Consider the following 140935-nt stretch of genomic DNA (forward strand, 5'->3'; position numbering starts at 1 on the left):
ATGCTGCAAATTGAAGATTTATAATTCAGCGTAGTATACAAGAACGGCGTCAACAAAGAGGGAGTCTTTGTATTTTGATTAAGTCCTATTATTGTATTCGTAAAACTAAAAATTAGTAAATTTTATTTGCAGGTCCCCGTGGATGTAGGGTACAATTGTATCCGAACCACATTAAAATTTGTGTCTCGTTTATTTCTGTTTTTACAAACTGTTTCACGAACTGTTGCAACACTTCACGCAACAGTAACGAAAAACTGAATCTGACACAAATAATTTAATATCTGCACGAAATAAATTCTAATAATAATAATAATAATAATAATAATAATAATAATAATAATAAATATTATTATTATCGAACTAAATAGGTACAAATATGTATCACATATCAACTAAACTTTAGCTTATTCACACCGGGGGCCTCTCTCACACCAGTGTTTGGTTAGAGGTCGAGGGTTAGATTTTTTTTAATCCATGTGTTGGATGTGTGCATGGTATATATATATATACATATATATATATATATATATATATATATATATATATATATATATATATATATATATATATATATATATATCATGAGTTTATTACTGACAGAACAACATAAGTAGGAAAGTTGTGGTCCTTTTGTCCCTATCTTATTTCTAATAGACATTAGCTAGGTGTCTATTATGAATTGGGATTTTTATGCAAAAGTCCCCAACCAAGCATGTTTATTATTCTAGGTATAGGGGACATATCTCTTTCACCAATAAGCCCATCCCTTTAATATTTATTATAACTAAAGGAAACATTCATGTATATCCCAATATTACCCTCAATCATTTATACCCAATTCTTAATTGTAATCCAAATTAATCAATTTTGTCCATAAAAGTTCAATTTTGACCACAAAAATTCAATTTTGACTTTTTTTTGGAGTATAATTTAATATGCTCCAATTTCATCCTTAACTTAATTTAATTTCAATTTGACCCCAAATTTCACAAATTATTAAATTTTGACCCAAAATTTTTTTTTTTTTCAAAAAAATTTTTTTTTTCAAAAACTTTTTTTTGCCGCCGGATTCCGGCGTTGACCGGCGGTCAACGCCGGTCTCCGGCGTTGACTTTTTAAACTTTTTTTTTTTTTTTTTTTTTTCTTCCGGATTTTTTTTCCGGATTCCGGCGTTGACTTTTTTTTTTTTTTTTTTTTCTTTTTTCTTTTTTTTTTTCTTTTCTTTTCTTCCGGATTTTTTCGCCGGTTTCCGGCGGTCTCTTTCTTTAGTGTTTTTTTAAGTTTTTTTTTTTTTTGTTTGGTTTGTTTTGTTTTTCCACGCCCGCCGCTACACGTTGACCGTAATTGTGCTGTCACTGACAGTAATTTAGCGTAATTATACTGTCAATGATAGTTAATTAACGTAATTGTACTGCCGTTGACATTACATTTATGTAATTGTGCTGCCGTTGACAGTAAATTAATGCAATATTATATTTTTTTATTTATTATTATTTTTTTTTATTTTTTTTGATTTGTTGACAAGTCAACGTAATTATATTACTGTCGTTGACAGTAAAATAACTGTAAACACAATAATATTACTGTCAACAACATCAATATTATTATTTTTTTGGGGTGTTTGTTTTGTTCGAGTTATTCACGAAGTAACGTAATAATATTACTGTCTACTATTGTAATATTACTGTTGCTATAGTAATATTACTGTCACTCACAGTAATATTAATTCTTTTGGTTTTTTTTATTTTGTTTACATTTGTTGAACGGACAACATAGTAATATTACTTTATTATACAATAATAATGAATTTTGTTGTGTTAATATTAATGTGCTAGAGATTAATATAGCAATATCAATGTGTTAAACTATAGTTTAGTTAATTTTACTGTGTTTAACAGTAATATAGTTAATATTACTGTCATTCACAGCAATATTGCTGTTTAAACGGAAAAAAAAGTTACAGAAAAAAAAAAAAAAAAAAAAAAAAAAAATTGAAAAGTTGACCGCCGGAATCCGGAAAAAAAATCCGGAAGAAAAAAAAAAAAAAAAATTAAAAAGTCAACGCCGGAGACCGGCGTTGACCGCCGGTCAACGCCGGAATCCGGAAAAAAAATCCGGAAGGAAAAAAAAAAAAAAAAAAAAAATTAAAAAGTCAACGCCGGAGACCGGCGTTGACCGCCGGTCAACGCCGGAATCCGGCGGGAAAAAAAAGTTTTTGAAAAAAAAAAATTTGTGAAAAAAAAAAAGTTTTGGGTCAAAATTGAATAATTTGTGAAAGTTGGGGTCAAATTGAAGTTAAAGTAAGTTAAGGATGAAATTGGAGCATATTAAAGTAAGAGGGGTTATTTTAGTCCTTTACATAAATCTGGACCATGTGTGGACTTATTGGTAAAGGAGAATATTGTCTGGATCTCTTTATGAATAAGTTCCCACTGATGGGCTTATTTGTAATATGCCCTTATGAATTTATTGTTCATTAATTTCAGTTATTTGGATTTCTATGTAAAAAATCAATTTTCAATTAAACTAATTTATATAAAAGTTACCGTTTCACATTCTATTTAATGTTACCTATTGAGTGAAATGAAATATAATTCTATGTAACGTTTCATTTTTTTTTTAAATGAAGGAATCCGCATGTAACTATATAAGTTTACTGGGTAAATCTACGCTCTTGTATAATACCTTGCAAACAATACGAGAGATGTAAACCACACTAGGCTAACCATCTGTGATAAACTCGACCTAACGACCGTTGCCTAGGGGAAATGAACTTGTGGTAAATTGACACAGAACCATTTGCCTCAACCGCTAGGCCATCCCTTGCGGGACTTGTGCAAATATTGAGAAAATTAATAAATGTGCATTGATTATAGTACAAATTAAAGGAAATTACTAAAATATCCATGTGATTAGTTTTTTTTTTCAAATTACTAAAATATCCATGTGATTAGTTTTTTTTTTCCGTTAATTAATTAAGAGTGATTAGTTTTTTTTTTCAGTTAATTAATTACATGTGATAAATGGTAAAATTGAAAATAAGGCCACTAATATTTCATTGGAATTGTAAAGTGTGACAAATAATTTGGGACAAAAAAACTCTTCAAAAAGATGATAAATAATAAATAATATAGAAGAGGTGGAGTATAATTATAAGACATGATTAATATATGACCTAATATTTAAATTTCTAGTATATCTAATCAAATTATTTATAGACAAAACATAATAGAGTTTCCATGGAAGGTACCTCTTGAACCTCCGAAATATAATGAACTTGTATTTTAAACAAAAACTTGAAAAACAAACAAAAGTTGGTTGGTAGCCAATTAATGAATATTTTTGTGGATATATACGTTGAACTTGGTCAACGGTGATTTATAGTTGTCTTTTTTACGTGTCATTTGTAAGTATACAATTATCACGTTTTTCTTCTTTTTTTTTTTTTTTTTTTTTTGTTGTTTGTCTTCTTCTTGAATAAAACGACTATGACGTTTTATAAACTATCATCTTCATCGGCCAGTGTAAGTATATGATTATCACGTTTGTTTTTTTTGTCTTTTTTGTTTTTTTTGTTTTTTTTCGTTTTTTTTTTTTGTTTTTTTTGTTTTTCTGTTTTTTTTTTTGAGTAAAACGATTATCACGTTTTATAGAATATAGATATCATCTTCACCGGCCAATTGGTATCCCGTTTGGTTAAGCTTATTTTAAACAGATGATAAACTCTGATTTTTGATAAAATGTTTTAAGAACTGATAAGCTATTACATCTTATTTTTTGGATTAGTTTTTAAAGTGTTTGGATATGATCTTATAAGCTATTTCACTCATTATAAGAGCTTAAATGAAAAGGTGAGGTAGAAGTACTTAAAAAAAAAACTTATTTGCTCTCAGACAGCTTATAATTAAAAAAAAAAATTAAGATTTTTTTTTAAATACCAAGTACTTTGAAAGAGCTTATAAGCTTTTAAACATCTTATAAATTGTTTTTAATATCTTATAAGTTTAGCCGAAAATCCAGAAACATTTGAAAATTGGAATTTTCAAAAATAGAAATACATTACACATCATAATTGATGATTGATGTTGCTAGTAGACTCAGAGACGTAAATGAGGGAACTAAGGGCATCTCCAATAGCAATGAGGGTACTAAGGGCATCTCCAATAGAGTACGTAAAACGAGTCTTTAAATTTTATTTTAGAGACACAGTTACAGACTCGAGGTCTTTAAAAAAAAGTCATCTCGAGTGAGGAGCCCCATAAAATTAATTTCATTTATTTATTTATAAATTATTCCATACTATAACTACATTTATAGTTTAGTTTTGAACGTAAAATTTTCTATAGTTATTTTCCATTTCCATTATCTTAATTTTTTAATATATCATATACATGTCTCATCTAGAATTTTTTCCCCTTATTTTCAACAACAAAAAATAAATATTTTAAGCAACAAAAATAAATATTTCAACTACAAAAATATAAATTGGATATTCTTAATTTTTTTGATTAATTTAGCGTCAGGAAATTTTAGGTTGTAGTCTCTCTAGAATCTCGATTGGTGTTGATATTGTTACAAAAGATTCTAATAATGCTAATTATGCTAATGCTAATGTTAATTCTAATCATAATTCTAATCTTAATTCTAATCATAATCATAATCCTAATGTTAATTATAATTTTAATACTAATACATATCACTAATTGTAGTAATCACTAATTGTAGTACTAATCATAATCATAATCTTAATAATAATTCTAATACTAATATTAATCATAACCTAATCATAATTCTAATATTAATTCTAATACTATATTAATCCGAATCCTAACCTTAGTGTTAATACTAATGTTAATTCAAAGAATGATATTTATAATCCTAATTCTAATGATAATACTAATCACAATCCTAATTCTGATTTTGCATTAATGTTTTTTGCAATGATCTATTATTTTGTATAAAAAATAATTATGTTCCATCTCGCAATGTTTATATCAAATTCCTTATACGTGGTATATAGCTGAAGCATCCAAAAACTCCTATTAAATATATTAGAAATTAATATTTAATTATATTATCAAACTGACACTAAAATTATTTAAAATATTATAAGGGTATAAGCAAACGTTAAGACGTAAAAAGAACAATAATCGTTGTTAATAGGATAAATTACGAAAATCCTCCCGAACTTAGGCTAAATTACGGAAAACACCCCCACTTATCGGTAATTACCAAAATCCCTCTTATTTTTGTTTTTGTCTTACACGACCCCCTCTTGGTGTAATTTTTTTACCAAATCTTTTTTATTCCGTGTAATATCCCAAAAAAATGTGGATTTCTACCCTTGCAGTTGCAGACGTGACATTTCTTTTATCCTAATTTTTAAAATTTAAACTTACCCTTTTATGGGAGGTAATGGTAATACTAAAAAATTGTGAAGATGTTATATAAGCAGAATTAAGATTCCGTGTAAAGTCCCCCTGAGGGTAATTTTTGTTTTTAAAAAGTACCATAAAGAAATGTCGCGTGTGCAGGGTAGAATCAACATTTTTCGGAGAATATTCCACGTAATAAAAAAAAAAAAAAAGTAAATTCCACTTTCCCCCTTGTACTTTGGCTCGGTATCACTTTACCCCCTTGTCCCCTCGATTGCATCGATTTGACCCATGCACTTGAAAATTTGTCTCAATGTGGCCCTCGTTGTTAGTTGTCAGACATTAGACCTTAACACCGTTTGATCAAAGTCCTGAAATTACAAAATTCATAATTTATCCTGGTTAATATACAACTTAAACTAATTTATACGTATGACCAGATGGTAGAAACTAACATAAAGGCTGATGTTAATTGAAATAGATCAAATTTCAAGTAAACAAAACTCACTATAAAATGCTAAGTAAATAATAAATGGAAAAATAAAACTTAATTTGTGTAGATCAGTCGAATATATTGTGATTTCAAAAAAAATATTGATATGTAGAATCGATATTAGATTCTTACAAACATTATAAAATAAATACTTTTATTTTACAAATATTTTATAAATGAAAATTGACAAAATAAATATATCTTATTATATATGATGGGGAAATAGAAAATTTAAGAATATTTCACTAATTTAGATACATAACTTGTAAGTTAGACAAAAGAACTTATTTATTCCAATACCAAAATATAGTGAGATATATACGCTATTAAAATATTTAAGAATCAATTATTTACGCTAACATACCCTAAATTAATATCTTTATTTTCATATGGTTTAAAATTTTAATTATAAATTTAAAAACTAGTCAGAATATTTGTAGCTAAACATAATTTTTCTCCATGATAGGATGTTAAAGAAAAAAAATCAAAAAAACAATCGAAAAAGTCAACGCCGGAGACCGGCGGCGGAAAAATCAGGAAGAAAAAAAAATCAACGGCGGTGACGGAGGAAATTGTCCATAAAAATGTGTTTTGGGTCAAAATTGAATAAATTGTGAAATTTGCGGTCAAATTGAGGTTAGATTAAAGGAGCAATTTGCTATAGGTCCTCCTATAAGAGATTATATGTGTTAAAATCCATCTAATAAACTCTAATTTCCAGCATATTTAATTATTTGTAATTTGTCAAAAGTACCCCTATCAGTATATGGTAAAATAAATCCTCAAAATCAAATCCCCTATTTTTCACCCTATTATACTGCAAATCCGAAAATTAGAATTGCAAATCTCTTGATATCGATTTCTTCCATGTTTCTTCAAAACCAAAACCTCCACAAATTCTGAAGTCTTCCGTAGGTTTGGGTGTCTGAGCGTTTGCAATTTACAAGGTCGTTTGCAGTTTGCCTTCATTCCGTTTTCCTTCGTTCGATTTTTTGTTTCCTAATTTGCCTTCGTGCCGTTTGCTGTTTAGAAATTGTTTGTTGTACAGTAACAACTCAGGTTGTAAAAAACGCACCACCGCTACGAACGTCGCGCCACTGCCGCAGCCGCCGTTCCGCTTATGACTCTGTAAAATGCAAATAGCAAACTAATAATTAAAACTTGTATTATTGAATTTAAAACAATAAACTACCTATGAATTCGCCAAATGCAAACAGCAAACCAAACAAGGAAAAAAATCAGCATCATCTAATTACAAACAATAAAATGAAAATATGATATGCAATATCTAAGTGTAAATAATAAAAATAAAAATACAAAACAAAAATATCATACATATCATAAAAATGCAAAAAACAACAATAAAGTTATAAAAAAATATTCTATCAATGCAAAAATTGCAATTTGCAGTTTGCAACAAAATCTACTGTTATCGGTTGCAATTTGCAGTTTATGTTTAATGCTGCAATTTGATTTTGCTATTTCATTTTTTTGTTTTTTGCTATTTATTGAACCATAATCAATTAGAAATACAAATATACATTATAAACTCACAACAGATAAATACAAAACGAGAAAAAAAATACTCACTTTGTGCAAGAAAGGAGCGATTTATGTTTGTTGTCCGCTTTTAACTCTTTCATCGAAAAATCATCTAATAATGTAAAGCTCCCATTTCTTTTTTCTTCCCTACAACATAATCCAAAAGGTTTTGAATTCCAAAGGGGAAAAAAATCGAACAGATGTAATCGAGAAACGGTATAGAGAAAGAAAGAAGTTGATCGGAAAAAAACAAATCGAAAAGGTGTTGATCGAAAAGAAAAAAAAATCAGAAGAAAAAAGCGAGAGACATGAGATGGAGAGGACGAGAAAGATGAGAGATTATATAGGAAGAAAGATACGTAAGATTGGAGAGAGATGGAGTGATATATGAGATTTGTTTTCTTATTAATTGAGGTGTTTATGTCCATATACTAATTGTTTTATTTTATTTATATTATTTTTTTGTGAAAAAGTACCTATGCCTATATTCATCTAGCAATTAGGATATCTACCTTTATAAGTTAAGGAGTGTCTAGCCAATTTCCCCTAGATTAAATTAGAGGATTTAATTGGAGCATATTACAGTATGAATGGCTATTTTAGTCTTTTTACAAACTTCTAAACCATATTTGAACTTTCTTGTAAAAGAGTTTATTATCTAGATTTCTTTATAAATAAGTACTCATTAATGGACTTATTTGTAAAATACCCTTTAAAAAAAACAACAAAATGCTTACTAATTCTTTTATTGTTTTTTCAAATTAATATCAAGAAAAAAAAAATTGGGGACGCTGCACCCAACCCCTGTAAATTCTTCCTTCATTCTCGCACCCCAAAAAAATTCATCTTGGATCAACCCTTGTAGATATCCACGTACTCACCACCAATAAAACGCACGCCTAAGTCACCAATCGAAAATTCAAGAAGAATAGAAAGAAAGTTTAAAGAAAGCTAAAATTGAACATACCTCTTAAATTGATATAATGAATGATCCAAGTATTTATAATTGAAGATTTTTCCCACATCAAATTAGGCATCATATGCCTAAATCCATTAAGACACATTCGAAAAATTTCATTCCAATTTCGATCCCTACGCTCACAAGAGAAACACGAGAGAGAGAAAAAATGAGAGAGACGGCTACGATCCACCCGTAACACTCCCGCCAAAGATCTCGATTACATCTCCTTGAACAACACGGTGCCATCTAAAAGACCTATCATCATCCATTACATTTTGCTTGTAAATAAAAAAATACCCTTCTTGTGGAAGATCCAATTTCATCTTCTGCAGCTTCATCCTCAGCTCCCCGACGCTATTCGAACCGTTCACCTCCACCGGAATCTTCTCGTTGCCGCCTTTGTTCAGAACACAAATCCTCAACTTCCCCGGCCCACCACCACCAATGCCGCCGCTCGTGTTGCCGGACGAAGACCGCGAAGAAGTTCTTCTCGGAGAGGAACGAATGCCCACGTTAAGTTCCGATTTATCCGACAGCTCGCATTCCCGTACGGTCTTATGATCGTGAAGTTCGATCCCATTAGCATGGACCACCGCCAACCGGGCGATCGGTACCCCTTCCATGCACTCGTGGATTTTCTCCTTGAGCCGCTGGATGGTCTCGTCGAGATCCATCTCGACGGTGATTGCTGATTTGGGGGGCGGCATTTTCAGGAGGAGCTGGATCTTCTTCTTCGACGACGATGATGTGGGCGGGGAATCGACGGCGGCTGCGATTGCGTCGGAGGGTAGGAGTAGATGGATTCGGGATCGGTCGAGAATATCAGAGTCGTGGACGTTGAGATTGTCTTGGAGGATGGCGCCATTGAAGACTAGGGTTTGTGTGGAGATAGGGATTCCCTTTTGCTTGTGGATCTTCTCTTTGATCTCGAGCACCGTGTCGAAATAGCCGACTTCGATGTCGAAAGGGTTTCCGAGGCTTGGCTGGAAGAACACATCCATGTGTGACTGTGACTGTGTTTGTGCTTTGTATGTGTGTGAGTGTGTGTGAGAAAGAGAGTGTAGGAGATTTTGGAGAGGTTGGAACAACATTCCGATATTTGATGAATATAGGCAAGATTTTTTGATATGATGTGTCTCAAAATAGGTTTTAATAAAATGAAAATTGCACGTGCTATTTTGTTAGCGGAATTTGGTGGAGATGGAACTGTTTTATTTGATTAAAAAGAACTAAAATATATTAACTATGTTAATGCGTTATGCAAAACAAATAATAAATTAGTATGCTATATTAAAGTAAATTTAAATGAACTTATATTTTATATAGATTAGTCACCGATTTTAAGAGAGAGGAGATGTAAGATATAAGAGTAAAAGGGTAAATTGCAACCAACCCCTGAGGTATGGTGAAATTACGAAAAAATCCCTCTTGTTTGGATAATTATATTTACTCCTCAACTGTGAATTTTCTTACACCTCCACCTTTATTGTGTCAAATTCAACATAATCATCTAAATTCCGTAGGATGTGCTCTAGTTTGTACTCGTTTTGTGTAAAAATACAGCTTTTGACGCACTAAAATCTGATATATACAAACACATCTTATGATTAATTTGCTTTAAAATGTGGAGTTCGAATGGGATAAAACGGGTACAAAAGTGATAACATTACATATAATCTAGAAGATTCCACTAAATTTGAAACTGCAATGATGGACGTATGAGAAAATTTATAGTTGATGGTTGTTATAATTATCCAAACAGGAGGGAAGTTTCGCAATTGTATCATACATTAGGGGTAGTTGTAATTTACCAAGACTAAAATATTTTGTTGAAATTAAACTTGATTTAATGTGTATAAATAAATATTGGGCTTTCAAGAATAGGTATTGTGAAATCAAATTTTAGTCCATATTTTAGAACTTGTAGCCCATTAGACTGTATTCTAGAAATTTAGTCCAAATTTCTCTTCCGACAATATCTAGATATTTTATTTTAAAATATTTAGATACTTCAACGGATAGTATGTAGAAAATTGTGAATATTAAAGTAAGATAATCCTAGCCATGGTTATAGAGGTTAGCTAGTATAAATAGGATTGTAAATCTCATTTTGTATCACAGACTAATTGTAACAAGAAAGAAGAGGGTTGGAAGTTCACAGGGTTCGCCGAAACGGCCGTCCCGGAACGGGAACGGTGCCCGCCGTTCCGTAATCCCTAACAAAACCGTTCTCTACGACGCGGCGGGGCACTGTTACGGCCGAGACGTAGCCGGGAAACGGCACCGGAACGCTGCCGTAACGGACGGAACGGCTCCGGAACGGAAAAATAATAATAAAAAAAATTAATAATTGGGAACGAGACCCTTGACGGAAGAAAAATTGAAAAAAAAAAAGAAAAAAAGAAAATTGGGAACGGATAATTGGTAAAAGAAGAGTGTAAATTATTTTTTAAATTAAAAAAAAAATTTAAATTAAAAAAAGAGTTTAAATTTTTTTTTTCATGGAGTTAAGAGCTAATTTTTTTGGATAATGAGACCCCACTAATCTCTCTAATTTCCTATTAATAGGAGAAAGTAACAATAACTACCATTTGATTCGTCGATCCTCAAAAAAAGAAATAAGTAAAGTTCCAGCATTGAGTGACAATGAGAAATTTATGGAAAGTTACAATCCCCACCACGGAATAGTGCACCTACACGTCTTCATCGCCGTTGTTTTTCGACCGGAAGACCAAGAGCTAACTATCGAGACTTTGGACTATCCGGACACATACTTCGTGAAATGGTTCACGCATGTTTGTTGCCAGGAGCAACAAGATCAAGTTGGTAAGGATTAACCTTTCATTTCATTTTTACGGTCGATGATCATTAAAGGGCCTCTTTATACACGACTACAATTTATGTATGTAAGGAAAGGAAAATAGCAATCATACATATTTTTTTTTTTTATAATTTTTAATAATTTTAGCATATTATGTATTGTAATGTTGGTATTAAAAATATATTTGAAATAAATAATAATCTTTAGCATTTTAATTAAAAGAAATCTGTTCCGGCCGCGACGGAACCGCGACGTGGCAATGGAACTGGAACGACAGTGTCCGCGACAGCCGACTGTTCTGTGCCGGCGAACCATGGAAGTTCATGAACCTTTATGTGTTTTTGTATACAAGACATTGAAAAATGATAACATTTATTAGTGATCACTTTGTTTTTGCAAACAAAAAGATCTTTTTATTTATTTTTCTTCTTTATAGTCGGAAAAAAAAAGGAATTAATAAAGTATTTTAAGAAAACTTGAATTAGGCATCCTGAAGTGACAAACACAGAAGAACATAAGTTGGAGAAAGTAGAGAAGTTAAGACAGTTGCAAAAATTGAACTGTAGCGAGGAACTTTGGCGTGGGCAAGGAACTTCAGTCGGCGTACTCATATGGAGGACCTCATGCCTGAACTTCGGAGATTGGTTTTCAGTTTTTTATTTTTTTCTTTAAAACCATTAGATATTTCCAAATATGTTTGTGATATTATTTGTTTGTCCGTACTGCTTGAAATTATAAGAATAGTTGTAAACATAGAATTTGTGGGTAAATGATTTTTTTAGTCGTGCGTATTTTATAATAAATATAAAGGGGAAATTGGCTAGACATCCCTTATTCTAGACCTATATAGGTGGAGATCCATTCTATTAGATGAATATAGGTGTAGGTCCTTCATCAATTAAAATTGGGCAAATAGCAAAAAGGCCCATCACATGGGACTTAAATGCATTATGGTCCACAAAAAAAAACAGTTTCTCAATTAAGCCCATCCCCATGTCTTTAGTCTAAAATACCCTCAATAATATAATTCTTATCAATTCCACCCATTATGATCTAACTTCCTTAATATTACACATTGACCCCGGATTTAAACAAATATGTCACATTAACCCCCAAAACTTTTTTTTTTCATAAAACAATTTTTTTTTCTGAAATGTCCAGATTCCGGCGTTGAATTTTTTTTTTTTTTTTTTTCTTATGAATTTTTTTTTTCTTAGAAGAAAAAAATATTGTAATTAATATTACTGTTTTAGCTACTAAATTACTGTCTCAGACAGTAATATTACTGTTTGGGACAGTAATATTATGAATATTATATTTTCCGAACAGTAATATTATGAATTTTATTTTTCCGAACAGTAATATTATTAATATTATTGTCTAAGACAGTTAAATTACTGTTGAAGACAATAATTTAGCATCTAAGGCAGTACTATTAATTAAAATATTTTTTTAAGAAAAAAAATGAAAAAAGCCAATTAATAGTTAAATTACTGTCTCCGACAGTTAAATAACTGCTGGAGACAGTAATTTAGCAAACGAATACAGTAATATTAATTAAAAATATTTTTTTTAAGAATAAAAAAGTCAATTAACAGTTAAATCACTGTCTCCAACAGTTAAATAACTGCTGGAGACAGTAATTTAGCAACAAATACAGTAATATTAATTAAAATATTTTTGAAGAAAAAAAAAAGTCAATTAACAGATAAATTACTGTCTCCGGCAGTTAAATAACTGCCGATTTAACTGCCGGAGACAGTAATTTAGCAGTCAAGACAGTAATATTAATTAAAAAAAATTAAGAAAAAACAAAATTATAAAAAAAAAAAAAAAAAGTCAACGCCGGAGACCGGCGGTCTCCGGCGGTCAGCGCCGGAATCTGGCCGGAAAAAAAATATTTCAGAAAAAAAAATTCTGAAAATTTTTTTTTTTGGAGGGTTAATATGATATATTTGTTTGAATCCGGGGTCAATGTGTAATATTAAGGAAGCTAGAGCATAATGGGTGGAATTGATAAGAATTAGGGTTAAAATTGGGGTCAAAATTGAAATTAGGGTTAAAATTGGTTAATTGATGAAATTGGGCTAAATTGGGGTGTAAATCATGAAATTGGAGTTGAATTGGGTTTCAATGAATTGGGGGTGATTTTGGTATATATAAAAGGATTTTCCTTATTTGCAAATAAGTTTGAATGGGGTGGATTTATTTGAAAGACAAAAAAGTTGGATGTCCCTCTTTTAATTAAGTGTCCTTGTCATGGGCCTATTTGCCATTACCCCATTAAAATTAATTAAATTATTTATGTATGGACATAGATACCCCCAATTAATATTTTTATTATTTTTATGTAATTAGTCAATTTAAAAAATTAAGGAAACAAATCCCACATATCTCTCATTCTCTCTCCTCTCCACACCACATAACACGGTTACAACTCTCTCCCCTCACCCACACGCCTCTCTCTCTCTCTCTCTCTCATCCTCATTTTTCTCTCTCGCACACTTATATTATTTCTCTCTCTCAAGCCTCTAGCTAATTTGAATTAATTATTCAGTTTTTTAAAAAAAATCTTTAATTCTATTTTCATAATTATTTTATAGCAATCTTAATTATTAATTTTCTTGAGACCACATGTGTTGGATTTTAATTGTTACTTCGTATGTTTTCGATAGTATTGCATTTTTTTGTTTGCATTTTCTAATTAGTTTTATTTCAGCAAACAACATAATAAAAAATCGGACAACAAAATAAATTGCAACATAAAATAGAAAACTGCAAACTGCAACTTATAACTGAAAATTGTATTATCAAACACCAAAAATAATTTGAAACAACAAATGAATGTGAATCATTAAACAATAATTTTTTTTTTTTTTTTGCGCTCTAGAGGACCTTTTACATGTTAGCAACATGAACAAAAAATGGATCATCTTTTATCTTTTTTGGACGAATACAAGTTGAAACGTACTCGCGAGCATAAATATTTGTCACACACAAAGAGTGTCCAGTGCCGAAGTTCGACAATGGGACATTCACCTAATGCAGCGGGAAAAAAGTATAACGAAAATCGCTCATATTCTTTCACACCATGAACTTTTTCACCATTGACATTGATTTCGTGGACGTCCGTATGCATTTAATATTCCTTTTCCTCTCTTCGATGTTGTTGAACAATGGCTTGGTCCCTTTTTTTTTTTTTTTTGCGGTGGCCGTTGAACGTAAAATAAAAAGAGAAAGTGATTGAACGTTACGAAACAACAAATGTAATAATTGCGAATATGAACAACCACTAATTGCAAATTGCAAATACAAACGGTAAAGACAAACTGTAAACAAAAAATGATAAAGAGAGAAATATAAACTGTAAACAATGAAGTATAAACTGTAAAATGTAGAAATCCAAAACGAACATATTGAAATTCAGTTTGCAAACTCATAACGAAGAAATGCAAATAGCAATGTCAGAACAAATAATTAGGTTCATCAAATGTATTGTTTTAGAATAAACATAACCAAAGTCGTAACATAAACAAACCCCTCAATTTACCTGATTTCGGGGATTGAAAATCATCATCCTCCTTTGCTGTTAAGGAAAAAAAAAACGGGTTCTCAAATTATTATTGAAATATTTGAAATAAATAGCAAACAAACAAAATACAAAAGCAAAAAAAGGAAAAAAATACAAAATTAATAATAAAAGAAAAAAAATCAATATCGAAAACCCAACATGCAAATAAAATTTTACACAAAGGATCATTGATTACCAAGACTTAATCGTGTTTTGGCCATCGTATGAACTCCAAACAACAAACCCTAAACACCAGCCGTTGATTCCGAACAACAAACAATTTGTAAACAGCAAATAGAACGAAGTCAAATTGGGCAACAACAAATCGAACGAAGGCAAACGGAATAAAGGCAAAATTCTCAGACCTGGTAATTTGTAAACAGCAAACGAAACAAATGCAAATAGTGAACAGCAAATTTGTAAACAACAAACGAAACAAATGCAAATAGTGAACAACAAATCGAACGAAGACAAAATGCAAACGACCTGGTAAAACTGCAAACGATCAAACACCCAAACCTATGGAAGGATTCAAAATTCGTGGTGAGATTTTCGCTTTGAAGAAACAGGGAAGAAATCGATTTCCTGATGTTTGCAATTATAATTTTCGGAACAACAAACCCTAAACACCAGCCGTTGTTTCCGAACAACAAGCAATTTGTAAACAACAAACGAGACAAATGCAAATAGTGAACATCAAATCGAACGAAGACAAAATGCAAACGACCTGGTAGAACTGCAAACGATAAAACACCCAAACCTATGGAAGGATTCAAAATTCGTGGTGAGATTTTCGCTTTGAAGAAACAAGGAAGAAATCGAATTCCAGATTTTTGCAATTATAATTTTCGGATTTGGAGTATAATAGGGAGAAAAATAGGGGATTTGATTTTGAAGATATATTTTATCGTATATTAATAGGGATATTGATAGGGGTACTTTTGACAAAATATAAATACAAAAATTTGCTGGAAATTAGAGTTTATTAGATGGATTTTAACACATATAATCTCTTATAGGAGGACCTATAGCAAATTGCCCCATAAAAAAAATAAATAAATAAAGAAAAGGTATTTGAGATAATTATTTATAATTTTAAGGAACCAATAACAAATATTATATATATATATATATATATATATATATATATATATATATATATATATATATATATATATATATATATATATATATATATATATATATATATATATATATATATATATATATATAGACAATTACTCGAAAAAAATGTGTATATGTGTTGAATATAAAAAAAAATTACTTCTAATTATGCCAAACATCATGTTCTAGTCGCAGTTATATGATATACAATTATAACTTGTAGGTATTATATTGTTTGTATTGCATATTATTAATTTATTATACATAATACCTTACCGTATAAGTAAAGTAAAACGATCCATATATAGATTTGAAATTCAAACTTTAGCTAAACCAGTTGGTCTGTAAATGCTTCTTAAAAACAAACATGTTATCAATCAACTGAAACAAAGTGTCTATAATAAAATATAGGCGAATCATTTTCAACATATTGTACATACATAAACACAAAACCCAACAAGTCATTTTCTTTTTTCTCGAAAGTTTGAAATATAAAGAAATCACCAAACCAAACGACCCCTTAAATCGAAGCCTCCTACCTCCACGTAGATCCGCCAAGCCTAATCACCTCCTCAGTGCCACCTGGCCTGCTATGAACCTTTTCATCGCCCCTATCCTTCTTCTCACCATTGCTCGAATCCCCATATAAATCCTTAAGCTTCGCAAGATTACTTGACGTTGATGCATTATTATTAGAAGAACCACCACCACGATTTTCGTCATGCCCACTTCGTTCGTAAATGCTTCCACTTCTGCTCCTGCTCCTGCTCCTACTCCTGCGGGACCCACCTTCTCTACGCTCGCTCCTATCGTAATCCCTTCTATAGCTATCTCGAGACCTTCTCTCTCTATATCTATCTCTATCTCTCTCTATATCTCTATCTCTGTCTCTTTCTCTATCTCTTTCTCTATCTCTATCTCTTTCTCTATCTCTATCTCTGGCCGATTCTCGATCAGGCAAATCACGACGAACTGGAGATGAGCCCCTAGTCGATGCACGATGTGGAGCGCGTTGACCAAAAGAGACGGAAAGTGAGGCCTTCACAGAAGGGGGCCTCCTCACAGTGTCGTCGGCCCCACGCGTGGTCTCACCAGTAACTCCGCAGTGTTTCGTCGGTAACTTTAGATTTTCGAGATTGGCTACGATGCTTCGTATAACTAGTACGGGGATGCGGGGGAATAGTGTGTCGAAGTAATACTGCACCAAGAAATTATAAAGTTGTTGGAACTTGTCTTATACTACCTCCGTTTCATATTATCTGTCACTTTAGAGTTCCAATAATAGTTGCAATAATGCAATAAATTCCTTAATGTGTGTGTGAAAATCTTAAAGGACAGATATTATGGAACGGAGGGATAAAAAATATGGTGAAAAAAATATGAAATTTGACCTGTCCAAGAAGCAAATCGCGCAAGTACGCACCCATTGAAGTCGTTCGGCCATTTGAACCAGGAGAAAATTCCTGAAATAGAATCAAGAATATCCCATAGAATTAAACTTTATCCGATGGAACCAATTCGGACAAAAAAATGATGTTGAGGAAAGAAAATTGTACAGCATAACTACCGGAGCCAATTTGGTAATAAAATTCAAATATAATTTAGGGAAAAAGAACTGGAACATCAAGTACGAAAGCACACGGTGCTTTATCAAGATTTAAAAAACATTTTCTTTTGTTTTCTTGAAATCATGTTTATTACACAAAAGCAGTTCACCTGCACAGTAATGAATCATGTTGATGAACCACTGTGTAATTGTAAATTCCTTCGATCCTTGTCAATGGGCTACCAGAAACTGAGAACAGAATATTTCAAAATTATATAAAAGAGTTCTATACACATAATCCGCTAAGAAAGATCACGGACTCATAGCAGGCAGTGGACAATAGCATGATAACCAAGGTAGTTAAATCAGGATTTAAATCGTAAAATCATCGATCCTACGATAGTACACCCTTACAGATAGTCAAATCATAGTGAAATTGCAAGTCCCTTAAATCGGTTGAAATCGGGCGCAAAATCGTTAAGATCAGTCAAATTGCAAAAAAATAAATTAAGTATGTTTAAATAATGTTACTATGTTTAATTTATGTTAAAACATGTTTTATCAATGTGCGGATATTTTATTTTTGTTAGGACATATTAGATATATATATAATGGTTTTGCTATTAATTTTTCAACATATATAAAATCTTACGATTTTACGTTTCCGATACCCCTCACTGATTCAACTTAAAATCTCGATTTTTGACTACCATGACGATAACTGAAACGGTGCATGGAATTACAAGTCCAGTAAAAAGTAAACAACGAAAGCAGGCAAAGAAAAAAAAACTTTATGACGGATGGTATTGATCGAGAGACAGCATTGTTTTTACATTGACTTTCGATCAACACAAACATGTATAGACACCACCTTAATCTCATACATGCTATGGACTAAAAACACAACTAATGGAGAAAACAGATCGAATAAAGAGCTTCATGATAGCCAATTTGATAATCCTAGATTCGGGTATTTCCAGATAATGCTAAAGCATGTTGAATCGATTAATTAACCAAATCAAGCCATGATAGCAATTTGTTGATCTCACTTGACATCAAATTATTAATGCGTTTTTTCGATCTGCTTCATGAAATGCAACATGGCTTAGGGTTTATTCAAATTGCATGAAAACTAAATATCGGAACTTCATACAACATTAATAATTCTGCAAAAAAACTGGAAGAATCTTTTTCTTACCTCGTCATCTTTTATGTATGGCTCATACCAACTCCACAATGTCTTTGGATCTGCAACATACCTTAAGTAAAGAAAACCAATCTGGAAAAGAAAAAACAAAATGTGAGCATTAGCTATTCCGCACCCAAAAAGGAAAAATAGACTGTGAAGTCAAACAGACGTAAAGCTTTACGTGCAGAAGTCCATGAATTCATTACACTTCAAAAAGTCGGTCAAAAATTAAATTGGTGGTCCAGGACCTAGAGTGGATTGGTACAATAAGTTTTCCTTCCGTATCAAAGCATATTAACAGTTATTTTTACTCCCCAAAAGAAACAATTATTAAACATAACAGTTATGTTTACTCGATCATACAAGGAAACTTTTTAAGTTCAATAAATTTTCTGCAAACAGCAGAATAATACAAAGTAGCATTCACTAACTGAAAATTTGTTAACAGTTGTTGATTTATTCAATTATTACGAGGTCAAGTTTGTAACTTTAGGGAAAGCGAACTTTTCGGTCTCGAAAATTAACCTTGCACTAATCAAATGCATCTTTAGCAGTGGAATTTCAATCTGTGCGATCTATCTTTCAGCAGGATTTTGTACACAGCAAAATATTTCAAGATTCGTATTTAATCTTTTCACTGTAAACTATTTATTTTAATTAAATGACTATAGTAATGGGTAATTTTCTCTTGCTTCTTTCCTATATCGAGTTTTCCACTTCATCCACATTTTATACTTTCACACTCGTTTAAGCAGCTATTCACAATATGATAACAATTAAAAAATCAACTTTTTTTTTCTTTCTAGCCTCAGCTGTATTTAGTGTAACCCTTTAAATGAGGACTTGCAAAATCTGTATTCTATAAGTTTGTTCATCGAATCTTATTCCTCCATCAAAATTATTTTACGTGCAATCCTTACACTCTACAAGAGAAGTTATAACTAGACTTACTATCAAGAGCATCTCCCATAGTGGTGTTTGGTGAGAGATCAGGGGTTCGAATCCCTTTATGCACGTGCGTAGTACGGCCATATTATAAGACCATTTTTTTAATTAAAAAAAAAAAAAGAAATCTAGACTTACTAATTTCTTCCCAAAACACTAAGGCCTCGTTTGGTTGGGGAGATTAGCCATGATTAGCTAAATAATGAGACTTTGTTTGATGTTTGGTATCCCCAATAACTTGCCGGGTCGACCCACAAATATTATGTTATCATGCCTTATAGGCATGTTTTTTATTGGATCTTCCAAGGTCCAATAATACAATTGTGTTCCAATAATCTAATGAAACCCAATTGTATTACTGGACCTTAGAAGATTCTATAAAAAACATGCCTAGAAGACAAGATAAGCAATGATAACATAATATTTGTGGGTCGGCAAGTTATTGGGATACCAAACATCAAACAAAGTCCAATATTTAGTTAATCAGGGCTAATCTCCCCAACCAAACGAGGCGTAAAAAGAACTACAATCAGGGCACGAGTCTACTTACAGCTCTTATGTAGGGAGAATCGGGGTGCTGCAAGAGGCCGTGCATCTGTTTGACAGTGAGTTTCATAGTGAAGAATTTGTAGAGAAGGCAGTACGCAGTCGACGGGCCCCGGCAGTTGCCTGTCATCCACGGCTCGACGTGCGTGACAGTTACGTAAATCTCGTCGATCACTTCATTGTACGTGTTCAATCTCAAGAGGTCCCGATAGTAATCAGACGAAACTATATTTATCGAAAGGACCTTCTCGAACAACTGATCGATTGGCCTCCCGGATGACTTTATCTCCCCCATTGCTGATCATCCACCACCTGTAAAAACAAAAATTGGTGCCGTTTAACTAAACCTAAAATTCAATCATAAAATCACCAAAAATTCTACCCATCACATCAAATTTCCAAAAAAAAAATGGTGCCATTTAACTAAACCTAAAATTCAATCATAAAATCACCAAAAATTCTGCCAATTAAGGGGAAAGTTAGAAACTCAAAAAAAAAAAAAATTAATGGCGAAAACTGTTTCTAATGGCGAGTGAATTTAACTGCAGACACGGGAATTAGCACAAACGAAAGTACGAGGAAATTGAAACGGAATGGATAACGGAAGTAATCGAGCAACTGTCGGAGCGCGTACCGTTAGATCATCTGCCGATTGGAACCAATGATTCACGAATTGGGAATATATATTGGCTTTCTAATGGATGAATTGGTGAGGAAGAGAAAAGGGGGAAAATGTTGGGAGCTGATTTGGAGCCCTAGATGCAAATATCACAACTCGTTTTAATTTGGGTCCTTAAAGAAAGAGTTTTGGCATCGCCGCGTTGTGGGACCCGTTTTCAATTAATTCTTGAATTTGTTAAATCTTTTATTAAATTACCAAAACCCCCTAAATTTATGTTAGATTACAAAAATACGCACATGTCTATCCATAATTACTGAAGCCCACGATGTTTGTTTCAGTTTTATAGCAACCTCTTTATGACGTAATTTTTCACGGAATTTTTTTTATTTCAATTAATATTTCCCAAAACAGTGTTTTCGTAAATAAGTTGTCGATTTTGTAATTTAGATCGTGTTTTCGAGAAAAAAAAAAAAAAAAAGATGTTGGGCCTCTTATGCGGCTACTGCAATGTCGTATGAAGCATGATGGGTGACCAGAATCGGTGGACGATTTCGTAGTCAAAGACGGCATTTACCTCATAAAAAGATGTTAGAGCCCTAATTCGGCTATTGTGACGTCGTAGGAAGAATGATGGTGGCCGGAGAAGACGACTATTGCAGAGGCGACAACGACGACGACGGCAGAGATAAGCGAACTGAGGCAGTTTCGCGGTGGGAGAAGGTGGTTTCCAAAAATGGGATTTCACAGTCGATTTTGGAGGGATATGGAGTGAAATGGCTGGGATTTGATTTGTGAATGTTGGTAAATTAGATAAACAAAATTGAGAAAGTGGGTTGGTGGGAAAGGGTATGAGATTAAAAAAAAAAACCTCAACTTTCGTCAAAAAGTGAAATGAAGGTTAGGCCTCTCCCTATCAATGTAAGAGCCTCAAAAGTTTAAGTTATTGGCTATGTAATATGGGCATGGAAACGGTGATACGGGGATATAGAGAAACGGGCACAAGAAAACGGCATGTCCTAAAAATGAAGTTATAGAAATTTGGGGGAAATGCATAAATATTAAAAATATATGGATATATTTATAAATATGCTATATAAACATATACAAGTTTCCATCAAATATATTCAAAATAAATATTAATATCAACTACTAATTTGCGATTAATCATGTAAATAATTAGGGAAACATTAACAATATTTGAAAATTTGTTATTCAATCATGTTTCTAACTTTACAGAAATTGCGTTATGGCCCATGAGGTATCCTGCAGGTGTCCTTGAGTGTCGAACACGAAACGTGTCTGAAACACGGATACGTTAAGAAGTTGAAGTTTCCGTGCTTCATCGATTATTAGTAAGCTGAAGTATTTGTTGTATATTTATTTTCAGTACGGACCTCTCCTCTAAACGAGAGAAGCCCTAGATAGGTATACCAGCTTAATCCTGGTGGTTTAGAGTCCTTGTTGGTTCTTCATTACAAAGTTTCATATTCTAAATCTTTGATCTATCCAATTTATTATTTGGGTTATCTGTTTTGCCCGTGTTCTTTACATTTTGTTAGGTGTTCTTTGCATTTTGTTAGGTTTCTATTTCGGGCCTATATGTCATATTTAGCTATTTTTTTTTTGTTTGTCGGTTGCTATTTCTGGTTTTTGATGGGATGTAGCAATTTGCACGAAACTCATTATATACTCATTAACTGTTCTTTTCTTTTATAAACAAGTAGAGGGTCAAGCCTAACCCCACCCTAATCAGGTGTCGTTCTCTCTCTCTCTTTTTTTTTTTGTATTAAAGGTAGATATTTTTCAAGGATGAAAATATGAAGACAAATATAAAGCCACATGAGAAACATCTTAAGAATAGAACTCAATTGAAGTACATGTCCATTTATTCCACTCAAAACTAAACCAATGAACTTACTACTCAATTACAAAAAAATCATGTAAGCAAAAGAGACGAAAATTAAGAACAACACCACCAAAAATTCAACAATGTATCGTATATTATCGGGGCCGCCTTCCAACTCTGCAAATGTTTATTACCTGCACGAAATTCGGCTGCTACGTTTGCAATTTGTTGTCATAAGGAAACTTGGCTCCCGAGGAATTGTCAAAGGCCTAGTCGATCTATAACCAACGTAATAATAATAATAAAAAAAAAAAAAAAAAAAAAAAAAAGTAAATAATAAAGTTAGCCACATTCTTGAATTAATTTACCTTTGTGGTAAGAATGGCTTGTCGAAAAGAGGCATCAATTGAGCTCTCGGAATCATCTCCTTTCTAATCATTTTTACCTCTTCCTCCTCTATTACCTGCATGCCCTCGTCCCCCGAGTCGAAAAATTTCGTTAATATAAATTCGACTAATTATTTGTATAGTACTATTTTTATTTGTAATTAATTTTATATATGTATACATATAATATACCTTGAGCACTTTCTCTACTTGTTTCTTGTGTTGCTCTATGATGCAAAGCTTGATTGAAACCTGCATGTATTTTCTTACATTAGTTAAGAAAAAAGAAGCCTATGTAATTTATTGTCTTTTTTAATTTTTTTTTATTTTTAGAAATTGTCTTAGGATTTTCGATCGATTTGTACTTACGGAGGAGTCGAAAATCGCACGCTGTGCTGCTCTTTGTTGAGTATGGAGTCTAAACTCCGACGGCTTAGTGTTTTCTTTTATCCAACACTTTTGAAGATCCTAACATATAAAGAAATTATCTAACTATATTTGTGAAATTAATTTAAATGAATTTTGTTCGAAAGATTGAATAATTATACCCCATAAAAAGAATTGCTACTTCTCATCGACGATCCTCGGTTAGGTGATGAAACTGCAGACTGCGAAACGCTCTTCATCGACTAATTAACAAACAATGCAAGTTATAAAAAAAAAATAAGCTTAGTTATATTAAGCTATTAATAGTAGAAATAATTATGCATTAAATTAAACACTCACCTTTTGAGCAGATTTCTTATCTGGGCTCTCCATGATTACTAGCTTAATTAGTAAATTTAATTATGTGATGATATGTGTCTAATTGAACTGAGGTATATATAAAGCTAATTAATTAATCAATAAATTTGAATGGGGTTTGGAGATTTGTATGTTTCCATGGGGAATTAATCACTTGCTGTTGCTCAATCACAAACATGTTTGAAGAACTTTTTTGGGCTCTATTTTACCAAACATTCTGATTAAATTTCCCTCTCATCATGTAATATACATAATTCTTTTTTTTTTTTCTTTTTTTTTAAAGAACAACACCCGGTGAAGGTCTATAGATCAAAAATCAACGAGTGCATAAATAATTTTATACGAAATAGTATAACCTGAAAAATAGCTAAAAATATCAACTACCAAAAAATAAAATCTATCCAAAATAGATTTTGATAGATTTTGTTGTATGTGAAATATTACACATTGGATTGTTTAATTGGTTGATTTTTCTTCAATTTTCTTGAGATGAAGAACTGTACTATAGACTATAATTGAGTTCTCCTATCGAGACCTTCCGCGGAATCGACAAAAATGGCGGGTTTTTTTTTTTTTGTCCTTGTGGTGTCTTTCATTAGGTAACACGTTTTGATCCTTTGGAACAACTCAATGAATTCAAGGAATAATACTTGGTAGAGAGATCCAATCTTGAGTGGAGACAAACCCCTCCGACGGAAAGTATTCCCTCCCAAAGTTAAATAAAGCAAGCATAAAGGGGTTATTTCGTATTCCAGGCATTGAAGGATGAAATCAAAAGACATCAAGGCCTAAGTCAGACGTCGATTCGGCGTCTCTAATTCAGAACATAAGTGTTGTATGATAAATTTGATTGTAAAATTGCACTTTTTTTATTCCATAGTATGTTAGAGACCTGTAATTTATTGTTAGACCACATTGTAAATAATCAAACATTCAAAATTTTGGGCGAAACTTAGGTTAGTCCCCCAAGGGATGGCCTAGCGGTTGGAGCAACTAATCATGTGTCAATTGACTTAGGTTCGAATCGTCTTACCAGCGATTGTGAGGTCGAACTTGTCACACATGGTTAGTGTAATGCGGTTTACTTCTTTTGTATAGCTTACGAACTATTATACGAGAGTACTGTAAGTTTACTCAATGCATCTAAATAATTGATTGTGTGTTCCTTCGTTAAAATAAATAAAGATAAATTCAAAATTCATATTATATTGTGCATTACATGCTCTATAAACACTAGTAATTTTTAAGAAAGTTAGATCCACTAATTAAATATTATAAAAATATCATGTGTTTACATTGTTCTAAGTACAAACACAAAAGTGGACAATCATGCGAGAACAAACTTTGATAAAGTAGTTTGAGTGGTTCTTCATTAAATTATTCTCCATCAACATCATTAATAGTGGAATTAATCCATTAGTAATGATTGGTCAGCACTAATCAGGTATTTTGTTGTTAAATATTTTATTTAGTTTATTTATTTATTTTCTTTGGTTGAAAATAAATAGAAGGTTATGGGTAGTTATTGTTTTCTTATCATATGAGATTTATGTATAATTAGAGGCGGTCATGTTGTTAGGTCATAGTTCCATGATCAATCTATTCATGAAAATTGTGGAATTATGCTTGTGTTAGAAGTTAGTTTATATTGGAAAAGCATTTTTTTCTTGTGCTGAAAGCTTTTAATTTGTAGCTAGTAATACTTTCTATTCGCAGAGGTTGTTGATGCATACAGTCTTATAACTTATGTCAATTCACACAAGTTCACTTGCTCCAACTGTTAGGTCATTCTTTGCGGGATATTTATTTGTTTTTTTCCCTTTTTTTTTAATACTTAATTCACTAGTAGAAAAATCACTTTTTATTACGACCATAACCATAGCAAACTGTACTAAATTCATATTAAAAAATGCTCTTACTACGTATTAGCTGCGAATTTGCCCCTATCATATACGAGCATGACAAAAACTTTGCTATGGTAAATGACCTTTTTGCAATAGTAAATTATAGCATTTACTTCGACTCTAAAATTATCGCATAGTAAAATTTTATTTTACTACGGATTTTTACCGTAAAAAAAAATTCATAGTAAAACACCATTTTTATATTATTAGTGAGTAGTGATCATTAATTTCATCAGCCTGTGGATGTATGTGTAGTCTTTTTTTCATAATTGTTCTAAAAAAATTGTATTATTAATACTTACTAATAAGTTGACCCTTACTATGCAACGGGATCAGAATAAAATTAATGTAAAATGAAATTTTATTTTAATCATAAAATTAAGGTTTCAAAATAGAATAGTTTAAAGAAATTATTAGGAAACCCCCTCATTTATAAATTGCCTTTGGATAGATTAAATTTTTTTCTCCTATTTGATATAAGTCCTAATTTAATATTAAATTTTAGTAAGTCAATTATGCCCTCCATCCAAACTCTATTGAACAGATAAATTTAAAAGAACACTAAATAGAGGTAATTTAGTTAATCTGCATCATATTGGTTTTATGTCCTATATGGATTTTAAATTTTGGAACTATCACAATAGGGAATTTCATTGAACGGTTTTGGCAAAACTAAGAAATAATGGAAAAAAAAAAAAAACACCTTAGTTTTGGAGCATCTCCGACTGGTTTCACCATTTTTTCACCAAATCCCATTTATGGCGGTGAAAAAATGGGTTCATCTCCCACCGGTAACACACCATTTTACTACTCCACCATTTTTGGTGGAAAAATGGTGTTTTTGGTCTCCAATGGGTTTCACCAAAATTTAGACCAAATATTAAAATAATAATATTTCACCATTTCACCACTTATAGGAAATGGGATTTGGTTTGGTCTCCCATGGCATTTCACCATATACGCCCCAAAACTATAAATATAATGTTAATCATAATTTTATAATATTTTATTTCCTAAATATTAATTATAGATCCAATGTTAAGTAATAAATTTTCTTAACTATATAATTTAAAAATTATGTTATCAATTTAAAAAAACTGTCTAAACATGAAATAACATGAACTCAAATTATTTTAAATATAATAAAATCATATATAAACAATGATTTCATAAATTATTGCATAAATCATATATTAAGTACGACATGAGAATTTAAATAAGCAGTTCATGATGATTTAAATTTATATAATTTGTGTTATTGTTTATCATGTTTTGTTATCATGTTATGTTGTTTGTTATTTTATGAGCTATGTATTTCAATTTAAATATCTGTATTTCATCAATTAAAGTGTGTTTCGTTAATCTTTCTATTGTTGCTTATTATATTTTATTAATAGCAATTAGCGTATTAGTTAAGTAAAGAAATGAACTAATAAACATTGATACCAAAGCACATTTATATTATTAAAATTAATGTTTTGTTAATAATAACAAATGTATTTATATTTTAAAAACTAATTTAATAATTAGTACCAATTTATTTACGATAAATATGCTAATAAGTTGGTAATCGGATGCAATTAGTTAAAATCGTCATTTTATATGGTACTTAATAAAATGGTGTTAATTACGCCAAATCCTATTTTCACCTCTATATTTGGTAGGAAAAATAGGATTTGGTGGAAAAAAAATAGGAAAATGGTGGACCGGTGGGAGATGAAAATTCCTTCACCAAAAAATTTGGTAGAAAAATAGGATTTGAGTATTTGGTGATATGGGGGTTGACCACGGTGGGAGGCTAAAATCAAATCTCTATAATTTTAGGTGTAATGGTAATATAGGAATTTCGGGTGGGAGGCTAAAAACACCTAAATTAGATGAAAAATGGCGTTATGGTGTCCGGTCGGAGATGCCCTAACGCTTATGATGCATGGAAACTTTAATCCACACGCATTTCCACGTATCGGAAATGTATTGGAAACCGAAACTCCATGACACCTGTCGGAAATATTTCAGGGCCGTTTCCATATATATTTAAAAGTTTCGAGAACGTGTCCGATACTAATGAAAAATTGGAAACGCGTTTCCATACAAAATAAATGCAAATTTCATTTTAAATAAAAACTCCAAAATGCATACGCTTAAAAAAATCTTAAATATTATGTCTCATTTTCACTTCTAGTGGTGTTTTAATATTTTTGTAGATGTTAATTCCATAATAAAATAAATTTATATGCGTCGAGTGTAATTTGTGGAATGATATTAAACATTATAATATCTTTCAAAAATTATGAATGCACTCCTATATTTTTATTATTTACGCATTTTCCCACGTTCTCATATCCAACTTTTTTAAAAGCGGAGTTTTTTCGTGTTCGTTTTCCCTGTTCTCCTGTGTCGGCGTTTCCGTGTCCGTGCTACATAACTTAACGCTCATCAACCACATGAACAATACTGAATGTGGGCTTTTGCCAAAGGATTACTACATTCTTGGAGTGGAGATGTTGGGAAGGGTCTTCTTCGATTCCATAAGTCACCAACATACACCTCCGTGTGACGGAGACGGAAACGGTGATACGGAGAAATAGAAAACGGATACGTAGAAACAACATATTCCAAAAATAGGGACACAGGAGCTTGGGGTACATGTAAATATTAAAATTATAGAGGTATATTTATAAATATGGTGTATAAACATACATATGTTTTTATTTATATATAAATTCTGTTTATATATTCATACAAACATATTCTAAATAACTATCAACCATCAATCTGCAATTGATCATTAAATCTCGTAACTAATTAGGGAATCAACAAAACTATTTGAAAGCTATTTAAACATGTTTCTAACTTTTTAAAAATTGCCCATAAGATGTTTGGCAGACGTCCTCGAGTGTCCGACGTAAAACGTGTACGAGACACGAAAATATTAAAAAGTTGAAGTTTTCGGGCTACCTAGACATACAATAAAGTTGAGTTTAGATTAATAACTAAGACATAATAAATTATTGAATGAGATGATAATAACATGACCTTAATCTTAGGGGTGCATCTGGATCGATGAAGGGATTTGGGGAAATGATTTCAAATCTATAATAATAAATCTAGAGCCGGGCATGGGTCGGTTTTATCGCCAACCGACCCACTTTCGACTCGCTTCTTTCGGTTGATAATTTTGTTGTCGGTTCGGTAATTTTAACCGACCCATATATAAATGGGTTGGTCAGTGGCTTTCAGTTTCTTAAAAGTCGGTTGGCCGATATTATCTGTTAGAATCCGAGAGGATTCTAATTTCGGGTTTTCAACATGTGTGTGAAAACCATGTATAAAAACTAGGGAAGTTTCCTTAGTTCTTTAAACTCTTATTTTGTCATTAATTTATTTAATTGCCTAAGTGTTTTGTTAACAAGGAATTTTCTTGACTAAGACCTTTCTTGTTACACAACTCTTTCTTTCCTTACGTGAGATCAAATCTAACCTAATGGGCTCTTAATTTTGTGTAGGGCTCTACTATTCTCTAAGGAAATATAAAAAGAAGAGCATCAACGTGTGTGAAGGCTGTCCCTTTTATTTTGAGAGAAAAAGTTTTTCTGCTCTTACGTTGCTGCTCCAGACCTTTGATCTTAATCCGAGAAGAAAATACAGCGAAAGGGTTTGCTTCTTTCACCGAAAAGAAGATCGGTTCTTCGGGAGGAGAACTCAGAAGATCTCGGGAGGAGGTCGATCCGCCGACTGAGGGACTCAGCGTTGAAGGAATTTCAACCGTGCGGAACAAGGGACGTGCTGCAAAGTGAAGATTGACAATTCAGTGTAGTATACAAGAACGGCGTCGACAAAGAGGGAGTCTTTGTATTTTCGATTAAGTCCAATTACTGTATTCGTAAAACTAAAGATTAGTGAATTTCATTTGCAGGTCCCCGTGGATGTAGGGTACAATTGTATCCGAACCACTTTAAAATTTGTGTCTTTTTATTACTGTTTCATTAACTGTTGCAACTCTTCGTAAAACAGTAGAACAGTAGCTAAAACTGATTCTGGAATTTATCGGACACAAATTTATAATTAATTTGCACGAAATAATTCTAACAATTGGCATCAAGAGCCTGTCACTAAATATATCTAGTGAGATTTTGGGAACTTATTACTCTTATTTTGTGCAGATATGAATACTCAACGAGAAGGATCTTCAACTACTCGACCACCTCTCCTAATCGGCTCCAACTACTCATACTGGAAATAAAAAATGAAGATGTTTATCAAATCCATAGATGAAAGAGCATGGCGCGCCATCATAACTGGTTGGACACCTCCCATGGTCAAAGGAGAAGACAAAGAGGAAGTATTCAAACCAGAAGCAGATTGGAGTGATGGAGAGATACTACTCGCAAACTACAACTCAAGGGCCCTAAACGCAATATTTAGTGGTGTTGACGATAATCAATTTAAACTAATAGCGTCATGTGAATCTGCAAAGAGAGCTTGGGAAATTCTTCAAGTCACATACGAAGGAACGTCAACTGTAAGGACATCCAAGTTACAGATGCTGGCCACCAAATTCGAAAATTTGAAGATGGAGGAGAATGAGACGATCACTGACTTCCATGCTAAATTATGTGATATCTCCAATGAATCGTACGCACTCGGTGAACCTTACTCAGAAAGCAAATTAGTGAGAAAAGCGATGCGCTCATTACCTGAAAGATTTGCTTACCGAATTGCTGCCATTGAAGAAGTCAGAGATGTTGACACGCTCAAACTAGACGAACTCATGGGGAAACTTCTAGCACAAGAGCTTAATCATGGTGAAAATCATCGTGAAAAGCCTAGAGAAAAGAAGATAGCCTTTCAAGCTGAAACATCATATGCAACACCCCAAAATTCGTCAACTCAAGAAGATGAGCAAACAGTTGAAGAGACCTTGGCACTACTATCGAAAAACTTTGGGAAATTTCTCAAAAAAATCGGAAAAAGGGGAAACCTTCCCAACACAGGGAAACCCGTGAACTTTCAAAATTCTAGGAGAAATTCAAATCAAGATAACTCAGAGGAGTCAAAACCGAGAAGAATACAGTGTCGAGAATGCGAAGGCTTTGGTCACATTCAATCAGAATGCGCAAACACCCTGAAGAAAAAGAAAAGAATGTCACTTACTACCGTTTGGAGTGATGAAGAAGAATCTGATGATGACCAAGGAAACAACGATCAAGTCACTAACTTTGTAGCATTCAGCAGCAAAGTTCCTCTGGACAGCTCAGAATCAACTGTTGCAACAGACTGTGAAACAGAATCCAGGTATGAAAGTGTGTGTTCTGACTATAACAAAAATCTAAACGAAAATTCTTTTTTTGCAGAGGATCCTAACAGCAGCAGTGACGATGAAGAACCAACCTTGGACGAAGTAAAGGAGGTATATGAAAAAATGTACCAAAAATGGCTCGACGTTGTTAAGGTAAATAACTTCCTGGAAAAGGAGAAGCTTGTGCTTATAGAGGAAAACAAGACACTAAAGGTAAGAATCTCTACTCTAGAGGAGAGGGTCATATCTAGTGATCAAGAGAAAAATATTTTGCAGGCTAAACTCACTCAAACCCAAGAAGCAATTGCAAAATTGAACATGGGTAAAGGTTATCTAGATGAAATCTTAAACAACAATAAGCCAAACTATAATCGTCTAGGCATAGGAGGAAGTCAGCTACCCAAAGTTGATCTAAAGCAAAAGGAAGATCAAAACAGAAAAATCAACTTTGTTAAACAAGCTTCTGTCTCACAAACAGTTGCAACTGTTGAAGCAACGAAGCACCATTCAAAGAAAAGATTTATTCCCACTTGTTTTTTCTGTCAAAATCCAGGTCACATACGTCCTAGATGTTTCAAATATTTAAAACTTGTGAAAAAACTTGTGGCTCGTTCTCTGTACTCTGCTAGGGTTGGTTACTTTCCTTCACCTTCTCAAAAACCCAAAAATAAAATTGATATTTCAAATAGGCCTCAGCAAAAAATTTGGGTTGAAAAGTCCACGTTTAAATGTTTATCTGCCATTACTTCTTGAAAAGCAAGTACTGCTAATGATTGGTATTTTGACAGTGGTTGTTCACGACATATGACCGGTGTTAAAGAGTTTCTGAAAAACTATCAACAAATCACCGGTGGAGCTGTTACCTTCGGAAACGGGAAAAAGGGTGAAGTGCTAGGGAAAGGATCGCTAAATCATGAGAATCTGCCAAAGCTGAAGAATGTACTACTTGTAGAAGGACTCACGTCGAATCTGATAAGCATCAGCCAATTATGTGATCAAGATCTTGAAGTCAGATTCAACAAATTCGCATGTCGAGTCTTAGACAAAGACGAGAATTGTGTCATTCAAGGAACCCGATCACCTGACAACTGCTACATTCTTGTATCTGCTGGTATGAACTGTTTCAACAGTTTGTCAGACTCTACAGTGCTATGGCACAAAAGGTTAGGACATCTGAACTTTGATAATCTCATAAAAATTTCCAGCGGTGAGTATGTTAGAGGTCTGCCCAAACTCACTAAAGAAGTAGGAAGAATATGTGGTGATTGCAAAATGGGTAAACAAATCAAAAGTTCACACATGGCTTTAGCTAATGTAAGAACCAGTAGAAACCTAGAACTTCTACACATGGACCTTATGGGACCAGTGCAAGTAGAAAGTATAGGTGGAAAACGGTACATATTCGTGTGTGTAGATGATTTTTCCAGATTTACTTGGGTAGAATTTATTAGGGAAAAATCTGATTCTTTTGATGTGTTTAAAAAACTGTGCAAAAAGGTGAGTGTTGAGAAACATCATGACATTGAGAGAATTAGGAGCGATCATGGGAGAGAATTTGAAAATTCTTTATTTACTAACTTTTGTGAAAAATATGGAATATCTCATGAATTCTCCGCACCTAAAACACCTCAACAAAATGGAGTGGTTGAACGCAAAAATCGCACTCTACAAGAAATGGCCAGGGTCATGATGAACGCAAAGGAGATTGCTCCTCGATTTTGGGCAGAGGCAGTTAACACTGCATGTCATATCATAAATCGAGTTTATCTTCGACCAGGTACCACTAAAACTCCCTACGAAATTTGGACAGGTAAAAAACCTCAACTCAACTATCTTTGTACTTTTGGTTGTACTTGTTATATTCTGAATGACAGAGAACAGCTTGGAAAATTCGATGCTAGAAGTGATCAATGAATATTCTTAGGCTACTCTCGAAATAGCCATGCGTATAGAATATTGAATCTTAGAACAAAATCCGTGATGGAATCTGCATATGTTCAATTTGATGATTTTAACAATAATGCAGGACCACTGGAGGAGGAACCAACAAAGGAATCAGACAACAACTCCAGTGTCACACCAACAGTTCCATCAGTTGATGCAACCTCTACCATTTCAGAAGAAAGTGACGTTGATTCTGAAACAGGAGATGAAGCTGAAGTCAGACCTCTTGAATTGGATGACAAAACTCACAAGGAACCCTAAAAAAGAGTCAAGAAGAACCATCCAGTGGATCAAGTCATTGGTCCGGTCGAAGAAGGAATTCAAACCAGAGGTAAACCCAAGGTGGACTACAAGGAAATGGCAAGGTATGTCTGTTTTACCTCAATTTTAGAGCCCAAAAACGTCAAAGAAGCCTTATTAGATGAATATTGGGTTCAAGCCATGCATGAGGAACTGGAACAATTCGTTCGAAATGACGTTTGGGTTTTGGTTCCTAGGCCTGATAATGTCAATATAATAGGTACAAAATGGGTCTTTAAAAATAAGTCTGATGAACATGGAAATATCGTTCGTAATAAAGCTAGATTAGTTGCACAAGGCTATAGTCAAATCGAAGGCATTGACTTCGATAAAACTTTCGCTCCTGTTGCTAGACTAGAATCTGTTCGATTACTCATAGCCATTGCTTGTTTTCTAAAAATCAAACTTTTTCAAATGGATGTCAAAAGCGCTTTCTTAAATGGTATTTTAAAAGAAGAGGTTTATGTTGAACAACCCAAAGGATTTCAAGATCCACATCATCCCAAGCATGTTTTCAAATAAAACAAAGCCCTGTATGGTCTCAAACAAGCGCCTCGAGCTTGGTATGAGCGTCTTACAGAATTTCTATCGCACAAGGGATACACTAGGGGTAGTGTTGATCGAACTCTTTTCTTTAAAAAATCAAAGGGAGACATCCTGATTGCTCAAATTTATGTAGACGATATCATTTTTGGATCCACCTCTCAAACAAAAATTGAAGAATTTGTTAAACAAATGTCTAGTGAATTTGAAATGAGCATGGTTGGGGAACTTACGTATTTTTTAGGTCTTCAAGTTAAACAAATGAGTAATGGAATTTTCATAACTCAATCCAAGTATGCAAAAAACCTTGTGAAACGTTTTGGTTTGGAATCTGCAAAAACTGTTAGAACTCCTATGGGAACGAACGACAAACTGTCGCGACAGTTGGATGCAACAGCTGTAGATCCCACACTATATCGAAGCATGATAGGTAGTCTTTTGTATCTTACTTCTAGCCGACCAGATATATGCTATAGTGTTGGAGTTTGTGCCAGGTATCAATCCAATCCCAAGGAATGCCACCTTAGTGCTGTCAAACGAATCATTCGCTATGTAAGTGGAACAATTGATTTCGGTATTTGGTATTCTATGGATACTAACACAACACTTGCAGGCTTTAGCGATGCTGATTGGGCAGGTGATGCAGATGATCGAAAAAGCACAACTGGGGGATGCTTCTATCTTGGGAACAATCTCGTGTCCTGGTACAGCAAAAAACAGAATAGTATCTCACTTTCCACTGCCGAATCCGAATATATCGCTGCAGGTAGTTGCTGTGCTCAACTCTTATGGATGAAACAAATGGTATGTGATTATGGTATTAGTCAAGATTTATTGCATATTTATTGTGACAATATGAGTGCAATTAATATATCTAAGAATCCAGTACAGCACTCTCGAACTAAGCATATTGAAATTCGCTACCATTTCATTAGAAATATAGTAGAGGAAGGAACTGTCTCATTAGAGTATGTCACAACGGAGAAACAACTTGCTGACATCTTTACTAAACCTCTAGATGCACAAAGGTTTGATTCCTTGCGAAATTCGCTTGGAATTTGTATTGTCTGACTTTGCAGTTGCATAAACTGTTGCAACAGTCTGTGTCCAGACTTGCAACTTTTAAAGTTTTTTTGGACACATCACGCATACTGCATTTTGCTCATCTAGATTATGTATTAGACATACTGCATGTGATGAGACCCCTTGTGTATTGGATACTATCTGTACTTTCGAATTTTGTGAGGTAGAACTTCATCAATCCCCAAATGATAGCTACAAAGGCTTTAGCTTATTTACTACCCTTCACAGTCTTGTCATGGTTGAACACTCTCATAAGGAAAAGCTGCCGCTCCAAATGAGTGAAAGCTACTCTTGAATTTTCGTAAATTCTATATATATATAATGTCAATCAATTGGTCTGTGAATAGTTCGAAGCCTTTTTGAGTTGAGTCAGTAAATCACGTGGCCGAAAGCTCGCTACAGGGCTCAATTAGAAAGCCCAAGGGACTACACATTGCACGACCATTATAAATTTTATATGCGGTCAGTGAATAGTTCAAAGCCTTTTTGAGTCGAGCCGGTAAACCACATGACCGAACTCTCACTACACGACTCAATTAGAAAGCCCATGGGACTACACATTGCACGACCATAACTATCTCGATATTTTAATTGCTCTGCTCTTCATGAAAAAGCTACCATTGGTAGTGTGTATATGCTACCTAATAAGAGTGTTCTTGTGCTTGATTTGAGGATACTAAATTTTTTGTTAGTCTCCTTAGTTTATCTCTTGGAGCTTGCTTTTTGTTAAAATTGAAGATAAACCCCATGGTTTGATAGTCCTAATAGTATCCTATTCACTTGTCTTTATTCACTCATATTTTTTCCTTATCACGTTTATTTTTCGTCTTAGTTATTTGATTCTGCATGTTAGGCATTTATTTATTTATTAAAAAAAAAAAAAAAAAATCCGGGGTGGGTTCGTAATTTTTTGCGGCAATCTATTTCTTCGGAGTAACTCACTGTTCTGAGCATTTTTTTTCTCGAAGTTTATTTGAACTGTGTTGGGCTTCATATGCAAAAGTTGAGAGTTGTTGTATCTGAATTTGATTTTCATTGATTGAATTTATTGTGAGCATAATTTTTATATTTGCAATTCTCTCACTTGACTATTCCTAATTGCTAAACTACCCATGAGCAGGCCAACAGTCATCCTTGGAGAATCCCGTATTCATTTTTTCCTCTCCAATTTATCTTCTTCCCTACTGCTCTGTTTGCTTCCTCTTCTTCTTTTGCAGCAAAACCCCAGAAATTCAACGCAATCGAAGGGAATCAACAACATCGTCATGGGCAAACGAAAAAACATCGGTGGTTCATCCTCGTCGTCCAAACGACGGTCCTCACGGCCAGCGACCACGTCTTCGGCGGATCCTCCGCCGCATCGCCGCTCCGGTCACCGATCTGCCGTCAGGGAGCCATGTGATGCCGTGCCCCTCACGGCCGCCTCCGCCGACAATTTTGGCAACCTGCCAATTGTTATTGTCCCTAGGGTTTCTCCACCGCCGCCGTCTCCGCCAGTGACGCCGCCGTCACCCTTCACCTATTCACCACCATCTTCTCCGCTGCCACACTCTGCCTCGTCTTCCGCTACTCGCACCACCGCTGATAACTCTGCACCGGATCCCGTGGTGCCTATCTCTGCTGTCGATGCTTTTAATTCTCGGTTCTTTCTCCGAGCGCATCAAACCCGGTGGCGACTGGTAAGTCAACGAGCTTTTGTCTCTGAGCGTCCCTTGGGTCCCTCGTTTGATGAATTTGGAATTTTTGCTTTGCTTCGTCGTGTTGGTATTTTTGCCACTGTGACTAGAATCTCTCACTTTGAAAGTCAAGTGGTTCATGATTTTTACTCACAAACTTACATAGTGGGGTTTCTGATTGTCGAAGTCATTTTTATGAACGAGTTTATGTTTTTAATCGTGTCTACAAGTTCAATCCTACTCGACTACTTTACTGCCCTTGCTCAGAAATGGGGAGATTCTTCAGGGGGAGTTGACAACGTAGCATCAACCGAGGAACAGCGTACAGGGGGAGCTGATGCAGCTGCTGGAACTACTGATCCAACTGTTGCTCCAACTGTTTCAACAGTCGATACGAATGATGAAGGGGAGCTGTTCGTTGATGCTGAAGACACTGTAGACCAATTTTTTTTTATTTTACTTGTTTTCTGAACAATGGCTTGTAATAGTCTGATAGGGCTTAACTCTGTTCTCCTTTTGACTGATGCTCTGTTTTGAACTGTTCTAACAGTTACTCTATTATGCAGCTTAATTTTTTTTCAGGTACTTGATTAAGGGGGAGGACTTGATTATAATAAATAGATGACAAAGGGGGAGATTGTTAGAATCCGAGAGGATTCTAATTTCGGGTTTTCAACATGTGTGTGAAAACCATGTATAAAAACTAGGGAAGTTTCCTTAGTTCTTTAAACTCTTATTTTGTCATTAATTTATTTAATTGCCTAAGTGTTTTGTTAACAAGGAATTTTCTTGACTAAGACCTTTCTTGTTACACAACTCTTTCTTTCCTTACGTGAGATCAAATCTAACCTAATGGGCTCTTAATTTTGTGTAGGGCTCTACTATTCTCTAAGGAAATATAAAAAGAAGAGCATCAACGTGTGTGAAGGTTGTCCCTTTTATTTTGAGAGAAAAAGTTTTTCTGCTCTTACGTTGCTGCTCCAGACCTTTGATCTTAATCCGAGAAGAAAATACAGGGAAAGGGTTTGCTTCTTTCACCGAAAAGAAGATCGGTTCTTCGGGAGGAGAACTCAGAAGATCTCGGGAGGAGGTCGATCCGCCGACTGAGGGACTCAGCATTGAAGGAATTTCAACCGTGCGGAACAAGGGACGTGCTGCAAAGTGAAGATTGACAATTCAGTGTAGTATACAAGAACGGCGTCGACAAAGAGGGAGTCTTTGTATTTTCGATTAAGTCCAATTACTGTATTCGTAAAACTAAAGATTAGTGAATTTCATTTGCAGGTCCCCGTGGATGTAGGGTACAATTGTATCCGAACCACTTTAAAATTTGTGTCTTTTTATTACTGTTTCATTAACTGTTGCAACTCTTCGTAAAACAGTAGAACAGTAGCTAAAACTGATTCTGGAATTTATCGGACACAAATTTATAATTAATTTGCACGAAATAATTCTAACATTATCGATCTACCGACTTTTTTAATAATTTTTTTATTATAAATATTTTTTTAATGTTAAAATAATTTATAAAAGACGTTAAATATCAAAATACAAATTTATAAACCTCTTCGTACTATTTCTATTTTCTAATTCTTATTTCATATTCTTCATTATATATTTACTTATTGTAGAAGTTTAGTAAAACGAAAAACTCTTAATTTTAAAGTCAAGATTTTTACAACATAAGCTTTCCCAAAATATTGAATATCTTTCGAAAAAAACTTTTAAAAATATCTTATAATTGTAAAAAAAATTAACAAAAACATAAATAATAGATGGCCGATAATATCAACCAACTACCCATTGTTTACTCGACAAAGTCGGTTCCCATCCACTATCTGACCCATAATAGTCGGTTAAATAATGGTTTTCAATTTTCAGCAAAATCGGGTGGTCGAGTTGGATAAGTAATTGGTCGATAATTACCCAACCCAACCTATGCCCTGACCTAAATAAATCCATTGTGTTTAAGAAATCAATAGTTCAAACAAAGGATTTTCTCTCTCTTTGAGAGGCTATTTTCTCTCTCTTTGAGAGGCGGCTACTATCTATGTTCCGACGAATGATACCTTGATCTCTTCACTTTATTTTATCTTCTGTTGTTTATCTTTGGAATCCGGACAATCCGATCGTCTGCTCTTAACTTTGTCTATTTTTTGCTATATTTTTGTTACGTGCTTTTATTGGTTTGTGATCTAGGGTTTCCTTATTCTTTTCTTCTTTCTTCCTTTTTCCCTTATCTCTTTTTTCCCCCGCCTGTCACATCTTGCAGATCCTCTTCCGCTGGTAAGGCTAATCCATCTCTCTCTCCCTCCGGCATCCCTCATCTCCCATCTACTTCCTAGATCGGCTGATGGATACCATTACGGAGAATCTTGCTCGTAAATTTACGCTGACGTCAGACGAAGAAGAAGGGGTAGTGGTACCGGTTACGCAGGCTGCCGCTAGGGTTTCGGAGGTTGAATTGTCTGTGGTTGGAAAGGTACTTTCGGCGAGAGAATATTCGTCCCACACCATCAAGGCGAATATTCTCCGACTACTACAACCGGTGAAGGGCTGTACGTTTGATTCCATTGGGCCAAATCGGTTTGTCATTAAATTCGAACATCACTTAGACTTTAAGCATGCGATGTCAGGCTGCCCGTGGATTATGGATAAACATGCTGTGGCTTTGCAAGAACTCCATCCGGACGACGACCCAACCACGGTAGATCTGAATCACATCTCCATGGTCGTGAGACTCTACCAAATTCCAATTCGTCAGAGAAATATGGAGATGGCTCAACAAATAGGCAACAAAATTGGAGTCTTTATGGAACTTCTGGCCCCGAAGCAACAAGTATACACACAACATATGAGAGTCAAAGTGAGACTTGATGTTACGAAAACCCTGAAGCGTGGGATTTACCTGCATACGTTGGATGGATCGAAGGAATGGGTGTCTTTCACGTATGAAAAGTTACCAAATTTTTGCTTTTTGTGTGGAATAATCGGACATGGGGAAAATAAATGCCATCTGCGGTATGAGGCTAATTTCGTAGATCCGGGAGAACAACTTCCATATGGTCCTTGGATGAGAGCGTCCGTGACAAACTCTGGAGAACCAGCCCGTCTTCCTCTCCAGCCAATGAACAACACCAACCAAAATTCTACGAAATCTCCATCAATTGGAAAAACTAGGGGGGTGAATATCTTTGAGTTCACATCCCAAGGAGTGGCTATTAGGGGTTTTGAACCAAGTTCTGTGGAAAAGGAAAACTTGAATACGGAATTTATGGATGAGTCCAATCTCATAAATAATGCTGTCCATGTCCAGACCCTTGAGAACACAGCTTCTCCTGCTCGTAAGATCATCTCAATCCCAAAGAAAAACCGAAAGAAGAAGGCCGAGGAGATTCCAGCTTTAGATGAACCCAGACTGGGGAAAAAACCACTCTTATGCCTTAGAGACGAGGCATTTATCTCAACGGCGGAGACTGCGGAGCAGTCCCGCCGGTCGCAATGATTTGCCTTTTTTGGAATTGTCAAGGGTTGGGGGTTCCCTTGACAATTCACGTACTCGGAGATATTCTCCGACGTAAAAACCCTAGTTTGGTGTTTCTCTCGGAAACGAGGGCTACTCCAAATTTGATTGAGAGACTAAAGAAGAAGTGGAATATGTTCGGTATCGCTGTAGACAAAGTGGGCAGGTCTGGTGGTTTGCTGCTTTTGTGGAAGAAGGATATTATGGTGGATTTAATTAGCTTCTCTAAGAATCATATTGACACTGAGGTGATGAGTTCAGAATGGAATCAAAAGTGTAGGTTCACTGGTTTTTATGGTTTCCCGGAAAAGCATCGTCGTCATCTTTCTTGGAATCTCCTGCGCCGTCTTCGGGACCAGAGAAATCTTCCATGGATCGTCGGCGGTGATTTTAACGAGATCTTATGTAACTCAGAAAAGCAAGGAGGAATTCCGAAACTCCCTAGCCTCATTGAAGCATTTCGTGAAACCTTAGATTTTTGTAACCTTACGGATTGTGGACATATGGGATCACCTTTCACCTGGAGTAATAATCGGCAGGCACCACACACCATCAGAAGCAAATTGGACAGGGTTTGTGCTACGAGTGATTGGTTAGAGCTTTTTCCGAACGCACGAGTGACCCATCTTGAATACCCTGGCTCAGATCATATTCCTATTTTACTGGAAAGCAACAATTCAACTCATTTCAATCAGGCCCGTACCCGCCGCCCTTTTCGCTTTGAAGCCATGTGGATCAGGAGAGATGATTGTGAAGAGCTTGTTCGACAACAGTGGGAAAGAGAGGGTTGCAGCGATCCAGTGGCAAATCTGCTACGAAAGAACAATGATTGCCGTGTTGCCCTTATGTCTTGGAGTAAGGCGACGGTTAATCAACCCAGGCGTAGGATCGAGATTCTTCGGAAAAAAATCCATACTCTCCAATGTGGAACCCAATCGGTAAATACGGCGGCTGCATTAAAGTCTCTTAAGGCTGAATTAGAGCAGACATACGACGAGGATAATTATTATTGGCGGCAACGCAGTCGAATCGACTGGATTAGAGAAGGAGATAGGAATACAAAATTCTTCCATGCAAAAGCCACGGTACGAAACAAGACAAATAGAGTTGACCGGATAAAGGACAGTTCAGGTAGATGGAAGGATACTAGGGATGGGATTGAGCAGGTGATTTCGGAATATTTTCATCATATTTTCCGAACAACAGAGCCGCAAGATGAGGAAATAGATGAGGTGATGGAGCATGTGGGAGGGAGGATTTCGGATGAAGCTTTCCAGAACTTGTCAAAACCTTTCACTGCCGAGGAGGTAACCCGAGCCATCTCTCAGATGGCTCCCCTTAAATCTCCCGGCCCTGATGGCCTCCCCGTATTATTTTATACTAAATTTTGGAATATTCTTGGTCCCGATGTGCTGTCGTGTGTTCTTGACTTCCTTAATAATAAGAAACTGCCCCCCTCGGTGAATTACACATTTATTGTTCTCATCCCCAAGGTCCTAAATCCCGAACACATCACTCAATATAGGCCAATTAGCTTGTGTAATGTTATTTATAAATTCGGTTCGAAAACCCTAGCTAATCGTATTAAAACAGTGCTTGATGATTTAATTTCCCCCACACAATCTGCCTTTGTTCCACGTCGTCTTATTACTGACAATGTGCTTGTTGCCTATGAGATTAACCATTTCATTAAACTGCAATCTAGCCGTAAAACAAACTATATGGCAATTAAACTTGATATTAGTAAGGCTTACGATCGGATCGAATGGAAATTCCTTAGGAAAATTCTTATTCGCTTTGGCCTGCCGAATAATTTGGTTGAGCTCATCATGCTTTGTGTATCTACGGTTTCTTATTCCTTTCTCTTTAATGGCTCGCAGTTTGGCTCGTTGCACCCGTCTAGAGGTCTCCGACAAGGGGACCCCCTTTCCCCGTATCTGTTCATTTGTTGCGCCGAAGCTCTCATTGCCATGATTCAGCAAGCAACCAATAATGGGGAGTTAAACGGCGTTAGGGTGGCTGCATCGGCCCCAACAATTTCTAACCTATGCTTTGCGGACGATACACTCATCTTTTGCCGAGCTACGGAGGCTGATGCGAACAAGCTCAAGGAGATTTTGTGTAAGTATGCTAGGACCTCGGGCCAGGAAATAAATTTTGACAAGTCCACGATGACTTTCAGCCCTTCGACGGAGGTTGCAACCAGAGAATCTATACATAGTATTCTTAATTTTGAGGTAGTGGAAAAACAAGAGAAGTACCTGGGTATGCCGGCAGCTATGGGTAAAACGAGAAAACAAATTTTCAGTTTTCTCCGGGATCGAGTATGGGCAAAAATTCGAGGATGGGGGGAAAAATATTTGTCTCAAGCGGGCAAAGAGGTACTTATTAAGGCCGTTCTACAAGCGATTCCCTCCTACATTATGAGTTGTTTTATGTTACCCCAAGGTCTTCTCCAAGATATCGAAAAGGCAGTGAGACGCTTTTGGTGGGGTAATGGAACGAATAAGAAGATGGCGTGGATTTCGTGGAATGCATTATGTAAGACCAAAGAATTGGGTGGACTCGGCTTCAGGGATCTCCGGTGTTTCAACATTGCACTACTCTCGAAACAAGCGTGGCGCTTATTAACGAAACCAAATCTTCTTCTTTCTCAAATCATGAAAGCGAAGTACTTCCCGAATGGTGATTTCTTTTCGGCGGAAGTTGGTCAACGACCTTCGGCGACATGGAGGAGTATTTGGGCAGTCCGAGACTTTCTTCGTTCGGGACTTCGAAAACGGATTGGTAATGGAAAAACAACTTCGGTTTGGGCCGAGCCATGGCTCACGGACAGCGGGGGCAGGCATATTTTTACACGTCGACCAAGTCATACATCGTTCCCGAATAAAGTCTCAGACCTCATCGACCATTCTGTGCATTCTTGGGATAACAACATTGTCGAGAATTATTTTTGGCCCGTTGACTGGGAACGGATAAGGGCGGTGCCGATTGGTAACACCAACGTGGAGGATAAATGGATTTGGCATTTCACAAATCACGGCAAATTCACGGTCCGTTCTTGCTATCACCATGTTATTTCACGGCAATCTGAAAACACGAGGGATGGTACATCGAGTAGTGGGGAAGTTAAATCAAACTGGAAGTGGATTTGGAAGTTATCTCTCCCACCAAAGGTTAAATTGTTTGTTTGGCGATGGATTTCGAACATTTTACCTACGTCGTCTCTACTTTTCCGACGGAGAATTGCGGCAGACCCATGGTGCCGGAGATGTGGAAGGACAGAAGAAACACCAATGCATGTGATTATGGAATGTGGAGGGGTTGATAATATATGGCGGGATTTCAAGATAATAATAAATCACCAGGTTCTAGGATTGTCTGCTTGGCAATGGGTCGAGAAACTTCAAAAACACCTTGACAAGGAATCCTTGAACCTGGCCATGGTTATTACATGGAAGATTTGGGAGAAGAGGAACAAGGAAATTCATGGAGAAGAAGGCATCCCCACGACCGATATCCGAGATTGGTGCAGAATTTATCTTGATAATTTTACGGCGAGCCAAACTCCGCCGGTTCTTTCCCACAATCGCCATCATCCGACGATGTGGAAACCGCCGGATCAAGGTTCGGTGAAAATTAATGTGGATGTGGCTTTTCCATTCGATAAGGACTACCATGTAACGGCCCTTGTTGCCCGCAATGCTGACGGAGCTTGTATTTGGTGGAGCACTAGGAAGATTATTGGCCGCCCAACGGTGGTAGATGGTGAAGCCCATGCAATGCTTAGTGCCATTATCACAGCAAAGGAGAAAGGCTGGGAGGACATTGTGATTGAAGGGGATAACTTACAAGTGATTACGGCTTTTCAAACTCGGAACTCGGACACTCTTCCGTACGGGGTTTTTATAGAGGAAGGCTTGGTTTTGTCTCTTTTTTTCAATAATTGTCGTTTTGAATTTGTTAAACGCTCAGCCAATATGTTGGCCCACGCTATTGCCACTAGATACGATCACTCATGTAAGGAAGGAACAATTCTTCCGGTTTCTTTGGCCAATGTTGCTTAATAATATCCTATATTTTCCATCAAAAAAAAAAACCTAAATAAATCCATTGATGTCATTTGGAACGAGTCTTTTGAAAAGAATTTCAAATCCATAGATTTCAATTTTATTTAATTTTTGAGGTATTTCGGTGGTTTTCAAAGTCCTTCCCAATTGAATTCATTTCAAATTCACTCATCTCAAATTATTTAACCCAAACACAGTCTTAGACTATTAAAAATCAGTTCACTACAGAACTAAGATGAGATTTAAGAAAGAAATTAGTATTGCTCGAACAAAAAAAAGTGTAGGAGATATAAATATTAAATTATTCAAGTCCTCTAAGGGGTATGTCAAATTTCGGAAAAAAAAAATGAGGGGAATACACAAGGATATAATCTTCTTGGTATTTTATTTTGAATATTTTCCATGTGAGGGGTCTATTAAATAATCACTATATAGTATCACGTTTTAAAGGGTCTATTAGTAAGACCTTCTCATAAAAGAAAGAAACGTTGAGCAACCCTAAAAAATCTAATGGTATTTCTGTAATTATTTATTTTTAATATTTTTCTCTACTAATTTCTAACTATCATTTTAACAATTATTAATTTCCTATTTTTCATCAATATATCTCAAATCTTAATTCATAAAGCTAGAGATTCGATTTGTTAAATCTTAGTAAATTTATTTGGATTATAAATCTTAATATGTAAGATTTAAAAAAAAACTAATGTTATATAAGATATGAATAATACTACATTTTTTAATTTTACTATATTAGTGTACTATATTTTCTTATTATGTATTAGATTGATTATTTTTTTCACTATTTAAATAATATCTTGTGCATCGCACATGGGAAAAATGTTAGTTTATTTTAATAGAACTAGACCCACTTTGTTATTTGTATTTGAGAGACCCCATAACTTCTCATAATCGCTCACATTATTCCAATTATCCACTCCTCTTACAGTCTTACCCACTATCTTTATTTCGTTCTATTTTCTACATTTTTTCTTTTGTGCTTTTTATTAAATTTATTTTTTAATAAATTCATTTAAAAAAAAATCGTCCGTTTTTTTTTTTTGTGGTAGATACCACATCGTAAACAACTACAAATTACAATAATCAACTGCATTTGTTTTTTTACTAAAATCATAATCAACTACAAATTAGAGTAATCAAATAAAAATTACAGTAATTAACTAGAAAATTTTATTACATAATCAACTATAATTTTAACGTACATACAATTGAAAACAACTATATAAAAATCATAATCGAACAACTATTTATTATAACAAAAACGACTGTACAAAAATCATAATTAACTATAAAATCACCAAAATCAACTACAAAAATATCTGAAATCAATTACAAAATCACCAGAACCAACTACAAATTATTGAAAACCAACTACAAATTCACCATCTTGTACCGTGCGCGACTAAACCCTAGGAGAAGGATCTCCGTTGATTACTCTTGAGAGAGCCGCCGCCACTCCCCAATTCGACAACCTCCTCCTCCTCCTCAAATCACTAATACCATTCCTCGAACTCCACCCCTGAAATCTCCTCCCCGTGCCGCCGCTCTCCACCGTTGTGTCCCTCGACGACCTCTTCCTCTCCATGTTGTCTACCCTAGCACAAATAACCGTCGCATCGCCGATGTCGCTATTCTCACTGCCGCATCACCGAGTGTTTCTCGCCGTAGAAGAAAGGGGGAAGAGAGAAGTATAGAGAGAGCGAGAGAGAACATAGAGAGAGAACATAGAAGATAGATATAGAAGGCTTCAAATGATGAGATGTGTTTTGGGATAGAGTTTTTTGTGGAAAATATATGCATACTCTTTATAAGAGTATGATAGGCATAGTAATAGCATTAGGATTTAAGATAATTATAAAAATCAAATAAAGAGAGTTTTGCTAAATGGAAAAAAAAAAGATGTGATCCGTACTTTAGATAAATGTATTTTGAGGGGTTCTCCCTAATTAACTCCGTTTAAAAGGGAACATGATTAAAAGTGAAGAAGTGATAACAACTTTGCTACCCTAATTATCGGGTAATATGAGGGAATAGATAGATCATAGATGAATTAAAAATATCAAATATCAGTCAACATGTTTAACATGTTAATTAACATGCCAAATAATATATCAATTGTTAGACATTTATCCATAAAATGAGCTGGAAAAGTTGTCAGAGGGTTTCTCTGCCACTTCAGTCACTTACATAATCCCACAATCAACTTTTCTTTTGTTAATATACACATATTTTATTCGAAAAAACTAACTTGATTGGAGTATTACGTTGAGATGTGATTATGGAAGATTAAAAAAGGACTTTGGTGGAGGGCTTCAACCGAAAACAGGAGGATTAATCAAAGTCGGTGGAATAGTGAGATGAGATATAGGGATTAACATTCAAGAATCTCGACCCAAAGAAACTCATGTAGGAAAAAAAAACTTACTCGCAGGCCAAAGGAATTTGATGTTGAGATCCAACGTGGCGTGACACATATGCTTTCTTAGGAGCACTTGTAGAAGCTCCTTGTTCTGCAGTAAAGAAGATTCGATGCAAAGATGCACAAGAGAAGATAGCATAATGTTATGGACCGCCAACTTTGTGCTAGAGTTCGCCATTTTTAAATGGATCCAAGAGATTAAGTATGATTGAACAAACTCAAATTCAATGGAAAAAGTCCAAATAAGGATGGTGAGGTTATTAGAGGATTCTAGAAAATTTTCTAGAAAACGATCTATTTGTAGACATTTTGTACGATTTTTTTTGGATTGTTCTAGAAAACAACTCTTAGCCCTTGCATCAAGTTGACCACCGCCTCACTTGAAGAGGTTTAATAGTATAAATAAGACTCGAGACTTCATCCGTAAACCATTCAATATAGGTATATCTAGAGTCCCAGAGGGGGTGTACTTCTTGGACCATAAATAATTGAGTTTGGTGCCTAGAAAATATTAAGTAAATAAATATAGCCATAATTTTAAATACGATCTAGTACGAACTAGTACGACCCTAAGAATTACAAATTAAAGTAAGAACTTAGCATCAATAAAAAGTTCCCATGGAATGCTTCGGCTGACTCAAATAAAAGTAGTTCAAGTTTAAGAGTTTCTGGTCTTATAAATGTTTCCTCAAATTCTTGTGATCTCAGTAGCATAATATCGCCTTTTGCTCCGTATATTATTGAAAAAAATATTGCTACTCCGATTCCTCTCTTCCCCGCGAGGACTCATTGCATTGGACTTTTACTAAAAATGAAAAACTCACTCTCAAAAGTGGTTACTTTTGGATTCAGCAGCGCCAAAATCCCTGGCAAAAACTCTCTCCCCCTTAGCACAATATCTAGAATCTTAACGTCGGACCTAGTATTAGATTTAATTTTTTGTCGACAAAATGGCCCAAAATGTTCTTCCAACTTTGGATTTTCTTTTTAAACAAAAAAGTCATTACAAACAACATGTCCTTTGATGACGACAAACAATTGATGCTTTATAAAATAAAAATCAAATTGAAGTGAAATGCATAAAAGTAGTCATACCAAACCTTTGGTATAAGACCCCCTCAATATATGAAGTTTATCAAATATTTAGTGCAAGCTCCCCTTAATGTAAGTCGATTTGTAACATGAGCTTTTTCTCACTTTTGCAATGAGATGATGAAATTGACTAAATTATCATTAATTATTTCTCCCCCTTTGTCATCAATCACGGGAATATTTTATATAATCGTCTTTGTAATGCTTAAATTGATCATCAACCTTTTTGTCATTTATTTTCAATTCTATACTCTCAAGTTCAAGATGAACTCCCAGTATATGTTCAAGATGCTTTCTTGGAGTTGGTTGTTTTTTTATCGGAAGCATAATTAACATCAATGATATTAGCTTAAGCCTTATATTCAAAATTCTAGATAAATTTTCAGCAACTTTGTCACCCTGCTTTCCAATTCGAGTTGAACTTACAGGTGAACTTTCAGTGACTTGAATTTCAAATTTTGAATTTTAAGAGCGTTCAAATTATTCTATATGCCTGAAAAAGTGTGTTGCTCAAGAAATTCTTGGTAAATTGTTGGAGTAATAAGTATAAATTAATTATTATCACAAAGTATTATCATATTATTTTTAATCATAATCATGAGAGATAAGCAAAGAAAATTGTTTTTATATTACAATAATTCACAAAATTCACGCATGCAATGTATTGAAAAAAATACACGTATATTTAAATAATTATTAATAGTTAAAGAACTTGCCTTTTTGTGGTCATATAATTCAAATTGTTTTTTGCCTTTTGTACCCAAGTGAACTCATTAGTGGTTCCCTTTTTATATGGACAAGAGAAAATTTTATGCCCAGTTTTACCACAGTAATTGTAAGTATTATTTGATAAAGACGAAGCATTCTATAACTTGCTCAATTCCTTATAATGCGAGTGAAAACCAATTCCAACTTTATCTAAGGACACATTTTGCATACCAAGTATTTTATCGAGATTTTCTTTGCCAATAGTGAACTTTTCAAGGCATTTATCTAAATCAATATATTTTTCTTCTAGAATTCTATTTGCATCGAGCAACGATAATTTCTCATTTTTCATATATGGCCCTTTTTTGCACAAATGAGTTCACACTATATTCGGGCTCTTCTTTTTATTTATTTATAATATTTATCGTTTTATTTAAATTTTTATTTTCAACAGCAAGTTTATCCAAATAATTTCTACATTCTTTAATAATTTCATGCCAATCGTTTTCATAATCTAAATCATCATATTCAACATCATCGTATTCAATATCATGGCATTTATCAAAATTAGAAAGAGAATGGTATACCACTTCATTTGTCATGAGACACATACCGATGGATTCGTTGCCGGTCATTTCTCCTTCAGATTCTTGATCATCCCAATTTTATAACTTTCGTTGCAACCTTTCACCTTTCTTGAGTATAGGAATATTGGAATTTATATGTCCGTGATTGTGGCACGCATAACACCTTATCTCATTCTCAAATTTTGAGAATCTTTGAAGATTCCATTAGGGATTTTGGGAGAAATGTAGTGTACGATTCAGTAGTTGGTTTATCCTTTTTGTAGTTCTTGCGATTTTCTCATTCTTCCGTCCTCATCTAAATTATCCAAATCATTATCCTCTTCATGCATAGGGTTCAATTTAAAAGCAATTATTTTTTCCTCATCTTTTGCAAGGATCTTGAGCTCATGGGATGTGAGTAAGGCGATATTTTTGGTCACCTTTGGAGTCCATTCTCGAGGCAAGGATCTCAAGATATTTTTGACTTGTTCATTTTAAGAGTAGATCTCCCAAGTGCTGTCAATGGTTTTATAATTTCCATGAGCATACATTTGACTTATATGGATTCTTTTTGCTCCATGTTGAACATATCATTTTTATTTGCTACAATATTGATTCTTTGTTCCTTTACTTGAAATTTTCTTTCATGGGTGACTTGCAGCATCTTCAACATATCTTTAGTTCTAGGACACGAAAAAACACAATTATATTCATTAATAGTTGTAGTACAAGAAATAATGTTCTTCGCCTTTGATTTCATGGACACTAAATATTTGTCCCCATGTGTGAGTTCCTTCCATTCTTTGGGTAATTTTTCGCCGTTGACGTCCTTCATTAGAATGAATAGTCCGTGAGGTAGAAATGCCGAGCGAGTTGTCTCCTCGGGAAAGTTGTCTCATCGCGGTATGGTAATGTCGAGCGAGTTGTCTTCTCGTGGGAGTTGTCTCGTAGCGGGGTAGTAGTATCGATCGAGTTTTCTCCTGGGAGTTGTCTCGCAGCGGCGTTGTAGTACCAAGCGAGTTGTCTCCTCGTGGAAGTTGTCTCGTTGCGGGGTGGTAGCACCGAACGAGTCTCCTCGTGGGAGTTGTCTCACAGCGGGGTCGTAGTACCAAGCGAGTTGTCTCCTCGTAGGAGTTGTCTCGCAACGGGGTGGTAGCCGAGCGAGTCTCCTCGTGGGAGTTTTCTCGCAGCGGTGTCGTAGTAACGAGCGAGTTATCTCATCGTGGGAGTTGTCTCGCATCGGGGTGGTAGCGCCGAGCGAGTCTCCTCGTGGGAGTTGTCTCGCAACGGGGTCGTAGTATCGAGCGAGTTGTCTCCTCGTGGGAGTTGTCTCGCTACGGGGTAGTAGCGCTAAGCGAATCTCCACGTGGGAGTTGTCTCGCAGCGGGATCGTAGTACTGAGCGAGTTGTCTCCTCGTGGGAGTTGTCTCGCATCGAGGTGGTAGCAACGAGCAAGCCTCCTCGTGGGAGTTGTCTCGCAACGTTGTCGTAGCACCGAGTGAATTGGCTCCTCGTGAGAGTTTTCTCGTCGGGGCGGTAGCACCGAGCAAGTCGTTTCCTCGTCATAGTTGTCTCGCAGTGGGGTGGAAACACCGTGTGAGTCTCCTCGTGGGAGTTGTGTCGTAGCAGAGTCGTAGTACCGAGTGAGTTATCTCCTCGTGGGAGTTGTCTCGCAGCGGAGTCGTAGTAACGAATGAGTTGACTCCTCGTGAGAGTTATCTCGCCGCGGTGTGGTAGCGCCGAGTGAGTTGTCTGCACGTATGAGTTATCTCGTCGTGAGGCAGCCACGAGTATGGAGGCTGGTGGCCTAATTGTCCTAGAGAGAAGCGAGGCGATGTCCAACGCTTGGGTGGGATGTCCGGTCCTTGAGATGGGATGTCCAACCCTAGGGTGGAGGGATGAGGGAATGTCCAACATTGGGATGGGATGTCTAGTCTTTGAGATGGGATGTCAAGCCCTTGAGATGGGATGTCCAACCCTAAGGTGGAGAGATGAGGGCATGTCCAGCCTTGGGATGTGATGTCCAGCCTTTGAGATGGGATGTCCAGCCCTAGGGTGGAGAGATGAGGGGATGTCCGGCCTTTAATATGGGATTTCCAGCCTTTAAGATGGGATGTCCAACCCTAGGGTGGAGAGATGAAAGGTGTCCAGCCTTTAGATGGGATGCCCAACCTTTGAGCGGGATGTCCAACCCTTGAGATGGGATGTCCAACCCTTGGAGGGGGTGATCCGTAAAGTCTTGGTGAGGGTGACCCATATTATTGCGGTATTAGAGACCTCATATTGGTGGGCAGATTCAGGTAGGTGGACTGTGATAGATGGATAGTAAGTACATCCAACCTATGTGGGCTCGTCACCGGAGGGTAGGGGTTCTCCTGATCACATTGTCTACTTCGCGATCTAAGTTGCATTCCCACAGACGGCACCAAAATGATGTTGTATCACTCACCTTGGGTGGATTAAACAGGAACACGAGGATTGGTCACTGCACACGAGTACGTGATTGAGGTCGGAGTCCCTGTCACGTAAAGAGGAACACCTGAATCTCAAACCTGCAAGACTAAGACACGTGAACTAAGCCGGACGCTGATCGGGCGGAAATCCATGCCACGCTCAAGTCAGATAGATGCCTAGGCATGTAGAAAGTAGGTAAAACAATAGAGTTTTGGGTATCAGAACTAGATAATAGAATGTACCTTGTAAAGTGATGTACATGGTTTATTTATAGTGTAATTAGTAGAGTCCGTATTAGAGTAGAACTCTAAGTAGGATTAGTAAATCCTAATGAATTTGGAAGATTTTATTAATAGAATTGGGCAATTAGTTAATGACCTTGTATATGGATCGGGCCTTTTAAATGGACCGAATACTCATTGACTTATTGGGTCGGTCCAATAAGATATATACTCTGCAAAGAAAATAATCACTAAAAGAAGTCATATGATCGTTTGCTCTTGGGTTGATAAGCCAAACAATAAGAAATTAAAAGCATCTGGCTCTGATACCAATCAAAAGAGTAAATATACTTAAGAGGCGGGTGAATTAGGTTTTTCGAAACTTTTATTATTTTTGCAGATTTAAATATAAGGAAATTATTACTAAAAAAATATAATTATATTTGAGAAAAATAATATTTCTAAGTGATAGGTTTTTGCAAACTTCTAAATTCATTCTCGAATAAGTTCTAGCAATTAATAATAAATGAATGGAGAAATTGAAATAAAAATAATAAAGTGTGTAAAGCAAATAACACTAAATTTATATTGGTTCGCAGAAATTATCCTATTCCACTCTTGCAAGCCTTCGAACTTTTTTTCTACGAGCATCCAAGATCCTTAGATCCTCCACACGAAAAAGAATGTGCTTACAAGACTCTAACGATTTTCGTACCAACATCTTGCTAACAAGAGAAACATTATTTCGCACCTATCAAGACGTGATTATAAGAGTCTCACTCTTTCGCACTTCGCACTCAACAAAACCTGGCAACAAAGACAAATGCTCTCTAAGAGCTTCACAAAATCCTTCTCAGGATACATGAGATATATAGTGAGACAAGTTGATAGGCAAGAGGATAATTTCGAAATTCCTAACAAATAAATGAATCTCTGTAAGCTCTCTTTAAAATTGGAATGTTTGGAGCTTGAATCAATAAGTCTCTATTTATAGGTGTAACCTCCTCATTTCTTAAAAGATAAGGATCAATCTTCAATCTCTTTGAATGATTTGATAGATGATTGATTGAGTCTGATTAAGTTCAAACAAATCATTAAAAAATGATTCTCAATCAGTTGAGATCAATAAAAAATTGTTTTTAAAATAATTCAAATACGTTTGAATATTAAAATATTTTTCAAGAATAGAAGATCATAAATTTCAAAAGATATTTTACCTCCAAAATCTATTTTTGGCTAAATCTCATGAATATTTTCGTTCAAATCTTAGGCCATCTGTTTTGAAATAATTTTAAAATAAATGAGATTTTTTTTTTTAAAATCAATTATTTTATAAAGAACTTATTTTTGAAAATAAAGAACAAATAAACTGAGCTTATTATTTGATTAAAAAAAGAAGTATTTGAACCAATACTAGAAAGTCAAGTAGTGTAGATGATCGTTCAGATCTCGTTCTCGAACTAGTTCAAGGACATTGGGCCTCCTAAGGGATATGTCACTCCCGATCTTTGATTAATTTTGTCTTGACTAATTTTATCTAATAACAACACAGATCAAAGCAATACTATTGGGAAAATTATAGTTTTCATTCCTCAAGTTTGCACCGATTTTACATTTGGTCCTTCATGTTCATAAAATAAAAAAATAAAAAAAAATTGGTCCCTCATGTTTCAGTAATTAACGTTTTTTGTCATTTCTGTTAATTTACCGTTACTCTATCAGTTAAGTCATTGATGGGCACACACTTGATTCCCTTAATTTTAACGGAAAATTGACGGAAAAGTCTAAAAAATTTGAATTTTTGAGACATGAGAAATCAAATGTGTTTTTAGTGAACATGAGGGACCAAATGTAAAATTGATAACAACGTGAGGAACGAAATATGTATTTGTCCCCAAAACTATTAGATGATTGGGGTCGGAGTCCCTGCCACGTAAAGAGGAACACCTGAATCTCAAACCTGTAAGACTAAACCACGTGAACTAAGCCGGTGGTTGGCAGAAACCCATCTGACGCTCAAGTCAGATAGATGCCTAGGCAAACAGGGGGTAAGTAAAACAATAGAGTTATGGGTATAGAACTAGAGAATAGAACGAACTTTGTAAAGCGAGGTAGATGGTTTATTTATAGTGTAATTAGTAGAATCCGTATTAAAGTCGAACTCTAAGTAGGATTAGTAAACCCTAATGGGCTTGTAAGATCTTATTAATAAAATTGAGCCATTAGTTAGTGACCTTCTAGATGGATCAGACCTTTTACAAGGACCAAATACTTATTGGCTTGCAGGTATATTAAGATTGTCCATCTGCAAAGAAAATAAGCACTAAAAGAAGTCATAAGATGGTTTGCTCTTGGGTTGTTAAGCCCAACAATAAAAAATTAAAAGCATCTGGCTATGATACCAATTGAAAGAGTAAATATGCCTAAGAGACGGGTGTATTAGACTTTTCAAAACTTTTAACATTTTTGCAGATTTACATATAAGGAAATTATTACTAAAAAATATAATTTATTTGAGCAAAATAATATTTCCAAGTAATAGGTTTTTTGCAAACTTCTAAATTAATTCTCGAATGAAGTTCTAGCAATAAATAATAAATGAATGGGGAAAATAAAATACAATAAAATAAAGTGTGTAAAGCAAATAACACCACATTTATATTGGTTCGCAGAAATTACCTATTCCACTGTTGCAGGCCCTCAAACTTTTTTTCCACATGTCTCCAAGATCCTTGGATCCTCCACATAGAAAAGAATGTACTTACAAGTAGACATGACCACTGGTTTGGTTAGAACTGGAACCGAACCGGGGTCAACGATTATAGAACCGAACCGGATCCGGAACCGAAAAAACCGCTTCGGTTCCGGTTCCTTACTTTCGGAACCGAGAACCGACGGTTAGAACCACGGTTCTAACTGTTTGAACCGTTTTTTTTTTAAATAGAAAATATTAATTTCCCCCTCTCCCCCTCTCTCTCTCTCTCTCTCTCTCTCTCTCTCTCTCTCTCTCTCTCTCTCTCTCTCTCTCTCTCTCTCTCTCTCTCTCTCTCTCTCTCTCTCTATATATATATATATATATATATATATATATATATATATATATATATATTATGAACCGGACGGTTCTACCGGTTCTAACCGGGAACCGAACCGGGACTGGTTAGGAACCGAGGAACCGGTTAGGAACCGAACCGCAAGGAACCAGATATTTTCGGTTCGGTTCCGCTTCCTCCAAAATCGGAACCGGAACCGGAACCGAACTGAACCGTGGCCAAGTCTACTTACAAGACTCTAACGACTTACGTACAAACATTGTGCTTACAAGAGAAACACTATTTCCTACTTATCAAGACGTGCTTATAAGAGTCTCACTCTTTCGCACTTCGCACTCAACAAAACCTAGCAACAAAGACAAATGTTCTCTAAAATCTTCACAAAATTCCTCTCAAGATATATAAGATATATAGTGAAACAAGTTGATGGGCAAGAGAATAATTTCAAAATTCCTAACAAATAAATGAAACTCTGTAAGCTCTCTTCAAAATTAGAATGTTTTGAACTTGAATCAATAGGTCTCTATTTATAGGTGTAGCTCCTCTTCTCTTAAAAGGTAAGAATCAATCTTCCATCTCTTTGAATGATTAGATGATTATTGATTAAGTGTGTGGTTAATCTCCAACTGATTAAGTTCAAACGAATCATTAAAAAGAAAAGATTATCAATCAGTTGAGCAATCAAAAAATGTTTTTAAAATAATTCAATTAAGTTTGAATATTAAAATATTTTTTAAAGATAGAAGATCATGAATTTCAAAAGTTATTTTACCTCCAAAATCTATGTCAAACTAAATCTCATAGATATTTTCGTTCAACTCTCAGCTGATCTCTTCATCCCCAAATCATAGCGGCGAAAATCACAGCTAAGCCCATTGAAGCTTGTTTTTGTGCCATTTTTTTTTTTTTTTAATATTAAATGTAGTTTTGTTGGTTTTTATTTTATTTTTTGCTTGTGGGATATAAAGGAAATGATTTGAGGTTTATATAGGAACTTTGGAGTCAAATGGGGGTGGGGGGGTGGGGGTGGTTAACCAACTTATTTTCTACTATTGTAAAAAGTTTTTGGTATTTTGTGTAGATATGTTTTAAGGGTTTTAATTAATTAAAAAGAAAAATTGATTGAGGAGAGATGGAGATGGTTAGTTATGTGGGTGAGCAACCTTGTTCTTGACTATAGATTTGAAGTTTGAATTGAAGTAACTTATTGTTTTGTCTAATACTAAAAGATGCTAGAAGAAAATTCAAGATTTTGTTATACTTTTTAAGGTGGAGTAGAACACTAATGTATTGCTGAATTCCGATACTCATTCGGTTTCACATTAACTGTCGTTTTAGAATTTCAAATAAAAGTGATTTATTTTCGAAAATCAATCATTTTTTTTTAGTAAGAAAATCAATCATTTTATAAAGACCTAATTTTTGAAAATAAAGAGCAAATAAACTCAGCTTATTATTTAATTAAAAAAAGGTATTTGAACCAATACTAGAAATTCATATATATACTCTCAAAAAAAAAAAAAAAAATTCATATATATAGTGTAGATGTAAGATAATCGGGACAATTTTTTTTTTGGTGTTGTTTTAGATTGTAGTTTTTAAAATAGGGTTGTTTTGGGGGTTTAATCGAATTGGGGTTGAACGCCACCCACCACGGCGGCACCGGCACGAGGCGCCACCGCCGACGGCGGCACCGACAGGAGACGCCAGCTCCAACGGCGGCAAGGCAGGAGACGCCACAACCGGTGGCGTCTTGTCTCTATTTTTTAATATTAATATTGTAATATTTTAATATTTTAATATTTTAATATTATATATCTTAATAGTTTAATATTTTAAATATTTATATTTTAATATTTTAATATTTTTTAATTTTTAATTTTTTTTTACAAAATAAAACATTAATGTTAGTATTAAATTTATTACATTTTATATATTTTATCCATTAGTGTTTTATATCATGGTCCGATTCTCTAGCTACCCCATATCCTCATGCTATTGATACTCGGTTCTCTTCATGGGGTCCACATTTGGAGCTCAATTTGGGATACTCAAGTCTACGAGAGCGGATTCGACCACAGTATAATGTTTCCCCTGTTCCATATCCACCGGATGACACCCAGTTTGTTAATGATGTACCAGCAGATCCTGACATTCGTCGAGATGGTAGGCTGCGTAGGACTAGACGGGCACCTGCATGTGGCACTGGTTTACATAGGCACTGACTTCATAGTGCCAATTTTATTTTCTTGTACTCATTTTGTCTTTGTACTCATTTTGGACCTATTTATTTTATATAACTCTTTTATTGGACCTATTTATTTTATATAACTCTTTTATTTTCTAGAACTCCTTTTGTTTTGTCTACATGTTTTTAAGATTGTACACTATTTTATTGTGTTGATTAGATAAATATATGCAATGATTAATTTAACACTAATGAATAAAATATATAAAATGTTAATAAATTTAATACTAAGATTAATGTTTTATTTTGTAAAAAAAATTAAAAATCAGAAAATATTAGAATATTAAATATAAATATTTAAAATATTAAATTATTAAAATATTTAAAATACTATAATATTAAAATATTAAAATATTAAATTTATTAACATTTTATATATTTTATTCATTAGTGTTAAATTAATCATTGCCGCCGTTGAAGCTGGCGTCTCCTGTCGGTGCTGCTGTCGGCAGTGGCGCCTCCTGTCGGTGCCACCGTGTTGGGTGGTGCTCAACCCAATTCGATTACACACCCAAAACATCCCCATTTTAAAATCTAGAATTTAAAACAACACCAAAAACGACTATACCCTCCCTTATGGATTCTGCCACTCCGATGTTTGATTAATTTTATTTGGATTAATTTTGTATAGGCTCAAAGCAAAAACTATAATATCAAATCAATTGTTTCTCCATTAACAACAACAACTAGACGTTTCTAGATTCTTCCACACAAAGAACGTTCTTTCTCTTCCCCTCCAAAAAAAACCCCAAAACCTTTTTCAGTTTCATCCACCGCACCAGTAAACCCTAACCAAAAATCGAAGAACAGAAGAACAGAAAAAAATCAAATGTTCGGAGTTGTATTTCCGAACCGGAGTTTCCCGTTAGACATCTCCACCTTCACACAAATCGACGGCACCCACTGGCTGCTCGACATGAACCACTTCGTCGGAGAATCGTACGATTCCGTCACAGAAATCTGCATCTTCCTCCTCAACACCTACTCCCTCCCTCCCGACAAAGCCCTAGCTCTCTACATCCAATCCCCCGGCAGCTCCTTCCTCTTCTGCGGCGCCGTCACCCTCTCCCGCCCCTCCGCCGTCCTCTCCCTCCCCTGGCCGGAGCCCGGCGGCGGAACCGTCCCCCAGCTGACCGCCCCCGACGCCCCCCCTCTCTCCGCCAAAATCGGCGTCTCCGTCGAGGATCTGGCCGCGCTGCCGTCGCTCGATGTGGCGGCGGAGAGGCGGATCGAGCGGCTGGCGATGAAGGTTGGGGAGAATTTGTTCAATTTTATGCAGTCGTTCTGCGGCGTCGACGGATCGAAGCTGATTGTGCCCATGGATATTCTGGACCGGTGGTTTAAGAAGTTTCAGGAAAGGGCGAAACGCGACCCGGAGTATCTCAAGGGTTTCGCCTTGTAGACGAAGAAGCTTGAGGTACTCTTCGAATTTTATCGGCTTCGTTTATTTATTTATGTATGCTCGAAAATATGTTACTTGATTGTAGAGCGATTGAAAAGAAATCAATTTTGTTGTTATGATTAGTGATTTATGATGCTTTACTCCGTTTTGTTGTTTCGTTTTTTGCTCGATAATCAGTATCGATTGATCCAAGAAAGAATGCTCAATGCTCAGTGGTTTGTAGAAAATAGTATGCAGTCTTGTGTTTATATTGGAGCTTTGGTACTGAACAAATATTGGTTTTTTTTGAGCTTAAATGAAAGAGCTAAACATAATTCCGTTCCCGTAATTTAAAGCTTGTCTCTGTTGCGAGTTTTATTCCCGTAGTTTAAAGCAGCGAATTTTGTTCCTCTGACATTGTTGTTTGTGTGCGACACGAAATAAAAAAAAATTAATTGCTAACAACATTACAATCTATAGACTGTTGTTTGTAAGCATATTTGCAATCGGATAAACATCGACTATGGCAATGCAATTTTTTTTCTCTCTCTCTCTGCTATGCATGAAATGATTCGTCGTATTAACAATCTGGATTTTATCTAATTTGTTTTATTAAATCTTGAAACATTGTATGCAAGATTTATGTAGTATTGTACTATTGTTTTGTACGTTATCGTGTCGTAATTCCAGTTATATTAACTAATCAAAGGAAGTTATCCCTGGTCATTTCCTCCACCACTAGGAAATAAATACAATCCGAGCGAACCCTAGAAAAAAGATTTACGTAAAAAAAAGGAAAAATCAAAACTTCAAGCATTTAATTAAAAGTTATCCATTCTACAGGGGAATTGCGAATTTGTGACGACATTGCAATGGAACCATGTTCATAGGGTTTTCGGGTTTCAGGGTTTCGTTCGGTTTTGTATGGATAAACGACTGTAAATGGACCGCGATAAAATGTAGACCGGTTGGATGGGTCGAGCTTTTCTTCATTTCTTTTAGACTATATCTTCTTTTTTCCATATTGTAAGTAATTTATTCAATTTCCATATGAGTTGCCGATAGATATAAATATGCATGCTCTAATCTGTACCCACAACATGAAAAATCAGTAGGAGATCGAATTTCTGCAAATCATGTTTATCAACAAGAAATGTCGAGTTACGCATAACCAGTTAGGTCATGTTCGATTTTGATGATTAAATAATTCATCAATCAATTCGTTGAATATTCATTTTGGGAGATCATGTCTTTTTTTGTGTGTGAATTTGGCTTCTTTTGCTGCAGGTTGTCAATTATGAAAGATTGCATTTTTATAGTATTAGCTTACCGCATCGCATCGGTTAACGATTCGGCTGTTGTATTCTAATTTCTAATTAGAATCTGTTGTATTCTAATTTCTAATTAAAAGAAAAGAAAAGTCTCCTGAATTAATTTTGTTTTGAGAAGTTTCGATTTCTAAACAAGTTCTCTAACTCTAATTTCCGCTTTTCGGGTTTTCTGGGTTTTCTTTTTTTATTTGGAACGGAACTGAAATTAGTTTTTCACTTTGGAAAAGAAAAATTGCAACTTTCTTTTCCGCCCTGATTTATTGAATGCTAATTGGTTTCTTAAGCATGTTCTAATCGCCATCTTTTAGTAATTGTGAATAATTTTCTTTTATTATACTCCCTCCGTTCCAAATTAGCCGTCGCTTTGGGAATTTTTCTTGTTTCAAATATAATTATCTGTCACTTTAGAATTTCAATAATGCATTAATTAATATCTTCTCAATTTGTCCTTATTACTATTCATTAATAGAGAGAGAATTAATAAAAATAACATTAATACCAGAGATATTTTGGTCATTCTATATTTTCTTCTGTAATCCATGCACATTTATTAGTTTTTTTAATACATGCGTAACAATCCAAATTAGCGTTCTTTTAGCCTAGTTATGACTTGTGGATTATTTGGCTTATTCAAATTAATTGGCATCAGTATATCACTCAAATTCGTATCATATTTAATGATTGCCAATGTAAATGCAATATTATCACAGGTGTTGATTAAGTTTGGTTATAAGAAACGTCTGAATTACTGTGACTGATTATTCTGCTGCGTCTGATTCTTCTGTTCTGATTAAATTATATATATATATATATATATATATATATATATATATATATATATATATATATATATATATATATATATATATATATATATATGTGTGTGTGAAAAAACCATTTTGGTTATTTTATAGAGTGAATCCCACTGGGACATTGCATGGCCATTTGAGAAATTTGAGAACTGTGTACAGTACGACCTCGATAGATTAATAATTTCGTTTACATAATATTGTTTTTTTCGATCCTGATTCGGGAACAAGGTGCTAAATTGATAATTTGCAAAATTTATAAGATAATTTATATTTAAAAATTCTAAAAATGCTCATTTAATATATAAATTAATAATGGATATAAGTAACTCTTCAAAAAATAGATTAAAAACAAAAAGCTCAGATAACTTACATAATAACCTTCAGTATAAAACTCGAAGAGATTCACAGGCAAAAGGATCTGAAGATCGGTGGCCTGATGGTGAGAAATTAGGGAAAACTAAGTATGTATACATAACATCAAAAGGACGTCGTTGTAACGTTTTTATCCGCTTGGTTCAAGAATTCGGTTTGGTTTTACTCGGTTTGTATTGTACACGAACTGATATATTCGGTCATTTAGAAAGAAAAAAAATACCGTATTTATGATTTTTAGTCTAGGATGATTATTATCAGCTCGATTTTCTTTTTCTTTCTTTTCTTTTTCTTCTTCATTTATTTATTTTAATTTTGAAATTAAAATTTTGTTTGTTCACACCTACTCTAGATGGTGGATGGATGGAGTAGTTAGAGTGTTTTAACCTTTGTGAGAGTTGTCCTTTGTCAATTAAGCTGGATTTTTCAATGTGTGATGCTCGACTCATTTTTATTTTAACTGAAATGATTTGTGCAGGCACAAATTAAACATTCAGGCACATTTTTTACCATTTCTCAAAAAACAAAAGGTAAAATCTCAAAAAACTCTCTCTACCCTTTCGATTTTCTTTCGCAAAGCCCGTGCAAATCGTCAACAGATCGGAGGTAATTTTTACGTTTTTACGATCCTCTTGTTATGTAGATTACGAATCCGAAAAAAAAACGAAAAAAATCGAAACTTGGGAACGCTCGCCTGATTTTACGCGAGCGCATCCACTTCGCTCGCGTAAAATCAGGAGCGCGTTCGAATTTTTTTTTTTTTTTTTTTTTTTATAAATTTATTGCATAAAAAAACCGGTTTTTGGGTTGCTCGCGTGGATTTACACGAGCGCATCCACTACGCTCGTGTAAATCCACGCGAGCAATTTAAAATGTTATTTATTATTATTTTTTTTAATAAATTAAATAACTGCATTTATTCTGCTCGCGCAAAAATGCACGAGCATTTCAACAGTGCTCGCCTGATTTCACACGAGCACTGTTGAAATGCTCGTGTGTTTTTGCGCGAGCAGAACCAATTTTTTTTTTTTTTCGTTTCATTATTTAAATGCTTTTTTTTATTAAATGAAATATTAATAAAGTGCTTATTAAAAATGTAGATGGCAGGAGGCCGGGGGAAAAGTCTTATGAGTCAAGTTGCCGGTAAAGGCAAGAGCTTAATGAAAGCCTTGAGCGGAAAGGGTGACAATCCGGAAGATCCGGATTGCATTGGAGACCGAGATGTCCTTGCTTCCGCCAGTAGAAGAAAGCAGTTAGCTCGAGAAGCAGCGTTACAGCCGGAAGAAGAGAGATTGAGACGAGAAGCTGTTGCAGCTGGAGCCGGACCCTGTCGACCTACACGCGATCTCCAGCTAGCTCGTAGTACATTGCCACATGCCGACGACGATGATGACCACAACAACAATCCAGATAATATGGATACTGACGAGGAGGTGGAGGAAGATGATGAGCCAGCAGATGTACATCAGGATCGTAGAGCTGGTCGTGCCTTACCCTTTCCGCAGCTGCCTGGTCCGGCGTACTTGGAGGGTCCGTGCGAGGGAGGGCCGCAAAATTTAGAGTTTATGCGATGGTTCAAGTCGCATATAGCGATGTACATTTGGGAAGGATATGTAAATTTTTCTGTCAACACGTGCTTTACATAATTCTTATATTATTCATTTTTTTTAGCTAACAATACATGCAATATTTTTCAGGAGCGCCGTGAAACTACACGGTGCGAGTCGAGGACCAAAGCACTCGAGGACTACCGCGGCCCGCAGGATAACACGATGATTGCGAGGCTGGAGGCAACAGATTTTTACCACTTACGAGACTGTTTTCTGAAGAAGATGAACAAGAACCTCATGCTAGCTTTCGTGGAGAGGTGGCGGCCGGAGACGAACAGTTTCCACATGCCATGGGGCGAGATGACGATCACGCTCCACGATGTCGCTTTCATCCTGGGGTTGCGGCTGGACGGACCAGCAGTGTCTGAAATTCGCCCGGTAGAAGAGTGCTCACAGAGTCTTGCATCTGTATTGGGTCTCGGTCTGATGGACACCAATGAGATGTTTCGAAACAAGGGAGTTGGTTGGGTTAAGGTGAGAGATCAGTTGACCCTTCCCTCCGCCACAGACGAGAAGAAGATGAAGGGCTACTTGATGTTTCTGCTTGGGTCTGTTTTGTTTGTAGACAAAACAGCGTGTAACATGAAGTCGTGGTGGATCCATTTTACCAACGATCTCGATAATGTCGGCAAGTATTCGTGGGCTTCGGCATGCTTAGCAAACATGTACCGCCAATTGGGTATTGCCACCCGCGCTGGGATGAACAGTCTCTGTGGATGTGTTATTCTCCTTCTGGTACGTGTACCTTTATTAGTAATTATTTATTTATTTAAACTTCTATTTTATTTATTTATTTATTGGTGTTTGTTTGCAGTGCTGGATCTTTGAGCATTTCCCCTGCTTTCGACCACCTCTTTCCTGTTCATATGCCGAGTTTGAGCCTCGATGCAGAAGGTGGGCCCATGGTGGAGGCAATAAAACCACGCTGCAGGAATACCGGAAAATACTCGACGCCATTACCGAAAGAGATGTGAGTAATAATTTTAGTTTTTCTAATTATGTCTATAGTAGAGTTACGGATTTTTCTAATTAGTTTAAAATATGCTTAGGTTTGTTGGACCCCGTATGGTACCGGTGCACATTACTTACATCCTCGGAGCATGTATTATGGCACGATACAGTTCATGGATATAGTGGAGCCGTACATGCCCGACCGAGCGTTGCGGCAGTTTGGAAGAGTCCAGACTATTCCATTCCCGATAATTGAATCGAACTTGCCACATAACCGCGGCTTGTTTGGCGCGGGATACAAAGTCACTTTCCACGCTCCTGGCGGCATGTGGCAGAACGAGTACGCCAACTTCATTGACCTGTCGCAATACCCTGAAGCCTGGCCGCCGGAAACAGTTGCCGAGGAGTACATGAAGTGGTACATCGAGCGGACGCACCGGCTCATTAGCAACCCTGATAGAGTTCCGCCTGCAGAACGGGTTGTTGCTGCGATGCCGCCAGACCAGCCGTTCGCCAACGACATAGCTCGGTTCCTAGTTCCGATCGTGTTCGGTTTGACTGGTGACGACGCAACAGAGGCATTCCTGAGCATTCAGCCGCAGTTGAGGGACTTGTTGACGCCACATGCCCACTATTTGCGTCTCTTACCTAGGAGGGGTCGCGGGGGAGGTCCGAGGACTCGGGGTCGGGGGTCGAGGGGTGGACAGTAGGACATGTTACCTATTTGTGTATTAGCTTCGGATTTTTTGCACCTGACAATTGGTATTCGTGTGTTGTGATTTGTTGTTTGTTTTCGGATTTAGTTTTTTGTACGGATGTTTCATTTTGGATTTGCGGTTTTTTCTTATTTGCCCGTATTTTAATTACGTTGTTATCGGACTTACTTATTTAGTTATTTGTACGGATTATAATTATGTTGTATCGAACGAAATTATATTTTAATTTGTATTATTAACGAATTAAAAAAAAAAAAAAAAAAAAAAAATTATAGCTCTGCTCGTGTGTTTTCACACGAACAGAGGTGTTCTGCTCGTGTGAAAACACACGTGCAAAACGCCTCTGTGCGTGTGAAAACGCACGAGCGTATTAAATTTTTTATTTTATTTTTGGTTTTTTTATAAAAACAAAAAATGAAAAAAATAAAAAATAAAAAAAAAAATGACGTGGAAATACGCTCGTGCGTTTTCACACGCACAGAGGCGTTTTGCACGTGCGTTTTCACACGAGCAGAACACCTCTGTTCGTGTGAAAACGCACGAGCAGAGCTATAATTTTTTTTTTTCTTATTTTAATTCGTTAATAATACAAATTAAAATATAATTTCGTTCGATACAACATAATTATAATCCGTACAAATAACTAAATAAGTAAGTCCGATAACAACGTAAACAAAATTACAATAATACAGTACTACCTATGCCTAGAAGTCAACGTCGTCCAAAAAGCAAGTCGATCCGCGTAAAAATCTCGTAGAGGTAGTAAATTGGGAGCTGCAAAATACCTCCACTGAGGATGGAGACGAGGAAGAGGGCATGAAACCGGTACTCGTATGATCATAAAATGATCGTTATGTAGCGACATAGGAATAATACGTGATAAAGCGGGGTTCCCAACTAGTGGTAGGTAAGTGATACTACCCCGTTCAGTGAATATTAATACCATTGCGTTGTATCTTGTAGCGATCGCCAACCCCATATCTGTTGACATCCATTTCGTCCGTGGCGCCGGTCCCCTCTCATGACTGCATGTCAAGATATAATCAGCGACTGTATTTCGACCCCCCTCATCCCCACCAAAAATAGTAGCATATAGATTGAACGCTCCATAAACTCCTCAACCAAGTCAGTTCTGACTTGTGGCCATCTCTCTTGACTGCCGTAAACAACTTCGGCTATGCACCGGTAGCCACAATTTTCATCGGCCCTCACATTAACATATGAGGCTACGGACTGTGCGAGAAACGGAGGAAGGAAGGAAAAGAAATTGACCCGGTCCCCGGCAGTAACAACTGATTCTTCAGTCGATTTAGTACGTCCGCGAGGACAACCTTTAACCTTTGACTCAGGCGTACCAGCTTCAAATTTTGACTGTGGGGTCCTTTCGGTCAGGGTTTTGCGACCCTTAGAGCCCGAAGAAGATTTAACTTCGGACTTCCGATTCATCATGTGCTCATGTCCGGACAAGTTCCTCTTCATCGAGTTATTCTTAGGTCGTCCCTTAGCCTTCACAAATGACGGCTCTTGTAAATGCGTTGAAGAAGGATTATTAAGGTCCCGTAAATAGTCGGCCGCATTTTTTAGGGACATGTAATCTTTGTTTGATAACTTCTCGAACTCATCGAGAAGAACTTTCTTAATTGCAACTGTGCGATCAAACGGTTCCTCCTCGTCCTCCCATGGATCCGAGTTCGGCTCGACAACCAACGTTCTCCAGAATGGATGTAACTGTTGCGGATAAAAAGTATCTCCCTCAGCAATTTTAAATGCAATCATACACGCACACGGGAGTCCGTGGGTTCGCCTTAGGTAACAGTTGCAACTATCCGGATTCTTTTCCAACTTTTCGTACTCTTTATCCAACAGGTCCAGTGCTTTGTGTGATACGTTACATACCAAAGCACCGAAGCACGACAGTGAAGTACTGTACATCCTGACTGTTCTACTGCTTTCGTTTTCCACCTTCAATTCATTAATTTGAAGGTCAACTTGCGCATCTAGTGCATTTTGAACTGTATCCATAGCTCCAGTCGATGTTTGGATCCAACGCTTCGATGCACGATGTGCACTCTCTACCCTGTTTCGAGAAAACACTCAAATAATCAATAAATGTAACATGTGTATAAAAGATTGTACGTAACGAGTTTATAGTAAAATCAATTTATATACCTGTTAGTCGTCGTGTTACCGAAATGAACGATGTTGTTGGTCCAACACTTAACAAATCTCTCCTTATAAATCAACCACGTTTCATTGGTAAGTTATCAACTTCGGATATTGCCCGTACAAACTAACTATCTCTCTATAGTTGCATTCGTATTCTTCCTCAGTCTCAGATTCGACTAACTTTGCCCACACCGTCCTCCGGAACAGTACACCCAACTTGGTGTTACCCAAGAATTTTGACGCGTTTGCCTCAACGTTTCTGTTTATGTGATATAAACATAACATGTGATGCGAATGTGGAAACACGTTTGGCAATGCTTTCAGTAGGCCCAACTCACGATCTGTCAGTATCACTTATGGTTCTATCCCGATTGGTAATATGTCTCGCAAACATCGCAATGTCCATGCATAAGTGTCCTCATCTTCACGTGACATAAAAGAAACGGCAATAGTAAAGTTCCTTCCCACGGGAGTAACCCCAATGATCTCCAAAAGAGGCATTTCATATCTACATGAAGGTAATTATAATTTAGTCAACTCTTATATATAATATAATATAATATAATAAATGTAATTCACATTTAAATAATTATTACCTGTTAGTCTTGTACGTGCAATCCATCAAGATGACGTATGGAAATAACTGCAAAAGCTTTATTGAATTAGGGTGCGCAAACATAACGTCTTGCACTGCATCACCAGCTGGATTTGTTCGATGCCATTTGCTGTATCCACTCTCACTTAGTTCGTGCCACAGATGTTGTATAACTGTTTTTCCTTTCATTTCCTCTCGTCTAATTTTCTGTGATTCATTGTACACATCTCTCAAGGCCGCAGCCGTATCCGGATTCATCTGTCTCAGATGATGCAAAATTTCTTTCGGCTTCACATGGCTCTTTTTCAGTATCTTTGTCACTTCTCGTTGCTCTTCAGTCAGGCGACTTAGCGAACGTAGTCCTTGTGGATATTTATGAGGATTATGATTGTGATTTCCATTTTTGATGGTAAGGCGCCATAATCCATCACGACCCTCTTTACCCCATAGCGCAAAAGGGCATTTACACTTTATTGTACCGGACTTCCGGCTTGTTTTGACCTCTGCATTTTTTCCTCGACTCTTATAGGCTCTTTTTCAAGTCAAATATTGTCGGCCCTCGTGGTAAGACTGTCGCCTAATCTCATGTCCTTGACTGATGGCCATATTCATCGCTCACTCGACTAGTGCATCTTTACTATCAAATGCAGTCGAAATTGTGAAAAATTCACTGAAATCATGTAGCTCAAATGTTTCAATATCTTCATCCACATCTATGTATACTTCCTGTTTTATATTAATGTAGTTAGCAAATTATAAAACTAAAGAATAAAACTCAAAAAAAAAAAAAAAAAAAAAAAAATTTGCCTTGCTCGTGTGATTTCACACGAACAGAGAAGTTCTGCTCGTGTGATTTCACACGAGCAAACCTTCTCTGCTCGTGTGAAATCACACGAGCGAATTAAAAAAAAAAAAAAAATTCGTTCTTGTGCTCGTGTGAATTTACGCGAGCACTTGCCAAGTGCTCGCGTAAATTCACACGAGCACATGAATAAAAAATAAAATTCATCTACTCGTGTGAATTTACACGAGCACTTGCCAAGTGCTCGCGTAAATTCACACGAGCATATAATATTGTGGGAAAAAAACGAAAAACTTACATTCGGGTCTAGGTTGTTTGGATCCATCGCAAAAATTGTTGAATATCTGAAATTTTTCACTTTGAATGTTGAGTTTTATATTTTATAGGATTTGGTAGGAATAGTACAAAAGGTAAATAGTTATGGTAAGAAGGTAAAAAATCATGGTAAAAAAGTGCCTGAATGTTTAATTTGGCCTGCGTATATCATTACCCTTATTTTAATCAAGCCTAGTTAATTGTGAATAGGGTCTAATTTGAATCATTTTATTAAACTCGAGAGGTTCTACTACCCGTGTTTGAGTTCAATATGGTTAACTCGAAATAAATAAATAATTAAAATATTTATTAAATTTATTATTTGATATATTTGTGAATGTTTATTTTTATACAAATAACACTAGTTGACGAAGAACTTTGCTAGTGCATGAGAAATTGAGAATTCTGAACTGTTACTCGTTCACTGAAGTTATTTTGAAGGGTAAATTAAAACCACAATTGAAGTAAAATCAAATTATGAAAAAAAAATCCCTTATGCTTTGATAATTAGTTAATTACAACTGCCTCTATCAATTATGAATTTTCTTATACGTTCATCCTTATGGTATATATAATTTAACATAATCTTCAAGATTTCGTGGAATGTTCTATAGTTTATACTCATTTTGTGTAAAAAGGCAGTTTTTATGCAGCATATATACGAGTCAAAAAACACGTCTTATGATGAACTCGCTTCAAAATGTGGAGCTCAAATGGAATAAAACGGGTACAAACTTGAGAATATTCTATATATTCTAGAAGATTCCACTAAATTTGACACCATAAGGGTGTTCATTTGCAAAAAGATTTATAGTTGAGGCGTTGTTGTAATTACTTAAACAGGAAGGGGATTTTCGTAATATGAACTTACCTCAGGGGTTTGACTGTAATTTCTATTTTTAAAGAGGATAGAATTATTTAAGTTTAATAATACCTAAAAATTAAAGAAAGTAGAGTTTTAATATAGTAAAAATGTGGAGGGGTGCCAGCTGGCTGCCACCATGCCCGTCCACGTGTCAAAACAGATTTATCCCATTTCCCTTTCACCGTTTGTCCCCAATACTCCCAATTTTTTTCAATCTACCAAATCAAATTCAGCTACCGACGTTACCAATCAGTGCTTAGATTTTTTCTTCACTCAGATCTTCTTCAGCAAAAGCCCACTTCTCTCTCACACACTTTCACACACTCCAGAGTGAGAGATAAAAATACAAAAACAAAAAAATGGCGGACGATGATGCGAAGAAGCCCCACGGAGCCTTGGTCGTCGATGATGTCAGCGACGGTGAAGAAGAGACGCATGATGAGTTGACGCTTTTCACCATTTTCAACCGTTTGATCGCCGCCGTTTTCTCGCCGGACTCCGATTCGCCGGCTCCTCTTGCGCAGAGGATTAAATCGTCGCTCGCCGTCAATATTCCTCTGCTTCGCGAGGCGTCGGTGAACACCGGTCAACGTATTCTCGACTGGACCCGCCGCGGCGGCACTTTTCGCGCCTTGTTCGTTGTTTCCGTGAGTTTTTGATTTTTTATTTTACTCGCCATGGATAATTAATTTTCCTTTCAATTTCGTCTTCGTTTTCTCTGAATATTTAATTTATTTATTATTTTTTTAATTTTTTGGGGGAGGTTTTTCTGATATTTAGATGTTCTATGATTATGATCCTAAGAGTGAAAAATTAGTATAATAAATATATTAATGACAAAACAAAAATAGTGAAAGGATATTTTTGTTGTGTGATGTATTCTCACCAATTTAAGAATGTATTTTGGGAATACTTTTATTTATGGCATTGGTGTTTGAATTGATGTTCTTCTGCAACAATAACTATGTCGACGAAAGCTAGACGGTAAAATATTAATGAGGAGTGTGGAGTACAATACCTCTTTTGACTCGACATTTTTTTAAGAAAATTCGAATGTTGTTGTTGAAAGAAACATTTTCGACTTTTTATGTATGAATGCAAGTTGGTTTATTTATCTCTTAACCTTGTAGTAGAAGACGATTCATGATGAATCTTAAAGAAGAGGTAATTTTGTGTATGTTAGTATTTAAGCGTGAATTAGAAACATGAATATGGAAATTGGCATTAATATTTAACTATATTAAGAGAGCTGCAAAGGCGAGTATAAAACAACTGTCTAATGCTTATGTGGCTGTCTATTTGTGTAATTCACAATTGATAACGAAAAATTTTGAGTGATAACTTTCGCAACTAATTATCTCTTGAGTAACGTGCTCGTTATTGTTACTTGCCAAGAGACAAAGTGTAGATAAGATTAAGGTGGAGTTAATTTTTCGTTCATACTAAGGAATATTATGAGCTGGCGATTAGTCGAACGAAGGTTTGGGACGTTCGATTTGCTTGTACGTGCATGTATTTATTTGTCAGTTCTCTTGTATCAACTTGATTTCTCCGTTTCATATTTCATGTAGCAATAATCTACCATTTAGCCTTTATTCTTGAAATTATACCATAGTTTTTCTTCGATGTACTTTTTTTTTTCTTTTTTTAATAATATTTATTGTCTGAATACTTAATTATTGACGCAGGCGGGGACTATCGCTCTACTCTCGTTGACAGGATTGCTAGTGTTTATGCTTTTCTTTGTAGCGGCAACATTCAATGCCGTAGTCATTTCTCTTCTCGTTTCTTTAGCAGCGGCTGGTGGATTCTTGGCTCTATTCTTTACATGTGTTGCAGCTATTTATATTGGGGCTTTATCTGTAGCTGTATTTGCCATTTCCACTGCTACAATTTCAGCAGTTATTGCTGTTCTTATAGCTACAGGTACTGAATTTTTATTTAAAAAAAAATAATTGCCTTTATTAGTGGCCTATAACCGTTAATTTTTCACAAGTAATTACTCGAAAATTGATGGCATATTCTACTTCCGGAAAATTCCCATTTCCATGTACATGTCTTTGCAGCCTCTTTTACCCGTTTTAGTGTGTTCTTCTCGAGTTTAGGCGTTAATTAATTCATGCAATATAAAGTCGTATATCTTTCTTTCACTCACATCTAAAATACGTTGTTCAGATAATTATTCTGTGTTTGTTTTTCTTTTTCCCACTCATATGAACATTTCTCGTATCATTATACATACAAACAACATAGTCGAGACAAAAAAATTACTGACATGAACATTTTATTTATTTTTTTCGATTTTAGGTTGGATTGGATTCTTTTGGACCTTATGGGTGGCGGCAAACAAAAGCGTAGGGCTCGCAAAGCATTCGTTTTCCATAACAGGATCAGCCGTTTCAGCTTACTCTAATGCTTGGCATTCCCGTCAACAAGATTCATCCGAGAAATCGAATTGAAGAGCTGTTGCTTATATATAGTGTATGGATACATATATACCATGTGTGTATCTATCTATCTACCTTCCCTAAGACCGTTCTGAATCATATACGGATAACGATGCTGCTGTAATTGCTGGATTAATTCATCTTTTAAGACCACCATGTATGCGTTTCGTGGTCTCGTATATTTAGTTTTGCGGTGTGTGCGGGTTTTGTACTTACATAATATTAGCATTTTGGGGATGTTTTTGAAGGCAATGAAATGGAGAAGGAGCTTCTGTACTTCTTTGTTGGTGCTAATTGTTTTTCGTAATTTATTATTTCTTTATTTTATTAGTATTAAAGCTTTTTTTCGTTTTCTCGATTTTTCTTCTTCCTCTTTCGTTTAATGCATTTTTTCGTTTAAAAAGGAAATAATACTACGTAACCGCCCACTCATGTCTAAAATTGATTTTGTAGAGTTATGAACAACTTTAAACGAACAATAAATTGTATGGTATATTGTGTAAAGGGAGAAATACTTTGGATTAATGGAATCTGTATAATGAATAGATATGAAGATCATTTTCTACATGTTTAGAATCAATTTATGGTATGAATGAAAAATGTTAGTCCAAAGTGCAATATTCGAAACACGAGAAAGCCGATGCTGAATGAGTAATAACGAGCTAAATAAATAGCTCAATCTTGAGCCTTTATGTCTTGGCTCTTGGGGCACCCAAGCTTTGGAGGGCACATATCTAGATTATGTGAGGTTCGGATCCGATCAGATCGAATTTCGATTAAGGCTTTGAATTTTCATCGCTTAAATTTGCACCGATTTTATATTTTTTTCCTAATGTTCAGAAACAAACACATTTTGTGCCCATCACTCTCGTACTGACGGACTAACGATAAATTCACGAAAATGACAAAAAATAGTAAATTATTGAAATATGAGCAACTAAATTTTTTTTTTTATATAAACATGAGGGAAAAAATTTGAAATCGGTGCAAATTTAAAAGGTGAATTGTAATTTTTCCAATTTTTGGGACGAAACCATTTGGAAGCGAGTCTACCAAATGACCCATGGATCTTACCCATAATCCATTCGGATTCAAATTGGTGCGACACAATTTTTGAAATGTCAAACAAGTAGACCCGGCCTATTTTCTCATATAATAGTACTTTCTCTTCTTTCCGGTCAAGTAGTCTTTGTCTATATAATTTTCTCTCTAACTCTATTTTTCTCATCATATTTAAAGTTCGTCACCGTTTCGAACAATTCGTTTTAAAAAAATGACTACTCGTCGGTTTTTTTTTTTTTGGGTAAATTACACTCACACCTCTAAGGTATGTTAAAATAACTTTAAGGTTCTTGTGGTATCGATACATTGGATATGTTATTCTGATAGAGTTCTAATAGATTAATTACTTTAGCTAGTGGTGGAGATACGTTTCTCAAATCACCCATAGTTCTTTGTTGTTTCCACCACTTCCTGAAACTAATAGTCCGTTCGAACTTTATCGGAATAACGTATCTAACGCATTATTCCATTAGAGTTTCTAACTATGTTTCATGGGGTGAGTGTAATTATCGATACCACATGGACCTCAAAGTTATTTTAACATACCTCAGAGGTATCGGTGTAATTTACCCATATTAACCCATATATATTATTTTTTTTAAATTATATATTTCGACTACAAAACCTCCCGTGAAGCTTTAACTTTAAGGAAAAAAGCTTTTTATTACAAAAAATTCAAATTTGATGGTGTGAAATATGTATCCCAATATTCCATGGTCAAACCTTTTGACTAATCATTTCATAGACCCAATTAGAAATTCTTTAATTATTGTATAGTTTCTTATTGACCTAATCAACCATGCACATTGACATCAATTTCCAAGAACTTGTATTTTGATTATATTAAATTTTTCAACGTGAGGCTTTGAATTTTTAGTAAAAAATAATTTTCTTTAATCAAATTTATGAAAATGCTAAACATAAAAAGTAATTGAATGATTTTTTTTTTATGTATTTTGATTATGTATGTGTATGTATTCTTCCAAAACAAGGGAAATTAGAGGCTAAAGTACCATAAATTGAAAAGATGAAAAATACATTAAAAAAAAATTGATTTATATGTCAAAAAAAAAAAAAAAAAAAAAAAAAATCGATTTAATCTACGTCTACAGTTGAAAGAAAAATTTGGGTTTTTTATGAAGCTTTTCAAGGACGCTTGGATTCTCATCGACGAATTTGATAATACAAGATTAAACTTTTGCTACAAGGAGCTGAATGGGGTTGCTGATATTTTGGCTAAGAAAGGAACTTCTCTTAAGACTAATGAAGAAATATGTTTTGATGGTAATGTGGCGTTTTCGAACCCCGTTGTATCTAAAGATCATTATTCGGTTTTTGTTATATGTAAGTCTAAACGTTGTTATGGCTCCGTGATTTTGAAGTACTAATGAAGTTGTTGGTTTTTTCTGTTAAAAAAAAAAAAAATTTGTTTTTTCATATATCACCAATATATATTTATGATCATAACAAAACAAATTAAGAAATGATTATAAATCTAGCCAAAAAAAAAAAAAAAACCCTACATAGCTCCATGGGAAAAACCTATACACAAATTATCACCATCAATAAGCTGTTGTAATAACCCTTTCTCTCGTAGTTTTAGAGCGCGTCAACTTCACGTTTCTTCGTGGCAACATAAACAATTTCGACCAAAACCCTCTTTTCATTTCAACTTTCTTCTCGTAATTCTCATCGTCGTCTTTTCTTCGTTGAAAGAAAAAAGCCATTGACCTACTCTTTTTGAGAACTTCAATATTCTTGAAAACCCTCTTCGATTTTCCGGCTTCATAAAATTCCACACGGTTATTCTTTACGGGAGACGAATATGAAGATTCGTTCGAAGAAGACAAAGTAGAAAGATCCGAAGAAGAAGATCGAGAGTAGTAATTTGCCACTACTTTGGAAAAAACTTTCTTATTATTATTATTGCTTAATTTTAAGAGCTTTTCATTTAGACAAATGGAGCAAACTCCGGCCGATTGCCTGTGTTTCGGGTGCCTTTTGCAGGCCGCCGCCGCCTTTGCCCTGTCGGAACAATATTGTTTGTGTTTGTGTTTCATCTTTGGATCCATGTGTGTGTGTGTGTGTGTTTTGGGTGTGATTTAATAACTATTGTATAGGTATATATATATATATATATATATATATATGTGTGTGTGTGTGTGTATAGGAGAAGAGGATGTTGTTTAGTTTGCATTTGCATGGGTTGTTTCGATGATATTTCATGTGAGTTTCGAGTGCTCTTCGAAAATGACTTTTTTGACTGTTTGAAAAAGTATACGAGAGTGCCGCAATTTGCACGGTTGGGTTAGCTGTATTCAAATATACAATGTTTTACTTTTACATTTTTATTATTTATTTTTTTGAAGAATTCTTGTTTCTTAAATCCAATCAAAATTGGTACAACTACTTTTTTCACTATTTAATTAATCAATATTAAAATGAATCCGTTTGTGTATTTGCACGTTTTGTTTAAATATTACTAGCAATTCTCACGGGTAGCATTGCAAAATGGAATATAATTTAAATATATAGTAATTAAATTTTATTAAAAAAATTAAATCACATAATATTAAAATATTTAGTTGTAAAATTTAAATTACCAAAATAACATTAAAAATGTTAAATTAGGTAGTACAAAAGAATTAAATTAAAAAAAAATCACATTGGTGTGTGTGTGAGCTAGAGATATTTTGCTTTACTCTTCTCGATAATTTTAATAAAAACAATTCACATCGGTGTGTGTAAAACAGAAAGATTTACAAATAAATTGCAAAACTTAAAAGGAAATGAAAAAATAAAACTATCCAAGTAGATTCGGATTTTGTCAGCCGGTTTGCAAATCTCATTTGCTATGAAAGTAAAATATGAGTGGGAAATAGGAGATGAATTTTTTTCCCAACAAATTACAAATATGCCATTATGATTTTTTAGATTGCCATAGTGTTTCGTACTTTATGTATAAAAACTAGTAATCGAAGCCGTGCATTGCACAGGGTTACATATTTCAATGAAATCATACAACAACAACACAATTATTAACTCGAAGTAATAAACTACAAATTATCACAAATAAAATGCACATTTGCTGCTTCTTACACTTAAAAATCTATAATAAAAAAACACTTAAAAATCTCACTTTAACTGCTCAGAAATGCATGCACTTCACAGGTATGAGATACCCAAGACATTATTGCAGGTTAACAATTCCCATTACCATCATATATGAGTTCAAATAACACAAAAAAATATTGAAAAGAAGGAAAAATACTAAACAAATTTTCGGAAAACAATAACCTTTGATATTGTGTGATAATTCGAACTGAGAGGCAATACATTCATTCAATGATATTGCATCGTCTCACTCTGCAAAACAATAAGAACACATTATGCATAATTGAATATAGGCTTACATAACAAGTAATATGAAAAACTGTAAATAAAAAATTACCTTAAATTTTGAAATACTTCTTTATAAACAACGTTTGTTGTATTTTTTAAAGTATTTCATTCTTTGTCAGCATAAGTATCTTCAAACAATAGCGACTGGTAACCCTCGAAATAGCTACGTATAGTTATCCGTGATAGAAAACATGCTTTTCAAGATATAGACCATCATTTTGGAGATATTGACCTTGGAATTTATTTATTGTCATAACGAAGGAAAGAACAATGGGAAATTGCCTCATCTGAAAGTGAAACGAAATTCTACTGTCTGACGGTGTTAACGACAATCTTGGAATGAAGACCTTATGTCCGACATTAGAGCGTGATATTATTTTTGCTTCCAGAACGCGATTTCCCAACCGAGTAATGGTCAATCTTGTAGCATTACACAACTCATTGGGCTGGTCTATATTTCTCAACAACATAACGTGAACACCTGTCTTCAGCTTTAATTCATGGTTTGGCAGACCTTAAGATGTAATAGTATTCAAAAACTTTGGAGTATGAATGTCATGATGTGAGTCGACACTCTCATTCGCCATACAGGGACTATCGAAACTAAGACAAACTCTTTCATCTTCTGGAACCAAAGACAACATGTAATCGTTAACCTTCTCAACAACTTTTTTTTTAGGTGCCAATATAGCTTGTTGTTGTAAGTATTTCAAATCCATTATATTAACGAGCAAATTTGCGTAAGTTTCTTCAGCAATAAATGCTAAATAGTTACCTGATGATTATTGATAAGTGTTCGTTTTGCACGATTTTTGCTTATCAAATCTTCGAGTTTTGGCTTTATTTGTATATATTATTGCGTTTCTTGTTTTATTTCTATTTCAGGGTTTTATTAGGTATTTTTGCCGAGTCGAAGCCATTTGAAAGCGAAACCGAATTTTCAAGCCAATTTTGGGGCCAAGAAGACCCAGATCGCGATCTGACATCTCCGGATCGCGATCTGGGGGTTGTCACAGAACGAAAATGGATCAAGACCCAGATCGCGATCTGACATTCCGTATCGCGATCTGGGGGTGTTTACAGTGCTGAAATGTTGAAGATCTAGATCGCGATCCAGCAATCCGTATCGCGATCTGGGGGGTGTTTAGAGTGCTGAAATGTTGAAGATCCAGATCGCGATCCAGCAATCCGTATCGCGATCTGGGGGGGTCTTACAGTGCTGAAATGTTGAAGACCCAGATCGCGATACACATTTCTGGATCGCGATCTTGCATGGCGGTGGGCAGTTCCCCGAGGCTGCCAGATCGCGATCCAAACAACCCAAATCGCGATCTGGGCACGCCTTTTGAGAAAGATATTTTGTTTTGCAAAGCTTCTTGAGGAAGCTTTGCATTTCACTATAAATAGAAAGGCCCTTTCATTCTTCATTCCTTCTTCGACTTTTTACGGTTTTCGACAGTTCTTCACGGGAATCATCAACGGGGGTTTCGACTTGGGTTTTTCTTACGCAATTTCTTTACGTTTTGTTCTTCATTTCCTTTGTACATTCTTTTGACATTATGTTTGTTATGAACTAAGAACATTTTCTTCTAGGGTAATGAAGCCTTGTATATATTGATTTCGATCGTCATTTCTGTTATCTTTTTGTCGTGTTTCGATTTCGTTTATGTTTTCCTGTATTAAATGATTCTGATTGTTTGATCAGCTCTCTCGGATTGATATTAAATATGAATTAACTCGAGAGAGGATTTCTTGTTTGAAGTTAGGAAAACATAGCTCGGGGTGTGGAAACGGAGACGTGATGCACTTCGGGTAGCCCTTAAGGACTTGACCTAAATGCTCTCTTAATAGCAGGTTCTGAACGGAGACGTCGGACCTGTGGGTAGACTCTAACTACACTGGAGACAGGGGTTAGAGTACATTAGCGTCTGGGTTAACGAATAGGAATGTGGCATTAGATAACGGATTTGTAGATCGTTGTTGATTATACATAGGTGGATTTGGCCCTAGAAGTCCCCTTTAAATCGAAGTCCCCCCGCGTTGAGTTGTCGTTACTTATTTACGTACATTCTATATTTGCATGTTTACAATCTTGCATGATTTTAAATTAGGGTTTCTCACCATTCCAAATATTTACAATCGGCTAGATAATATAACGATAATATAATTACACTACTCAGCATGTGAATCTACAAGATCCCTGTGGATCGATATCCGGAACCACTGTTCTGCAAAATGCGATACTGTATACTTGCGGTAATTTATACGTGAGGAAAACGCGTATCAAGCTAAAGACGGGGCTAATCAACATGGTCATGGCAAACCAATTCTCCGGAGCAGCCACTACAGATCCAAATCTCCATCTTGCCAATTTCTTGGAGATTTGTGACACAATCAAAGTTAACGGTGTTTCTGATGATGCCATTCGGTTGAAGCTATTCTCATTTTCTGTCAGAGACAAAGCGAAGAGTTGGCTTCTGAGTCTTAATCCAGGATCACTCACCTGTTGGGAAGAATTATCACAAGCCTTTCTGGCATGATTCTTTCCACCCTCGAAGACCACACAACTACGAAGAGATGTAGGCAACTTCAGACAGATGAGCCAAGAGCTGATGCACGAGTCTTGGGAGAGATTCAAGGACTTATTACGACAATGCCCTCAGCACGGATTCAACCCGTGGGATCAAATGGAGTTATTCTACAATGGGCTCGATCAACCAGCCCGATCTTTAGTCGATGCTGCCTCAGGTGGATCATTGCAAAACAAGACTCCCACAGACGCTCGAGACATTGTCGAGCGAATGTGTGAGAATGCTTACCACTAGCCGTCCGAACGAAGTGGTATACAAAAGGTGGCCGGAGTCGACCAACTCGATCCTTAAGCCGCGGTTTCAGCACAGTTAGCAACCCTATCAAATCAGGTTGCCCAACTATCAGTTCGAGGGCCACATACCGAACGAGTAGCAGCAGCAAGTACTTCGCAAGCCACAAACGACGATTGGGAGCAGACACACTTTATGAACCACCGATTCAACAATTTCCGGGGAACCAACAATCAGAACCAAAACCCTACTCATTACCACCCGGGAATTCGGAATCACGAGAACTTCTCCTACGCCAATCCAAAGAATGCTCTACAACCACCTTCCGATTTCAACCCTCAAAGACAGCAGCGAGGGCCGACGTTTGACGAGCGTCTTCACCGACAAGAATGGGAAATGGAGGGCCTGAAATCAACAATAAAGAACATGGAAAAGCAAATAGGGCAAATCGCCCAATCCATGTCCACGATGGCCAAGGGTGGATTTCCGAGCAATACCGAAGTCAATCCAAAAGAAAGCTGTCAAGCCATAACCACCCGAAGTGGTTTGCAAATGACCGATCCTCCTTATCCGACAGACGAGTCACCAAGGCCTGCTGTACAACCGACCCCGGTCGAGCCGGAAATCACAATTTCAGGGAGTGGTACAAAAGAGGCTAGTAAGCCCAACAACATTTCTTTTCCTGATAATCCTCCTCTTATGATAACTCCTATTCATTTTCCAGAAAGACAGAAGAAGAAGAAGTTCAAGGATCAATTGAAGAAATTCATCGAAAAGATCAAACACATTCGAATCAACATCCCTTTTGCAGAAGCCTTGGATGTAATACCAAACTACACCAAGTTCATGAAGCAAGTCCTATCCAAGAAAATTCGGATCGAAGAAGACATACCAGTGACACTCACAGCAACTTGCAGTGCCATTCTTCTGTCGAATCTACCACCGAAAATGAAAGATCCAGGGAGTTACACTATTCCTTGTATTATTGGAAATTCTACTTTCGATAAAGCTTTGTGTGATTTGGGGGCAAGTATTAATTTGATGCCTATGTCTGTGTTTCTAAAACTGGGCTTAGGAAATTTGAACCGCACTTGCATGACTTTACAACTAGCTGATCGCTCATTGAAATATCCCGATGAGATTGTAGAAGATGTGCTAGTTAAAGTAGATAAATTCATTTTGCCTGTTGATTTTCTGGTACTTGAAATGACTGAAGATGATGAAGCACCAATCATTTTAGGTCGTCCATTCTTAGCCACTGGTAAGGCGATGATTGATATGGAATTATGATCTTTAATGCTTAGGGTAAATGGGGAAGAAGTTGTTTTTAATTTGACAGATGCATTTGAACACTCTGAGCATGTTGAGCATTGCAGTAGAATAGACGTGATCGAGGACTGTGTTTCCTCCTTTTTTGATTTGTATGAATTATGTGATTCTGTTGAGCACTGCATTGTTAATTCTATTGATTTGCATTCTGCCTCCCCTGAAACTCCTATTGAAAATGATGTGCTTGATTGTGTGTTGTTTCTTGAGTGTGCTGAGATTTTAGGCGTAGACGAGGTAGGAATCGTCCCCGAGATACCAGTTAGTGTGAAAACGGCCCCCGTACTGGAATTGAAACAATTACCGGATTATCTTTGTTATGCTTTTCTTGGAGCAGACAAGACTTATCCGGTGATATTTTCTTCTAGCTTGAGCGAGGCCGAAAAAACACACTGCTGGAGGTCCTTAGAGAATATAGGTCGGCTATAGTTTGGTCTATTGAGGAGACGTCTATAAACCAAGAGTCCAACCTCAGAGGCGGTTAAACCCGTCAATGAAAGAGGTAGTCAAAAAAGAAGTCTTAAAACTGTTAGGCGCTGGTATGATTTATGCAATTTCTGACAGTCCGTGGGTCAGTCCGGTGCAAGTTGTGCCAAAGAGGGGTGGGATGACAGTTATCGTGAATGATAAAAATGAACTTATTCCATCTAGAACAGTCACTGGGTGGCGTGTATGCTTCGATTACCGATTATTGAATGCAGCCACTAGAAAAGACCATTTCCCCCTTCCCTTTATCGATCAAATGCTAGACTAGACAGGCTAGGAGGTTTCGAGTATTACTGTTTTCTTGATGGTTATTCGGGGTACAATCAAATTTCAATCGCCCCGGAAGACCAAGAGAAAACTACTTTTACTTGCCCCTACGGTACTTTTGCATTTCGTAGGTAGCCTTTCGGTTTGTGTAATGCGCCTGCTACCTTTCAACGATGTATGATGTCTATTTTTCACGATATGGTAGAAGAATTTCTTGAGGTGTTTATGGATGATTTTTCTGTGTTTGGATTGTCTTTTGATCATTGTGTGCACCATCTAGAACTTGTTTTGAAAAGATGTACATAAACGAACCTTGTTTTAAATTGGGAAAAATGTAATTTTATGGTTCGTGAACGTATTGTTCTAGGTCACAAGGTCTCGAAAAAGGGTCTTGAGGTGGATAGGGCAAAAATCGAAACGATTGAAAAATTGCCTCCACCGAAGGATGTCAAGGGGGTTAGAAGTTTTTTAGGGCGTGCTGGGTTTTACCGTAGATTCATTAAAGATTTTTCGAAAATAGTAAAACCATTATGTCATTAAAGCCGTCTTTGATTTTGATTCTGCTTGTTTGCAGGCTTTCACGTTTCTCAAGGAGAAGCTAACCCAATCACCGATTATGATTACTCCCAATTGGGAGGAACCATTCGAGATCATGTGCGATGCGAGCGACTATGCTGTAGGTGCAGTATTGGGACAAAGGAGGGACAAAATCTTCAAAGCCATCTACTATTAGAGTCGTACACTTGACCAGGCACAAAATAACTACTCAACGACCGAAAAGAAAATGCTTGCTGTCGTTTATGCCGTTGACAAGTTCAGACCGTATATTTTGGGGTCTCAGGTGATCATTTACACCGACCACGCAGCTATTCGATACTTGTTCGCAAAGAAGGACGCCAAGCCCCGACTCATCAGATGGGTACTCCTACTCCAGGAGTTCGACTTGGAAATTAGAGACAAAAAGGGAATGTGGTAGCAGATCATCTTTCCAGACTCATACTAGAAGAAGTTCCAGCCGAAGGAAATATTCAGGAATCATTCCCAGACGAGCAATTGCTCGCCATTAGTACTCACACTCCGTGGTATGCTGATGTGGCCAACTTCTTGGCCAGTGGAATCATTCCTGACGATCTATCTTATCACCAAAAGAAAAAATTCCTTCACGACAGTCGTTTTTATCTATGGGACGAGCCGTTGCTTTTCAGAACCGGCCCCGATCATGTCATCCGAAGATGTATTCTGGAAACAGAAGTACGTGAGATTCTCACACATTGCCACTCTTCACCTTGTGGCGGGCATCACGGGGAATCTCGCACAGCCGCCAAGGTTCTGCAGTCAGGCTTCTTTTGGCCAACCCTATTCCGTGATAGTTACGAGTTCGTGAAACGGTGTGATCGATGCCAACGAACAAGGAACCTATCCAACAAAAGCCAAATGCCTTTGAACAACATGCAAGAGGTGGAGCTTTTCAATGTTTGGGGCATAGACTTCATGGGACCATTCCCTTCTTCGAACAGGAAGTTATACATTCTGCTTGTCGTGGACTACGTGTCCAAATGGGTCAAAGCAATTGCCACCACTGCCAACGATGCTCGTACAGTCCTCAAATTCTTCCACAAGAACATATTCTCAAGGTTTGGGACACCTAGGGCGATCATTAGCGATGAAGGATCTCACTTCTGCAACAAACTGCTCACTAATCTCACGAATAAGTTGGGGATCCAACACAAAATTGCGCTAGCTTATCATCCGCAAACAAATGGCCTTGCTGAGTTATCAAACCGAGAAATCAAACAGATTCTGGAGAAGACCGTGAGCACGAACTGAAAAGATTGGGCGTTGAAGCTCGCTGATGCACTTTGGGCCTATCGAACAGCATTCAAGACACCGATTGGGATGTCTCCGTACAAAATCGTGTATGGGAAAGCGTGCCACCTGCCAGTGGAATTGGAGCACCGAGCTTATTGGGCAGTCAAAAGCTCAATTTCGATCAAACAGCCACCGGCGATCGTCGATTGCTTCAACTCAACGAAATGGAGGAGTTCAGAAACGATGCCTACGAGAATGCCAAGATTTACAAAGAAAAGACGAAAAAGTGGCATGACAAAAGGATTACAAAGCAAGAGTTCCGGGCAGGTGACCAAGTCCTGCTATTCAATTTTCGGCTACAACTATTTCCGGGAAAGCTCAAGTCCCGTTGGTCAGGACCATTCGTAGTCCTGAGCACAACCCCACAAGGAGTTATCGAAATACAAGGCCGAGACGGTCCGTCGTTCAAAGTGAATGGGCAACGAGTTAAGCATTACTATCCAAATGGTGCTCCCGAGGAAGTGGAGCATGTCGCACTAATTTTCTCCCAATAAATCCAAAAGAAGTCGAGCCGTCGACTGTAAAACAGGCGCTAAATGGGAGGCAACCCATTAATGCTTATTCTCTGTCATTTTTCTTTTGTTCTTGCTTTCATTTTCGTTTTTAGTCTTTTCTTGCATTTTTATATTTTTTAGGGTTCAATATCTCTATCTCACCCATTTAAATTTCAAATTTTGTGCAGATTACAGGACCTAGATCGCGATCCAGAAAGTCGGATCGCGATCTGGGGGGTCTTACAGTGGTGAAATTGGAGCGGAACCGGATCGCGATACACACTACCCGGATCGCGATCTGGGATGTTATACAGAAGAAAAAAAATGAGGATCTAGATCGCGATCCAGAAAGTCGGATCGCGATCTGGGGGGTCTTACAGAGAGCAAATAGGGGTCAAATCCAGATCGCGATCTGGGGGGTCTTACAGAGGCTACAAGATGCGGACCCAGATCACGATCCGGAAATCCATATCGCGATCTGGGGGCAAAAACTGTACTTATTCGAAAAACCCTTCTCTTTTTCTCACTTCTTTCTTTTACAAAATTCGAAAACCACCCTTTCCCCCAACCCTAGAACTTCGATTTTCTATCAAATTTCTTCTTCCAACTTGCATATTTTTAGATTTTCATCAACTATTAATATTATTGCTTGTTGTTATTGAGAATTGTGGATGAATCTTCAACAAATGAGGGTTAGTTTTCGAAAGGAACTAACATTCAAGGAGTTTCAAAGAACTTGCGCACGCCAAGTGTTCGACGAATTGTCCGAACCAATTTCAAGTTTCATTTTGCACCCTCATTCACACCATGACTTCACCGGCAAACAAACTCCAAAAGACGGGTGAGAATTCCAAGAAAGCCCAACCGAAGGGCAAAGGAAAAGCACCGGAAAAGAAGAAGGGCAAGGCTCAAGGCAAAAAGGGGGGAGAAGGCTCTTCACACTCGCCTTCACATTCGGAGGGACCAACCGAGCGAACAATGCCAAGAACCGGTGACGTGCCACTCAACACGGGCTCCCGTGCCAATCAACGCACGCTCGTGAGCGACGTCACCTTCGACGAACACGATGAAGACATCTATGTGAATGTCGAAGCCAAGAGCGAATTTATCGACCGCCTCCCTCGATCGATCGTCCCAGAGCGTGAGTTGGATGTCCGTACGATTGGATGCCCCTCGGTCATCAACAACATCCAAGAAAGGTGTTGGAGAGTACTCGTCGACAAACCGGGCACCTACAACGAGAACTTGGTTCGACTCTTCTACGCCAATGCCGGTCAGTGCAAAGGCTCGGTGGTTTTCATCCGGGGCGTCGAAGTTCGTTATGACGCAGAAGCCATCAACCGAGTCTACAAGATTATCCCCCATCTTCCGGACATCCCGACCGAGCCGTTCCAAGCACTAAAGATGGAGACGACGTACAAGGACCTCATTCAGGCCCTGTGCCCCCGAGGATCATATTGGGCACCAGGAGATAAGTGGTTCTATCGAGCCGAGCTTTCGAGGGAGGCAAAGATTCGGATGTATTTCGTTTGCTCCCGACTCATGCCGACGGTTTCAACGGCCCGGCCCTATGCCACTCGCCTCACGTTGATGTACGCAATCATGAAGGGCACCCCTTTGAACGTGGGTGCCATTATCCACTCAGAGATTCGACGGTGCATGGGCGACACCTCTTTGGGGCCGATGTTCCCCTCCCTCATCACCACCTTATACAAAAATGCCAACGTGGCGATGTTTGCCGACGACAAGGTAACAAAGGCTCCGAAGCCGATCTTCCCGTTCGACAAGCTCCAGCTAGCTTCCGGTCCACAGGGCGAGGGCGATGGCCCTGAGCTAGACGCGCCACCATCCGAGGACTCCCGACCAGCCCGAGCCGCACCACGAGGCGGAAAAAAACAACAGACAGCAGCAGCAGCAGCAGCAGCTCTGCCACTTTCGGAGTATATGGGCGAGTGGATGGATGCTATTGAGGAGAACGTGGGCTGGTTCAAGAAGATGATCAAGGTGATGGCAGCAGCACTCCAGTGCAGGACGGACGACGTCGTCGAGCCACGACCATTCCCACCACGGCCTCGTTTTCACGGAGCATCTTCCTCCAGCGCGGCCGCAGAAGAAGCTGCACGCGCGGCGACCACCACACTGGTGAGGCCCGTCTGGGAGGAGCACGAGCGTGGACTTCGGGAGGACGAGGAACGAGCAATCGAGGAAGACCATGACATCTAGGGACGTTGTGTTTTCTATCCCTTTTATTTTTTATTCTGCTTTAGAGCATATGGACTATGCTAGAGTTTGAGTTTGAGGGTGGTGTTTGTTGAACCTCTTTGTTTTTGTTTTTGTTTTTATTTCGTTTATTTTGGGATAAGTCGTTGGATTGATATTTCGTTTACAATGTATCTTTGCTAGACTTTGTTTTTATTTTATTTTATTTATCTTATTTTGATTTGATTTGGTCTTTTGCATGCATATCACATAATTTAGTTTCGTTTATGTATTTCGATTTCCGTAATTGTGTTATGTTTGTCACATGCATTTCATTTAGGATCGAGTGTAATTTGCATTTTCGGGTTCTATTGAAGCAAAGCAATTAATGAATTAGTAGATGGGCTAGTTGATTTTAAAATTGAAATTTTGGATAACCGGCTAATTATAGATGAACCTTCCGACCGCGTTTTTGCAACTTGTGTGGATAGCCTTTCGAATCATTTCCGATTAAGCTTGAGCGCACTTTTCTGAGGGGTATACAAGTCTGAGGTCTGGGGGGCGAGTTAGAATTGAATTGTGCGTTTACGATTTCCAGTTGTTGGCTAAAAGTTCTTTCAATGGTCTTTACGTTTTTTATGTTATTACGTTAAAAAAAAAAAAAAAGAAAGAAAAAAGAAGAAAAAGAGAAAAATAATAATTTGTGGTATTGTTGTGATTCACGCTCTGATTTCCCCGCCTTTCTGACTCGAGCTTAACCCGTTGGGTGCACCTCGTCGCTAAGTCTCTCGAGCTGTCGAGCTTAGGGGTTTCTTGGACTAAAGTTCGATACATAGGTCAGGGAAATAACACAGTGGTGTCGAGCCTTGCACGAGTCACCATTATGCCCATTTCAAAAAAAATGAAAAAAGAAAAAAATTGTGATGAAAATCACCAAAAATATTGTTGTTGTCATTTCTTATATTGAATAAATAGACCTACTTATGCCCAACTCGAGTTTTTGAATTTCAGAATCAAAACTTGCTTTTCACCCACATTTCTACTCAAAACCCTCGATAATTGTGTTTATTGTCTAATTACGGATTCTTTAGTCTATCTTTCATTTTGGTGTAGAAACAACTAATTGCGTCGGTAAGAAAGTCGAATACCTTCAGTCGTATACCATTCTAAGATTTTAAGTTATCTAGCTCGTTTTATCTTTGGAATTAATTGCAATGCTTTGACCAATCCGGCAACTTTGTGGGTGTGTTGTCTAAAAACCCTCACGAGACACAACTCGTCCTTTGGGGGTACCCAGGGGTTCAACGGCTTGTTGAATACGCTAAATGCAATCGTGATTCCCTACGTTAGTGGCCTAGTTTAGTTTGTTGTTTTTATTTCATTCTTGTTGTAGTTTCGTTTTGATTTACTCGAGACGAGTAAAGATCTAAGTTTGAGGGTGTGATAAGTGTTCGTTTTGCACGATTTTTGCTTATCAAATCTTCGAGTTTTGGTCTTCGTTCGTCCGAGTTTCGGCTTTATTTGTATATATTATTGCGTTTCTTGTTTTATTTCTATTTCAGGGTTTTATTAGGTATTTTTGCCGAGTCGAAGCCATTTGAATGCGAAACCGAATTTTCAAGCCAATTTTGGGGGCAAGAAGACCCAGATCGCGATCTGACATCTCCGGATCACGATCTAGGGGTTGTCACAGAATGAAAATGGATCAAGACCCAGATCGCGATCTGACATTCCGTATCGCGATCTGGGGGTGTTTACAGTGCTGAAATGTTGAAGATCCAGATCGCGATCTAGCAATCCGTATCGCGATCTGGGGTTGTTTACAGTGCTGAAATGTTGAAGATCCAGATCGCAATCCAGCAATCCGTATCGCGATCTGGGGGATCTTACAGTGCTGAAATGTTGAAGAACCAGATCGCGATACACATTTCTGGATCGCGATCTGGCATGGCGGTGGGCAGTTCCCCGAGGCTGCCAGATCGCGATCCAAACAACCCAGATCGCGATCTGGGCACGCCTTTTGTGAAAGATATTTTGTTTTGCAAAGCTTCTTGAGGAAGCTTTGCATTTCACTATAGATAGAAAGGCCCTTTCATTCTTCATTCCTTCTTCGACTTTTTACGGTTTTCGACAGTTCTTCACGGGAATCATCAACGGGGGTTTCGACTTGGGTTATTCTTACGCAATTTCTTTACGTTTTGTTCTTCATTTCCTTTGTACATTATTTTGACATTATGTTTGTTATGAACTAAGAACATTTTCTTCTAGGGTAATAAAGCCTTGTATATATTCATTTCGATCGTCATTTCTGTTATCTTTTTGTCGTGTTTCGATTTCGTTTATGTTTTCCTGTATTAAATGCTTCTGATTGTTTGATCAGCTCTCGGATTGATATTAAATAGGAATGAACTCGAGAGAGCATTTCTTGTTTGAAGTTAGGAAAACATAGCTCGGGGTGTGGAAACGGAGACGTGATGCACTTCGGGTAGCCCATAAGGACTTGACCTAAATGCTCTCTTAATAGCAGGTTCTGAACGGAGACGTCGGTCCTGTGGGTAGACTCTAACTACACTGGAGACGGGGGTTAGAGTACATTAGCGTCTGGGTTAACGAATAGGAATGTGGCATTAGATAACGGATTTGTAGATTGTTGTTGATTATACATAGGTGGATTTGGCTCTAGAAGTCCCCTTTAAATCGAAGTCCCCCCGCTTTGAGTTGTCGTTACTTTATTTACATACATTCTATATTTGCATGTTTACGATCTTGCATGCTTTTAAATTAGGGTTTCTCACCATTCCAAATATTTACAATCGGCTAGATAATATAACGATAATATAATTACACTACTCAGGATGTGAATCTACAAGGTCCCTGTGGATCGATATCCGGAACCACTGTTCTGCAAAATGCGATACTGTATACTTGCGGTAATTTATACGTGAGGAAAACGCGTATCAATTATATGAGCAAATCATCAGGTGTCTCAATGCCCATAACTCCATCATTGTCGTCACCATTAGTACCATCGCCTATACTTAACACCCAATTTAAGAAGTTCTTCATTTCCTCGCAATTAGAACTTGTTGAGAAAAACTTCATATGTTTTGTTAATATTAATAATTCACAATGCCACCACAAATGTGAAGAATTTATTCTCACCAACACAACTTGTTGTCTTGTTTCCTTTAACACAACATACAATATTTGTCTGAAATCACCTCGAAAAACAAATGTTTTGCCATCAAAGGGTTTGTTCTCATTTTCAGGATCAAACTGGCTTAGGATATCCTCCAAAGATTGATGTACGACGTTAAAACAATGCTTGTGAATCATCGGAGCTTCATCCCAAATGATGAGTTTCGCTTTCATTATCAACTTCGCCAAAGCGGACTCACATGCAATGTACGTTGCAAGTAGATTCTTCATAAACATTAAAAGGAATGACAAACCTCGAGTGTGATGTTCTTCAACTGTGAGTACTATTTCACCTTTTGACCTTAAAGCTGCCAAAAGCGTTCTCCAAATATAGGTCTTACCAGTACCTCCGTAATCATAAAGGAAAAATAAACCACCACGCCTCTCATTTACACGAACCATAATCTTATCATAGATAACCCTTTATTCGACATTGAGACTTGACAATAACTCTGAATGTTCGGCAGTTAGTGCACTTCTGTCATTATTAGGTTCATCATATATAAGTCTATTTTGAACTTATGGGATAAGAGACATGTTTGGGAACGACATTGATGGAAAATCAACTACACTCTTATTGATACTTCGCAGATTTTCTTAAATTTCCATTAGGGTAAAAATAATCAAATCATCTTCATCAAGCTGCAAAGCTGAGATATAAAAATTAATTTATGAAATTAGCAACAATGCATAAAACAATAAATGACAGACAAAATAAATTTTGTATCATATTTACAAAATACATAAAATATATGAAAAACTACCTTCACGTTGGAGTACAGTTCTTTGCGTGCGCAGGATATCAATCAATCAAAAAATGCCATACTTTACCCCAAACATTTTTAGGCCGTGCCATTTGATTCGATAATAGAAGAGTTGTGTATATATTTCGTTAGGAATTTAACAAACTCCCAATGGCTTGCTTCTTCAATAACATATATGTACTCCTTATCATCATCTAACAAACCAATTCCTTAGCAAACATCTCTAAACGTAGAATAAACCACATTAGTGAAGGTTCTTAACTCAATATAAGAAGGTCCTCTAACTATATTGAGTACGATTCGCATATAATATAATTCACCACTTCCTGGGGCTACGTAATGAGTTCTTCCAACAGAGAATCATTTCTTCTGGGAGTCCGTACATGTAAAGGTTGTTTCCAGACAAATTTCGCTGTTAATTCCGCATAGGCAAGACCCTTCGCCGTAGTATATCTAGAGTTTGCATCCGTCCATGCTAAAAAAATTGATTGTTGTACATGTGGCCTCTCAATAACCGAGTCAAGAGGCCCATCACCATAAAAAAATACAACTTTCATTGAGCTGGTGAATAGACAAACGCTCCGCTGCCAATTCTCTGAAATGAACATCGAATGCAAATATTCGCCACACTGCTTCACATGGTGATAACTATCTACAATCAACGTACATCTTGATCTCATCGTAATTTTCTGATTCTGAGTCGCCAGCTCATGTTCCATAAAAGTTGCAGTAACACGATCATGATCTTTGTTGATGTACTTGAAAATATACTTAATTGATCTTGATTGGTTGCACCACTCAACATTTATATGTGCCTTGTACCTTTTCATTAGATGTGGATTATAAGGCACCACAAATCTTTTATCGACATCATTTTTTTCTTTTTTGACTACCCTGCCATTATCCCTTCTCCTGTACAGTGGAAAGCCTTCTTCAACATTAGATATTCGATCATTGATTTTTTTTGTTGTAGCAGGAACAAACTATAGCAACTCCAGTAATAGATCGTAGTACTAAACAAACACTCTAATGTATAATTAGTGTAACACCCCGTAAATGTGTAAGTTGTTCAAGTTTGGGGATAATTGAATTTATTTAGTTGATATGTGTCGATATGGAATTATAATATATTTCGAATTTGATGGGAAGTGTAGAATAGTAATTATCTAAAGTTATGGCGTCTATTTGGTAATTAAGAAAACAATTTGGCCTTGTAGCCAATTTTCAGAATTTATAGTGAGATAGGGATTGACGTGTACTTCGCCTATTCTAATTCCTTCTATGGCAGCCACGTTTCTCTTCTCTCTCCATCACCGTCTCTCTACCTCACCGTCTCTCTCTTTCTCTCTATCTTCCTCTTTTCTCTCTCTCTTGCTCACGTCTATCTCCGCCATTCTCTCTAGCGGAGTCTTGGCTGGAATCACCTAAATTAATCGGAATTATCGAGTTTCCAAGTGAGGGTTTGGTGTAATCAAGTTTAGGTTGAAGAATTGAGAGGTGAAAGATGAAAGCCCGAATTGATTCTTCAAAGGAAGTGCCGCAACGTTTTATGAACAGAGTTTTGAGAATCCGGAGGCACTAGTATAAACCATAAGAGGTCAGCTTCACATCGGTGGTGGTGGTCGGAATGGGTCGAAGAAGACGAGCTGTCCAGAGTTGAATTTCAGCTTTTGGTCCTTTGAAGAATTAATTGCTCGGAGGCCTTAAAGGTTGAATATTGACGATCAGGACACACGGTTAGAAACCTTGAGATGTTAGCTTTCGATTGGTGTTGGAGCTCGGTAGTATTAATCGGCGGTGGTTGCCGGAATTGGGCGAGAAGTTCAGCCTGCTCGCTGGATCTATAATGAAATCTGCTGCCGCACCTGTTTTCGGAGCCGAAATCGAAGGGTTTCGAATGCGAATTTGGAATCGGTTCCTTCAGGAAACTCGTAGAGGACATCGTAAACTGTAAGTAAGTGTTCAATCATATCGAATTAGAGTATTTAATATACGTGTTTTAGAGGTCGGAATCCGATGACAGTAATCTGCCGGAAACAGGGCAGTTTTGAGTATCTTCTTGCGGGACTGTTTTCGATATGTTGGGATCATAATTTGGGCTGTGCGTCTGGATGAAACTTGTAGATTAAGTTGTCAGGTTTCATTTGATGTATTATTTGGACAATTTGGATAACCGTACGATTTGTTATGATTTTCCAAAGAAACTGTGACAGCAAACGAAATTATCCAAAAAATCTGGCAGGTTTATGTACTCATCTTTCGGGGTTATTATTGACGGGTTATGTTGTTAATTTGGGATTAAAGTCTTTAGTAAAATTGTAGATACAGATGTTATCTTTAACTTTATATATCGTTTAGGTCATTCGGATAAGTACGACGATCGCAGTGATTATTTGAATAGAGTGCCACGAGAATCAATTCTTAGTATATGTTTAAGAAATTGACTATGTCATATAGTGGATGGTAGTATGACTATATTACTGTTCGGAATCTTATTTAGTTCTAATATTTGCATAGGTGTTGAGCGTAGTAAAGCTCTCACTCAAGGTTTAAGCTTAAAGATGCTTCTATAGCACTTCTATAGCACTAGCGTTGGACTCCAGGTGAGAAACTATGACTCCTTATCCGATTTCTTTCCTGCGCTTAATATCTCCTTTGTTTGAACCAAATATATTCTCCATCTTGAATCCTTTGATGCATTGATTATATTTTTCTTGGAATATGATCCTTAATGTTCTGCGAGCATATTCGTTTCCTTGGCTCGAACTTGGAACCTTGATCTTGTTCTTGAAATCTTGAACTTGTCAATTCTCTTGGTTGCTATGTTCACGGCTAATTCCTACACTTGATTCCTTGGCCTGAACATTTTCCTTGAATCGATATTGAATTATATTTATTCTCAAAATCTTGTCTTGAATGTTTTCCGAGAATAAATATTTTGTTGGCTCGAACTTGAATCTCATGTTTATTGAATTCATTGAGATCTTGATATACTCGTTCTTGGAACCTGACATGGAATTTATTGTTCTTCTTGAATTCCATATTCACGACAATTCTTCATTGGCTTGAATTGAAATCTGAACATGTTCATTATCCTGAGACTTGATATTCAATTATCATGATCGTGACTTATCTTGTGAATGATTGACTTGATTCTTGAATTGATTCTTGAAATGAATGACTTGATATTCCTAAAAGGAATGATATTGATTCTTGAACCTACTGTCCCCACCCTTGAGGACGCTCTTGGGGGAGCTGGGCCCTAGGACCATTTCGGCAAGACGATCGGGCAGTATTGGGCTGACGATGACTGGTCTCCCGAATGGTACCTCCTGATGGTTCGGACTCACGTTCGTTTGGAGTTAAATGTTCCTGAGCCGAATCGGCACGTTCCGGTCGTGCCTCATGCCTGTTTCCGACCGAGTGGCCACTCGGGACGGAGTGGAGGGATAAGGATGTGATATGATTTTTACTTGTTGGGAGTTACAAGGTTGGAGACCCCACCAAATATTGAACTCAAGCCGTACATGTTACACTCTTGGACATGTTACACTTCTGTTAATGAAATTCTTGTAAAGTCTCTCGTTATATGTTCTGTTCTGTTGATTCTCATCATACTCATGGATCATATGTTTTTCACTAAGTCATTCGGACTTATTCGTTTCTCCTTTCTGATATTAATGCGCAGGTAAAAGAAAGATTTATACCTAAAATTTCATACTAAGAGTTAAAGCTCGTGTATGCCTCCGATTAGTCTCGTCGAGAGGTATCTCTATTTATGTTCCGTATAGGAATCCTTTGATCGAGAATTTTGTAATAGAGTAAGTGGTGTCGAAGTCGACTTGTAATAGAACCTCCTTTTGTAAACACGATGGTATAGATATTGGGGGTTTAATGTTTTGGTCATTGAAAAATTGAGGAGCGTATTTGGGGTCATTGAATGTACTGCATGTTGAGTGGTGTTCCGCCACGAGGTGCCTGCTACTCGGGGCGGGGCGCTACAGGTGGTATCAGAGCTTTGGGTTGGTAAAGCTTTGGGTTGGATGCCCGAGCGATGATGAAAAGGGATCTTTGAGAATTGTAGAGCTATGAATTGAATCTTGGGGAATTGAGAAGATTGGTGATAATCGAGTATTAGAGGCATTGAGATAATACTTTAGCATCTATTACCGATATAGATAGTGAGGAATACCCCGTAGAAATATCTATCATACACGACCTGAGACGCAGTTTGAGATTCTTGGTTCTTTTGGTTACTTCAATTGGCTTCCAATTCTCCCAATTCTCCAATGTTGATCACGAGTGAGGTTCCTAGTCTCACTTGAATTTGGTAACACCTTTTCTTGTAGACGTCCCATTCCATTTTACTTCATAACTTGACTTCCTTATCCAAACCATATTATCTCGTTTTGAGTATTGAATTACGGTGAACCAAATATTCGGGAGTTCTTTTGTTCACTCCTTATCATTCCAATGAATTCAATTTTGATTCGTTGGCCTATATTGTATAATTTCATTTGTTGATCGTAATCGATTCTCTTATCTCATTTTAATACCTCATAGTCTTAGTTACCAATTTTATGAGGTTTCGTACCCCTTCAAATTCCGCCTGGCTTGGATTATCTTTTGTTTTGAAGCCCTTACCTTATTGTGCTACCATCTCCACCTTGTATCCTTTGTAAATATTCTATGGTTTCGGCTTATCTATTTGCCGAGACTTCTTATCCAGTTCACTCCATCTTTAGTGTTCAATTATTTTGAATACCATATGATTTTGGTCATGTTCTTGTGAGGTTCCTTATTTTTTTTCCACTACCATCTGCTTTTGATAATTGTGAGGTTTTATATCTCTTTGAACACTCTAGTTTCGGCTAATCTATTTGTCGAGACTTTTTATTTCCTTGAATATTGCTTTACTTAATCAATATATACTACTCCATTTTCAATGTTCCAATTTCCTTGAATATCTCGTGATTTTGGTCACGGACCTTTGAGGTCCCTATTCTCGTTTCAATTGGTTATACCATTTGTTATGATTCTGATATCGGATCAATCTTTCTACCTATTTTTGAGGTTCTTGTTCTTTTGGCCTCAAAATTCGATTCTTGTGCATGAATTGTTCCATTGTTATTATTGATCACAATGGAAATCCCATATCTCATTTCAAAACTCCTTATCTCATTTCAATACTTCGGCATCTCGGTTACCTATTTTTTTAGGTTTATGATTCTTTGAATACAATATTGCTAAACTATCTTACTTCCTTCCCACTATTGATCACGAGTGAGGTATTTGATCTCGTTTGAATGCCTCGATATCCTTGTTACGTTTTTTTTGAGATTCCTCATCTCATTTAATACTTCTCGATTTGGATATCCTATTATGTGAGGTTTCTTATCCCTTTGAAACCTTGTGATTCGACTTCTTTATGTTGCTTCTATTTGTTCCCTCTCACTCATAGACCATGATTATTGTTAATTCAGGGTAAAAGAATGGACCTTGTTTGGGTAATGTCGTGTCATATGACTACGGTTGTATACATCTATTGTTATATCACCTTATGGATTCGACCTGGAATAATTTCGACGATTATCTTACTCGACGGAAAAAGGTTATGTAGTTATCATGACTTAGAAATTGTATAGAGTTTGTTGACTCTTAAGGTATCTTGAGCGGTTTGAATTCTTGTATCTAATCGTCAGGGTACAAGGAGCTAAGTGCTATGCAGGGCAAAGTGCTACCCAATGGGAGCCACCTCTTAATCTTGCATGAGCCACCTCTAGAGTCCTTAGTATCCGATAAGTCAGCTATATCTTGACATTGGATTATCAGTTTTTGCAATTCTATTTGGTTAATATCAAGAGCTAAGTGCTATGTGGAGAAGGTGTTTAATGTACAACACCTATGTCAATAACACCGTAGAGAGTTCCACTTTTCCTTGTAAGATGTGAACGAGCAACTACAAGAATTCGTCCTTGATGATCAACTTGCTATAAATAAGTTTTGCCCGTCTTGTAGTTTGGTTGAAGTAATTCACCATCGACATTAATAGACATAATGTATATAATGTTTCGGACATGATTAGAGCGTACTTAGTGTCGAAGAATGACATTAGACTAGTTGACCTATGTTGAAATAGGGGTGAATTGAATGAATTAAGGCTACTCAATTGTCGGATATTATGTTCTCTACGATAAGTATTTATTAGGCATGCGGTTGCGAAACCACGGGAAGATTGTATCAACCGTTGCCATTTTTTATTACTCTTGATTTTAGAAGTAAAGCTCTCTTCCATCAACCGTTGCCTGGTCGATCTACTATTCGGAAACCTTTTCCTTGCGAACGCCATCTATAATCAAGCCCTTCTAGTGTCCAATGTTGATACAATAAGTAAATCAGGCTTCGTCGTCCTCTTTGATTGCAATTGTGGTGCATTCAATTCCACTTTATGTAGACCAATGAATAGAGAATTTTTGTGGACCGGGAAAGTAGTTGCCTCTTTGCCTGCTGAAGATAATGTAGATCCGAAATCTATCTCTTGTAGCTAACTCACATTGTCTCGATATAGATTATAAGTCATCTCGTTCGTATGAAAGCAACTATCTGCAACATAGGACAAAATTTCAGCTCGGTACGAGAAACGTTCTCAAAACTAACTCTCGTGTGAGTGGATGACTGAAAACATTCAAGGAACCTTGTGAACGTACAACGTGAATTATCGTGATGACTTGGGACAACTATCAAGCAAGCGACAATACAAACAGCTTCGCAGTAGTTCGTGGAATAAAGTATCAATCGAGTTTGCGTTTCAAGACTAGATGAGCGACGAACAACTAACGACGGCAAACGTAAGGGCTTGGAGATTGACACCAGGTGCTATCGGTAAAGTTCGACTTATCAAATTAAGATCAAAGCCTGCACAAGATTGTCAAAAGAGTTATACATATGTGGAGCTAGATAAATAATTCTAATTACCACAAAGATTCGACCGAAACGGAGGAGAAGAAACACGTTCTCTTGAAGAATGTGACACGGATAACTAGGGAGAGATTTAAAGATTCGAACGATATCAGACCCTTATTAATCCCTTTCATTCCTCTCATCATACCATTATCATACCATTTATAGCACTCCTAGCTACAACCCTAACTAGATTGTTTCTTATAGGTTGACGTACCTCATAAGTCCCATTAATTGGTTGACGAACCGTATCTTGGCCTTCAACTTCTAGAACGTTATAAATATTTAGCATCTTGCTCAACAGTAATGCTATATCGAGTATGAGACCGATGAATTGGATAATATTTCTAATAAAGTCGCGGATAACAAGGTTCCACGAGCAATACTTCCTAGTATAGATCGTCAAGGAAACAATTTATAATATGTGTTAGGAACACCGACTAAGCTAACACCATTTTGATCGATTTCGAATATTATTCATTGAAGCGACATGGCTTGAAGATAAATTATCACATGAATAGAAATCGTTTCCTATTGTCGGTACCAACTTTCTATACTTGCTAGAGATTATACGCTCAAGTGATATCCATCTTGATAACGAATTCCTCAATCACAAGACTTGAAGGTATTATGGAGAAACCACCAAGTTGAAGAAGCGACGGATGAGCAAGAAGATAATTTTAGGAAATCGTATTTCCATGTTTGAATAATAGTTGAGAATCTGGGGACCAGATTCTTTTAAGGAGGGAAGAGTGTAACACCCCGTAAATGTGTAAGTTGTTCAAGTTTGGGGATAATTGAATTTATTTAGTTGATATGTGTCGATATGGAATTATAATATATTTCGAATTTGATGGGAAGTGTAGAATAGTAATTATCTAAAGTTATGGCGTCTATTTGGTAATTAAGAAAACAATTTGGCCTTGTAGCCAATTTTCAGAATTTATAGTGAGATAGGGATTGACGTGTACTTCGCCTATTCTAATTCCTTCTATGGCAGCCACGTTTCTCTTCTCTCTCCATCACCGTCTCTCTACCTCACCGTCTCTCTCTTTCTCTCTATCTTCCTCTTTTCTCTCTCTCTTGCTCACGTCTATCTCCGCCATTCTCTCTAGCGGAGTCTTGGCTGGAATCACCTAAATTAATCGGAATTATCGAGTTTCCAAGTGAGGGTTTGGTGTAATCAAGTTTAGGTTGAAGAATTGAGAGGTGAAAGATGAAAGCCCGAATTGATTCTTCAAAGGAAGTGCCGCAACGTTTTATGAACAGAGTTTTGAGAATCCGGAGGCACTAGTATAAACCATAAGAGGTCAGCTTCACATCGGTGGTGGTGGTCGGAATGGGTCGAAGAAGACGAGCTGTCCAGAGTTGAATTTCAGCTTTTGGTCCTTTGAAGAATTAATTGCTCGGAGGCCTTAAAGGTTGAATATTGACGATCAGGACACACGGTTAGAAACCTTGAGATGTTAGCTTTCGATTGGTGTTGGAGCTCGGTAGTATTAATCGGCGGTGGTTGCCGGAATTGGGCGAGAAGTTCAGCCTGCTCGCTGGATCTATAATGAAATCTGCTGCCGCACCTGTTTTCGGAGCCGAAATCGAAGGGTTTCGAATGCGAATTTGGAATCGGTTCCTTCAGGAAACTCGTAGAGGACATCGTAAACTGTAAGTAAGTGTTCAATCATATCGAATTAGAGTATTTAATATACGTGTTTTAGAGGTCGGAATCCGATGACAGTAATCTGCCGGAAACAGGGCAGTTTTGAGTATCTTCTTGCGGGACTGTTTTCGATATGTTGGGATCATAATTTGGGCTGTGCGTCTGGATGAAACTTGTAGATTAAGTTGTCAGGTTTCATTTGATGTATTATTTGGACAATTTGGATAACCGTACGATTTGTTATGATTTTCCAAAGAAACTGTGACAGCAAACGAAATTATCCAAAAAATCTGGCAGGTTTATGTACTCATCTTTCGGGGTTATTATTGACGGGTTATGTTGTTAATTTGGGATTAAAGTCTTTAGTAAAATTGTAGATACAGATGTTATCTTTAACTTTATATATCGTTTAGGTCATTCGGATAAGTACGACGATCGCAGTGATTATTTGAATAGAGTGCCACGAGAATCAATTCTTAGTATATGTTTAAGAAATTGACTATGTCATATAGTGGATGGTAGTATGACTATATTACTGTTCGGAATCTTATTTAGTTCTAATATTTGCATAGGTGTTGAGCGTAGTAAAGCTCTCACTCAAGGTTTAAGCTTAAAGATGCTTCTATAGCACTTCTATAGCACTAGCGTTGGACTCCAGGTGAGAAACTATGACTCCTTATCCGATTTCTTTCCTGCGCTTAATATCTCCTTTGTTTGAACCAAATATATTCTCCATCTTGAATCCTTTGATGCATTGATTATATTTTTCTTGGAATATGATCCTTAATGTTCTGCGAGCATATTCGTTTCCTTGGCTCGAACTTGGAACCTTGATCTTGTTCTTGAAATCTTGAACTTGTCAATTCTCTTGGTTGCTATGTTCACGGCTAATTCCTACACTTGATTCCTTGGCCTGAACATTTTCCTTGAATCGATATTGAATTATATTTATTCTCAAAATCTTGTCTTGAATGTTTTCCGAGAATAAATATTTTGTTGGCTCGAACTTGAATCTCATGTTTATTGAATTCATTGAGATCTTGATATACTCGTTCTTGGAACCTGACATGGAATTTATTGTTCTTCTTGAATTCCATATTCACGACAATTCTTCATTGGCTTGAATTGAAATCTGAACATGTTCATTATCCTGAGACTTGATATTCAATTATCATGATCGTGACTTATCTTGTGAATGATTGACTTGATTCTTGAATTGATTCTTGAAATGAATGACTTGATATTCCTAAAAGGAATGATATTGATTCTTGAACCTACTGTCCCCACCCTTGAGGACGCTCTTGGGGGAGCTGGGCCCTAGGACCATTTCGGCAAGACGATCGGGCAGTATTGGGCTGACGATGACTGGTCTCCCGAATGGTACCTCCTGATGGTTCGGACTCACGTTCGTTTGGAGTTAAATGTTCCTGAGCCGAATCGGCACGTTCCGGTCGTGCCTCATGCCTGTTTCCGACCGAGTGGCCACTCGGGACGGAGTGGAGGGATAAGGATGTGATATGATTTTTACTTGTTGGGAGTTACAAGGTTGGAGACCCCACCAAATATTGAACTCAAGCCGTACATGTTACACTCTTGGACATGTTACACTTCTGTTAATGAAATTCTTGTAAAGTCTCTCGTTATATGTTCTGTTCTGTTGATTCTCATCATACTCATGGATCATATGTTTTTCACTAAGTCATTCGGACTTATTCGTTTCTCCTTTCTGATATTAATGCGCAGGTAAAAGAAAGATTTATACCTAAAATTTCATACTAAGAGTTAAAGCTCGTGTATGCCTCCGATTAGTCTCGTCGAGAGGTATCTCTATTTATGTTCCGTATAGGAATCCTTTGATCGAGAATTTTGTAATAGAGTAAGTGGTGTCGAAGTCGACTTGTAATAGAACCTCCTTTTGTAAACACGATGGTATAGATATTGGGGGTTTAATGTTTTGGTCATTGAAAAATTGAGGAGCGTATTTGGGGTCATTGAATGTACTGCATGTTGAGTGGTGTTCCGCCACGAGGTGCCTGCTACTCGGGGCGGGGCGCTACAATTAGAAACTAAAGTCCAGAAATAGATCAAAAGAGGGAAAAAAAAACTAAAACCTAAACTGGACAGAAAATATAATGGATGTGTAGACATAATTAATAGTTTGAACATTGTAAAAATAAAATAAATTAAAAGAACAAAAAAAAAACACAAAATATAAATATCTCTTCGATTAAACTAATTCGATTCGCTGCCATCAGAATATTTGCGATCGTTTGGAAAGTCTAACAGGTCTGAATCATTCGAGCAATCCTCGTCACTACCATCATAATATTTGTGATCATTGTCAAAGTCTTACATATTCGTATCATTGGACCAATAGCCGTTCTCGTCGTTCACGTCGTATGCGAACTTGATCATTTCTGTTGGTCGGATTACTCTACAACGTTGTGTCGTACGAAATTTAAACGATGATTTGGTGACCTTCTCCGTGTCATTATTTTGGTTTTCACTGTAGATGGATTCAAATCCCACACCCGTTATTTGTAGGCAACGATTGTCGGGGTAGAATTTTACTCATCTTCATCTGATGAGTTTCTACCCTATTTGAAGCGGTATTACAATTGCAAAAGTGACACAATTGTTTAATACATATAAATGGTGAAACGACGATTGAAATTAATACACGCCAATTTTAGCTCAAAAAATCTCTAACTAACGATAGTGCCATACTTCAATAATTGCAATATAGTGCATATTCAAATTCCTGTAAAAAAAGAGCATGTAGAGATATCGGATATTCTTAAATTTAACATTACAGTGTCCAATAATGATACCAAAATTTTAGCATATAACAGATGCTGGAAATGAACATATACAACATAGGTGAATTGTTGGTAAAGTTAAACCAAAATAAATAATTGTGTACGCTGTAGTATGTATATGCCCCGAGAGACAAAGATAGGGGAAGAAGATAATTTCTGTAGGAGGAATAGTGTCCTAGATGATGTTTATATAGGGCTTTGGGAGTTGAGATTGACAAATTGAGTTCTTGAAAAACGTGGAAAAATAGCAGTTAAATAAAGGGGTTGTGGTGATGAGTTTGGAGACATGTGATTATATTAGTGGGTAACAAAAAAATATAAGAAATAAATAACAAAGTGGGAAAGTGGCCGCCGCAGTAGGGTTTGAAAGATGTGATAAAAATAATCTAAGAGGGGTGCAAATTTCGGATTGACTGCTCGTTAATACATTGTTGGATTGTACTGTAGTAAAATCAAATTCAACACGAGGTTCGCGCGAATACGTTGGAACACCAATTTGCCAAACAATGTGACTAACGTTACAACAATTGTTGTGCCTCCAACGTTAACAAACGGCGACTCATGCCCAACAATAAAAGAGATGAAAATTATGTGAAGGCATATGGCTGACATACATGGATCATTGTCAACGAAAATTATGCATGGGTTGTACAAAAATATCCAAATCTTTAGCAACTATTACGTGCTGTGAAATTTAAACATGTGATGTAAAATAAATCTAAATAAATAATTGTATTGTTTACATGTAGAAAGCAATTGCTTATGTTGAAGAATGGTTTGGTGGCCTTCTCTGTTTCATTATTTTGGTTTTCACTGTAGATGGATTCAAATCCCGCATCCGTTATTTGTAGGCAACGATTGTCGGGGTAGAATTTTTACTCATCTTCATCTCATGAGATTTCTACCTTATTCGAAGCGGTATTACAATTGGAAAAGCAACACAATTATTTAACACATATAAATAGTGAAACGGCGATTAAAATTAATATAAATACGCCACTTTTAGCGCAAAAAATCTCTTACTAACAATAGTGTCATACTTGAATAAGTGCAATATAGTGCATATTCAAATTCCTGTAAAAAAATAGCATGTAGAGATATCGAATATTCTTAAATTTAACATTACAACGTCCAACAATAATATCAAAACTTTAGCATATAACAGGTGCTGGAAACGAACATATCCAACACAGGGAATTGTTGGTAAAGTTAAACAAAAATAAATAATTGTGTACGCTGAAGTATGTTTATGTCATGAAAGACAAAAAGAGGGAAAGAAAATAATTTATGTAGGAGGAATAGTTTCCCGAATGATATTTATATAGGGCGCCGGGAGTTGAGATTAACAAATTGAGTTTTGAAGAATGTGGGAAAAATAGCAGTTAAATAAATGAGTTATGGTGATGGGTTTGCACATATGTGATTGGTGGGTAACAAAAAAGTAGAAGAAAGAAATAACAATGTGGGAAAGTGGCTGCCGTAGGGTTTGAAAGATGTGATAAAACTATTCTAAGAGTGGTGCAAATTCGGGACTGACTACCTATTAATACATTGTTGGATTATATTGTAGTGAACTCAGATTCAACACGAGGTTTCCCGCTAAGACGTTGGAACACCAATTTGCCAAACAATACGACTAACGTTACAACAATTGTTGTGCCTCCAACGTTAACAGACAGTGACTCCTTCCGGACAATAAAAGAGATGAACATTATGTGAAGGCATATGGTTAACACACGTGGATCATTGTGAACGGAAATTATGCCTGGGTTGTACAGAAAAATCCAAATCGTTAGCAACTATTATGTGCTGTGACACTTAAACATATGATGTAAAATAAATCTAAATAAATAATCGTATTTTTTACTTGTAGAAAGCAATTATTTACGTTGAAAAATCTTGGTGAGGAAGAAGAGGAGGAATAAAAAAAAAGTGAGCAAGAAGAAGACGAACAAAAAAATTTATGTTTTTCGCTGGAGTTCTTCATCAGTTTAAATAGAGTAAAATTTGTAATGGGGTTGAGATCATGGGGTTCTAACTTTTCCCACGAGGAGTTAGTAAGGAGTTACTGTGGAAAAGGAAAATCTGAAAAAAAATAAAAATATACAACTCTGCAACAAAAAAAAAAAGAAAAAAAAAACGAAAAAGGAATTGGATTGCATGAATATAGGGAATTAGTTGAAGTGGATTATATCAGTACTCAAAAGAATAGGAAAATATTAAAGTATTTTAAATTATGAACCGAACAATTATCATAGTCTTAAATTAGAGAGTTATTAATTGACAAAATTGCCAATAGGTTTACGTTTAGATTTTCATTCAAAATATCTTTCTTTTTAATATAAGATAAATTTTTTAGGGGTCATTACAAATAAGACCATCAATGGGTACTTATTCATATAGAGATCCAGACAAAAAACTCATTTACCAATAAGTCCACACATAGTCCAGATTTTTGTAAAGGACTAAAATAACCCTTCATACTTTAATATGATCCAATTTCATCATTAACTTAATTTAACTTCAATTTGACCCCAAATTTTACAAATTATTAAATTTTGACCCAAAACTTTTTTTTTTTCAAAACTTTTTTTTCACGCCGGATTCCGGCGTTGACTTTTCAAATTTTTTTTAATTATTTTTTTCTCTTCCGGATTTTTTCGCCGGTCTCCGGCGTTGACTTTTTCGATTTTTTTTTTCTTTTCTTTCTTTCTGTAACTTTTTTTTTTCGTTTAAACAGCAATATTGCTGTGATTGACAGTAATATTAACTATATTACTGTTAAACACAGTAAAATTAACTAAACTACAGTTTAACGCAGTAATATTGCTATATTAATCTCTAGCACAGTAATATTAACACAACAAAACTCATTATTACTGAGTAATAGAGTAATAATACTATGTTGACCGTTCAACAAATGTAAACATAATAAAAAGCCAAAAGAATTAATATTATTGTGAGTGACAGTAATATTATTATAACAACAGTAATATTGTCGTCAACCACAGTAATATTACAATAATAAACAGTAATATTATTGCGTTACTCCGTGAATAACTCAAACAAACAAAAAAAATTCAAACAAAATAATAATATTGATGTGATTGACAGCAATATTACTATAATAACAGTAATATTACCGTCAACCACAGTAATATTATTGTGTTTACAGTAATATTACAATAATAGACAGTAATATTATTACGTTACTCTGTGAATAACTAAAACAAAACAAAAAACCCAAAAAAATAATAATACTGATGTTGTTGACAGTAATATTATTGTGTTTACAGTTATTTTAGTGTCAACGACAGTAATATAATTACGTTGACTTGTCAACAAATCAAACAAAATAAAAAAAATAACAAAAAATAAAAATATTACATTAATTTACTGTCAACGGCAAGACAATTACATAAATGTATTATCAACGGCAGTACAATTACGTTAATTAACTGTCATTACAGTACAATTGCGTTAATTTACTGTCAGTGACAACACAACTACGGTCAACGTTTAGCGGCGGACGTAAAAAAAAAACAAAAAAAAAATAATAAAAATAAATAAACTCCAAAAACACTAAAAAAAGTCACGCCGGAGACCGTCGGTCAACGGCGGAAACCGGCGAAAAAATCCGGAACAGAAAAAAAAAATCGAAAAGTCAACGCCGGAATCCGGCGGCAAAAAAAAAAAATTTGAAAAAAAAAAGTTTTGGGTCAAAACTGAATAATCTGTAAAATTTGAGGTTAAATTAAGTTAAGGATGAAATTAGAGCATATTAAAGTATGCTCCAATTTTGAAAAGTCAACGTTGGAGACCGGCGTGACCGCCGGTCAACACTGGAATCCGGCGGCAAACAAAAAAAGATTTTGAAAAAAAAAAGACAAAATTGAATTTTTGTTGTCAAAATTGGATTTTTGTGGACAAAATTGATTAAATTTGGGTTACAATTAATAATTGGGTATAAAGGGTTGAGGGTAATATTGGCATATATACATTGATGTTTCCTTTATTTATAATAAATATTAAAGGGATGGGCTTATTGGTGATAGAGATATAGCCTCTACACCTAGAATAATAAAGATGTTTGGTTGGGGACTTATGTACAAAAACCCCAATTTTTTATTTATGATTCATGTTTATTAAAACTTGTTTTTTAGTTTTTTTATTGAAAGAAACATATCAGTTTATTACCTTTAATACCTATATGTTTACTTCCATTGTTAAAAAAACTCTTTGTATTATTAATGTTTGAAAATACCCCCCTATGATTCTATTTTGTTTAGCAAACTATTTATTATACTCTAAAACCTCATCCATATATTTAGGGAGTCGTGTGCTAAAAAGAATACATCTTACGCATTTTTATAGCAATTCATAATACTTGTTATTCTCTCTTTACGTCTTTACATGTTAGGGATATTAATATTAAATGATGCATTTCACTAACAGATCAAACTTTTGGTTGGGGTGGTCATTCAATATAGTATCAGACATAGACCAAGTAAAAGGGTATGCGAATCCCACAACTACCCATTTCAAATATTTCAAGTAAAGGCAAATATCTCTTATAATTAACTCCCTATTCTAATGCAACCAATTCAAACTAGGGCAAATTACCAAAACCCCCCTGAGGTAAGCCTAAATAACGAAAATCCCCCCCATGTTCTCGTAATTACGAAAACCCCCCTTGACTAACGGTTGACCGAATTTTTTTAACCGAAAACGTGAAATGTCTATTATATCCTTCTGTTAAATATGTGAAAATAAAAGAAAAAAGCTGAAAAAGAAATTATTTTGAGGGTGGAGATTTTGCTGAGCTCCGGCGGGAGTTTTCCGGTGAGTTGCTTCTTGAAGAGGAAGAGCGATTCGAGTTTCGTGAGGTTGCTGAGTTGTTTAGGGATTTGGCCGGAGATATTTGCGTCGGAAATCTCAGATTCCCCAGCTCCGGCGGTATTGCGCCGCCGAGGAAATTTCCGGCGAGGTGGATGAACTCGAGCGATTTGAACGAGCCGTACTCCGGCGGGATTGGACCGCTGAAGTAGCTTCCGGCGAAATTCAGCACTTTGAGAGACTCCACCTGAGAGACGTCGGCCGGTAGGTTTCCGGCGAATCTGTGGCTATCAGTGGCTTGGCCCCGTCTCGCCCGAACATGAATATAATCAGGTTTTTGAACCTCGGAAAATTTGGAGCTTTCCTTCGAACAAGTGTTTCCGGAAGTTTCCATTTCGGTTTTCGCGGTGATCTCCGATTTCTCTTCCTCTGCTTCGACTATGTTTTCGTTGTTTTCTTCGATATCGAACTGAGATTTAAAACACGAACGAAAGAAATAATTAAAATTAAAAAAAAAAAATCAGATCCCATAAATAACATAAGTAGTATTATTATTATTATTATTATGAAACCTGTGCTTTTCTTTTTTCTCTATTGATCAAGCTACTACTGTTGCATTGCCATTCGGGTTTCGGGATTGAGTGGTAAGGGAAGTGGTGAGATAGATCGACGGCGGAGAGGAGGTCCACGTGGCGGGTGTCTTGGTTGTGCCAAGAATTGGTCTGTTCTTGATAGAGGCGGTGGCGGTGGTGGAGTAGGGCGGAGCTCTGCTTTTGCTCCATGAGATTTTTTCCAGAGGAAGAAGAAGATGATGACGTGGATGGTGATGATTGGTGGAGGCGTAACATTAAAATGCTTACAATTACCCCCCTAAGGTTAATTTCGTGTACAAGGGCAAAATTGGTATTATCGGAGGAATATTCGGGAGAATCAAAAAGATTCTATCGAGTCTAACACCGTTAGAGCGATTTGTAAGACGTCTGCATACCTCAGGGGGGTTTTCGTAATTACGAGAACATGGGGGGGATTTTCGTTATTTAGGCTTACCTCAGGGGGGTTTTGGTAATTTGCCCTTCAAACTAAGAGCAACTCCAATGGGGAGATATCAGAATAAAGCATTAAACATTCATTTGATACTTGATATAATACTTTGATACTTCTCGAAAAAAAATTCACTCCAACCACAAATATCAAATAGATTATCAAATTTTAAATATATGAATAATTATATTTTTAAATGCCATATGTCAAATAGTGATAGGTTAATGGGGTGGTTATATTTTTGATACCTCATTTTCCAGGGAGTATTTTCGCACCTCGGGCTGGTTGAGTATCAAAATAATTCTCACTTTAATGCCTCCATTGGAGGAGGATTTTTTAATTTTTGAGTATCAAAGTGGTAATTTTTTAGTTTGATACTTCATTTAGTTCCTCCATTGGAGTTGCTCTAACTTTAATAACTCACCCACTAACCCCTAATCGACAACTACAATGTCGGGTAGCTGGGAGGCTTAGGATTCTGAAAATATATTCGGCAATTTAAATTTGAGACTAGAGTTGTTAAAGTAAAGAGAGCGAATTTAGAAAATGAGAGAATCGAAATGTTTTCCCTACTAACTAATATGAATTTTAATGTTATGTATGTCACACTGGCAATCAGCATTGTGGGATTCAATTTCTATTTTTTCATAATCTTGATCAATTGTTGAGTTCTTGTTCGCTAATTATATTTAATACTCCCTATGTTCAGTATTATTGTCTTTACAAAGAGTTTTTTTTTTTTTTTTTTTCTCAAATTATTCGTCATTTTACATTTATAATGAAACATTGATTGAATTATTTTCAATTTTATCATTTATCATTCATAATTAATTGATTGTAATATAATTAATGTCAAGAAAAAAAAATGGAATCTTAGAAAATATTTTTGAATATTAAAATCATAATCAAATACTTATTTCAATTATGTTTCGAAAAATCCTAAAAATCGGAATCAGGACTTTTAGAATCAAAATGAAAAATATTGTTTCAGAATAAAAAAAAAAAAAAAAAAAATTGGGATCGAATTGGAATCGCAGTGTGATAATGTCAATTCAAATGACAGTGAGTTCCCTGTGGGCACCAGGCTCAGATCCGTTACCCTAACGAACCGTTCAGTCATCATAGTTTACATTTCTCCATCAAAAGAAACGGGGCCACAAAGGCAAGAGATTTCGCCTATTTTTTGTGGGGAAAAAAAAAAGGGATTTCAAATGAAAGAATGAGTGATTGGCGCAATTCGAACTTTTAGATCTTGACCGCAATAATAAGTTTGGGTACTAATTTTTCTATAGGTTGTTATCAATGACAGGTTGTTAAGAGCAACAATTCAAACAATGTTTTTTATAGGGAAATTAGGGACACCCCTAACACATTACAATTACATTTTGATTTTTAGTAAAAGTCCATTGTTTTAATTTTAATTAACATTGGATTTGACATAAATCTAAATATTTAAACATTCCCATCATATCCTTTTTGCATTAAAATATTTAACTCCTCCATCGTTCGATTGGGTATGTCACTCCACCATCGCAGCTCGGTCGGTGCTTGTTTAAAGTAAGAGAAGGAAATTATAATCTCTGAAGAGAATTTTGATTTGCAGCAAATTTATCGGATTTGATCTGGGGATTCTACTGTTTTGAAGGTAACGATCTTGTGCCCGAAATTGGGAAAGAGGAACACAAAACAAGTATCAAGGAAGAATTGGTGGGGCTTTTATTTTTGGGAAAATAAGTGAACCTCGCTCATGTTTTAAAATTGCAGTGGGATAGGTCCAACTTATTTAACAGATGAGGTGTTATTAAAAATAGATGGAATCATTGTTATATTTGCCGTAGAGCCAAGCAGTGCATACATTTCATTGGAGGAAGAGAAGTGTTTTTTCTTCGAATTGCCTTATTGGAAATATAATCTCATACGTCATAATCGTGATGTCATGCATATTGAGAAAATATTAGTGAATTATTGCTTAATTGGTTGTTAAACATTCTTAACAAATATGATGATTTTTACAATGCTAAGGAGGACATTGTAAAGTTAAAAAGTCACTGTCAAACATGTTTGTTCCATTATTTTCCAATCTCGTTCTGAAATTGGGAAAATATCACAGGATGTATGCATATTCTAAGAAGGTTGTTTTCTGATGTTATAGCAAATGTTAAGGTTTATAATGTATGCACTAGTGTAGTCCGTTGTGTTAATGAAGACAAAGTAAGGGGATTGAAAGTGATGAATGTCATGTATTAATGCAACAGTTGCTTCCACTAGCATTTTGTAATGTGGGGTTGCCAAAAAAGATGGCTAGTAGACATCATCGCAAAATTGAATTGAGAATAACGGCGGACTCAAATGTTCGTCGCAGATGTATTAAAAACAATGTAACGGTAAATGCAAAAACGTCTCTAATGTTTGCAACGATAAATTCAAAAATGTCTATAACTGTTGCGGTAAGAACTGCAAAAATGTCGCTAATGTTTGCGACTTCATTGTGTATTTCGCTAATGGATTTATTGTATGTGCGACGGTTAACTCGTTCGTTAGGGGAACCTACTAAAAGCAAATCGATCCTTGTGAATGTGGTACTATAGTTTTGTATATTTGTTGAGTTCTGCTCGGGACGAGCAAAAGTCTAAATTTGGGTGTAATGAGTATATATATATATGATTTTACACTCTATTTCATTACTTTTAGATTTTAATTTGTGCTTGTTATGAGGTATTTTGTTGGTTTTATGTTTATTTTAGTCCAGGTAATTTTTCCATATTGCAGCTGCATGAAGAAAAAATATGGAAACTAAATTTTTCATCAAAATGTGCAAGGAAAACACAAGTTTGGCAAGTCTGGGACCCCTAATAAAGAAATTTATTGTTATTGAATAAACGGTTTTTGTCGGATTTAAAACTTGCGGAGATCTAGAGAAAACACCAAGGAATGGAGAACGAAGAAAAGACGGGAGTCGACAATGAGTTGAAAGTTAAGAAGCTTAATTAATGTTAATTAATGTGAGTTCGATGTGAAACCTAAACAAAAATACCGCAGTAGCGGTGAAACCTGAACATATGTCAAATTGTTTTTAATTTATTCTCATACTATTTATAAAATTGATTTTCTACTTAATTCCTATAAGTAGATATATATAAAAAAAAAAAAAAAACAATAATATGAAATATGAATTAGAAAATCAAATTAGCACATATGATATGAGCTAGCAAAGATTTCTTTTTATTATTATTTTGTGAACACTTGAGCTGCTAGTAAACATAAATCTAGCTAGTAAAAATAAAAAAAATCATGGCCAAGAGGGTAATGAATTTTGTAAGAACACCATGTATATATCATCTTAAAATAATTTTCAAATTTTTTAAAATAAAAAATAAAATAAAAATATAAGCTAAAGAACAACTAAAACAAAAAACAAAGCTAATAGTGAAAAAAGGAACACCACATAGTCCTTAGAGAAACAATAATTACACCTACCATTATTTTTCGATACATAAACATCGTCGTCGTAACAAAATACATAGTTGAATTGTTACATTAGCAAATTGTTGGCAGCCAAAATCCAACTAATTACCCCAATATGTCTAGGGTTTTGGAGATCCTAAGATAGAAACAAAATGTAATAAAAAAAAATTAAGGTAAAAAAAAAATATGTTAAAATATATGAGTGACAAGCCAAGCTGAATTTAACACTTCCAATGAGTTAGAGCTGATGCTGCTTCATCTTCTTCATTGGCAATACCTCTTTATATATGCATATAAATACATATATATATACTTATATTATTATTATTATTTTTTTTCTCGTGCCTTACTTTTCTTGACAAAACGAAGAACCCGAGAAGAAATAAAAACCAAGAATCCAATATTCCGAATGGAGATGTTTAATATCAGCTACTACGTACTCACAAGCTCTCCCTTCACCCCGGCCAGTGTGAAACCGCGAAGCTCGAGTTTTTGTAATATAATTAGACATTATTTAATATTGCTTTTTGGTCCCTTTTCTTCTGCAATTTGTTAATCATGTCATCCAAACATAGAAAGAGATGATTAGTACAATGTAATAGAAAGAAGTGATACAATATTCATTTCATGCATGTACATGACACATATATATATATATATATATATACATGCATCTCTTTCGGTGTTCGAAAACAGAAATTAGTCAATTTTAAGGAATCATTTAATTACCTCATAAGATGTATGTAAATAATTCTCGATTGTTGTCAGGGAAAGGACAATGATCCGATGAGGCCATGCGATTCTCCAGCGTTGGTTTGTAACCAACCCTCTCGGCTACTGTGGGAAAGAATTCTTGTTAGAACATAGCAATTAAAAACGTGACAATCAAAATATAGTGCTGGGATATATGGTTGCATAATATGAAAATTCTTACAATTAATTACATATTATTTTTTAAATTAAATTACGAAAGCTAGTTAGCGTTGTAATTGACCTATATATATTAATACTAGATACACACATTAGTCGAAGAATTGTTACTTTTGATTACTATCCATGCCATAATATCGAAAACAAAACGAAAACATTATAGATGAACAAATAATTAACGTGATGCCTCTAGTATAGCTAGGTCAAAATATGATGCTTGCTTTATAAGCCAGTACGTAGATAATTGTGTGCCGCGTAGTTTGACAATTTAAAACTTCAAACTTATAGAAAAAAGAAAAGATGAATGATTTTGGACGGAAGAAATGACAAAGAAGAGTCGAACCACAGTACAATGTCGATTATACATATTTTATCCTCGCTCTCTCTCTCTCTCTCTCTCTCTCTCTCTCTCTCTCTCTCTCTCTCTCTCTCTCTCTCTATATATATATATATATATATATATATATATATATATATATATATATATATATATATATATATATATATATAATCGAGCTCGAGCTCGAGCTCGAGCTAGCAAGCTTAATTTGCTTATCGTTTATGTTAAAGAATCAAGCTCAAATGAGCTATTAACCATCAAATTTGAATCGAGTACAAAGTAGTATGGTTTGATTTTCAGACCTACGTCAGATAATTGATATATAGTATCAAGAAAAGGCAAAATCAATATCTATACAACTTTAAGAAAAGGAGATCACTTAAAGTCAAGAAAACTGCTCATTCATTCTTTGGTGGTATATATATATATAGTCTACATGGGATATAAATTAATTCCTCGTGAAGAGAATAAGAACAAGGTTTTTTAACTTTTAAGAATTAAATATGTAATTAACATCATTAAAAAATTCAAATTTATTATATTCCAAGGAGAGAAAAGAAAAGAAAAAGTGTATGTGTGTGTATATATATATATATAAGAGTGTGTGGAATTGCTTTCTATTGTACTAATTTTGGCTTTTTCATTGTGTTTCCATGTCTTTTTTCTTAGTACCCCATATCTCAGGTGAAAATCTTCCAAAAAAATTAAATAAAATATATATTAAAATAAATAAAAGGAAAAGCAAAAGCTCCCACAAGAACCCTTTAATTTTATTCTTAAAAAATAAAGTGAAAAAATGGTGGCCGTGAGTTCTGCAGTTCTGAGTTTCAGGTACCATGCAAAAAGAAAAGGCACTAAATAATAAAAAAAAAAAAAAAAAAAGAATTAATTATTATTATTATTCCCAAATCACATGATATATCAATATCTAGCTAGTACGTGGGCATTCTATATATATTTATCTACATATATACATATACTTTTCATACATATATATATATATATATATATATATATGTGTGTGTACGTGTGTGTATGTATGCACGTGTGTGTGTGTGTGTTTTTATTTACCTTGAAGAGTTGCTCCACAAAGTAGGAGTGGTGGAAGGGTTAATTAGATGATGATGATCAGGTTGTTGTTGAAAAGATCCGACGACAGAAGAATTATTATTATTATTATTATTATGATCCATGAATTGCCTCAACCCGACCCGTTCACCGACACTACTACTCCCTATTGTCGACAAATCGTCTTCGCCCGACCCGTCTGAATGCCCTTCAATTCATTCATTCATCACAAAATTAAAAATCTCATCATTATAATTTTTTTATTTTTTATTTTATAAGAGACCTCCAATTTATTACTTCAAAATTGATTAACTGATCAGAGATGTTTGCAATAATCCAAATTATATATAATATTTATGTACCTGAAGAAGCTGCTGGCTTGTCAGTTGTTTTAATAGTTCGATACATCTGCAATATTAAGTCACCATTTTCAATTTAATTAACACATAATAATAAGAGATCGATAATTACACGTAATAATGAGGTAATTAAAAAAATATATATAACAAGAAAAAATTATATAGAGGTATACATATGTATATAGTATGTAAACCTAGTGCTACTGTGTGTGAGGAGAGAGAGAGGAGAGAGAGAGAGAGAGAGAGTAGTTGTAAATGTTCTTCTTGTTCTGAAACGCACACATACACACACATGTCTTTGGATTCATCATTAATTAATCACGAGGTTGATGTTTTGATAAAAAAAATATTAAAAAATATATTAAATCTAACATATTATTATTGAATAATGATGACTTTCTCTCTCTGACTTTCTTTCTCTCACATGAATTCTCCCTCTCTCTCTCTCTCTCACATATTTTCATTCAGACAGACTCTGCCGTCTGTGCATTCATCGGCTACTGTGCCGGAGAAATTAACGGAGTCCACACGCAGAGAGAGACATAAACAAAATTAAGAGTACATATACACACACATATACATACACATATACATACAGATATTTGTGTATCTATATGTTTGACTAGAGAGAGAAGATGTTTTTTGGGAGGGGAGGGTAAAGAAAGGGTACCTGTAAATGGCTTTTGACGTGAGCAAGAGTGAGATCTTTGACATCCATTAGCTCCAGTACTGACTTTGGCGTAGCCCCTAAATTTTCCATCATTACTCTTATTAGTTTTTTAATTCATTCCAAATTTAACATTATTCAATCTCTAATTAATTTAATTTTTTTCACCAAAAAAAAAATATGCGTTCTAATAAATCTAATAAACAAGAATGAATAAAAATCTACACCCAATAATCCAAAAACAAGCAAAAAAACACAAACATATATATAAATATATAGAGAGAGAATGTAGAGAGAGAGAGAGAGAGAATAATATTGAATATAAATAAATTACTTTCATGGCCGCCGAGAAGCTCAACTGCATGAACAAAGCGGCTGTGGAGAGTACTCGTCCACCTCATTCTTGGAGCCCTCATACTCCGTTTCGCCGGAATCTTCGGAAGGAATCTTGATCTCATTATCCCATGATGCTCGTGGCTGGGCCCCACACCACCGTACTGGTTGTGATGGTTGTAGTTGTGGTGGTGGCCGTGAACCTGGTACCCGCCGCCCGACGACGACGACAGCCCATTATACCTACCAACGCCGCCGCCTCGGTAGGCGGCGGCGGCGGAGGCGGAGGAGGGAGGAGCATTACTACTAGGTCCCAGATTCAGCAATGGCATATGGTGATCCAAGCCACCGGCGAACCGCAACCTCGGATCCTTGTCCACGTGTCCCAAGAACGGGAACGGACGGTTGGGATAGACCGGGATGCCCTTGATCGGCCTCAGACCGTCGGATGCTGCTGCATCAAGCAAAGTAGTACGGTTGTTGATTTGGGTTTGGTGGTAGATATGGTGATAAGGGTTTTGCGGCGGCGGCCGTTCTTCTTCTTCTTCTACTTCTCCCTCTTCTTCTTGACGGCGGTGGTGGTGGTGGTGGTGAAGATGGGTTCTTCCTCTTCCGCCATTAAAGCTATTTCCAAGGTCGATTTCGTTAGCTGGGTGGGCTAAGGAGAGCTCGGTGAAGGAGTTGTTGTTCTTCGGAGTCGAAAGATCGAACCTCGAAACGACGTCGTTTCTCGATATTCTTGTTGAGGCAGATGAATCGCAGTTTGGTGGGCTAATGTGTAGAGAGAGATCAGGTAATACTGCTGCCTTCTTTGAGGTTGGTTCTAAATAAATCCCTTCCAAGGGCATTTTTTTTTTTGCTTTTTTCTCTCTCTAGTTCTTGTTCTTGTTTCTCTCACTAGAATCAAGAAGTGTTTTTTTTTCTTCTCTCTAGAAAATTTCTTGCAACACACAAACACACACACAACACCAAGAAAACCTTAATTTTGATGTATGTAAAGATGATGATGGCTGGAGCTAAACTTTTTTTTTTTTTTTTGTGGGAGGAATTATTATTGAATTTTTTTCCTTGTAAGAGAAAAAAAAAAAGAAAAGAAAAAGATGTGAAAAGACTGGTTCTATATATGCTTCATAAAGGTGAAGGAGTATTGAGAACTCTTTTTACCCTCTCTTGAAAATGGAGATGGTTCAGAAAGAAAGAAGTAGATATGCTGAGTTTTTTGGGGGGGGGGGGGGGGGGGGGGGGGGGGGGGAGGGGTAGGGGGGGTGTGGGTGGGGATATTTGGTGTATGGTTTAATTCCTCGACAGTATATCTTGGAAAATGACACTAGAACGAGGCCTTCTCCTCTCACTCACTAGTCAAAAAAAAATTATTAGAAAAAAAAATTTCACAAACATGGCATAATTTGGTGGAGTAATAAAAAAGTTAAAACTCGCTGATAGGATTTATAGATCGAGTTTGTCACACATAGTTAGTTAAGTTTACTAGTGGTTTTATATCTTCGTTCCATTCATTTGTTAGCTATATATTACACGAGTACAAAGTTTATCCAATGCAGCTTTAATGATTTTACTTCTCGATCTAGTCAAAAAAATATATATAAATAAAAAATGCATTTTGTAACACAAATATTAGTTACGTTTACTAGTAATTTTACATCTTCGTTTCATTCATTTGTTAGCTATTACACGAGTACAAAGTTTATCCAGTATAGTTTTAATGGTTTTACTTCTCGATCTAGTAAAAAATATATATATATATAAATAAAAATGTTTTTGTAACACAAATATTAGTTAAGTTTACTAGCGTAGTTTTACATCTTGGTTTCATTTGTTAGCTATTGCGCGAGTACAAAGTTTATCCAGTGTAGTTTTAATGGTTTTATTTCTCTTGTCAAAAATAAAAAATTAAAATAAATAAATAAAATGCATTTTGTAGCACAAATGGATATATGGTCACTTTATAATTTCCTTCCCCGTAGACGACGGGTTAAAATTCTTCAAACAGAAAGTTAACCCTCTTCTGTGATACCTTTCCCCCCTCCCCACCCTCTTCGCTTCTTTCTCTCTCTCTCTCACACACAAACACACATATAGATAGAGAGAGAAAGAGAGAAATACGTACAATACACAATTATATATTTGTTTTATCATTAACAAGTGGAGAGATGTATAATTAGATTTCTTTGCATGTATTTGTAGTTTTCGGTCAAACAATTATTTTTTATTTTTATTTTTTTCTGGGTTTTTCTTGTAATTAATTTTAGATGACTTGATTTGGATATTTTGGATAATGTTATTAAGTATTGGATTCTTTCTTTTAGATTTCAAAAACATCTTAATGCATGGGGCACAAACTATATTATAAGGTATAGCTCACACATAAATCATATTAACTGGATTTGATAATTTTTTTTTAATGAAGTAACACGCAGCCGACCATATAGATGCACTGGGTAAATATACACTCTCGTTTAATACCTTGTAAATTATACGGAAGACGTAAATCATACTAGGTTAACCTTGTGTAACAAGCTCAACCTAGCGCCTATTGACAAGGGAATTAACTATATTATATACTCATTCATTAATTAACCGGTTAATAATCCCTCAATCAACAATAACAATATCCTAATTTGTAATCTTAGATATTGTAGCTACTAATTTTATTAGAAGATAACATTTGATTGCAGACTTTAGTTGTTTTTTTTTACTGCGCGCGAGTCATATTGAATTTTGTCAACCAAATATGTTACTGGACCCTATTATTAATTTAATAAGACGGAACACATAGTGGCTAAACCAGAACGAATCTTGAGTTTAATTATTTTTTCCCCCGAAAAAGCTAAAAATAAAATAAAATTGTTATATCTCGTATTTTATGAGACACATATATCTGAACGGCAAGCACATACATAAAAGGAATTTCTTAAATATATACAATTAAAATTAATTAATGATACACAAATAGCATGCATACCTAATCTTATGGTGTATAAAATGCAGATGATATAACTATAATATGATACTCCCTTCCTTCCTAAATAATAGTCGTTACATATTTGCACAAATCTTAAGAAAACTCAATAAATATGTCTTGATTGTAGGATATTGAAATATATATTATTAGACCAAAATGCCCTTATTTAGTGCAGATAGAGTGTTGAAGGGTTAATAAAGGTATAATTACAAAATATGGAATTCTAAAGTGACAGATATTGTGAAACGAAGGAAAATATATAACTAGTACGTTTAAAACGATTAAACAAACTTAAATAAATGAAAGGTCAAATACTGAATATACATATAATATGATGTGTGTGTGTGTATATATATATACAAACAAATATACGAAGATAAGAGTACAAATTAAAGTATAGTGATTGACTGGAGCTAGAGATCTGCAAAGTGTTGTTTGTTTGGTAGTGTAATTGTTAAGCAAAAACCGAAAATAAACAAACCCACATTACCTTCTAATTCCCTTTTCATACTCCCAAATATTCTCTTCTAATCTTTCATCAACAACTTTGTCTGGGCATCTTGGCTTTTATTACCCTCATTGACTCCATTCCCCCAAGTCATAATATAATTAGGGATCTTATTATTATTATTATTTAAAAAAAATTAATTAGTTTCAAAACCCTAGGCTGAATCAAAGAATTGTAGTAAGACATTTAATTATTATTTTATTAGTTTTTTAACAAATGAATCGCGGTAATAAACGTGCACCGGGTAAACCAGATTTTGTGTTACACTCCCTTCAATCTGCAGTATATATTTGTCTCTTTTGAGGATTTCTTTGTTTTTCATATTATCTGCAAATTTTACAATTGCAATGCTACATTAGTTACATATATTTTTTTTTTACTATACTCTTATTAGCTCTCCAACACTCTTTATGTGTTAATTAGTAAACGGGAATATTTTGGTCTAACAATATCTATTTTCCTAAAATCAAGAAATATGCATTAAGATTCTTAAGACTTGTACCAAGATGAAAAACAACACCTATGTAGGAACGTAGAGAGTAGCTCGCATGATACACGAGTGGCCGGATCCAAGTGTAACATAGAGGGGCCGTCGTTTCTACAGAGAAAATAAAATAATTATTTATTTTTTTATTTGTGTATTTGCCCCCTAGAAGCAAAATACCAACTTCTATAATTTCTAGGTTTAAGGACTCTCAATAATTCATATCTTTGTTATGTTATTCTAATTAAATCTGATATACTTAGGTTGTGCTTGCAAAAGCTTAAAGTAGAAAGTATAAGTTTGTGATTGTAAGTTAAGTTAGTGTTAAGTGTTTAATTTTAAAAATTTGGGGTGTGTACAGGGGCGAGTCCACCCAAGGGCTAGGGTGGACTCAAGCCCCCCCTCACTTCAAAATTTTTCCCTACTATATATATATATATATATATATATATATATATATATATATATATATATATATATATATATATATATATATATATATATATATATATATATATATATATATATATATATATATATATATATATATATATATATATATATATATATATATATATATTCCTTTTTTTTTTGTTTTTTTTTTTGCCTACCTAATTATATTATTTTATCCACTTAGGGCTCGTTCGGTTTCCTATATTGGATTAGATTGGATTACATGAGATTAGATTAACTCTCTACTGACTAATTAATTAATTAGTTAGTAGCATGTTCGATTTCTTAGATTAGATTTTCTATTAAATTGTTAAAATCGGTTATTATATATGAATTGTCTATAAAACCACTTAGTTTACAATAATAAAATATGATTTTAAGGATAAAACTGTCTTTTTCCTTTTTAGTCACCCCCTATTAAATTAATCTCAGGGGGAGGGGTGCTACTAATTTAATGAAATAGTAGCATCTAATAGCGGGCTTTGATTTTAGTAGCGGTTTCGAATAAGTGTGAATCTTGCCAAACGGACATGCTATTAGCCCCTACTATTTAGTCAGTAGAACCTTATAGCGGTAACCGAACGAGCCCTTACTTTTACTCTAGTTAAGTTCACTTATTCAAAGTCGTCTCACTTCTCAAAGCCCCCTTCATGTCTAACTTGTTTCGTCTTCTATTTCCCAACTTAGTTCTCGTTATTTGAAAAAGAAAAAAAAACTTTGTTCTATTGCATAGGCGCATTAATGGCGGTTAAATTGCTACCCACCGGCGATCGAATGTACACTGGCGATCAATTAACGTTTGATGTCTTTTCTTTCATCTTAAGAATATTAATTATAAGTCAATTGTGTAAATTTCATAATCGACTTGATATTCATGTTTTTTAGATTTTTATTCCCCCAAAACATATTTACTCAAAATGAAATCAAAATAAGATCCAAAACGCTTCCAAACATTGCCTTAACTTTCGCGATTCGTTTTGGTATTATCTTACGAAAATAGAGAGAAAAAAAATTCAAATCAAATTTTCATCTTAAATTTCTTTGATAGCAAAAAAATTTTCGGGGGCTCTGCCCCCGAACCCCCGATATGTTTAAGCCCCCCCTCACAATTTTTTCTGGCCTCGCCACTGGGTGTGTACAATATACTGAAAAATCAATTTAAATAGAAAATTCAAGGGTTTCTTTTTAAAAAATAGTTTAAAACAAATTATTTTAGGAGAAGTAAAAACTAAAAACAAAACCTATTTTGCAAACATGTAAAAACAGATTATAAATAAGTATAAAAGAAAATTAAGAAGTTATTTCTAAAAGCTTTTGCAAACACCAATTTAGGCTACCTTACGACAAAAATAATTGTTTTTTTTTTAAATTACTATTTTAATATTTATTGGGAAGTAACTTCTCCAGCCCTTTAAATGCTCTTTAAGAACTGTAGGGTAAAATTAAAATATTTAGTTATTTAACATTTTTTATATGGTGAGATTGTACTATACTACTATTACACATTCTACGATATATGTTACACTAAATGACATAAGTCCATGGGCGGTGTTTGGCTGGGGCATTTATTGATGAAGATATTGTTTAGATTAAAATGTGACTTTTCCCAAGTAAAATAAAATATGCTCCAAACTCTAGTTAAAGAAAGGGTTAAATACAAAAACACTCATGTACTAAGGACATAAATATAAAATTCCCCTCACATTACATTTTTTTTCAAAATATGATAAAAATACCCCTACTCAAGCATATATATATATATATTTTTTTTGAGCCATTTTCCACTATATATTTTATCATTTTTAGTCAATTTTACGTGGGAAATTTTGGTATTTATATTTTTTTCTCCAAAACATCTAATTGCTTAGACTTTTTTAATTTTCTGAATAAAATCTTTTATTTTTATCATTTTGAGTTTCTTCATTTTTTACTTAATGTCTTCCGGCACTTCAAACATCCTAAGATTACAAACATCTTTTACAATCCTATTATTGTTGAGAATTTGAACTACCGGAAGACATTTAAGAAAAAAATGAAGAAATTCAAAATGCCAAAAATAAAAAAGTTTTATTCAGATAATCAAAAAAAATCTAAGTAATTAAATCTTTTGAATAAAAAAATAAAAATATCAAAATTTCCCAAGTAAAATTGATCGAAAATGTTAAAAAAAATATAGTGGAAAATGGCTCAAACAAACCCTTATATTTATAGTCTTGGCAAGGGTATTTTCGTCATATTTTGGAAAAAAATATAACAGCAGGGGGGTTTTTGTATTTATGTGAAGTACATGGAGTATATGATACAAAGTCCATAGTTCAGGGGTAAGTTTGTATTTAAGAAATTTTGGGTTAAAATATCACTATATTTTTTTTAGTATCAAATATATACACTAGAATCTCGATAAATTAATTCGATAAACGTATTAAATTATTAATTCGATAATTTAGTATTTTGCTAAATTAATAGAATTTTACTAGTTTGACCTGTATTAATTTAATAATTTAATAGAGATTTAACCGTAGATATACCCAAATTAAAAATATTACTTATAGAAGGCAAAATTGATATGTCATGAAACTCCGAAAGAATTGAAGACATGATAATATAGAACAAATAATTCATAGCTAAAGAAACAATAGAAGGAATTAATACTTGATTTCAAATTGAGTTTATTGAAAGTTCATTTGTATTTAGTTTTTAACATATATAATAACTCGAGTTTAAACATTTTATTTCGACAAGATATAAATATTGACTCAAAGTTCACACCAGAAAAACAGTTAAATGTCTGTGCAAAAACTAATCAAGTTCGAGACTGTTCAAACTCGATTGATCATTTAATATTACAAAATGCTTAGATACAATTTCAATAATTGGTTTAAATTAAAAAAAGTTTATATAAATCCGGAAAAGTAATTTATTAAACTCGATTTGATTCATTTACGCCGCCGTTACGAAAATGTGCAACTTAATGTACTAGTAGAAAAATGGCTTTTTACTACGATCATTAATCGCAGCAAAATGTATCAAATTCGTACTAAAAAGGCTTTTGCTATGCATTTGCTATGAATTTGCCCCGCAGGCCGTATCGAATATTTTTTTACTACGGTAAATCCTAGTATTTACTATGACTTCAAAATTGTTCCGTAGTAAAAAAATACCTTTTATTACGGTTTTTTACCGTGGCAAAAAAATTCGTCGTAATAAGCAAATTTTCTACTAGTGATATATAGTGAGTTTGCATCTCGTTTTACTGTTTTATCTCTCGTTCATTTTCTTCTTCTTATTCCGGGGAAAAAAGAATATGAGCTATACTTTTTGAAGCTAAGAAATGTTTTTTCAACTATAAATTTAATAAATTGTGTAGATATAGAAACATAATTATAAATAGGAAATCAGAATGTGTATTACTTTTGAGTGTCAAAATACAAAGTGTGCATTTCTCCAAGCAAGAGAGAAGAGGGGTCGAAACCAATTAATTGCTTACTTCAGAAAGTTTAAAATTGCTTTAGAGTCCCCGTGAATTAAATTTTAGCATCAGATTTTAGGGGTCATGATTAAATTAACCCTAGTTTGGGGGTCATAGTTAAAATTGGGTTTTTTTTTTTTTTTTTTTTTTTTATGAGTTTGTATTTTTTTCTCTCAATTAAAATAAAGTAGCATTGAAAAGGACAAATAAAATATCATACTCAACCTATAACATGGGGACTAAAAATCATAGCTAAGTTTGACAAAAATGTAACATAGTAACACAAGTTATAAGTACGATGTATACTTACAATCACTTTTACTCTTATATCAAATTATTTTTTTTGATCAACAAGATTCATGTATCTTACTTTCAGTGACGGACTCAGTATACGACTAAGGGGGGCAATGGACCCCCGTTGCCCCCTAATTTCTCAGATTCTTATTATTTTATATATATAAAAAAAGTGTATAATAGCACTAACGGCCCCCCTAAAACAAATTTAATACATTCAGCCCCCCACGGACTTTAAATGTGGCCCCAATAGTGTTAGTTTGAACGTTTGATTATAATTAAGGGGCTCCGCCAGAGGGAAAAAAAGACATAAAACTATAGTACATTTTGGTGGTGTTTGCAAATGATTATTTAAAAGCAGAAGTTAGTGATTGTGATTTAAGTTAGTTTTAAGTGCTTATTTCTAAAAGTTGGGGGTGTTTGCAAATATTTCGGAAAATGAACTAAAATTGAAAAAGCAGGGTTATGGGTGCTTTTAAAAAAATAGCTTAAAACAGATTATTTTAAGAGAAGCAAAAGCAAAAGTTGATTTTGCAAATACCTAAAAACAGATTATGAACAAAAAAAATCGCATAATCACTTTCAAAAAGCATTTGCAAACACCACCTTTATCTATACTTTTTAGTTGTTTAGTCGTAATTATTTTTATTTTTTCTTAATCGTAATATCAACTAATATAAAACTATAGTATATTTTCTTTTCTTTGTTTTTTACCCCCTTTTATTATTGATTTTTTCCTTATGAAGAATGTTGGAAATACTAAAGAGCAATTGAAAGTACCATAAACCTGAATGAATGTTGTGCTTAATGTTTTTTGTTAATTGACATTTTAATGGTCCTATCCACTTGTTCACTCATTTTTTTTATTGGTCATTGAGTCCAATTTAATTACAGATCTGAATGCGTGCGATAACCTCTTAACTAGTCATCTCTAAATTGATTGCTAGCTTATTCATTAAGTAACACATCTAAATTGATTTTGAGTAGATTAATCATTGAAGAAATTTAAATATTATCACCCACCAACATATATTCTATAATTGAAAGACTTTTAATTAATTGTCCTTTTTTCTAATTTATTTTAGACTTTTAATATATTGTATATACTAGTAGATCACCCGTGCGATGCACGGGGATCAGTTCTAAAATTAAAGTGTATTAAACTATTAATAGCTAAAACACATCGAGCAGGTGAATCGAATATCTCTATGAATGAAAAGAGGATGCTAATGCTATATATGGGTAATTAAAAAAAAACGTTTTAAATAAAACAATCATACGAAAACTTTGAATAATTGATATATAATACGATATAATCCGAAAATTTTGAATAGTTGACATATAACACGATATAGTCCGAAACATAAAAACAAAATCCATTCCATTTGATTGAAGTACTGAGTTAGACAAAATAAATGATAAAATAAAATATAAAATACGAAAATTTGGGATAAAAAAATAATAAGATACATTATCTTACTCAAATGGTACAACCATCTCGCCCAATACACTCAAATCCTTAACATGAAACTTAATTATCAAAGTAGTGTTTCATAACACATGCATTGACACGGCCTACAACTCATCTAATACCTTGCAAGTAACATTCACATTTTTCATTGTTCAAATGCTATCAGCGATACACATTATTAAAACATAAATCAAAATATAAAAAAATAAATACAATTTATACTAAATTACCTTGATTAAAGAAAAAAACCCATTGCAATCTACAATAAGATTAGCATAAATTGCAAATCAACCTAACACGAAAAAATAATTATACATGTAAATAATAGAAACAACAAATGTGTATATGAATCATAATATACAATTTTTCTGATTATCTTCATAGTCACTGAAAAACTTACTTGCGGGCAACATTGCAAGTAACATACGTCATCGTTCCCGACTTGATAAATATTTGTATGCCACATATACTCTTAACTATCGACATTGCGACGTAAGTAACATTATTCGCCGCTCTGACTTGATGAACTTTATGCCACATCTACTCTTAACTCTCGACATAGCGATGTATAAAAGTCCATATAACACTAATAGTAATAGTAAGACTAATATTAATACTGACACTAACACTAACACTACTACTAACACTAACACTAACACTAACACTAACACTAACACTAACACTAACACTAATACTAATACTAATACTAATACTAATACTAATACTAATACTAATACTAATACTAACGTAACACTAATACTAATACTAATACTAATACTAATACTAATACTAACACTAACACTAACACAAACATTAACAATAACACTAATTATAATACAAATATTAATATTAATACTAATACTAAAAATAATACTATTACTAATACTTTACTAATATTAATACTAATACTAATACTAATACTAATATTAATACTAATACTAATACTAATACTAACATTAATAATAATACTAACACTGATACTAACATTAATAATAACACTAACACTAACACTAACACCAAAACTAAAACTGACACTAACATTAACACTGATACTGATAGTGATAGTAACATTGATACCGATACTGATACTAATACTAACATTAATACTGATACTGATACTGATACTAATACTGATACTGATACTAACAGTATTACTAATATTGATACTAATAGTAATATCAATACTGATACTTATACTCATATTAATACTAATACTGATACAAATATTGATGTTGATATTGATACTAATCCTAATACTAATATTGATACTATTATAAATATTAATAGTAACAGAAATATGAATACTGATATTAATTTTTATCCTGATTATGATACTGATACTGATACTGATTTTTACATTGATTATGATACTAATAATGCTGCTGATACTGATACTAATACTCATACTAATCAATACTAATACTAATACTAATACATATACTAATACTAATACTAATACTAATACTAACACAAATACTAATACTAATACTAATATTAATACTAATACTAATATGCTAATACTAATATTAATTCTAATAATAATACTAATACTAATACTAATACAAATACTAATACTAATACTAATACTAATACTAATACTAATACTAATACTAATACTAATACTAATACTAATATTAATACTAATACTAATACTAATACTAATACTAATACTAATACTAATACTAATATTAATACTAATACTAATACTAATACTAATACTAATACTAATACTAATACTAATACTAATACTAATACTAATACTAATACTAATACTAATACTAATAATAATACTAATACTAATACTAATACTGATTAATATCTGATATTAATACTGATACTAATACTCATACTCATACTCATACTAATATTAACAGTAATACTAATACTAATACTAATACTAATATTAATCTTATATATAAAAGAAAGAAACGCTAGGCAACCCTAACAAAACCCTAATGATATTTCTGTAAATATTTATTTTTAATATTTTTTCTGTACTAATTTCTAACTATAATTTTTATAATTATCAAAATTGAAACTAAACCGTGAAGAATTCTACCCTAATAGTTAAATATTAATCTATATATTTGGATTATAAATCTCAATATTATAAATTTTGCTCATGATTCCGAAGTTACGAAAATTCACCTCTAACTAGTATTTGACCGTTTAAATTTATCGAAGATGTATTTTGTCCAATTTACCCTTCTGTTAATTTAAAAAAAAAAAGGTAAATTACGAGAATTTTCCTATAATAAGGCCTAATTACGGAAAAAAAAAACCCATTTATGCGTAATTACGAAAATCCCTCTGAGGTATGTTGTCGTCTTACAAAACCCCATACGGTGTTACTTTTCATGAAGAAGAAAAAAAATATATTGATAAATATTCTAATATCTGTAAGAAGAAAGAAGTAAAAGAAATATCTTAATTTAACCCACACTTTTGTTTCACCAGATAAGAAAGAATTTCCAAAATTCACTCAAAATTGTTTGGTCATCTCTTCATCTGCGCAGTGTCTTATCAATTAGCTTGTTTAAAGATAATGCTTTTCGAATAGGTAAAGATGGACAAATGAGAAAAGATCACGAAATAATGAAAGAAAAATTACATACTCAAACGATGACGTTTCGTATTGAAATTCCATTTCATTTTCATCAAGTGATTTGGTTTCTTTGATGTTGACACAAATTCCATATTATGTTTCTTTTTTTTTTTTTTAATATTCAACTAGTGTTTTCTAACCAAACTTATGTTTTCTCTATATAAAATTTTGTAAATATTGATTTTTTTTAATATATTACGGTTTACATCCAAAGTAAACAATATGCTTACTATGAGCCTATGGGGTGATTTGCTCAGTAAATAATAGTATTGGAGGAATAGTTCATGGAAACAAGAAGATTTCGTCAAGATTTACGTCGTAAGACCAACTGTTCAAGATGCCAACACACCTCATAGGATGTTTTTGTAATTATGAAAATATTAGAGTGATTTTTGTAATTAGGTCTTACCTCAAGGGTTTCCTCGTAATTACCCCATAATTATTTTTACGGTCAATCATGGACATCTCCTGAGGTAACTAAATAACTTACAAATCCCTATGGATCACCGAATTTGTAATTATAAAATACCCCCTGAAATTAACAGCTCATTATAAGTTTTAACGAAATTAATGGATTGTCTGAAATACCCTTTTATTAAGTAAAACAAATTTGTGTAAGTTATGAGTATCCCCTAGGTAAGACAAAATTTAACATTTACCTCGATGTAGATATATTACATGCATTTGGAGTACATTTGGAAATTCAGAATGAATATTCTATGCAATCTTCAAGATTTTGTTACTCATTACTCCTGAGAGGTGTAATTGTAAGATGGAGAAATAACTCAAGGAGATATTTGTAATTACCAATATGTTTGTAATTTATTTAGTCTTACTTAAGAAGAAAAATCCGTAATTTACCCTTATTTTTATTATAGACCATAAAAACATACTAGCTAGCCTCTCAAAACATTCAATGTGCGTAAGAGACAGTAATAATGTACCTGGACCCTGGTGTGAACTTCATCGAGTGTATTATAAAAAGTTTCATTTTCTTTAAGGAGTAGATATATATATACTTATACACAAAAGGAAATTGGTTTCCCACACATCAAATTTTGTTACTTAATCAAAATATGGATACCATCTTATTATAAAGAATGTTTGCATAAAATAGGGATGGACCGCAGGAGAATGACAAGTCCCCGAAATCCAGCAAATAATTTCGATAAACAACATTACATAGACTTATAGCTTTCATGAATATAGATATTTATATACATAATGTCAATGTTTGTCTTTAATTTAGACAATATATATCTTTTTTTTTCATCCATGCTGCAAAATTTTTATTTTATTTTTCTTGTAAGTACTAACAAAAAAAGGAAGTCATTTGTTTTGATTATGAGTTGTATTTTGTAATAAAAAACAATAAAAAAAAATAGGTGTAGTCGTATTCCTTTCATATTTGGACAAGATTTTTAAAAAATCTGCATCACAAATAGGTCAAAAAATGGGTCCTCGATTCCAACTGTAGTATGCCTTTGGGAGATGGCATTGGATGCCAATCTCCTATTGGTTGATGCTGATTTTTTTCTTGGATTAAATTTATAGACCTAACTTTAGATGTGTATATTGATGAACTAAACTTAAGTTTACTAGGATGGTGTCAGTCAAAACATATTTAAAAGCAGAAGTATGAAATATTTTTTTCGTTATATATATTACTTTAAGGGCGGTTGTAATTTACTCTAGAGGAAAAGAGACTTATTTGAAAAATGTCCGCCAATGTAGAAAAAATGGTAAATTACAACTATCTGTTTGCGGTAAAAGTTAATTACAAACTACCATCTGGATAAAGAAGTTACGAATTGTGACATGGAACTAGGGCCCTTGGGAAGTGATGGACTCAAGCCATACTTAATTGTAAAAATCTCCATTGTATTTCGTCTTTATATTTATTAAGTCGACCAACTTTTTTATTGTTTAGTGCACCTAAAGTCCAAATAAATGAAACAAAAAACTAATTTCTTCTTTTCCTATCTTCTGGTTTAAAAAAAAAAATCGATTTTTTTTTCAGGGGCGCTGCCCCCGAACCCCCAAAACATTAAGTCTATCATGTAGCAGTGTTGGAACAATCATTGTTTTCATTACTTTTTTGTATGTTATTTTTTAATAAATATTTGCCCCAGTGATAAAATCCTAGTTTCGCCACTGATTATAAAAATATGGATTTTTTTTCGTAATATACATTACTTTAGGAGCAGTTGTAATTTACTGTAGAGTAAGAGACTTCTCCGCCTTTTTTTCCGAGAAATTATACCCATCTCTAGAAAGGGTCTATATATAAGAAATCTATAAATTGATAGGATGAATGTAATTACGGAAGTATGAGGGATTTGTTGGTAAATAGACACAAGAAAAGAAAAAGAAAAAAGAAAAAAAAAAAAAAACTTGAGATACACTATCTGACATAAATTAAGTATGAGGGATTTCCACGTGCACCTAATTCTTTGTGCTTTTCAACTTTTTTACACAATAATTGAGGTAATGATACCATAGTCAAAAGTTTGACAGAAAATAAAAAAATGTAATTAAGTGTAATATATTTTGGGAACAAAGGATTGTGATTTTGAAAGAAATGAAAGAAAGAGAGGAGACAGGCAAATTTCCAGTGGGATATTAGTAGATTTAATTACTTAGGTTGTAATAAAAGCTAGATTCCCGGGAAGTCACGTGACATCAACACCTCTCACATGACCTATGACTTCTTTAAATTTTTTAATTAGTAACATTCTAAAACACCTGGGCAATGTTTGGAAGCGTTTCGGAACTTATTTTGATTTCATTTTGAGGAAATGTGTTTTGGGGAAAGAATTTGAGAATGAAAGTAATGTTTGTTTATGTTTTGGAAGGAGACAAAATACACTGTAGCAGTCGCATTATGTTTAAAAGTGTTAGAAAAATGTAGTTTAGAAGAAAAAAATTGAAAGATGAAGTGATATTTATTTGTTTTTTAGTGAAGACATTTTTTACCGTAGGAGTCAAATCATTTTACTGTAGCAGTCACATCATGTCTGAAGGAGAGAGAAACTTTTGAGATTATTTTGAGAAAATTATTTGAGAAGTGTAATAAATATAATTTTCTTTTGGGAAATCAATGAAAACAAAATAGAAATGTTACCAAACATTGCCTTGTTTTTTTTTTTTTTTTTAATATTATTTTTTCATGTGAAAATAAATTAAAGTATATATAATTAGAAATAGAATACCCATAGATTTTTTTAATTGATAAGCTTGATTGATATTATTTCATATGTCCCATATTATCGTCTTTTTAAAGAGTTTTTCTTATCTCAAATTATTTGTTATTTTAGATTTTAAATGAAGCATAAATTGTATTATTTTCAATTTTACTCTTTATCCCTCCTATTAATTAGCTGGGCAATAATTAATTTCAAGGATATTTTAGTAATATTTTATGTGTCTTTTACTAATCTATGCACATTTACTGATTTTCTTAATATGTGCGCAACAGCCCAAAACGACATTTAAGTTGGGACAGAGGGAGTAATATATGTCTCATTTTATATGTCGTTTCTCGTTATTACACACATATTAAGAAAAGAGGAATGATAAATACAGGATGTCTTTTAATAAATGCATCTCAAATTTTTTTTTTAATCTCACCTCACACATTTATCATTTCTTTGACTTTATTTTTCTAAATAAAATTTATATATTTCACTTTTATTATATTTAAATTTAGTTACATTCAGTGTTCTTGAATTTCAAATTTTTAATTTTTTTTTTTTTAACTTGGAGAATCAAGTTGGGAGAATTACCTAAACTCAAAATGTGTCCATATATTTGTCTTGAAATTTAAAGAAATAGAAGTTTCTTATTACAGTTAAAGAGTTTTTGGGTGATTTTTGTAGACTAAAAACACAAAAAATGGTGATAAAATTCAAGCTAAGAAAGTTTCACGAATCCAAAAAACAAGCGTATGCCGACAAACAGTAAGTAGTCTGAGTTATGATAAAAATTTGAAAAACTCGTGTTTTAATGATTTAATAATGCGATATTTTTGCAAAATAAAGATTTTAAAGAAAAAGATGGATTTAGTGCTAGATTTTCATTTATTAAGTAAAATGTCCTACGTTTACTAAAAGGTGTCCAGTATTTATCAATACCCGAAAAGAAAAATAGGAAATTACTAAAATAACCTTGGGACTAATTGTTTTCCAGTTAATTAATTAAGAGTGATAAAGGGTATAATTGAAAAAGAAATACAATTGACGCAATCATTTGTATTATAAAATGACAAATAATGTGGAACAAAATTAGTTTTTTAAAAACACAAAGAATATGAGACAAAGGGAGTACTGATTAACATTAATTATATTTTCTCATTCCATTGTATCAAATGTGATCATAATAGATTATGTTAAATATTAAATCCTAATTTCGTAATACTATTGCCACTTAATATTAAAACTTAAATCTTGATTTTTTTTTCAAGCTATTTATAAGTTACTTTCAATCACCAAAGAGTACTTTATAGAAAAGTATATGTCAATTCAACATTTTTATTCGGTGCAGATTTTCATCAATTAAACATATATACAATAAAAAATTAGAAATAATTGCAAGTGCTAATTATAAGTTTAATGAGTTTTTGAAAGTCAAGTATGAACAAACTAAAAGAATATATTGAGGAGTGAAAGTCTCCTATGATTCTAGTCATCTTTTGACTCTCCCCCATTTAAATACTATTATATATATATATATATATATATATATATATATATATATATATATATATATATATATATATATATATATATATATATATATATTTTTTTTTTTTTATCATCTGCAACATTCTCAAATGGGTCCAACCCAACATTTACTGTCTCAACCAGCTGTTCCCCTCAATTGTAAATATATATATTTAAAGTGTTATCCTTTTAATTTGACCCTACTAATTGTAGGGTTCATCTATTTCAGCCAAGGCAAATTAAACCATACCATGCACCTACGTACTATTTATAAATTATGGAAAATGTACAAATTAAAGAGCAAAATCTCCCTTTTCTTGATTCCCTAAAAATCCAATACTTACTTTTTGGAAGCCCTTTATTCCTACGCCTTTGGCTTGATGTTTTGTCCAAGAATGCTTCTATGTGGGGTTTCCAAAACATATTTCAAGCCTTTAGTCTAAGTATTATCAGTGGCGAAATCAAAATTTTATTACGGGTCCGAATATATATTAAAAAATTAATTAAAATGTAGCGTAAAAAAAAAATTAGTATCTGTTTACCTGACTTCGTACGATGCTTTTTTTCTTTTTCTACGGTAAAAAAACGTAACAAAAGGTACATTTTACTACGGGACAATCTTCGAGCCGTAGTAAGTGGTATAATTTACCGTAGCAAAAAAATATTTGCTACGGCCATTTACCGTAGCAAGTTTTTATCATGCCCGTATATACTATGGGGCAAATTTGTAGCAAATGCATAGCAATTTTTTTTTACTACGAACTTAGTACCTTTTGCTACGGTTAATGGTCGTAGTAAAAAGCCATTTTTTACTAGTTACTCATTGCTATATTATCTGAAGGATTAACTCATTCACGATGATTCAACATTTGTCTGCTGAGATTTCTAATTATATACCGATCCCATTCTTCCATTTCACTTTTTACGTTCTTTTGAATCATCTTACTCTTCTATTCATAATTTACGAAATATAGTCACATCACACCTACGGGTGAATATGACGAGAGAGAGCCTACATTCTCTCGTCCATATGACAGGTATAAATACAGCTTTGAGATACAAGGGAAAGAGAAATTGGTATTCGAAATTCACCTTACTCTCATTACATCACTTTAAATACGCATTTATTGTTTCCCCACCATCCCGTAAATTGATTTTTTTAAATACAAACTCGAATTTCAATTCCGTAAATTAATTGTTTTCTTAGCATTTTACATTCTAGTAGGACTAGGGTCCAACTATTTTTGTCATTTATGGAAATTCTCATATTTTTATAGTTTAGTAATAATGATTTTCAACTTTAATAAGACTTACAGTGTTTTGTGAATGCTTACACATACAAAATATGAAAATTAGAAATATGATAATAAAATCTATGAAAATTGACAGCGTACTTCTGAAAATTGACTATTAAATATGACGGTGTTTTTTTTAATTATTGGTGTGAACTTTTGAAAATTGGAAATGAACGTTTAAAAATTGAGTCTTTTTAGCATGATAACAATAAACTTCTAAATTAGCTGAAATTTGACAACGAACTTCTCAAAATACTTGAAAGTTGACAATAAACTTCTGATATTGACAAAAAATGACAGCAAACCTAAAATTTTGACAATAAATTCTAGAGATATGCTGCACACTTTCCTGAAATAAGTGAAAATCGACATTAAACTTCTAAAAAATGGCGAAAAGTGGCAATCAATTTCTGAGATATGACCAAGAATCGGAAGTAAAGTACTCAAATTTGTGAAAATTTGCAGCAAATTCGACAATAAACTTATAGCCCAGTGGTGTGCCCTACACTCACATGCGCGATTCTACATTGTGCGCTCACACTGTTCCAGTGAAATTTAGCAGATAAAAATAAGATGGTATTTTCGTGATATGAACGTGCGAGGAAATTTTATATGAAATTACATATGAAGGACTTTTAAATAACACTTTTAAATACTTACAAAATAAATATGTAATGTTAAAATCATAGTACATTAAATTACATAAATTAGCATTAAATTAAAATGTTGTTAGTATATATGTATGGCACGTGAATGGGTCCATTAAGTTGAAAATTGGTGAGGGAAAGTTGGATACATAAGCAATATGCTTTCATTTTAATCAATGCTTTCATTTTAATCAAAGGTATGAAAGCAATACTTTCAAAAGCAAAGCTAATCACTTTCTGTAAAGTGATTTTCACCATTTTATGTCCTTTCACTTTCTTTATTATTATTATTATTTATTTCTTTCCATGAAGGAATTTCTTTTCATATCTGTCTTTTCTCATTTAGCACATAAATCGATGCCCCCACATTTTGGATATATAAAACAACAAACATAGAAAACTACATTGCCTTCAATTATGTGGCATATATACATGATAGTTATACATTCACTACCGACGTTATCACATGTTTCTTTTACCCAAAAGTGGATAATTATATTATATATGAATTATTTAATATGCTAGTGAATTGTAAAAAAACTAAGGAATTTCTATATCACTAAGTTTGTCTTAGGAAAATATAATATAGATTACTTCTAGGTATATATACCTATTTATAGCCAAAAAATGTCTTGAAATTTGGTTTTTTTTTCTCTCTACACTTTCATAACTATTTGGTATATAACACTCATTTTATTTTGTAGATGTTACACAACGTATTATATCTTTGTAGGCTTACATTTAATTATACATATAAATTGTTGAATGTACGTTATGATTAGTGTTACAGGGGTTTCTTTCCTCAAGAAATTTTCACACGTGCGGTCTGATCTACACACCAAATCAGTCAGCCTTCCTCTCGATTCTTTTCGTACAAACGCACAAACACAAGTCTTTAAAGCCAACGTAAACAAGAACAAGAGTATGCAGCGGAAAACAACACACAATTTTTACGGGCAATGCCCAACCTTTATATTAATTTCCCACAAAGAATACAAAGGATGCTAAGGTGAACAAACAAAATCCTCACTCAGAATGCCCACAATTGCAATCTGAACTCTCTAATAACAAATTGGTCGGATTTGTGCACTCAAAGCCATATAAATACAAGGAAGAAGGTAATTTTCACATAAAACTACCTAGGAACACTTGGCAACACACTAGTTTAACACTTGGCTAACCATTACAAGTAACAAGTAACAGTTTCGCATGTTTTCCAGCTCTCAACCGCTCTGTAACTTCCCTTAAAATCGTCTTCATAGCCTGTTGTCGAAGGTCAGCCTTGCTCGGGCGCGCGCGCGCATCGAACGGCCAAAATAGCCCGGCCGGTTGCTTGGCAGCCTGTCTGCCTTGCCTTGCCTATCGGACCTCATTACTATAGGTTCAAGCTTACATACCATCCGAACTCATTAGTATAGGCTCAAGCTCAGCTCATGTAATTTTTAGGGTTTTGGATTTATATTGGGCCTCATTAATATAGAACTGTCGCATACACCCCTCAGCAAAATAGTTTTTGTTAAGATGATGAATAGGACTTTACTTGATAGAGTCAGATCTATGTTGAATTCTTCTGATTTGCCTAAATTGTTTTCGGGAGAAGCCCTAGTAAATGTTGCATATGTTATTAATAGATCTCCCTCTATTCCATTAAGTGGTAACTTGCTTGAAACTGTTAAATTGTTAAATCCGAGAGCTTTTTTATTGTACTGCATATGTTCATCAAAAGCATGATAAGCTTGAACATAGATCTGCTAAGTGTATTTTTCTAGGTTATCCTGAAGGGGTGAAGGGTTTTAGATGTTGGTTGAATAGAGAACATGGATATATAATATATTCAATGAGAATGAATTCCCTTGTTTGCCTGCTCCAAATTTAGTTGTTGATGAGTCTCCCTCCAATGAGGTGGAGATTCCTTCGTCTGCAACTATGAGTAAATAATGTGTTGAGTAAATAATATGTTGATTCTGATAGTGAAGATGAACCTTCTTTGCCTTCTTGAAACTATTTATGATCAAAATGTTGAATCTAATGTGCCTTATGTAAATGATAACTTGCATAATTATCAATTGACTAGTGATAGAGCGAGAAGAAACATTAGAAAACCTCAACATCTTGATGATTTTACATATTTTGTATTCATTGTGTTTGAATCTTTGGATGGAAATGAACCTAAGTCATATAAGGAAGCTTTAAGCTCTAAAGAGTTTGTTAATTCCTTATCTGCTATGCACGATGAAATGAAATCTATGTATGATAATAAAACTTGGACTCTTGTGCCTAAACCTGTTGCATGTTCTATCGTAGATTGCAAATGCCTATTTAAAGTTACATATGAGGCTAATTAGTTAAATATGAGTCTGATTCAGTGAGATATAAAGTTAGTCTTGTTGAAAATGTTTTTCTCATAAACAAGAATTGATTATAATGAAATGTTTGCTCATATTAGGAAGTTTACCACTGTTAGAATTATGCATGTTTTAATTGTTTACTTTGACTGAGAATTAAAATAAATGGATGTTAAAACTTTTTTTTTTTGCATGGTGAACTTGATAGAAAAATATTTATGAGGCAACCTGATGGTTTTGTTGATAAAAACCACCATGACATGACTGTTATTTGAAAAAAAAAAATCATTCTATGATTTAAATCAACCTCCTAGAAATTGGAATAAAATGTTTGATGCGTATATAATGTCTTTAAAGTTCAGTAGAAATTCATATGATCTTTGTATGTACTTTAAATTGAAGTGAATGCACTTGTATTCCTATTGATCTATGTGGATGATATTTTTATTGCTAGTCCATGTTTGAAAACCATTTAGCATGTTAAAAATTATTTTAGTGATGAATTTGACATGAAATATCTTGGTGATGTTAGAAGAATTTTAGGAATAGACATTGTTAGAAATAAAATAGACTGCACTTTATTTCTGAACCAATTCTCGTATGCTGAAAAAAATCGTGAGAAGTATTCTATGTTTAATTCCAAATTTGTGACTGTTCCACCTGCATCTCATTTCTTACTAAGTAATGACCAGTCTTCTAAGACTGGTTCAAAAATGATTGAAATGAATTATGCGCCTTATACCAATGCCATTGGTTATGTGAAGTATATTATGGTTAGCACTAGGCCTAATATTGCATATTATGTGAGTTCTCTAAGTAGATACATGTCTAATCCTGGAATGCCTCTTTGGGAGGCCCTGAAATGGCTTCTTAGATATGTTAAAGGTTCTTTGAAAACTGGTCTTATGTTTGCTAAGTGTTCAAATGGTGTTGAACTATGTGGTTATGTTGATTCTAACTTTACTAATGATAGAGATAACAAAAAGTCTATTAAGGTGGTGTTTGCAAACGCTTTTTTAAAATGATTATGAGCTTTTTAGTGTTTAAAAGAAACTGATTTTGAACCAAAAAAAAAGCTCATAATCACTTTGGAAAAGCATTTGCAAACACCACCTAACTCTTATGTCTTTTCTCTGTGGTTTTGTATAAGCTAAAATAAAATCCCAATTATAAAATATTATTACCTTATCGACAACTAAATCCGAGTATATCGTTGCTATGAAACTTTAAAAGAAGTAATTTGGTTGAAAGGTTTAATTTCTGAATTTGGTTTTCTAAGTAGCAAGTGGTAGTCTTTTATGACAGTCGATTTGGAATAAAATTTTGCAAAAATTCTATTTTTAATGACAAAAATGAACACATTAATGTGAAATTTCACTTTATCGGAGATAGTGTTGAAAAAGGTTTAGTTGATCTTGAAAAGAGTCCCTCTGCGTTCAATAATCCACCTAATCGATATGGGCACCAAGTATCTCCCTATTGAAAAAATGCGTTCTTGTTTAAAGATTTTGTACATTTTTTGTGGCACTTAGCAATTGTTCTATGTTGTATTAAAGAAGTTTTTGTGACTGCACTTGTTACTTGCTTTCTACGTGAAATGTGTAGTTCTATGTGATTACCCCTTTGTTCTCTTTGTGATTACAAAACTCAAATATGGATGAACTTAATTGTTTGTATGCACAAACATATTTAAAAACGGCGATGATGATTCATGTCTTAAAATTCTCAATTAATCCACTTAGTCGCAGGTGAAGATTTGTTGGATTTTGCGACCAAGTGGATTTTTCTAGTCCAGCCCAACATGTTCACAGCCCTACAGCACAAAAGTCCAACACTTGGTCAAAACATGTGAACCCTCTTGATCTTCGATCCAGATCATCGGTTCTGATCTTTTGATCATGTCCACTCATTCGAGGTATATTATCTCCGCCCCCGTCTCTTGTCCTAACTTTCTGACCTTTTGTCTCACTTGCACTCCTCTCGCCATACCTCCGCATTCAATTATATTCTTCTTGTTTGCTTCCAGCAACAATTCGGTTGACGATGACGATGGTTGTACCTAAACTGTCTTCTCCTTTTGAGATCATTTTTCTTATCCATCTATATATTGTGCGTTTCTGAGAGAGAGATATATAAGGTGTGAGAGAAACCCATTCAAAATTTGAATCTTGACCTAGTTTTTAGATCTCTGCTCTGAGCGAGTGAGATCCACTTCTGAGTGTGGAAAAAACGAGAGAATTAATCAAAATCTTGGTAATTTTGGTCAAAACTAGGGTTTGAATGGTGTGGGCTTTGTATTGTGTTATGTACTGAGTTGTTGGAGCCACCACCAATGATTTTTTGGAAGAAAAATGCAACAATAAAAAATTAAGCCGTATCAGAAAGCTAAGCTTCTCCATTCGTTGGAGTGTTGTTATTTTAGCTTCATTATTGGTTGCTATGTTTCTTCACTCTACTATTTTTCCCTATTAGTCATTCTTTTGTTCGTATTATATTTTGTAATCCTCTAATCCTTTCATTATAGTCACTCTCTGCAATAAATTAGGGTAATGGCAAGATTAAGTTTGTATTTATTCAAACAGGTACTCAATATTCGATGACTTCACCAAATCGATTAGCAGATCTATTCAAAACCAATATAATAGTCAAACTAATTATGCAGTCAATGAAATAACATTAATCTGCTCTTAATATTTTACCCACGGATAAATTTAATATTAAATATATATATATATATATATATATATATATATATATATATATATATATATATATATATATATATATATATATATATATATATATATTGTACATAAAAAGTTGTGTCTTCAGAAATTCAGAGAGCTACAATAAATGTAAGAATGTGTGGATAATTCAATATTGAGAACCAAAGTTAATTTATTGCACTATTACTCTTCCAGCAAAGAAGCAATTACTTTAGGTTCGATAAAAGTCACAAGTTTGGTTATGCTACTTAAATACTGTCGGTTCACATTTGAATATCCACTTATTTAATTCACTGCTTTGTTAAAGTCAAAAAACTATTTAAATTTTTTTCTACTTATCAAAAAAACATTTGTCCTACTTTTCAACAACTTTGTTGTCGTAATTATTTTCTTTCACCTTGTATGTTTTTATTATTTTTGTATAAATAAAACCTTATTAATAGTGTTACAATTCAATTAAAATTAAAATTAAAATTAAAATGATATTCCATTTCAATAATGTTTGGATTCAACATCTATTTAGCATAAAATTCTAGAAGATTTTATCATAAAATTGTCCCTAGAGTGCATATGTCAATAATCCAAGAGGACACTTAAAATAAACAAAATAAATTTAGAAGACAATAAAAAAATTAATTAAGTATATACAGCAAAATAAATAAATTATTTGTGATAAAATACAAATTTTTATTATACAAGAGACGTAAATCACACTAGGCTAACCATGTGTGACAAGCTCGACCTAGCGACCGTTGGCAAGGGGACTTGAATATGGGTCAATTGACACAGAACCAATTGCTCCAACCGCTAGGTCATTCCTTGCGGGACTGGTACAACTATTCTTCCCTTATTAATGGTAGACTAACCTTTTCTTTTCTTTTCTTTTTATTTTTTACATTTTTTTTTCAATATTTTTTTTTTCAGTTTTATTTTTCCACTATAAATTATAGTGTATTTCTGAAAACAACTACATTATCCCCGAAAATCAACTACAATATTTCTGAAAATCAACCACAAATTTTCAATATTATTTTCATTTCATTCATTTTTTTGAATCCATATTTTTTCGGTTTCTTTTCCAGCAGATTTAACAAATTGACAAATTACTGCATATTATTTAAATCAACTAAAAAAATAAATCAACTAAAAATGTCGAAAACATCTATACATAAATCAACTACAATTTTTTTTTTTGGTTTTTTTTTTCCATCAGGTCATATATTGACAACACAACCATGAAAATATCAAAATTAACGGCAAAAAAAAAAATCAAAAATCAACTAAAAAATGTCGAAAAAAAACTAAAAACTATTGAAAAAGTTAAAACAAGTAACCGAATAATGAAAACAACTCAAACAACTATATTGCTTTGAAAGATACCGGGGGGAAGAAAAATAGAGTTTCACGTAATTATATATCTTAAAATATATAACATGTGAGGGTAAATTAAGTAATTAAATATTTGTATATTAGATATTTATTTAATTAAATAACGAGGAGGGTTTTACTAGTAAAGCAAAAAGGGGTGTATCCATTCTCATTATACCAAATGAGTGCGGGGGTGTCTTACTAATAATGCCATAAATAAAATATTAAAAATACGAAATTAAAGAAAATATGAGATTATTTATAAAACAAAATTATAACTATCAATTATTTATAGGGTAAATTACAAGCACCCTGAGGTATGGTCAAATTACGAAAACTCCCTCCTGTTTGGATAATTACAACCACCATCTCAACTATAAATCTTCTTACACGTCCACCCTTGCAGTTTCAAATTTAGTGGAATCTTCTAGATTATATGGAATATTCTCAATTTTAGACCTGTTTTATCCCATTCGTGTTCCATATTTTGAAGCTAGATAGATGATCATAAGATGTATTTTTTGGCTTGAATATATCAGATTGTAGCGCATCAGAAACTGTATTATGCACAAAACGAGTTCAAACTAGAGAACATTCTACTGAATCTAGATGATTATGTTGAATTTGACACCATAAAGGTGGAGATGTAAGAAGATTCATAGTTGAGGGCGTTGATGTAATTATTCAAACATGAGGTGTTTTTTTTCATAATTTGACCATACATCAGTTGATGATTGTAATTTACCCTTATTTATAAACAAAATTATTAGATGGTATAATAATAATATAAAAATAAATCATGGGTCTTATCACAATATATTTAAACACTACTGAAACCTTATAAATGCCCTAGACCCAACATTACACACTCACCTAGTAAGAAGCAACCCCACACATGGGAAGAGAGGTGAGGGGCAAGAGAGTAAATAGAGTGACAGTGTAGGGTCATAATGCAAATTAAAGGAATTAAAAGAAAGGAACAAAGGCTGTGCGTAGAATTGAATGATCCCTTTTTTGACGAGTGAATGAATGAATATAGTGAGCACGATCGGAAAGACCATCATTCCTACTCAGCGCAAATAGAATGTAATATTTCGCCCACACCTCTAACAAAATACCCTTCATCCATCTCTATCACTCAACAACTACCACGCTCCTTTGTTCAACGTGCTCGCCACGCTCTCTTTATTTACACAAAAATGCCCCTAATAAATTCTAGGGCAATTTCCACTTTCCCCCCTTAGACTTTGGTTCGGTGTCATTTTACCGCATTCTACTCTCGATTGCATCGATTTGCTCCCTTGCACTTGAAAAGATTATCTCGATGTGGCCCTCGTCGTTAGTTTTCAGACATTTGACCTTAACACCGTTTAGTCTAAGTTCTGGAAATTACAATAATGCCACCTACCGGTTTAAATAATTATTTAAAAAAAAAGGGGGGTTTTGGTGGTTACCATCGTTGACTTGACGCAAAATTGGGTTTTTTTATGGCCAAGGCCATGTGATTTTACCCTCTTGTCTTGAATTTTTCTTCCTTTTTTTTTTGTTTTGTTTTTTTAATAATTATTTAAATTGGGAAGGGTGGCGTTTTCGTAATTTTCAGACCTTAGACCAAATATTGTTAAGGCCAAAGGTCTGAAAAGTTACGGCGGTGGTCACATTGAGACAATTTTTCTAGTGAGGGGGCAAATCAATGCAATCGAGAGTAGAAGAGGATAAAGTGATACCAAGCCAAAGTACAAGGGAGAAAGTGGAATTTGCCATAAATTCTACACCAAGGTTTTGTATCAAATTAGTTTAAAATTTTGGCTTTGCTTTAATTTTGTTTACAAATTATTTGCATATTAAACCATTCATAAAGTTTCTTTGGTCGAAAATCCAACTAAATTATTCATTTGATTTGGGATGGATCACTTGAGCTTGTTTGAGCTCGATTCATTTGCATAACGAATCGATCTTGAACATTTTTTTTCATTGGATGATGTATATAAAGTTGGAATCGGGCT

At 34.8% G+C, this 140935-nt stretch overlaps 13 protein-coding genes and 1 long non-coding RNA gene across 16 annotated transcripts; 6 read left to right on the forward strand and 8 right to left on the reverse strand.

Moving 5' to 3' along the window:
- Positions 1-8436: 8436 nt before the first annotated feature.
- On the reverse strand, positions 8437-9396 carry LOC105961148 (ubiquitin domain-containing protein 7SL RNA1). Its single transcript, XM_012985391.2, has one exon. The coding sequence runs from the start codon at positions 9370-9372 to the stop codon at positions 8551-8553; it is 822 nt and encodes a 273-aa protein (XP_012840845.1). The 5' UTR covers positions 9373-9396; the 3' UTR covers positions 8437-8550.
- Positions 9397-16258: 6862 nt separating this feature from the next.
- LOC105961157 (pre-mRNA splicing factor SR-like 1) lies at positions 16259-20909 on the reverse strand. Its single transcript, XM_012985399.2, has 5 exons — positions 20749-20909; positions 20119-20426; positions 18633-18713; positions 17280-17351; positions 16259-17086 (listed from the first exon to the last, which is right to left on the reverse strand). Exons 2-5 carry the CDS (start codon positions 20407-20409, stop codon positions 16424-16426), a joined length of 1107 nt encoding a protein of 368 aa, XP_012840853.2. The 5' UTR covers positions 20410-20426; positions 20749-20909; the 3' UTR covers positions 16259-16423.
- Positions 20910-22554: 1645 nt separating this feature from the next.
- On the reverse strand, positions 22555-23814 carry LOC105961140 (TPX2 (targeting protein for Xklp2) protein family). Its single transcript, XM_012985383.2, has 6 exons — positions 23695-23814; positions 23517-23597; positions 23338-23436; positions 23161-23220; positions 22951-23045; positions 22555-22860 (listed from the first exon to the last, which is right to left on the reverse strand). The coding sequence occupies exons 1-6, from the start codon at positions 23725-23727 to the stop codon at positions 22773-22775; spliced, it is 456 nt and encodes a 151-aa protein (XP_012840837.1). The 5' UTR covers positions 23728-23814; the 3' UTR covers positions 22555-22772.
- Positions 23815-39488: 15674 nt separating this feature from the next.
- LOC148767086 (uncharacterized) lies at positions 39489-44083 on the forward strand. The gene is made up of 2 exons (XM_088825612.1): positions 39489-41291; positions 41865-44083. The coding sequence occupies exons 1-2, from the start codon at positions 39963-39965 to the stop codon at positions 44049-44051; spliced, it is 3516 nt and encodes a 1171-aa protein (XP_088681738.1). The 5' UTR covers positions 39489-39962; the 3' UTR covers positions 44052-44083.
- Positions 44084-57436: 13353 nt separating this feature from the next.
- LOC105961156 (hikeshi-like protein) lies at positions 57437-59484 on the forward strand. Its single transcript, XM_012985396.2, has 2 exons — positions 57437-58253; positions 59061-59484. The coding sequence occupies exon 1, from the start codon at positions 57666-57668 to the stop codon at positions 58236-58238; it is 573 nt and encodes a 190-aa protein (XP_012840850.1). The 5' UTR covers positions 57437-57665; the 3' UTR covers positions 58239-58253; positions 59061-59484.
- Positions 59485-61117: 1633 nt separating this feature from the next.
- Positions 61118-64278, forward strand: LOC105959691 (protein MAINTENANCE OF MERISTEMS-like). The gene is made up of 5 exons (XM_088825731.1): positions 61118-61262; positions 61833-62345; positions 62430-63077; positions 63157-63312; positions 63392-64278. Exons 2-5 carry the CDS (start codon positions 61833-61835, stop codon positions 64001-64003), a joined length of 1929 nt encoding a protein of 642 aa, XP_088681857.1. The 5' UTR covers positions 61118-61262; the 3' UTR covers positions 64004-64278.
- Positions 64279-64585: 307 nt separating this feature from the next.
- LOC105959690 (uncharacterized) lies at positions 64586-66248 on the reverse strand. Its single transcript, XM_088825412.1, has 2 exons — positions 66179-66248; positions 64586-66086 (listed from the first exon to the last, which is right to left on the reverse strand). Exon 2 carries the CDS (start codon positions 66029-66031, stop codon positions 65042-65044), a length of 990 nt encoding a protein of 329 aa, XP_088681538.1. The 5' UTR covers positions 66032-66086; positions 66179-66248; the 3' UTR covers positions 64586-65041.
- Positions 66249-68940: 2692 nt separating this feature from the next.
- LOC105961154 (voltage-dependent L-type calcium channel subunit) lies at positions 68941-71493 on the forward strand. The gene is made up of 3 exons (XM_012985394.2): positions 68941-69399; positions 70441-70678; positions 71060-71493. Exons 1-3 carry the CDS (start codon positions 69112-69114, stop codon positions 71209-71211), a joined length of 678 nt encoding a protein of 225 aa, XP_012840848.1. The 5' UTR covers positions 68941-69111; the 3' UTR covers positions 71212-71493.
- A 2330-nt stretch (positions 71494-73823) lies between these two features.
- On the reverse strand, positions 73824-74321 carry LOC105961146 (protein SALT UP-REGULATED GENE C). The gene has a single exon (XM_012985389.2). It carries the CDS (start codon positions 74319-74321, stop codon positions 73824-73826), a length of 498 nt encoding a protein of 165 aa, XP_012840843.2.
- A 4359-nt stretch (positions 74322-78680) lies between these two features.
- Positions 78681-79775, forward strand: LOC105961136 (uncharacterized). The gene has a single exon (XM_012985378.2). It carries the CDS (start codon positions 78681-78683, stop codon positions 79773-79775), a length of 1095 nt encoding a protein of 364 aa, XP_012840832.2.
- Positions 79776-88087: 8312 nt separating this feature from the next.
- LOC105961134 (uncharacterized) lies at positions 88088-88726 on the reverse strand. The gene is made up of 2 exons (XM_088825950.1): positions 88348-88726; positions 88088-88158 (listed from the first exon to the last, which is right to left on the reverse strand). Exons 1-2 carry the CDS (start codon positions 88724-88726, stop codon positions 88088-88090), a joined length of 450 nt encoding a protein of 149 aa, XP_088682076.1.
- Positions 88727-90135: 1409 nt separating this feature from the next.
- LOC148767087 (uncharacterized) lies at positions 90136-98365 on the forward strand. The gene is made up of 2 exons (XR_016034200.1): positions 90136-91042; positions 91606-98365. It is a non-coding gene; the product is annotated as an uncharacterized LOC148767087 (long non-coding RNA).
- Positions 98366-105222: 6857 nt separating this feature from the next.
- Positions 105223-106229, reverse strand: LOC105961133 (uncharacterized). Its single transcript, XM_012985375.2, has 2 exons — positions 105933-106229; positions 105223-105829 (listed from the first exon to the last, which is right to left on the reverse strand). Exons 1-2 carry the CDS (start codon positions 106206-106208, stop codon positions 105320-105322), a joined length of 786 nt encoding a protein of 261 aa, XP_012840829.1. The 5' UTR covers positions 106209-106229; the 3' UTR covers positions 105223-105319.
- Positions 106230-110595: 4366 nt separating this feature from the next.
- On the reverse strand, positions 110596-114741 carry KAN (Homeodomain-like superfamily protein). Of its 3 annotated transcripts, none has more exons than XM_012985393.2 (5): positions 113565-114741; positions 113234-113310; positions 112567-112612; positions 112208-112412; positions 110596-110703 (listed from the first exon to the last, which is right to left on the reverse strand). In XM_012985393.2, exons 1-5 carry the CDS (start codon positions 114409-114411, stop codon positions 110631-110633), a joined length of 1248 nt encoding a protein of 415 aa, XP_012840847.2. In that variant the 5' UTR covers positions 114412-114741; the 3' UTR covers positions 110596-110630. The 3 variants fall into 3 exon arrangements, with proteins under 3 accessions (XP_012840847.2, XP_088681604.1, XP_088681603.1); XM_088825478.1 differs by having other exon boundaries at positions 112208-112403; positions 113565-114735; XM_088825477.1 differs by having other exon boundaries at positions 110596-110700; positions 113565-114735.
- Positions 114742-140935: the final 26194 nt, after the last annotated feature.

The sequence above is a fragment of the Erythranthe guttata genome, chromosome 11, assembly GCF_056151865.1.
Source record: "Erythranthe guttata isolate IM_541 chromosome 11, IM_541, whole genome shotgun sequence".
Lineage (NCBI taxonomy): Eukaryota > Viridiplantae > Streptophyta > Magnoliopsida > Lamiales > Phrymaceae > Erythranthe > Erythranthe guttata.

Excerpts from the sequence above, each read along its gene's own strand:
- LOC105961134 (XM_088825950.1), bottom strand. The coding sequence starts at position 88,726 with ATGGTTCGTGTAAATGAGAGGCGTGGTGGTTTATTTTTCCTTTATGAT. Across the intron at positions 88,159-88,347 it reads CAAAACATTTGTTTTTCGAG|GCGATGGTACTAATGGTGAC; the intron begins GTGATTTCAGAC and ends TGTTAAGTATAG.
- LOC105959691 (XM_088825731.1), top strand. The coding sequence starts at position 61,833 with ATGGCAGGAGGCCGGGGGAAAAGTCTTATGAGTCAAGTTGCCGGTAAA. Across the intron at positions 62,346-62,429 it reads TGTACATTTGGGAAGGATAT|GAGCGCCGTGAAACTACACG; the intron begins GTAAATTTTTCT and ends AATATTTTTCAG. Across the intron at positions 63,313-63,391 it reads ACGCCATTACCGAAAGAGAT|GTTTGTTGGACCCCGTATGG; the intron begins GTGAGTAATAAT and ends AAATATGCTTAG.
- LOC105961140 (XM_012985383.2), bottom strand. The coding sequence starts at position 23,727 with ATGGAGAGCCCAGATAAGAAATCTGCTCAAAAG. Across the intron at positions 23,598-23,694 it reads ATAAGAAATCTGCTCAAAAG|TCGATGAAGAGCGTTTCGCA; the intron begins GTGAGTGTTTAA and ends TTTGTTAATTAG. Across the intron at positions 23,221-23,337 it reads GTGCGATTTTCGACTCCTCC|GTTTCAATCAAGCTTTGCAT; the intron begins GTAAGTACAAAT and ends AAATACATGCAG.
- LOC105961133 (XM_012985375.2), bottom strand. The coding sequence starts at position 106,208 with ATGTTACGCCTCCACCAATCATCACCATCCACGTCATCATCTTCTTCT. Across the intron at positions 105,830-105,932 it reads GAGAAAAAAGAAAAGCACAG|TTCGATATCGAAGAAAACAA; the intron begins GTTTCATAATAA and ends TTTAAATCTCAG.
- LOC105959690 (XM_088825412.1), bottom strand. The coding sequence starts at position 66,031 with ATGGATACAGTTCAAAATGCACTAGATGCGCAAGTTGACCTTCAAATT.
- KAN (XM_012985393.2), bottom strand. The coding sequence starts at position 114,411 with ATGCCCTTGGAAGGGATTTATTTAGAACCAACCTCAAAGAAGGCAGCA. Across the intron at positions 113,311-113,564 it reads GCTTCTCGGCGGCCATGAAA|GGGCTACGCCAAAGTCAGTA; the intron begins GTAATTTATTTA and ends TGGAAAATTTAG. Across the intron at positions 112,413-112,566 it reads CAAGCCAGCAGCTTCTTCAG|GGCATTCAGACGGGTCGGGC; the intron begins GTACATAAATAT and ends AATGAATTGAAG.
- LOC105961154 (XM_012985394.2), top strand. The coding sequence starts at position 69,112 with ATGGCGGACGATGATGCGAAGAAGCCCCACGGAGCCTTGGTCGTCGAT. Across the intron at positions 69,400-70,440 it reads GCGCCTTGTTCGTTGTTTCC|GCGGGGACTATCGCTCTACT; the intron begins GTGAGTTTTTGA and ends TTATTGACGCAG. Across the intron at positions 70,679-71,059 it reads TGCTGTTCTTATAGCTACAG|GTTGGATTGGATTCTTTTGG; the intron begins GTACTGAATTTT and ends TTTCGATTTTAG.
- LOC105961146 (XM_012985389.2), bottom strand. The coding sequence starts at position 74,321 with ATGAAACACAAACACAAACAATATTGTTCCGACAGGGCAAAGGCGGCG.
- LOC148767086 (XM_088825612.1), top strand. The coding sequence starts at position 39,963 with ATGATTTGCCTTTTTTGGAATTGTCAAGGGTTGGGGGTTCCCTTGACA. Across the intron at positions 41,292-41,864 it reads AACCTTTCACTGCCGAGGAG|TTTGGCTCGTTGCACCCGTC; the intron begins GTAACCCGAGCC and ends AATGGCTCGCAG.
- LOC105961157 (XM_012985399.2), bottom strand. The coding sequence starts at position 20,409 with ATGGGGGAGATAAAGTCATCCGGGAGGCCAATCGATCAGTTGTTCGAG. Across the intron at positions 17,352-18,632 it reads CATACATAAAAGATGACGAG|GAATTTTCTCCTGGTTCAAA; the intron begins GTAAGAAAAAGA and ends ATTCTATTTCAG. Across the intron at positions 17,087-17,279 it reads GCGATTTGCTTCTTGGACAG|TATTACTTCGACACACTATT; the intron begins GTCAAATTTCAT and ends TTCTTGGTGCAG.
- LOC105961156 (XM_012985396.2), top strand. The coding sequence starts at position 57,666 with ATGTTCGGAGTTGTATTTCCGAACCGGAGTTTCCCGTTAGACATCTCC.
- LOC105961148 (XM_012985391.2), bottom strand. The coding sequence starts at position 9,372 with ATGGATGTGTTCTTCCAGCCAAGCCTCGGAAACCCTTTCGACATCGAA.
- LOC105961136 (XM_012985378.2), top strand. The coding sequence starts at position 78,681 with ATGAACCACCGATTCAACAATTTCCGGGGAACCAACAATCAGAACCAA.